Genomic DNA, 114,587 nt, shown 5'->3' on the forward strand with positions numbered 1-114,587 from the left:
GTCCACTCAATCCTGGCCACCAAACAGTCTCTCTGGCTCGCTCTCTTTACTTTACAACCCCCTGATGGCCCTCATGCACTTTCTCTAGGACAGCATTCTGCATGGCAGAGGGTATCACCAGTCTAGTGCCTCGGAGTAGGAGACCATTTTGCACTGTGAGCACTGCTCTTTCTCGCCAGTACTGTTTGAGGACTGCTTTCAGTGTGGAGTACTCTGGCCATCCATTTTGACACATAGACATTACTTGCGAACAGGTGCTGTCTGCTTGAAGCTGCTCTCTAAGTTCTGCAAGGTAAGTGTCGCTGGCAGGTAAGTTACACATGATGCTATGCACATAAATGTTTGTGTCCTCCATTAAGCTATTGGCTGTGCTGCTGGCTCTGGTGCTATTGTTTACTGGTGCACGTGAAAGCATGTCGGCTGTAAGAAGTGACTTACCGGGTACATGGTGGGCTGTGTAGGAGTAAGTCATGAGCCTCATACGAAATCTTTGAATTCGTGGCAGCAGGTCAGACAGCGCTAGCCTGGGCCCGCCCATCCTAAGCGTGACGCAACACGAGGGCCTGTTGTGAGCTTAGTCTGGCCAGGCAAGCTATCTACAGCTCTTCCAAGCTCCCGAAAAATCGGGAGCCAATCAACTTTGAGCATCTCCAACGGCCCTGGGTAGAGGCGTGTTCAAGGCAGTGACGTAGTAGAACTGCGACTGGAAGCCATAGATTGTTTACAGAATCTATGCCGGAAGCGCTTCATTCACTAGAAACATTACGAACATGGAGCAAGTTCTCATTGAAAACGGAACAAAGAGCAGCCCTGGAGGTATTTATTGAAAGGAAGGACGTTTTCGCCTTGCTCCCGACCGGCTTCGGTAAGAGTTTAATCTACCAGTTAGCCCCGTTGCGTCACATACGTCAGAGGAAAGAGTGATGTGATTGGTTTAAGCTTCGTCACAGCCTTTTCTGGCTTCGACCAGTAGCAAACTGAGGCATTTCAGGGAGGCGGGTCAACCATGCACTTTGGGAAACGGTTGGGCTTAATATCTTTGCCAGACCAAATGCTCGCAGAGCTTTGAAGTCGCGTTAGCCAGACTAAGACAGCGCTTGATTCCCCAGCAGACTGATCAGGGGTTTGTGGTCTGTCTCGAGCTGGAAATGCTGCCCGATGAGGAAGGCCCTGAATCTCTCACATCCCCACGTCAAGCCTAGGGCTTCTTTTTCCACTTGTGCGTATCGTCGTTCGGTCTCGGTCAACGATCTAGAGGTGTATGCAACTGGCCTCCATTCACCCTCTTCTTTTTGCAGAAGGACAGCCCCCATCCGCTGACAGCTTTAGCTCTTTGTTTGGGTCATACAGCGCGAGAACAGGCGGTGAAGACAGCTCCTGCTTCAGACGATCGAAGGCAGTCTGCTGAGCATGCCCCCACACCCACTCATTTTTCTTGGAGAGCAGGTCTGTCAATGGCTTGTCTCTTTCTGCTAAGTGAGGAATGAATTTCCCAAGCTGCGTGACCATGCCCAGGAAACTACGTAATTCACTGACATTGGACAGCTCTCTCATGTCCTGCACAGCACTGGTTTTCTCCGGGTCAGGTCTCACTCCGTTGGCCGATATCATGTGACCTAAGAAGTTGACCTCTGATCTGTTCGGCTCACACTTTTCCAGGTTCAGCGTGAGCCCTGCATTGTGGAGTCTTGAAAGCACATTGTGGAGCCTTTCATCGTGCTCGGCCTGCGACACCCCCCATATGAGCATGTCATCGATATGGCACACTGTGCCTGGCAGGCCCTCCAGCACGAGCGACATCCGCTGCTGGAAATGCTCAGGTGCAGATGTGATGCCAAATGGCAGTCTATTGAAATAAAAACGCCCAAATGATGTAATGAATATGGTGAGCTTGGCGGATTCTTCTGACAGGGGCACCTGCCAGAAGCCCATATTGGCGTCGAGCTTGCTAAAGATGCATGCACCTGCTAACATCCCTAGTGTGTGTTCGACTGAGGGCAGAATGAATTTCTCCCTACACACTGCTTCATTCAATTTTGTTAAGTCCACACAAATTCTCACCTTGTCATTCTTTTTAGACACTGGCACCATACCGGCGCACCAATCCGTCGGTTCGTCCACCCTGGATATTACACCTAATTGCTCCATGCGCTCAAGCTCTTCTTTAACTTTCCCTAGCAGGGGTATTGGAACACGTCTGGGTGTAGACAGAGAGTATGGTGTAGCGTCCGGCTTCAGTTTAATCGTGTATGGCTGTTGCATCCTACCAAGTCCACTGCACAGTGATGGGTAAGTCTCTTTCAGTGTCTGTGTGTCAATGGTATCGAGTCTAGCCACCAGTCCGAGTTTCGTTATGGCAGGCCGGCCTAGCAGAGGAGTATGCAGGCCACACACCACATACAAATCCTCCTGAACTGTGTTCTCACCCTTTTTGAGTGACTCATTGACTACTCCAACAACAGAAAGGCAACTGCCCCCCGGGCCGAAGAGGGGTTTGTCTGTTTGGGCCAGTGGGCATTCACCATCGGATTCCATGATCGCCTTGTAGGTCTGATGCGGGATGACTGACACATCTGCCCCGGTATCAATCTTAAACCTGACTTTGTGGCTGCAAATCTCTAAATCCACTGACCATGGGTTTGTCCCTGCCTCAACAGAGCCCAGGAAGAGGCCGTCAAGCTGTTCATCTGCAAAGCCTACTGCATTCACAGATGTTGCTTTCCTACAGACCTTCTGGAAGTGGCCTTTCTTCCTACATGTATGACACACTACATTTTTAGCTGGGCACTGTCCCTTGGGATGAGCTGCATTTCCACATTTGTGACAGGTTAATTTCTCTGACTGACTTTTAGGCTCAGATCCACTTTTCTTTCGCTGCATGTTTGGCTTGAACTTCCCTTGCATTTGTTTCTTATTTTTGAACATCACAGCATCCACTTCCATGGTGCTTTTCGCGGGTTGAGCATCTGCTCTTAAATCAGACTGCTGTCTTTTGATTGCTTCAGATTGTCTTGCCATTGTGACAGCTTTTTCCAGAGTCAAATTTTTGTCTAATTGCATCTTTTCATATAATGCCGTGTCTCTCAGTCCAACTACAAGTCTATCACGAATCAGTTCCTCGTTCAGTGCACCGTAATTACAGTTTTGAGCAAGAGCATACAATGCGGTGATAAAACAATCCACAGATTCCGTTCCTGACTGCACTCTCCTATTCAATTTCGCCCTCTCATAAATTACATTTTTCTTTGGGACAAAGTACTTGTCAAAGGCATCGCTAACGGGTTTGTACTGGTGTCTTTGATCTTCAGTCAAGTTTAGTCCAGAATGTCGTCAGCTTCGTCGCCCATACAGTAGATGAGAGTGTTTACCTGATTAGCATCGGATGAAAGGTTGAGATTGCTAGCCAGTCGGAACCGTTCAAACCTGCGTATCCACTTCTCCCACTCCAGCGGTTTGGAGAATGTGAATGCTTCAGGTGGTTGGATGGTGAAGGCAGTCGGTGTGACGTTGGGTTGAGGTGGTACAGCTGCTTCTGCAGCTCGTGCAGTGGTTTGTGCTCCGGCCGCTGTCCGTGCAGTGCTTTGTTCTTCTGTGTCCATCTTGGCGCCCGAACTAGCTCACTTGCTGAACTCGTTAGCAACTTATCTATCGTACTCACTCACTTTTCTTTTCCCTAACTACAAACACTCCGCACTCTTCACTTGTCCCTCACGTGGCATAAGACGCACTTCTGACACCATGTTATGTTGGTGCAGAGAGAAATACACGGCCAAGCATAAGTTGAGTTTACTCTTTTACTGAACTGTTATTAGAGGTTACATATCTGGGCACACGCTGGTGCGTATCTGAATTTCCTCTAGCCCCCCGCATACGTCATTACGTCACTGTAACAAAACTAATCACACAACAATGGGAAGATGGAGCCTCGTGAAACACATTCCACAAAAGACAAAAAGACATCTTCTTTTGGCTGCTCCCTATTAGGGGTCGCCACAGTGGGTCTTTCATCTCCATTGCTCCCTGTCTTCTGCATCCTTCTCTACCACACCTGCCACTTTCATGTCCTCTCTCACCACATCCACGTATCTCCTCTTTGGCCTTCCTCGTTTTTGTGTGCCTGGCAGCTCCATCTTCAACATGTCATCCTCACAGTCCCCCCCCCCCAAACACACACACACACACACACAAACACACACACACACATCGTTCATTAACACACTGAACTCAGGGACCGCACATCTCACTTTACCTCGCTCATTTGCACTATTCCGCACTACCTCACCTTAACAGCTGCTAGTTTGTTTATACTGCTTATTTCATGTTTACCTGCTATACCTCAAGTGCCCTTGACTGTTTGTTTATTTGCACCAATTTACGTGTGTGTGTGTGTGTGTGTATGTATATATGTATGTATGAGTGTTTAGTCTACGTCTAGTTCTTATCTAGAGTGTTTTATACTGTTTATATTGTCTGTTTGAGTGTTTAGTCTTTGTCTAGTTCTTATCTAGTGTTTATACTGTTTATTTATACTGTTTATATTGTTTGTCTGAGTGTTTAGTCTATGTCTAGTTCTTATCTAGAGTGTTTATACTGTTTATATTGTTTGTTTTTTTCAATTATTCTATTTTTATTTATTGCATTGCCTGTTTGCACCATGGGTCAGAGAGGACTGAAATTTCATCTGTGCTGTATGTCAAGCATGTATAGCATATTTGACAATAAAGTTGACTTGACTTGACTCCTTCCAACATCTCATCTCATCTCATCTCATCTCATCTCATCTCATCATCTCTAGCCGCTTTATCCTGTTCTACAGGGTCGCAGGCATGGGCCTATGCGGGACATGTCCCCCGCACTTCCCGTATTTGTGCCCTCTGTCCCCCGCACTTTTTACAGCCATTACAACCACTCAGTTAATTTTTAACATGTGGAAACGCGTTTTTCCGAGCCGCCTCTAAATGCATCATGAGCAGGCGACAAACAAACACCGCTGTCGTGTGTGATCAGAGGCGCTTTAGAAAATATTGTATGAGTATCTTTGGTGTGATTCAGATCTGGGCAGTGCTTCTGTATGTTCAGCAAACCAGCCAAGGGGCTAAAGACTTTAGACAGTTTTTTTTCCAAACAAACCGTGTAAGTTGAGTAATGCTGTTGAATGTAGATAATGTTTAACTAAAAGATGACAAATAGATGTCAATTTAGTTAGTTAAGCTAGCTAGCTAACTTAGAGGCGGTAGTAACTAGTTACATTTACTTCAGTAACTTTTTGGATAAATTGTACTCTTAAGAGTTGTTTTGTTGCAAAATACGTTTTACTTGAGTAATATTATTCTAAAGTAACAATACTCTTACTTGGGTAACGTTACTATTTTGGCTACTCTAAGATTACTCACTTCTGGGTAGAAAATAAATGTAGTTGTGTTCCTTTGACTGTTATTTTTGTAAAGATTTAATTTATTTTTGTGGTAGTTAAAGTTTAAAGTACATGAATTTGCTGATTATTATTACTGTATTCCTAATTCTATTTCAAAATGTTGCTTTCCACATATTTTTTAATCTTTATTGCCAGAATAGAAAGAGCAGGGTGAGAGAGGAGACAGTGGACCAGAGGCCAACAGGGATGATCATGCAGGATCACAGGTGAGAAGAGAATATAACTAGCTATGTCACTACTACTATTCTTAATTCTATTTATACATTTTACTTTATAGATTTATAGATTTTGACTTTAGATTTTGATAGTATATCATTTTAAAGAACTAAAGTCGGTTCCCTGGTGCTGTGCTGTTTGGGTTATGTGGTTCTTTAGCTGCTAAGGAGAGGTGCAATTGAATGTGAGAGGATGATAAATCACTCAGTAGACCTCTGAACAATTTGTCCCCCTCACTTCTAAAATGATGGCTATGCCCCTGGTTGTGACCTCAAAGTAACCTTGACCTTTGGCCTTCATATTCTTATCATTTCATCTTTGTCCCCAGGTGCACAAATGCTGAAAGTGTGGTGAAATTCCTTTTATTAGCCTTTGAGATAGTGTGTTCACAAGGTTTTTGAACAGACATTTGACCTCACAGTGATCTTGACCTTTGCCCTTTTGATCTCAAAATCTAATCAGTTCATCTTTGTCTCCAAATGCATAAATGCTGAAAGTTTGGTGAAATTACTTGTATTAGCCTTGGAGATACTGTGTTCACAAGGTTTTCGGACAGACATTTGACCTCACAGTGACCTTGACCTTAGACCTTTTGATCTCAAAATCTAATCAGTTTATCTTTGTCCCCAAATGCACAAATGGTGAAAGTTTGGTGAAATCCCCTTTCATTTGCCTTTGAGATATTGTGTTCACAAGGTTTTCGTACAGACATTTGACCTCACAGTAATCTTGACCTGTGACCTTTTAACCTCAAAATCTAATCAGTTCATCTTTGTCCCAAAGTGCACAAATGGTGAAAGTTTGGTGAAATTCTTTTCATTAGCCTTTGAGATATCGTGTTCACAAGGTTTCAGGACGGACGCACGCATGGACGCACGGACGGACACACGGACAACCCGAAAACATAATGCCTCCTGCACCTTAAGGTGGCGGAGGCATAAAAATGGAACAAACTAGGAAGAGGACTACTAGGAAGAGGACTACTAGGAAGAGGGAGATGGAGCCTCGTGAAACACTTTCCAGTGACATCTAGTGGGTTATCGAAGTAATAGCAGAATGTCATTTTACCTAACAAATGGATAAAAGACATCTTCTTTTGGCTGCTCCCTATTAGGGGTTGCTACAGTGGATCTTTCGTCTCCATTGCTCCCTGTCTTCCGCATCCTTCTCTACCACACCTGCCACTTTCATGTCCTCTCTCACCACATCCACGTATCTCCTCTTTGGCCTTCCTCATTTTCGTGTGCCTGGCAGCTCCATCCTCAACATTCTCCTTCCAACATCTCTTCTCACGATGTGCCCATACCATCTCAGTCTCATCTCATCTCATCTCATCTCATCTCATCTCATCTCATCTCATCTCATTATTTCTAGCCGCTTTATCCTGTTCTACAGGCTCACAGGCAAGCTGGAGCCTATCCCAGCTGACTATGGGCAAAAGGCGGGGTACACCCTGGACAAGTCACCAGGTCATCACAGGGCTGACACATAGACACAGACAACCATTCACACTCACATTCACACCTACGGTCAATTTAGGGTCACCAGTTAACCTAACCTGCATGTCTTTGGACTGTGGGGGAAACTGGAGCACCCGGAGGAAACCCACGCGGACACGGGGAGAACATGCAAACTCCGCACAGAAAGCCCCTCACCGGCCACGGGGCTCAAACCCGGACCTTCTTGCTGTGAGGCAACAGCGCTAACCACTACACCACCGTGCCACCCAGTCTCATCTCTCTTAGCTTAATTCCCAAGCTCTCCACATGTGCTGTCCCTCTGATGTGCTCGTTCCTTATCCTGTCCAACCTTGTCACTCCCATCGTAAACCTTAACATCCTCAACTTCACCACCTCCAACTTTGCCTCCTGTCTCTTCGTTAAGGGTACGGTCTCCAATCCATGCATCACAGCTGGTCTCACTAAAAGACATACGTGATGCATTTTCAGAAACTAATGAATGTGGTTATTGATTAAAGTGCTGAAATAATGTCTGTATGGGTTTCATTTTTATAATTAAAATATGAATAACATGTTGATATTCTGTGTGATTATACATGTATAATATTAAATGGAATAAAAAATGTATTCTATTCTCCTTTTATCAGGTTTCATTCATTTGGTTTGATAGCATGCAATATTGTTATCATATCACTCATCCTCTGTGTATTATGTGACTCTACCCAATGGAGAATGAGCGTTGAATATGGTTTACGATATTGCATGGGTGTCAAGACAATATGACGTTACATGTTGGAGCTGATGTGAATATCCAATGAGAAAGGTTTTTGCTGTGCATGCACAGAAGCATTTCTTTGTTCACCGACAGTGTAAAACTTCTGTGCTAGTGAGCAACTGTGACAATTTGTAAAAAAACAAAGCAAAACAAAACATGGCCATCAGGTTTGTTTAATTAAATACGGAAGGTTTTGAGAGAATTATGAAAGAAAAAGATGTGTTGGACACCTGAAAGGAATGCATAATAATAATAATAATAATAATAATAATAATAATATTGGCTGGCTTTTTTTCGTGGTATATCAGATATATTCCATTCAGCTAGCATGATATTGAACAAGTCTTCAACTATCATGCTAGCTAAATGAAATATATCTGATATACCATCAAAAAAAGCCAGCCAATCTTATTTAAATATTGGAGTGTAAGGAAATATTTCCATGGACACACACAGGTATGTGGAAGGATGTGCAAAAGAGGGGGACAACTATGCAGGGGACCATGTGGGAATAAAAGTGCTTGTGAAGCTGGGAGTGCTCTTCTGTGAACAATATGGGGTGGTGGTGGTGTGTGTTTGTGTGTGGAGGGGGGGTTTACACACATATGACCATTTGCAAATCTTGGAAACCAAATATTTTATTGAAAATAGTACAAAGTCAACATATGTTGAAACTGAGAAATTTTAGTGCTCTTTGAAAAATATATGCTCATTTTGAATTTGATGTCAGCAACACGTTTTAGAAAAGGTACACTCTAATGCAATATGAATGTGATGCTACCTGCAAAGAATTTCACATCATCTGCGAAAGCCAAAAACTTGGCTTATATGGGACGGCCTTGGGCTGAGGTGCCCTTGAGCAAGGCACCTAACTCCCAACTGCTCCCTGGGCACTGTTAGCATGCCTGCCCACTGCTCTGGATATGTGTGTGTGCTCATTGCTCACATGTGTGTGTGTGTGTGCATGTGCGTGTTCACTGCTTCAGATGAGTTAAATGTAGAGAGGAATTTCACAAGTGTGTGATGAATAAAGTTGTTCTTTCTTTCTTGTCCCAAGTCTCCCTGCTCTCTCCTGCCCTGACATTATGGATAAGGCTGATGCTGAACTGAAGTACATTTTTGCTGGACCAACTGCACCTCCAGTACATTGTTCCGGTTGACCGCTCTTTTCTTTACCAGACTGGTGTGACCTGGAAGAGTCTTACCTTTCCTATAAAATACTATACTTTTGACACTGTGGCTAAGATCAAGAAATGGGACATAGGACATATAAAACTCAGAATAAAAGTGTATATTTTATCATAAAGTATGAGGTGTGTACTATTGTACAAAATTCAAGCTATTGTACAAAGTTTTAAGAGAAATAATAATCAAAACAAGATGCTGGATTTAGCTGAAATTATAAATTCAAAAAATCATTTTATGCTTATTAGAATACTTAATATGCAGATCAGGTCATTTCTGTCATTAAATTTATAATCTACAACATTCAATGAGCTACTGTACAAAATTCTATGGTTTTCAGAGAGATAATAATAAAGTTGCAGTTATTTGCAGATACCTCTATAAATACATAGATAGTGGTCCCATTTTGTGATACATGCATAGAAATAGATCTACTACTGTAGGTCACATTTCCAAAGAAGTCTCCCAATTACTTACGATATCTCTGGATCTAATTGTTCAATTTTGATGAAATAAAAAAAGTTATACAGTATGTTACTTAATTTGTGTTTGTTTTAATTTTTTTAAAGATGGTCAGTTTAAACTATTTGAAATTTGCACTTGGCTTTGCTATTTTCAGCATGTTTAAACATTTTAGTTTTAAAGTCCTGCACAATCCCAGGAATCTGTAAAATGTGGAGCATTTGTATTGGAGTTACGCTCATCGTAATAGCAGAGACAGACAACGCAACAGGCCAGTGACAGGTAGGATCATGAAAAGTCTGTGTCCCCAGCACTTTTCAAACCAAAATGAACCCCATGGTTAGCCTACAGAATTAGCAATCTGGTGGTTTGTGTGAACAGGGTGGCCTGGGATGGAGTCAAGTCCCTGGCTTAAATTATTGTTTCAGTCTGCCCCGCCGACTCATGTCTTAATTTAAACTCTGTTCTGGAAACAGCTCTTTTTTTTCCAGATAATCTCTTTATTTAGTAAAAACTCAAACTATTCTTCAACTTTAGTTTGTTTATCTCAGCTGCTTCATGTTTACAGTCCTGACACATACCGTACATCCTCTAATTAACCAAAACAAAGCACTGGAAAAGCAAAGTCTTAACCATTATCATCATCCTTTAAAAACAGTAACAGTCACACACTCACTGTCCACTTTATTCAGAACACCTGTACACAATCCTGCACATGATCCAATCAGGCAATCATGTGGCAGCAGCACAGTCTATAAAATCATGTAGATACACATCAAGAGCTTCAGTTAATGTTCAGATTAGTAACTGGTCCTGAACCTGCAAAGAAATGGAAAAGGGTCAAATGAACAGATGTTTATCATATTTATCAGAATCAGTAGTCAGACTCCTCACAAGGAAAATCAGTGTGTGTGTGTGTGTGTGTGTGTGTGTGTGTGTATGAGCCATTCCACCGAATTGGTGCCATTTCCATCCCTAGAAAATTATATGTATAAATGCACATAAAAATTTACTTTAAAATACATTTCCTTATTATGCAGAATGCCCTGCACATTGATCTGATTTCAAATTTAAGATATATAATTGTAAGGATTAATAAAAACTACCTAAAACACTGAAAAATAGCATGTGTTACCTGTCCCCGCACTCTAACTTTATACTTAACTATGAAATATTATGATTAAAATCCTTCAGAAACAGTATTTCTTTTGCACTGTTGTGTGACTCCATATTCTATCCATGGTTTAAATATATTTTTTTCATAAGAAATCCACAATATCTTAGTTAAAATACACATTTTAGTCGTGTCCCTGGGTTTTCACTCAGTCCTGTTACCCAAACATATTATCCTATCTGACAAATTTGGAACATTCCATAAATCACATGCTCAACAGGAAGTTACATCAGCTGTGTCTTCTGAAGGCCATGGGAAGACCAAAAGTTAGTTCTCTCACTTACTTTTCTGTATATTTGATGATTTTTTTTAACTTTGACTGATAAGGTCAATGTCAATATACTGTCCTGTTACTTAAATTATTTCTTAGATGATATTTGTTTATTTTAAAAATACAGATTTTTGGTAAATCACTAGAATGTGCCAAGTGTGGTCATGCTATTAGCGATGGCACCATGTGGCTTAATTCCATGTATTAGCTAATCCTAGGCTAAAAACTCAGTCCTGGGGGCGTCGTGGCTCAGGTGGTTAAGGCGCCATACCATGAATGCGGGCGACCCGGGTTCGATTCCGGCCCGAGGTCATTTCCCGATCCCTTCCCATCTCTCTCTCTCCCGCTCATTTCCTGTCTCTACACTGTCCTATCCAATAAAGGTGCAAAAAGCCCAAAAAAATATCTTTAAAAAAAAAAAAAAAAAAAACTCAGTCCTGTTACTTTCAGTCCTGTTACTCATATAAAGAGGACTGAAAAAAATGCAGCCATCTTTGACTTCCAAACCTTGTAAAAAAAAAAAATAATAATGTAACCTGAGGTTGACCAATACACATTTTGAATAGTTAAATATGTGTGTTATTATAATCAGTGTTGAAAAGATATAACAAATTAAGTTTAATTTGGGAGTGGTACAACAAGCAAATGGCACCCATTCGGTGGAATGTCCCATATGTGTGTGTGTGTCTGTGTGTCTGTCTGTCTCACTGTAGTTTTGCCAGTGTACAGTGTGGATCTTTCAGTAGATCAGAGAGCAGCTTCACTCCTGATTCTCCTGGTTTATTGTAGTTCAGATTCAGTTCTCTCAGGTGTGATAAGGGATTCGACCTCAGAGCTGAAACCAGAGCAGCACAACCTTCACCTGCAATACTGCAGAGTTCCAGCCTGTAGAGAGATCAACAATAGAGGCTTTGCACCATCACATGACCCCATAACAACAGTAGCTACACCGCCATGACAAGGGCAGCTTGTAGTGCTTCGTTCAGATGGGTTAGTTCTGATTGATCAGTATGGAAAGGTTTTGCTGTGGTTTTGGATGCACAAATACAAGAACATATTCTTAATTTAGTACCACCACTCATGAATTTATCTTTTCTCTCTCTTTTTCCCCATCACTTGAAAAACTGTCACATAAGTAAAATATACCAATTTTTACAGAAATCTGGAATCTTTTTATAGAAGTACTCCAACCATAATTACAACCCCATAACCATATTCAGAGACACACACCCTCACACAGTAAAACACACACACAGACACCATATAGGTTCCACAGCAGCAAACAGAAAACATGTCCTCCCCCAACCCCCCTTCTTAACCATAGAAAAACATACTTTGTTGATTAATGGAAGGACTTAGTATCTCTGGGGTCTCAAGATCAGTTTCTGTATGCGAGGGTTAGAGGTCAAACTCTGCAGAGGCTTGGGTGCCTGGAGAATTTTGCTGCTCCGTGAAGGAACTGATTTTATCACAGAGGGCTTGCATGCTCTGGAAAAGAGGGCTCGCGTGCTCTGGAACAATAAGTTGGGCCCAAAGTTGACCGCGTTTACAGTCAATGAGTGGGGCCAGCCTGTTTAACAAGTCAAGTCAAGTCAAGTTTATTTGTATAGCACTTTTAACAATAAACATTGTCGCAAAGCAGCTTTACAGAATTTGAACGACTTAAAACATGAGCTAATTTTATCCCTAATCTATCCCCAATGAGCAAGCCTGTGGCGACGGTGGCAAGGAAAAACTCCCTCAGACGACATGAGGAAGAAACCTCGAGAGGAACCAGACTCAAAAGGGAACCCATCCTCATTTGGGCAACAACAGACAGCCTGACTATAATATTAACAGTTTTAACATGAGGACAGTTTCATTGATGTTATAACTCTTCATTGATAGAAACTTGAGTGCAAAACTGTTCATGATAACTGCAGTCCTAAAGTTAGCAAGACAACTGTAGTCCTCAGCCATAAAAACATTACTGTAATGCTTGTCTTGACCAATGAGGAGCTGCTCACTGTTGATAGTACAAATGTAAACTGGATGGTTGAGAGACAGGCCCTGAAATGTAAGCTCTAACCATGCTCGTCTTGTGACTGGAGCCTTGTTCTGGATGAAGCTGATGAGGTTAATGTCACAGGGCTTTGTTTGTATCAGTTTGCCTATGGAGAGCCTTGCCTGGACAACTTTAGCAAAGGTGTTAGCGCACATAAGACTGATCTTGGACCCAGTATCTAGAAGGGCTTGGAGTCTTATGCTACTCTCAATGAGCATGGGGGTGTAGATGCACTTAGCATTACCCTTCCTGACCAGATCGCCTAAGAACTGCATCAGAGGTGCATTGTGGGCATTCGCTTTTACCACCAGAGAGGGCTCGGTGCCTGGGTTTGTGTCTGATACCTGGTCTGGACCTCCTCCCCAGCCCACAAAGTAGACCCTTGGTGGGGTTGGAGAGGGGTCCTGGCCTAGCCATGCCTGCGGGGGATTTTTGTCACCCTTCTTGGGCTCACTATCGGAGTCTTTAGGGCTTAATTTAGCCATCTTGTCCAGCTTTTCAGTGACGTTGGTCATGAAAGCTTTTAAGGAGTTCCACTCAACACCAGGTTCAGTGGGCTGCACTGTTCTATCCTTTCCCCAACTTTTATTTTCCTGTGGCAGACCTTGGTAGGGACGGTCATCCCGTTTCCTGTCAGAGGCAGGATAATGATCCCATTGCCAGCTGCCCTGTTTCCTACAGGGTTGTTTGCTGCACAGGTGATCATGGTGGCTGCAATCACCTGTGACTTGCCCACAGGCCCTTTTAGACTCACCCTGCTGGGTCCTCCACTCACCCTGATGCAGGCTTGGTGATGAACAGTAGTGGGTGGCACTACTTTGTGGGTGTCCTCCTTGTGAGGACTCACACCCCTCTAAACCTAATGGTGGACTGTTCATGCCCTGAAGGCTTAGCACCCTAGGTTCGTCTTCTGGTCCATCCGATGGATGGACAACTGTCTCCCAGATCATCTGGGCCATCCTTCGGATCTCTCTCATTGAGTGTCTACCCTGCTGACATGATAGCATGACGTGTGTGCATATGCAGGGGTGGAGGTTATGTAAAAATAAAAATTTGAAACCCCTATCCTCTTCTAGACCTGGGGCATTACTACCCTAGAAGTAGGCATTAGATAGTCGTCGATAATACTCTTACAGAAGCTCCGTTCTCTTTTGTCTAATCTGGATGGCGATAATTGTCACTGACGTTTCATCGGTGTAGGGCGCATAACTCTTTTGAGTAGCTACCCCGAATTCACGACAGTTGGGCTTCAATGAACGTGTGAATGGTCCTACTGGTCGTTTTCCATATGAGCTTTAGTTTTTTGTGCATTGTGATGTGGGGCAAATAGGAAAGACGGTGTTCGACCTCTCTAAGGTAGTCATTCACATTAGCATTCCGGCTATCAGGGTCAAAACACTCAATATCTTTTGCAAGCGAGTCAAGTTGATGCATGTAAAAGCCAGGGGAACTGTCCCTTTGAGCCTTCTTTGATTTATTTGAGCACTCACTCTCGGAACTACTTGAACATGGATATCTCGAAGAGCGGTGCCTCTCTTCGTGCTCATCAGAGGATGAGGAAAAGCTTTCATAGTGCGTGGACCTGGGGTTACCTTTACTCCTTTTGTCCTTTGCGGTAGCCTGGGGCTTTAGAAGCTTTCCAGGTACTGGTGAGCATGATGTGGCTCCTCTATGGCTGAAAGGGGGAAGTTTGGTATCGGCCTGAGTAGTCCTCAGTGTTGCAGTCAGACTCCTCCTCTGCCAGCTCTACTCTAGCCTGTGTCCCCCTGGGTGTGTGTGTTTAAGCACTGTCTGCACCCTAGCGCAGTTCTTGCAACTTTGTTGGAGGGCCTGGAGATCGGCATACTCTTTAACAGTTCTCTCTGCTATTTCGAGCCTGCTGGCACACTCACTTAGGATTAATTTACTAACTTACATTTGTTCTGCAGACTAAAGCTAGCTTTGTCTAGTCTGTTGTGGCTAGCGCTAAGATCTGAGTTCTTTTGGCAAAGAGCTTCATTTTCCAGGTGGGTTTCCTGGTGGTGGAGCAGGAAACTTCGCCCTACCACCACTTGGATGGTGATTGCGCCACGTTTGGGGTTTCTCACATACTGTATCGTATTCTCAATTTCCTCTTTGCATTGCTCTTGATTATGGCTTTTAAATTCTGCCCTATCAGAAGCAGAAAATTTAAGTATGTCTGCAACAAAATCAAATAGGGAAGTGGACGCTTCTGGGTTTTGAGCATTGTCCTCCTTTTCAGAGGTGTGTGGGGTGCTGTGGCTCATCTTGCCTAACTTTAAAAACAGGAAACTAGCAATGTGGTTGGGGATGCACTCTCTTAACTATTAAAAGTGTTAGGTAATTAGTATCAAATGACAGTTAATAATATAATGTAATTGGTTCAAGCGCACCTGAATGTATATGCCTTGACAGTTTTACAAGACCAGTGACTTACCTGGAAAAGTCCTGGAACTGCTCAGTAAACTGAACTTTGTCTGTTGTTGCAATAATAATAATAATAATAATAATTTTATTAATTTATATTGCGCAAGTATCAATATGAATTTTCTCTTGCGCATTACAATAATTACAATCAAAATATAGACATATATATAAATATAAAAACATTATAGAAGTATAAAATTTAAGAATATATATACAATATCACACAACAAATAATATTAAAAATAAGGTACCTAGGATAAAATGTCATTTATAATTATTGAAATGCCTTTCTAAAAAGATACGTCTTAAGGGCAACCTTAAAGCTGGAAACACTTTGTATATCCCTGATATAGCCAGGGAGCTCATTCCATAGCTTAGGGGCAGCTATCGAAAAAGCACGATCCCCAAGTGTCTTGTAAGATTTAAGACTAGAGTAATTAAGCATCAACGAAGTGTTAGAGCGCAGACTATATCTACTACTAGCAACATTTCTGACAGACAAAAGATCATTGATATAAACTGGTGCCAGACCGTGAATGGACTTGAATGTAATTAACAACAATTTAAAAATTATCCTATAACTTACTGGCAACCAATGTAATGATTTTAAAATCGGCATTATGTGACAGTATTTACTTTCTTGATAAACTAAGCGCGCAGCAGCATTCTGAACTCTCTGTAGCTTGTATAAGTGACAGCTAGGCGTGCCATACAAAAGGCTATTACAATAATCAATGCGACTAGAAATAAATGCATGAATTAGGGTCTCTGTGTCTTCTCTTGAAAGGTACTTTCTAATTCTACGTATGTTGTAAAGATGGAAAAATGCCACAGAGCTAGCCTTAGTAATATGGTCCTTCATTGACAGGTTTGAGTCAAACCACACACCCAAATTTTTAATTGGGGAGTGTGGAACTATGTCAGCATCTCCGACTCTAACATGATCTAGGTCAACCTTAGCTAACTGCTGTTTTGTGCCAATTATCAAAAACTCGGTTTTTGTTTCATTCATCAAAAGTCTATGCTCACGCATCCAGTCTCTAATTACTCTAACGCATCTCTCCATAGCGACAATGGCATCGAACTGACCAAACTCATCAGCAGGGCTAAAAGAGACATACAGCTGCGTGTCGTCAGCATAACAATGGACCGACGGCAAGAGATCTTGGACAACACTTAGAAGAGAACTAGTGTAGATGGAAAACAGAAGGGGACCAAGACAAGAGCCTTGAGGTACCCCACAGTCCAAGTCAAACCTCTCTGAAGTACATCCACGGACAGATACACGTTGGCCCCGCCCCAATAAATATGACTTGTACCACTCAAGTACTCTCCCACCAATACCAAGCATGCCAAGAGTCTTCAAAAGGATTCTGTGGTCCACAGTGTCAAACGCGGCACTTAGATCAAGTAGAACGAGAAGAGTCACATGCTGCTTGTTCATATTTAATAGAATGTCATTTATCACTTTAAGCAGTGCAGTCTCCGTACTATGGTTCTCTCGATAGGCCGATTGTGCAACAGGAAATAATCCGTTTGTGACCATATGATTGTAAGTCCCATTAAAGACTGCCTTTTCTATGAGCTTAGAAACAAATTGCAAGTTGCTGACTGGTCTCAAGTTCTTAAATCCAGCATCAAGTCCAAGCTTTTTTAGTGAAGGATGGACCAAGGCCTCTTTCCAGCCTTCAGGAAAATGTCCCGTCTGAAGAGACTTGTTGATAATCAATGTAATTATTGGGAGGAGAGCATCACAGTCACTGACCAACCGCGAGGGCATGGGGTCTAGTGGGCAGGACTTTAAGGAAGACTTCCGAATGAGAGAGGAAACATCACTGATGGTCAAGGTTTTAAACTCCGTGAACATGGGCGCAGGAGCAGATCGATTGTCAACAAAGACGAAGTCCGACAATAACGTAACAGGATCGTTTTCAAGCTTTCTCTTTATGATGTCAATTTTAGTCACAAAATACCTCCCAAGGTTGTTGGCAAATGTTGGTGCATGCAAATTTGGAGGGAGACAATCGTCTCGTGACATATTGAGAAGGCGTTTACTAGCATTAAACAGCTTCCGTTGATCACCACTGTTCTCCGCGATAACGTTAGTGTAAAATTCCTGCCGGGCCTTGTTCAATAAATGAGTGACCGCATTGCGTTTTTTCTTAAACGCAACCAGGTCAGACTCTAATCTAGAAGATCTCCATTTGCGCTCAGCTTTCCGTCTCTCTTTTTTCACTTGCCTGATTTCATCCGAAAACCAAGGCACCCGGGGACGCACAACAATCATACGAGATTGTACAGGTGCATGTTTATCTATGACGGATCGCAAAGTATTCTCATAGCAGGCAACAAGCTCTTCAATATCATCTGGTGGATTACAACACAAGTCCGAGTTAGAAAGGTCAGCATTAACGGCATCCACATTAACTGACTTGATCTTCCTATAAGAAACAGTCTTGAATGAAAGAGAAGGCTTCACAGAGTACAGGCAGCAAAGGACAGACGCATGATCAGAGAAATAACGATCAATAATTGGAGTAGACCGAATAATCTGATCGGACTGGCGAGTAATCACTAGGTCCAGTGTATGGCCGTGAATGTGAGTAGGGCCAACAACGTGTTGGCACAAACTAAATGACTCCAAAAGGTCCAACAATTTTATCGTGTCTCTGTCCTCAGGAACGTCAACATGAAAGTCGAAATCACCAACGACCACTAACTGTTCCTTGCATAGTACAATAGTTTCCAGATAATCACTAAATTCACTGAAAAACTTCGACGTAGGAATTATGCGCTCATCTGCATCCACTTGTGGTCTATATAAAATAACCACACGAACATCATGAGAAACACTTTGTACTGTCCACTCCGAGAACTCGAATGACTCTTTAACACCCACGGCCACCTTCTTAACATCCAGCGAATCGCGGAAAATCAAAGCAGTCCCACCGCCCCGACGCCCATTTCTCCCATGATCTAATAAATTATAACCATCCGGACAAAGTTCAGCTCGAACAGCAGCGTCTTGAGGGCCGAGCCACGTCTCAGTAACAGCAACCAAGTCCGCTTTACAATCACACACATAATCGAGGATGTCAGCGGTTTTGTTCCTAACCGAGCGCGAATTCAGCAAACACAGAGACAAAAACTGATTTAGCTGATTTACATTCAGCACTCTGTTCACCGAAACCAGATTAGAATGGTTGCGTGACTGTGCTGACAACTGATTACAGGATGGTCTCAAGCGATACGAGTGAATGGATGGAATACCAAAAGTGCACACGGGGCCCGGATTAAGCTTGAAAACGAGATCACCAACCAATAAGCAATGGAATGTTGCCAAGGAATTTGAATAATATGAGCACGGGCGCTTGGAGCGCTTTAGCGTTTTCTTGAATACTGCGCGTTTCCAGGCATAACAAGAGAGTTGACAATGGACAATAACCGTGTCAGCATTCCAGAACAGCCTAGATGACAATAGCCCATTGCTTGTAGAATCCTTCCAATTGTTTATAGGAAAAACATCCCAAAGTTCGACTAGCGAAATCAAAGAAGCCCAAGTTGCAAATGGTGGAATTTCAAAAGAGTTTTCAAGGTTTTCCATTGGTTTCATACTCCAAGATGTCCAATGACCATTTAGACATGGCCGCCAACAGTTCACGTCGTCAAGCAAATAAAAAGAGAGGAGAACACAGACGAAAACCACGGAGCTCCGCAGGCCACAGCCGCAGAAGCCAACAATGCCAATCCTCACATGGGGCACCAAAATTATGAAGGTGCAATTGCGTTATTAAATCACTTTCATACAATCAGTCTCATAAAATATCAGTTCAATAATTTTACTCATCAATATTATTATTAATTATTAGATTAATGAATAAATTACTCTACTGATACACTAGATCAGTGAAGGCAATGTGAATTCTTTGATGGCAGAGGATAGATTCAAGTAATACTGCAGCAAAACAGACAAGACAGTTTCTTGTAAATATCTAATTTATTAAAAGGACAAAATCAAGTGAGGATAATACTGGTCAGGTACATTCAATAATACTAGCAACAGTTTAGCAGTCAAGGCACAAAATGGTGATATAAGGTAGTAATGTATGTGTGTGTGTGTGTTTGCGTTTGCAGACTAATAGTTAACAAAGGGTTGTATGCTAAGTGAGAGGGGGAGATGTCTGTTACTGTATGCAAGTGAAAGAATGCACATCTGGGCATGTACAATGGTGTGGCTACGCGCTGGGTGAAAGTAGGAGGAAGGGAGAGAAAGGAGGAGAGGGAGGAGACAAGAAAGTTTGAGTCAAGCATGTGCAAAAGGTGAGAAAAAGGTGCATGTCAGTGAGTGGAATGTTCGCTAAAGGTGGGGGAGGGGACCATAGGCCCTGTGCGTGACTGATTAGACAAAGAATTTTAACAAAGGACTACCTTAGTTATCCAATGACCTAATTACCCCAAAGTTTACTGAAGTCTGAATGCTAAGCTGTGTACAATGGTGTGTGGTAAGATGGTGTTAGAGAGAGAGGTAAAGAGAGATAGGGCATGCAAAATCTATCTACCAGAGTAAAACTGAGAAATACAATAACATATGATCAGACCAAAGCTATGTGATTATTGTGCGCACACTTGAAATAACCTTAGGTTTAAATAGCACTTTTCACATAAAGTAATAAGACTAACATTGCCCATATGCCAGCCTTACTTGGGACGGCTCTTGCGTGGTGGCTGAAAGAGTTTGTCAATGGTGGCGCCATGGCTCAGTCGACTAAGGCGCCATACCACAAATCCGGGGACCCGGGTTCGATTCTGACCTGAGGTCATTTCCCAATCCCTCCCCGTCTCTCTCTCTCCAGCTCATTTCCTGTCTCTACACTGTCCTATCCAATAAAGGTGAAAAAAGTCCCCCCAAAAAAAATCTAAAAAAAAAAAAAGAGTTTGTCAATGATCCTCTGTTTCTGTGTATTCTTCTGAAGAGTGCAGAGCACAGCTTCAATTAAGTTTAATTCAGAGCTGCTATGTTGCAGAAGTCCTTCCCGGGCAGGATCTCGTTGATCCAGAAGGTCTTTGGTCAAACGTTTGTTGGCTGAAGACATGGAGGAAACTGTTCGCCTCTAATCTTCCTAATTTGCATTATTATGGTGTAATAATAATGGTAACTGGTTTCAAACACAGCAAAAGTGAAACAACATGACTGAGGTACTTTTAACCATGGCCAGTGGTCCATACAACAATGCATGTTTGTTACTTTGTTTCTTTGTTTCTGCCTGCAGGTATTAGTATCTCTAATATCAATGGTGAAATCAATCAGAGAGAGTGAAATTTGTTCATACTGCCCAATTTATAGGCAAGCTTGCATCACGATTCACAGTAGTATGCTACCCAATCATGGCCCAGTGAAAGATGAGGTGAGGTGGATATTGTCTGGGGCAGGAAGTGAGGGAGTTATGGGAGACGTAGTTGCAGAGATGTGCTGTACCTACAACATGTGTCAATTATAATACCATACTGTATATATCTATAGAGTATATCTAATTTAAAAGAAAAAAATGTTGTTGTTGTTGTTGTTGTTTTTCCTCTTGCAACAACTGTGTTGTTAATTGAGCTGACGCGCTGCCATCACCTGGCTAATTGCTTGGCCGGTGGGCGCCGGTGTGGGCATGGGGCATCTGGTGGTGCACGTCTCTGCATCTGGCAGGTCAGGTAGGCTGGGCTGGGGTGGTGCGTGGGTTGGTGAAGCTGGGTACCAGCATGCAGCAGACCAATCCAGACCTTTGGTTGCCAATGAATGTTATGGCCTCAACAGGTCACACAAGTACTGTACACCTGCTGCTGAACCATGGTCCTCATAACACACAGCTCAAATCTACACCTCCTTCTACCTAGCAACTCAGCATGGCCACCTGTTGACAGTAAACAAACAAAAAAAAAAGCTTCTGGGTGTTGATGCCCAGAGCACTAACTGTGCCCTACATACCACCTGGTAGCTGAAGGTGGTCATGGCCTGACTGACATCAAGTTGCTGGAAAGATGGCCTGAGGCAGTCACAGTGCAGGGTTAGGACAATGCTGCACACTGGTGCCTGCCCCCCCGTGTCGGTCTGTCTGGGGTGCAGTGGTGTGTGCATGTCGGTGGTTGCCATGTCTGCATTGGCGCCTGTCTGCTTTGCCGGCAACTGGGGGATGATGGGGTTTTGCTCTCTTTTTGTATTATATGATCATGATCATTGTATAAGTAACACACACACACACACACACACACACACACACACACACACACACACGTGATGATCTGACCTCAGTATTTCCAGTGTACAGTGTGGATTCTCCAGTCCAGCAGAGAGCAGCTTCACTCCTGAATCCTGCAGGTTATTGTTACTCAGGTTCAGTTCTCTCAGATTGGAGGAGTTTGAGCTGAGAACAGAAGACAGAACTTCACAGCTTTCCTCTGTCAGATTACACCGACACAGACTGGAAGAGAAATGATGAAATATCAGACCTATCTACAATGTACAGAACCATTTCTGTTTTCAGTGGATGTCCAGAAAGGCCATCAGTTTTTTTTTTTTCTAAGTTACTCAGAAATCTGCAGCTATAATGTGATGGACACTACAGTGATCCTGAATGGATGCTCATTTCTGTTTTCAGATATATTGCAGCACTTGATTCAGGATGTTTGTTTGGGAACACAATGTCATCACAAAAAATAATAAATTCTGAAATTAGCCTCTGCAGTGGAATTAGAGACATACCCAGAAGTAGGTAAATGTAAAAGTAGGTAGCACCTGTAGCACTAGCTAGTCAGGTAGCCAGTTTGGCTTCTGCTAATGTGCTGTAAACCTACATCTGTACATCTGAAATGTAAGGGCCCACACAAACATCCTGAACCCAAACAAAAACCTGCCACCTGTGGACCTGCACTTTATACCAATTGCCTTGTTCCAAAACCTGCAAAGGATAGTGGCAACCTGACAACCCTACTGCCACAATGTTTTCCCAGTGAAACACACCCTGAGACAGCAGGGGCAATTAGTATATGAATGAAATATTTATTTCATTAACATTTAAGATTTAGATTTACTATTTAATTTTAAGGCAGCACAGTGGTGTAGTGGTTCGCATTGTTGCCTCACAGCAAGAAGGTTCTGTCACAGTCCGGTCCAGTCCATCCATGCCTTAGACTGTGGGACTTCCATGCCAGCTCCAGGCCGGATCCAGGACAGGAATTCAGTCCTGCCTTGCTGATGGCCATTTCCTGAAGCAGCACTCCCACACCTGCTACCACTCCTCTCCCATCAGCCAGGGCTTTTTAAGAACTGTTTGGAGCTACTCCATTTGCCAGACTGTCTCTTGTAGACTTTCCTCACCTCGCTACAGCTCATTGGTATTGCGTCTTCTTGATTTCCCCTGCCTGAATTTCTCCTTGTTTTTTTGTCAAGTTTTTCTGTCCGGTTTTTTGTCCCTGTTTCTGCCTGCCTGTTCTTTTGAATTGTGTCTTTTGCGACCTCTGCCTGGATTTCCCTTGTCCCTGTGTTCATCATTTTTTGTGAAGATTTTTCTGTCCCTGATCGTGTCTACCTGCTCCTCTGTGTTTTTGACCACCTGGCCTGTTTTTTTGACTACCGATTTTTGCCTGAGCCCTACTGTACCTTTTTGCATTTCTGCCATCCACTTCATTAAAGAAGTTTTCTCTTTACACTGCCTGTTTTCTGAGTCTACTCTTGGGTCCTCACTTCACCTCAGCTCACCACTCCTGACAGGCTCTGGGTTTGAGCCCAGCAGCCAATGGGGACCTTTCTGTGTGGAGTTTGCATGTTCTCCCCATATTTGCGTGGGTTTCTGCCTGGTGCTCCAGTTTCCCTCACAGCCCAAAGACATGCAGTTTAGGCTAATTGGTGGCTCTAACTTGACTGTAGGTGTGAATGTGAGTGTGAATGGCTGTTTTCTCTATGTGTCAGTCCTACAATGATCTGGCAATTTGTCCAGGGTGTACCCTGCCTCTAACCCATAGTGAGCTGGTATAAGCTCCAGCTTGCCTGCGACCCTGTACAGGATAAGTGGCTACAGATAATGGATGGATGGATGGATGGATGTACAAGATTCCAAAACATTTGGGATGCTGTGTAAAATGTAAATAGAAACCAAATGCAACAATTTGCAAATCATTTTTGACCTATGTTCAAGTTATCAGCACAGATTTCAAAAGCCAGCATCTGTCATGGTATGGGGTATGTTTGTGCCAATGGCATGGGTAACTTGCACATCTGTGAAGGTACCATTATTGCTGAAAGGTAGATACAGGTTTTGGAGCAAAGACCTTGCTATCCAGACAGTGTCTTTTTCAGGGACATCCCTACTTTTTCCAGCAAGACAATGCCAAGCTACATTCTGCACATGTTACAACAGTGTGACTTTGTAGTAAAAGAGTGCGGGTGCTAAACTGGCCTGTCTGCCTGCCTCTCATTGAAAATATGTGGCATATTATGAAATGCAATCTATGACAATGGAGACACTGGACTGTTGAGCAATTGAAGTCATATATCAAGACATAATGGGAAAGAATTTCACTTTCAGAACATCAACAATTAGTGTCCTTAGTTCCCAAATGCTTACTGAGTGTTGTTAAAAGAAAAGGTGTTGTAAAACAGTGGTAAACATGTCCCTATCTCAACTTTTTTTTACAAAGTTTTGCAGCCATCAAATTCAGAATGAGTGTATAACAAACAATGAAGTTTATCAGTTTGAACATTAATTATCTTGGATTTGTGTTGTATTCAATTGAATATGGGCCAAAAAGGATTTGCAAATCATTGCATTCTCTTTTTATTTATCTTTTACACAGCATCCCAACTTTTTTTTGAAATCTGGGTTTTAATATTTCAATTTTACATTATTAGACTTATATTTAAAATTTACACTCCCAGGTATTTGATACGAGTCACTATCTAAATGTAACAGAATGGCCTCATAAGAGACAAAAGGTTTTTTTTTACATATGTCTCCCCATGCCTGTCAGCCCCTTGTTATACATAGGGCTTGTTGATTTACAACCCCGATTCCAAAAAAGTTGGGACAAAGTACAAATTGTAAATAAAAATGGAATGCAATAATTTAGAAATCTCAAAAACTGATATTGTATTCACAATAGAACATAGACAACATATCAAATGTCGAAAGTGAGACATTTTGAAATTTCATGCCAAATATTGGCTCATTTGAAATTTCATGACAGCAACACATCTCAAAAAAGTTGGGACAGGGGCAATAAGAGGCTGGAAAAGTTAAAGGTACAAAAAAGGAACAGCTGGAGGACCAAATTGCAACTCATTAGGTCAATTGGCAATAGGTCATTAACATGACTGGGTATAAAAAGAGCATCTTGCAGTGGCAGTGGCTCTCAGAAGTAAAGATGGGAAGAGGATCACCAATCCCCCTAATTCTGTGCCGACAAATAGTGGAGCAATATCAGAAAGGAGTTCAACAGTGTAAAATTGAACATATCATCATCTACAGTGCATAATATCATTAAAAGATTCAGAGACTCTGGAAGAATCTCTGTGTGTAAGGGTCAAGGCCGGAAAACCATACTGGGTGCCCGTGATCTTCGGGCCCTTAGACGGCACTGCATCACATACAGGCATGCTTCTGTATTGGAAATCACAAAATGGGCTCAGGAATATTTCCAGAGAACATTATCTGTGAACATTAATTCACTGTGCCATCCACCATTGCCAGCTAAAACTCTATAGTTCAAAGAAGCCGCCGTATCTAAACATGATCCAGAAGCGCAGACGTCTTCTCTGGGCCAAGGCTCATTTAAAATGGACTGTGGCAAAGTGGAAAACTGTTCTGTGGTCAGACGAATCAAAATTTGAAGTTCTTTATGGAAATCAGGGATGCCGTGTCATTCAGACTAAAGAGGAGAAGATCGACCCAAGTTGTTATCAGCACTCAGTTCAGAAGCCTACATCTCTGATGGTATGGGGTTGCATTAGTGCATGTGGCATGGGCAGCTTACACATCTGGAAAGACACCATCAATGCTGAAAGGTATATCCAGGTTCTAGAGCAACATATGCTCCCATCCAGACGACGTCTCGTTCAGGGAAGACCTTGCATTTTCCAACGTGACAATGCCAAACCACATACTGCATCAATTACAGCATCATGGCTGCGTAGAAGAAGGGTCCAGGTACTGAACTGGCCAGTGTGCAGTCCAGATCTTTCACCCATAGAAAACATTTGGCGCATCATAAAACGGAAGATACGACAAAAAAGACCTAAGACAGTTGAGCAACTAGAATCCTACATTAGACAAGAATGGGTTAACATTCCTATCCCTAAACTTGAGCAACTTGTCTCCTCAGTCCCCAGACATTTACAGACTGTTGTAAAGAGAAAAGGGGATGTCTCACAGTGGTAAACATGGCCTTGTCCCAACTTTTTTGAGATGTGTTGTTGTCATGAAATTTAAAATCACCTAATTTTTCTCTTTAAATGATACATTTTCTCAGTTTAAACATTTGATATGTCATCTATGTTCTATTCTGAATAAAATATGGAATTTTGAAACTTCCACATCATTGCATTCCGTTTTTATTTACAATTTGTACTTTGTCCCAACTTTTTTGGAATCGGGGTTGTACATTTTATTATTATTAGGTTTATACTATAATAATGACAATAAAATAAATGAAATGTGAAAGTGATGATCTGACCTCAGTGTCTCCAGTGTACAGTTTGGATTCTCCAGTCCAGCAGAGAGCAGCTTCACTCCTGAATCCTGCAGGTTATTGGTACTCAGGTTCAGTTCTCTCAGTCTGGAGGAGTTTGAGCTGAGAACTGAGGACAGAACTCTACAGCTTTCCTCTGTCAGATTACACCCACACAGACTGGAAGAGAAATGATGAAATATCAGAACACTGATATCTAAAACAGAAACATACACAAGCCCCCTGTCCAAAACATTATGAAAATGGAAGAAATGTATAAAAAGTGTTTTTGGTCTGTTTTCCACACCCTCTCTATGCTGCCTTCTCTGCGCCATCTTCTGGAAAATTGATGGCATCTTAGGATGATTTGCCACATTGATACCATTTCTGACTTTTTTGGTCAGAGACATTTTGTGAGTTTCCTCATTCTAAACTCTTTTGTCTCCATTGATATTGCGAAGGTCTATGTCCATTCAAGGGTTAGGTCTATTTCTGTCACTCACCTCTTTTGAGTTTTTTGATGATGCACGTCACATACAGCGCCCTCCACAATTATTGGCGCCCCTGGTTAAGATGTGTTAAAAGCCTTAAAATAAATTCAATTTGTATTGCAGAAGCATAATCTCACACTGAAAATTGTAGAAAAATTTAACCCTTAACTCAAGTGAATTTAAAAAAAAATTAAATCCCTGACTAAGAAATAATTATTTTTCATAAAATCACCTATTCCACAATTATTGGCACCCATAACAATTCCTAGAAAATAAATGCAATTGAAGCATTTCTGTAATTTCTACTGTAGTTTATAAAGTTGATCAGAGTATCTAGGAACCTTTAATTAGTAATTCATTACATCCTGTTTCCCTGGGGTATAAATATGATGTGACACAGAGGCCTATTTCTCTTATCCACTCTTCAACATGGGAAAGACAAGAGAACACACCATTCAAGTAAGGCAGATGTGTGTCGACCTTCATAAGTCAGGCAATGGCTACAAGAAAATAGCCACTCGCCTACACCTGCCCATATCTACAGTCAGATGAATCATCAAGAAGTTTGAAACAATTGGAACAGTGGCAAACAAGCCTGGACGAGGATGCAAGTTTATCTTGTCACCACGCATAGTGAGGAGGAAGCTAAGAGAAGTAAAAAGTTCTCCAAAGCTCACTGTTAGAGAATTGCATCAAAGAGGAGCATCTTATGGTCACAAAGTCTCCATAACAACCATCAGGCGCTATCTACATGCCAACAAGCTGTTTGGGAGGCATGCACGAAAAAAGCCTTTTCTCACTTACAAGCATAAACGTAAACGTCTGGAGTTCGCTAAGCGGTACTGGGACTTCAACTGGGACCGTGTGCTTTGGTCAGATGAGACCAAGATAGAGCTTTTTGGCAACAAACACTCTAAGTGGGTCTGGTGTAACACAAAAGAAGAGTATGCGGAAAAGCACCTCATGCCCACTGTGAAGTATGGGGGAGGATCAGTGATGCTGTGGGCCTGTTTCTCTTCTAAAGGCCCCAGGAACCTTGTTAGGGTGCATGGCATCATGAACTCTTTGAAATACCACGACATTTTAGATCAAAATCTGGTGGCCTCTGCCCAAAAGCTGAAGATGGGTCATCACTGGGTCTTTCAGTAAGACAATGACCCTAAACATGTGGCCAAATCTACACAAAAATGGTTCACCAGACACAAAATCAAGCTCCTCCCATGGCCATCTCAGTCCCCAGACCTCAACCCAATTGAAAACCTGTGGGGTGAGCTGAAGAGGAGAGTGCATACGAGAGGACCCAGGACTCTGGATGATTTAGAGAGATTGTGCAAAGAGGAATGGTCAAAGATCCCTCTCTCTGTATTCTCCCATCCTGTGAAATGTTATAGGAGAAGATTAAGTGCTGTCTTGTTGGCAAAAGGGGGTTGTACAAAGTATTAACATCAGGGGTGCCAATAATTGTGGCACACATGATTTCATGTAAAAGAATTATTTCTTAATGTGGGATTTTTTTCCCCACTGAATAAATACACTTGAATTAAAGGTTGGATTTTTCTCTTTTTTTGCATTGTTGTCCTATATTATTAAAAAATAAATAAATTTATTAGAAGCCTAAGAACATATCTTAACGAGGGGTGCCAATAATTGTGGAGGGCGCTGTACAAGCTTGTCTCTTAATACATCAGAAAGCCATCTCCAAAGTCACAGTATGATGAAAGTTTATGCAGCACTGCAGTATATTTGGAAATGATTTTATGCTTTGACTCATTACATTTGTAGAATCTAAATCTATCAGCTACTACTATAACTGTATAACAGTTTATATAACAACTATATCTATATAACCGTTTATGACAGCTATAGTTATAATAGCTGTAATTATATAATGGTTTATAACAGCTATAGTTATAACACACACACACACACACACACACACACACACACATTGTATATATATATATATATATATATATATATATATATATATATATATATATTATATATACAATGTGAATGGTTGTGTGTCTCTATGTGTCAGCCCTGCAATGACCTGGCGATTTGTCCAGGGTGTACCCCACCTCTCGCCCATAGTCAGCTGGGATAGGCTCCAGCTTGCCTGCGACCCTGTACAGGATAAGCGGCTACAGATAATGGATGGATGGATGGATGGATGGATGGATGGATACACATAACCAAACATGTAACTGACGTGTTAAAAATTAACCTAATAATAATATAACCCCGATTCCAAAAAAGTTGGGACAAAGTACAAATTGTAAATAAAAATGGAATGCAATAATTTACAAATCTCAAAAACTGATATTGTATTCACAATAGAACATAGACAACATATCAAATGTCAAAAGTGAGACATTTTGAAATTTCATGCCAAATATTGGCTCATTTGAAATTTCATGACAGCAACACATCTCAAAAAAGTTGGGACAGGGGCAATAAGAGGCTGGAAAAGGTAAAGGTACAAAAAAGGAACAGCTGGAGGACCAAATTGCAACTCATTAGGTCAATTGGCAATAGGTCATTAACATGACTGGGTATAAAAAGAGCATCTTGGAGTGGCAGCGGCTCTCAGAAGTAAAGATGGGAAGAGGATCACCAATCCCCCTAATTCTGCGCCGACAAATTGTGGAGCAATATCAAAAAGGAGTTCAACAGTGTAAAATTGCAAAGAGCTTGAACATATCATCATCTACAGTGCATAATATCATCAAAAGATTCAGAGAATCTGGAAGAATCTCTGTGCGGAAGGGTCAAGGCCGGAAAACCATACTGGGTGCCCATGATCTTCGGGCCCTTAGACGGCACTGCATCACATACAGGCATGCTTCTGTATTGGAAATAACAAAATGGGCTCAGGAATATTTCCAGAGAACATTATCTGTGAACAGAATTCACCGTGCCATCCGCTGTTGCCAGCTAAAACTCTCTAGTTCAAAGAAGAAGCCGTATCTAAACATGATCCAGAAGCGCAGACGTCTTCTCTGGGCCAAGGCTCATTTAAAATGGACTGTGGCAAAGTGGAAAACTGTTCTGTGGTCAGACGAATCAAAATTTGAAGTTCTTTATGGAAATCAGGGACGCCGTGTCATTCGGACTAAAGAGGAGAAGGATGACCCAAGTTGTTATCAGCGTTCAGTTCAGAAGCCTGCATCTCTGATGGTATGGGGTTGCATTAGTGTGTGTGGCATGGGCAGCTTACACATCTGGAAAGACACCATCAATGCTGAAAGGTATATCCAGGTTCTAGAGCAACATATGCTCCCATCCAGACGACGTCTCTTTCAGGGAAGACCTTGCATTTTCCAACATGACAATGCCAAACCACATACTGCATCAATTACAGCATCATGGCTGCATAGAAGAAGGGTCCGGGCACTGAACTGGCCAGCCTGCAGTCCAGATCTTTCACCCATAGAAAACATTTGGCACATCATAAAACGGAAGATACAACAAAAAAGACCTAAGACAGTTGAGCAACTAGAATCCTACATTAGACAAGAATGGGTTAACATTCTTATCCCTAAACTTGAGCAACTTGTCTCCTCAGTCCCCAGATGTTTACAGACTGTTGTAAAGAGAAAAGGGGATGTCTCACAGTGGGAAACATGGCCTTGTCCCAACTTTTTTGATATATGTTGTTGTCATGAAATTTAAAATCACCTAATTTTTCTCTTTAAATGATACATTTTCTCAGTTTAAACATTTGATATGTCATCTATGTTCTATTCTGAATAAAATATGGAATTTTGAAACTTCCACATCATTGCATTCTGTTTTTATTTACAATTTGTACTTTGTCCCAACTTTTTTGGAATTGGGGTTGTAATAATAATAATAATAATAATTATTATTATTATTATTATTGGGTGGCATGGTGGTGCAGTGGTTAGCACTGTCGCCTCACAGCAAGAAGGTCCTGGGTTCGAGCCCGGCGGCTGACAAGGGCCTTTCTGAGTGGAGTTTGCATGTTCTCCCCGTGTCCGTGTGGAATTCTTCCAGGTGCTCCAGTTTCCCCCACAGTCCAAAGGCATGAAGGTTAGGCTAATTGGTGACTCTAAATTGACCATCGGTGTGAATGTGAATGGCTGTCTGTGTCTATTACCCCTTTTCCACCAAATTAGTTCCAGGGCTGGTTCGGGGCCAGTGCTGGTGCTGGTTCACAACTCGTTCAACTTGCGAGCCAGCTGAGAACCAGTTTGCTTTTCCATAGCTCGGGGTGCTAAGGGGAGCCATGTCATTAAGTCACTGTATATGTCAGTTACGTCGCTGTGTTTGCATAAACCTTGGTGCAAACATCGAAGCAACAACACGGAGACAACACAGAGAAGAAGAAGAAGAAGCAACAACAACAATAATGGATGACTGCTGCTTTACTACATCCATGATATCTCATCGCTTATTTAAAAATGGCGACCTTTCGCGGTCTTGCTATTGTTGTTGGTCTTAACAACCCCCCCGTAAGCGGTTCTTTCCTCTAGCCCAGCAAAGAGCTGGTGCTAGCCTGGAACCGGTTTTTCTGTCCCCAGAGCCAGTTCTTTGTCAGTGGAAACAGAAAACCCGGTTCCAAACTAAGCACTGACCCCGAACATGCCCTGGAACTGATTTGGTGGAAAAGTGACATACAGTATGTGTCATCCCTGCAATGACCTGGCGACTTGCCCAGGGTGTACCCCGCCTCTCACCCATAGTCAGCTGGGATAGGCTCCAGCTTGCCTGCGACCCTGTAGAACAGGATAAGCGGCTACAGATAATGGATGGATGGATTTTTTTTTTAAACATTACACTTTTGTTGTCCCTATACCAACTTTTTTGAAACATGTTGCTGGCACTAAATTCAAAATGAGCATATATTTTTCAAAGAAAAATACAATTTCTCAGTTTTAGCATGTGATATGTTGTCTTTGTCTTATTTTCAGTGATAGGAATATAGGGTTCCCATGATTTGCAAATCATCACATTCTGTTTTTATTTACAGTTTACACAGTATCCAATTCTTTTGGAAACAGGGTTGTAGTTTAACATGATTATTAATCATCTTACCATTAGTATAGAGTGAAATGTATCATTGATACTTAAAATGCAGTTTATATTTGAAAGTTTTAAATATTGAAATGTTTAATAATAATAATAATAATAATAATAATAATAATAATAATAATAATAATTTCAATTTATATAGCGTCTTTCACAAACCCAAGGACGCTTTACACAGGAGTTACCAAAAAAAAAAAAAACCCACTAGGAAGAGTAGTGTGAGGTAAAGAGAAAAGTTTTCAAGTTAGCTTTGAAGGAAGAGAGAGTGGAACAGTCACGAAGCGATTGTGGTAATGAGTTCCAAAGTTTAGGAGCAGCAACACTGAATGATCTGCCACCCATAGATGCCAGTTTAAAACGTGGAACAGTCAGAAGTCCACAGGCAGAAGATCTGAGGGAGCGGGAGGGACAGTACAAATGAATTAGCTCGCAGAAATAGGAAGGGGTGAAACCATGAAGAGCTTTATAGGTTAAAAGCAAGATTTTGTATTTGATCTGAAAAATAATTGGCAACCAATGCAGTTGCTGTAAAACAGGAGTGATGTGAGCAGTGCGCTTGGTGAGTGTGAGGACTCTTGCTGCTGAGTTTTGGATGTACTGCAGGCAATTGAGCAATGTGGCAGGGAGACCATAAAAGAGAGAATTGCAGTAGTCAAGATGAGAAAAAATAAATGCATTGACCAACATTTTGGCATCGGTTTCCAAGAGAAAAGGGTGGAGACATGCAATATTGCGGAGGTGAAAGAAAGCATTCTTAGTAATTAGTTTAAGATAGGGTTCAAACATAAGGGTGGAGTCAAAGATAACTCCAAGGTTTTTTATAACTTGGGAAGGACTAATAGACACACCATCAACATCAATAGTAAAACTGGAGAAGTTCAGAACCTGTCTTTTGGTACCTACTAATAGAACCTCCGTTTTGCTAGCATCAAGTTTAAGGCAGTTCTTACAGTATGCAGCCATTGCTTAAGGTCAGTGATGCAAGTCCTTAGCAGCTGAACAGAGGCTATGGAAGGGGTGATAGTAATGTAGATTTGAATGTCATCAGCATAGCAATGAAAGTTAAGGCCATGGTTACGAATAATCTGGCCTATAGGAGAGACATATAAAAAGAAGGGGACCAAGGACAGAACCCTGAGGCACACCTTGAGCACCAGTAGCAGTAGATGATTTATGAGCACCAGTAGAAATAAACTGTTGCCTGTTAGCTAGATATGACTAAAACCAGGATAAAGCTAAGCCAGTAATACCAAAAGAAGATAGTCTGGAAATGAGTATCTCATGATGTACAGTGTCAAAGGCAGCTGTGAGGTCCAAGAGAACAAGGACATTGAGATGACCAGCATCAGCTGAGAGCAAGAAGTCATTAACAACTCTTAAGAGAGCAGATTCAGTGCTGTGCAGATTGTGAAAGCCTGACTGAAAGGGTTCATAGAGATCATTACGAGCAAGGAAAGTATGAAGCTGAGAGGCTACAACTCTCTCCATTACTTTAGCTAGGAAAGGGAGATTTGAAATGGGTCTGTAATTAATAATTAATAACTGTAAGCTCTTGTTATACATCAGGCTTGTGGGCTACATTTTACGATCATTAGTTTTATAGTATAATAATGACAATCAAATAACCAAAATGTGAAAGTGATGATCTGACCTCAGTATCTCCAGTATACAGTGTGGATTCTCCAGTCCAGCAGAGAGCAGCTTCACTCCTGAATCCTGCAGTTTATTGTTATTCAGGTCCAGTTCTCTCAGACTGGAGAAGTTTGAGCTGAGAACTGAGGACAGAGCGCTACAGCTTTCCTCTGTCACATTACACTGACGCAGACTGGAAGAGAAATGATGATACATCAGAACACTGACATATCTCTCTCTCTCTCTCTCTCTCTCTCTCACACACACACACACACACACACACACACACACACACACACACACACACACACACAGAGAGAGAGAGAGAGAGAGAGAGAGAGAGAGAGAGAGAGAGCAACTACTTTTTGAGTTCAAAAGAAAAAGCAATTTTCTGCCTCTGACCCAACCACAAAACCTCAGATTAAAGCCAGATTTTCATGATTACAGGTCATTCACAAAATCATGATATAAAATCAGTGCACTGTGTAAATATCAGAAGAAAGAAGAAGAATCCTTTATTTTGTCACACTCAAGCACAGCAAAATTCCTCCTCTGTATTTAACATATCTGAAGCAGTGAACACACACAAGTGAGGAATGAGCACGCACACATACCCAGATCAGTGGGCAGCTATGCTACAGCACCCAGGCAGCAGTTGGGGGTTAGGTGCCTCGCTCAAGGGCAATTCAGCCATGATAAAGAGGGAGGGGAAAGTGATGTTCATTTACTCAACTCCTCACAAGTTTTTCTGCCGGTCCCAGGACTCGAGCCGGCAACCCTCAGCAGGTTGTAATGTCACATAGAGCAGCAAAAGGAAATTTAAACACGTAATTGTAAAAAGGGGCAGGGTTTCAATGAATTTTCTTCTTTCTTAATTTCAGTAGATATATTATTTGTCTCTGTCACTAGATTTTATGTTGAAATATAGTGGCAGTGTCACAAATGCATATACAGATGCAATAATAATAATAATAATAATAATAATAATAATAATAATAATAATAATGTTGCATTTTAATAATTTTAAATTACATTAAAATGTATTAAAAACTCCTGATAATTGTTTCATTAATTTAGCCTTTGTTTAACCAGGAAATCTCTTGAAATGAGCTTTCAGTCTTTTGTGAGAGAGTCCTGGCCCAAATGGACTCACAATTACACATATCCCATTACACACTAAGATATGCACAACAGTGAAACACAACATGAACAAAATACCACTACATCATGCAAGAAAAAAGTGAAACAGGGTAAATTTATGTGTCGAAACATTGACAGTGACCAAAAATATTAGCTGCATTTCCAGTGACTGTATTTTAAGTCATTAAAAGGTCAAGCCAAGTTTATTTGTACAGCACTTTTAACAACAGACATTGTTGCAAAGAAGTTTGACAGAAAATTAAAGGCTTTAAACATATGAGCTATTTTTGTCCCTAATACATTTATTTATCCCTGATGAGCAGGTGGTGGTGGTGGCGGCGAGGAAAAACTCCTTCAGAAGACATGAAGAAGAAAGTAGTTAAGAGAAGCAGCCTTGGGCCCAAAAAACTTTCCTTTCCCCCTGTATCATGGCTGAAGTGCCCTTGAGCAAGGCACCTAACACCCAACTGCTCCCTGGGCACTGAAGCATAGCTGCCCACTGCTCTGGGTATGTGTATGTGCTGATTGCTTGCTTGTATGTGCATGTGTGTGTGTGTTCACTGCTTCAGATGGGTTAAATGCAGAGGAGAAATTTCACTGTGTGTTTGTGTACATGTGACAAATAAAGTCTTCTTCTTAAACCTTGAGAGGAATCAGACTCAAGAAGGGACCCATCCTCATTTGGGTGATAATAGATAGTGTGATTATAGAGAACTTGCATCTATAACTGTGTGCAATATAGTCACAAAGTATAACTGTGTAACCAGGAAACTAATTATAGTTTTAGGATGAAAAGAAATGAAAGCATTTAGCTTCAAACTTTCCAAAGATTGTTCCAGGTTGTAGGGGCACAGACTATGAAAGCTTTCTTCCCTAATTCAGTGCAGGTTCTTGACACTGAGACAGTTAAGAGATCCTATGAGTGCAGGGTAGATGTTAAATTGTCACTGAAGTTAAAAAAATAATAATACAAATAAAAAGGCAGATAAATACTACTTAATACAATGCCCTATAGCCCATGAGTACCTATATGTATCTCATCTCATTATCTCTAGCCACTTTATCCTGTTCTACAGGGTCACAGGCAAGCTGGAGCCTAATCCAGCTGACTATGGGTGAAAGGCGGGGTACACCCTGGACAAGTCACCAGGTCATCACAGGGCTGACACATAGACACAGACAACCATTCACACCTACGGTCAATTTAGAGTCACCAGTTACCTAACCTGCATGTCTTTGGACTGTAGGGGAAACCGGAGTACCCGGAGGAAACCCACACGGACACAGGGAGAACATGCAAACTCCGCACAGAAAGGCCCTCGCCGGCCATGGGGCTCGAACCCGGACCTTCTTGCTGTGAGGCGACAGCGCTAACCACTACACCACCGTGCCGCCCACCTATATATATATATATATATATATATATATATATATATATACATACACACACACACACACCAGTGGCGGCTGGTAGTCTTTCAAACAGGGGAGGCTAGTCGGTTACGATATTTCCAGATTTTAAAAGAAAAAACATCAATTTTGCCCATACTCTTGCCTCTGATCTGGCTGATTGTTGGCAGCATCACAAACTGTGAAATAACAGGTTCTTTTGGCCCATTAGCCTACTGTCCAATATACATGATGGTGGTGTTGGGAGGGGGGTATATTTTAACATTTTATATTTTAAAATTGTGGCATGTTGTTTAAAAATTGATCATTATTGAAAGCAGCTCTTTGTCAGGAACCTCAGCAGTAACAGCAGAGTGTTCTGGAATAGGAACAAGCACTGACCTTGGGGAGCCAAACATAGAGCTGGGTGCCACACATTTCATTCAATGACACTTTCCCTATATTTTACTTATTTTGACTGAGAAATGTTTTATTGACAATTTTAATAACCCTTCACTTTTAATCCAGGTCTGTAGTGTGAAATGTTCTTGGGTGTGTTTTTGTTTAAAATGTTTTCGAAATTGTAGCTGTGTTTAATTCATATCCAGAAAAATATATATTCCAATATAATATACTCAGCATAAACATTTTAAATAGATTCTATATTTTTGGTCCATCCATAACATATTACTAAAGTAGCCTATTTACTGTTGTTGATGTGGGTCACTTGCTGTTAGCCAATTCACTTTCTCGTACCAAGAGAGCTGAAAGGAACGAGTATTATTCCCTACCTTTTTCACCAAGTCAATTTGAGGCGTTGGTCTACCCTGCTCTTTAATTTTAATTTTTTCCTCGAAAGGAGGACTGGCAAATGGCTTCGCCAAAATTAAATCAGCAATGCTTGGCATCCGTGCGCAGCTTTCTTGCTAGCTGACTAGCCCCCTCAAGTTCAAGTTCAGTCACTCAAATAAACGAAATTTCTGGAACTAAGATAGCAAACTTGACAACACTATATTTACACTTTATTTACAATGAAAATATATACAAACTAAAAAAGCTGGTAGAAACCGTATGTAATGAATGAAATCGAAATGTAAGCTGATCTCTTACAATACACCACAGCACTCGCGAATCCGCATGGGACTGAACTGAAATTCACCGCTGCCTGTCTATATTTGAAACGAGCTGTCAATCAAAGAAAATATCCGGCCACTTTCACCAATCACCAGTCTCCTCGTGGAAACTGCCATGTCCCTCCCATGTGAGGCTGGGAGTCCGTGGGCGGGCGTTTTCGCAGTATTTGTCCAATAACCGTCTTGCATTTTGATATTGAAAAGCGCATAGCTCCCAAATGCCATTGAAGTCCACTGAGGCTGGGAGTCCGTGAGACTCCGTGGGCGGGCGTTTTCGCAGTATTTGTCCAATAACCGTCTTGCATTTTGATATTGAAAGCGCAGATCTCCCAAATGCCATTGAAGTCCACTGAGGCTGCGCTGCATCGCGCTGTCACGAGGGGGAAAAACTCACGCACACATTAAAGTTATAAGGGAATGATTTCGCACTGTAGTTGGGTTGAGCACATATATTTCTATGATTCTGGATCTGAAATAGCAATGTTATAAGGTCGGCTATAACATAAGCCTAGCGCAATTCATCCTACACGATGTTCGTCATTTTTAGAGGAGGCTGAGCCTCTCTCGTTGTCTTAGAGCAATCGCCCGTGATATATACATACACACACATATTTTATTTTTTTTAGGAATAGCCAAGAGCTGATACTTTCAATATTGGCCTATAGTTTTTGAGATTACAGGGTTCTCCACCTTTTAGCAGGAGGAGGTTTAAGAAGTAAGGTTTAAGAAATAAGCATCTAAACCATCTTGATCTGCAGATTTTCACCTTACATACAAAATAACAGTGATCTGATTAGAGTAAAGGATGGCATGGTGGTACAGTGGTTATCAGTGTCACCTCAAAGCAAAGAGGTTCTGGGTTCAAACCTGTGTGGAATTTGGATGTTCTTCCTGTGTCTGCATGGGTTTCCTCCCACAGTCCAAAAACATGTGGATTAAGTCAACTGTCTACACTAAATTGCCAATATGTGTGAGTGTGATAGTTGTTTGTCTCTGTGTAGCCCTGTGATAGGTTGGTGACCTGTACAGGGTGAACCCCACGTCCCACTTGAAGTCAGCTGGGATTGGTTCCAGCTTCCCCCATGACCCTGATGGACAAGTGGTATAGATAATGAATGGATGGATGAGTATTGTAATTAATGATCAACATTAACCTAATCAGTGCAGTGTCATTTGTATCAATAAAAAAATAAAAAAATAAAAACTACATGAATGAAAGAATTTTAAAATTACTCACTCAGCTTTTCTGGAGGCTTTGACCACTGGCACCAGCCTCAGAAGACATTCATCTGATGTGCAATATTTACTCAAATCAAACACATCCAGATTCTCTTCTGAGTTCAGCAAGACAAACACCAGAGCTGACCACTGAGCAGGAGAGAGTCTGACTCCACTGAGAGGAGCAAACACTCCTCTGTTCAGGTAATATTGTACTTCCTGCACTAGAGAATGATCATTCAGTTCATTCAGACAGTGGAACAGATTGATGGATTTCTCTGGAGATGGATTCTCCTGGATCTTCTCCTTAATGTACTGGACTGTTTCCTGTGAGAGCTACTTTCTGTCTGGGGCAGGAGGTCCTGTAAGAGAGTCTGATTGGACTCCAGTGAGAGACCAAGAAGGAAGCGGATGAACAGGTCCAGGTGTCCATTCTCACTCTGTAAGGCCTTGTTCACTGCATTCCTGAGGAAATCAGACATGTCTGACTTGATGAAAAGATCAGACAGATCAGTGGTTTGTTGTTCTGTTACATTTCTGATGATGAAGGAGAAAAACATGTATAATGCAGCCAGAAACTCCTGAACACTCAGATGTACAAAGCTGAACACCTTCCCCAGGTGAGTACACTGATGCTTCTCTCACATCAATGCCACATTCTCTCAGGTCTTCCTCATAAAAGATCAGGTTTCCTTTTTCCAGCTGTTGGAAAGCCAGTTTTCCCAGTGCCAGGATACTCTCTCTGATCAGCTGAGGATCACATTTCAGGCTCACATTTCTGATGGTACTTTTGGCGCTTGTGTTTGATCTGAAAGATCAGAAAGTGTGTGAACATTTGAGTCAGAGTCTTGGGGATCTCTCCACTCTCTGCTTCACCCAACATTCTCTCGAGAACAGTGGCTGAGATCCAGCAGAAGACTGGGATGTGGCACATGATGTAGAGGCTTCTTGAAGACTTCATGTGTGTGATGATTTTATTGGCCAGGCTCTGATCACTGATCCTCTTCCTGAAGTACTCCTCTATCTGAGGATCACTGAAACCTCGTACCTCTGTTACCTGGTCTACATACTCAGGAGGGATCTGATTGGCTGCTCCTCGTCAAGAGGTTATCCAGAGGAGAGCAGAGGGGAGTAGATTCCCCTTGATGAGGTTTGTCAGCAGCACATCCACCGAGGCTGACTCTGTCACATCACATACAGTAATCTCTCATTGTTCTGGAAATTTAGAGGAAGTCGACACTCATCCAGACCATCAAAGATCAACATGACTTTATTAATATCACAGTCTTTTAATTGTAATTCTTTCATCTCTGGGAAAAAGTGATGAAGAAGATTAATCAGACTGAGATTTTTCTGCTTCATCAGATTCAGCTCTCTAAAGGGAAGTGGGAACATGAAGGTGATGTCCTGATTTGCTTTTCCTTCAGTCCAGTCCAGAATGAACTTCTGCACAGAGACTGTTTTTCCAATTCCAGCAACTCCTTTAGTCAGCACACTTCTGATGGATGTGCCTTTAAAGAGATCATTACATTTGATGGGAGTTTCCTGTGTAGCTGGTCTCCTGGATGCTGTCTCAATCTGTCTCACCTCATGTTCCTTATTGACGTCTCCACTCCAACCCTCTGTGATGAAGAGATCTGTGTAGATCTCATTCAGAAGTGCTGAGCTTCCATGCTGTGAGATTCCTTCATTAATTCTTTTAAACTTCTCATTCAGTTTGGATTTGAGGTTTCGCTGGTACACAGAGATGAGTTCTGATGAAAAGAAGAATAAAATGTAAACTCTGTGATCATCTCTGTTGATATTTTCATAGCTGTATCTCACATGTAATGTCAATACTGGTCTGTTATTATATCTGTAGCTGCTTATCCTGTACAGGGTCACAGGCAAGCTAGATCTTATCCCAACTGACTATTGGCGAACAGCGGGGTATACCCTGGACAAGTCACCAGGTCATCGCAGGGCTGACACACACAGACAAACAACTATTCACATCTACAGTCAATTTACAGCCACCAATTAGCCTAACTTCGTCTTTGGACTGTGGGGTAAACTGGAGCACCTGGAGGAAACCCACACAGCCACAGGGAGAATATGCAAACTCCACACAGAAAAGCCCTTGTCAGCCACTGGGCTCGAACCCAGGACCTTCTTGCTGTGAGGCAACAGTGTGAACCACTACACCACCGTGCCGCCCCGTTATTATATTCTGTTGATAAAATTGCATCATTATGATATGTTTAATACATTTCGAGCAGTTTCCTCTAAAGTTAAAGTTAAAATGCCATGATGAGCTCTTACTGTTCTTCAGTGTGTGAGCAAGATCTGTGTGGTTCATGTTCTTCAGAAAGTGCAGTGTGATCTTCAGCACTCCCTCTCTGACACTGCTCTGATCCTCCTCATCCTCCACCTCCCTCTCAGAGCATGCTGGGGAATCTGGACTCAGGAGCTTCTTAAACCTCTTCAGCTCCTTCTGTATCACAGTGATGACTTTGTGCTCCAGATCCTGATGTGAAACACGGAAAAAATAATAGTAATTAAAAAAAAAAAAAATAATAAATAAATAAAAAAAACACTATCAAACTACATTTTTTTCTGATTAGTCATAAAACTTCTCCAACCAGATGTAATACATTTAAAGTTTTTCACCAACTAGAGTTTGGGATTTAAAGTAATGTTTCCAGGCCTGTTCAACCTGTCCAGGCCTGTTAGGGTCATCCAGATAAACTGGGTTCAGCTGAGAGCACAGAGTAGAGTCTTTTGGCTGGGTAGGAATTGTAGTATTCCAAATTAAGCCACTTCTATTTTCAGTTGACTGTCATTTCAGGTCTCTGTGGGTTGTCTAGTGTCCTGTGGTTGTGTTCCATGGGATGGTCCTCCATTATGTTTGTCCAACTGTGCTTTGAATACATTAACATTTGGCGCTGTAACAACTGTCTCAGGTAGGTTGTTCCACCAACAGACCACTCGGTTGCTGAAGAAATGCAGTCTTTTATTGCTTTTGACAGTGTTCTTTTTCAGTTGTAGACTTGGTGTTTGTCTTCATTCCTGTTATGCATGCCTTTGTATCATATTTTTCATGTACATATTTGTAGGTGTTTATCATATCGCCTCATAGTCTGCGGTACACTTATGTAGGTAGCTTAAGAGCTTTCAGTCTGTCCTTATATGGAAGATCACTCAGTCTAGGTACTCGTTTTGTGGCACCTCTCTGAACACTCTCAATCTGTTCCACCAATTTCCACGTGTAGGGTGACCATATTGGGACACTGCACTCAAGATGTGGGCAGATCAGTGACTTGTACAGGAGAGAGAAGACATCTTTATCCATGTATTCAAATAATCTCCACATAAGTCCTGCAATCTGGTTGGCTTTTGAGACTATAGCTGCTGTATGGTTCTCAAAACTGAGCTTGTTGTCCACCAGAATCACCAGATCTTTTTCCTGTTGCGTGAAGGCTAATGGCACCATTCTTGTTTTATCAGTCATGGTATACATGTAGTCAGGATGTCCTGAACCAATTCGGATCACTGTACATTTGTCAGGGTGGAAGCACAACTGCCACTTTCCTGACCATCCTTGTAGTCTAGAAAGGTCTTGTTGTAGCAGTTCACATTCCCACTCATGACTGACTGAGAGGAACATCTTTGTGTCATCTGCAAATAATTTTAGGTGGCTTGATACTACCTCTGGTATGTCATTAACAAAAATAGTGAATAGTACTGGTCCCAACACACTGCCTTGTGGCACTCCACTGCTTACCTCAGCCCATCCTGACTTGGTCCCATTGACACAGACTCTTTGCTTATGCCCAGTAAGAAAGGATTTGATCCATTGTAGCAAATTGCCCTTGATGCCGTAGCTTTCGATCTTTGCTAGGAGACGTTGCACTGGTACAGAGTCAAAGGCTTTGTGAAAGTCCAAATATACAACATCGACTGGCAAACCCTGGTCTAACCACTCTATCCAGTCCTCCAAACATTTGTGTCACTGTAGACCTCCCTGGAAGAAACCTATACTGATGCTGTGTGAATAGACCATTCATTTTCATGTGGGACACAAGTGCATCTCTAATGGCTCCTTCTAAAAATTTTCCAGTGAGAGATGTTAGGCTGACTGGGTGATAGTTGCTAGGAGCTGTCTTGCATCCTTTTTTGAAGATTGGTGTTATATGCCCAATTTTCCATTCACTGGGGAGCTTGCCTTCTTCAAGTGACTTGGTGAATATTATTTGCAAGGGTACTGACAATGTCTCTGCTAGCTCTTTTAAGACACGTGGGTGGATGTTGTCTGGTCCCATTGACTTGTTTGTGGCATGCACTGACGAGGAAAAAGCAGAACTCCTTAACAAATTCTTTGGTAGTACCTTTTCAAAAGAGGACACACAATCCATCCCTATACCAAGACAGCAACAGTACAGTGAAAAACTAAGCAAGATTGAAATTAGTGTGAGTGATGTATGAAAAAGATTTAAAAAAACTTAAACCCAGATGTTTCATCCATCAAGTCTGATACTGTATATGTTCTCTTGTTTTTGACTTTGTATTCACATATTTCCAGAATAGTTTAGCATTTTTCTTGATATTTCGACCCAGTTGTTTCTCAAATTTCTTTAGTGCCTTTCTTGAAGCCCAGTGTGCTTGGTTACATATGCTGGTATTTTTTTTTGTAGTCCTCCTGTCACTTAGTTTCACAATACTTCTTCCATGCTCTTTGCTTTTTGTTCAATTTGGTGGTAGTGTCTCTGTCCTTCCAATGATAACCTTCCTTTCTTCTTTATTGGTGGTGTTATCTTGGGTATGTTCTTGTTGACTGCAGATTTAATCTTGCTAGAAAAGATTGACCAACTTTCCTCAACATCTAGGTTACACAGAACTTCAGCCCAGTTGACCTGTAGTTCCTCAGCTATTTATTTATAGTTTCCCTTGTGATACTGGTACATCACTGGTGTGTCCTGTGATCATTTTGCATAGCAGTTATAGGTGAAGGACAGAACAATGTAGTTGCTTTTTCCAATAGGTGGTCTAGTATCAATGTCATTAATCATGCCACTTTCGTTGGTAAATATCAAGTCCAGAGCATTACTTTCCTGGTTGATTTATTGCCTTGTGGCAAAAGAGACATGTTGTTATAGATATGTGTCTCTAGTTGCTTCTAAAAATGTACCTGCCTCACTGCTAGGTGTAGGTGTTGTACTGCCACCTTCATTCCACTAGATGTCTGGGTAATTGAAGTATCCCATTACTAACATGTGAGAGTATCCCCATGTGCAGCAATCTTGAATTAGTTTATTGAATTTTTCATTGTTTTCTGCTGGGCAGTTTGGGCTTCTGCAGATCCCCATTATCAGCAGCTTGTCATGCTGGTTCAGTTTAATCTGAACAGGTACCAACTCGGTGACAGAGTTCATTCTGAGCTTGTCTGAGACCATTGAGTTCAGTCCTTCCTTGGTGTGAATTCCTATGCCTCAGATGCCCTCATTCTCAGCATTTGTAAATAGGTCATATCCTGGGACCCTTAGGTCTGATCTAGTCATTTTGAATCCTGAGTTTTTTTGGGGGGCGGCACGGTGGTGTAGTGGTTAGCACTGTCGCCTCACAGCAAGAAGGTCCGGGTTCGAGCCCTATGGCCAGCGAGGGCCTTTCTGTGCGGAGTTTGCATGTTCTCCCCGTGTCCGCGTGGGTTTCCTCCGGGTGCTCCGGTTTCCCCCACAGTCCAAAGACATGCAGGTTAGGTTAATTGGTGACTCTAAATTGACCGTAGGTGTGAATGAGAGTGTGAATGGTTGTCTATGTCTATGTGTCAGCCCTGTGATGACCTGGCGACTTGTCCAGGGTGTACCCTGCCTTTCGCCCGTAGTCAGCAGGGATAGGCTCCAGCTTGCCTGCGACCCTGTAGAACAGGATAAAGTGGCTAGAGATAATGAAATGAGATGAGATGAGTTTTTGGGGTTGGTTTCTGTGGTGACAATGATGTCTGGTTGGATTTCATCAATGATGGCAAGGTACTCGGGTTTCTTATTGGTAATATAGTCAATATTGGTGTAGACAATTCTCAGGTGTTCTTTTTTTTTGTCCTCTGTTCTTTGCTTTCTTGAGCTTTTGCAATCTTTTTGCTTCCATTCAAGTTTGGGGGGTTAAGGGGTTCACCCTTATTCTCTTTATTTGTAGATTCCAGGGAGGGCCCCTTACATGGTATTTCCAAAGATCCTCCTTTCCTTGTTTTTTTTTCTAGTTCTTTGGTTTCTTGCACCTTTTTTCTTACAAGTTCTTGTTCATCTTTGCTCAGGTCATTACATACACTTGTGTCTTTGAAGGGGTCGTCTGCATTCTTGAGCCTGATAAGCCTACTCATTATTTTCCTCTTATTGTCTTTATTTTACAGATAACCAAAAACATGAAGGTGAGTCAGTGAGAATTTCTGTGTTAGAAACCAGTGAGGAGAACACAATACATTCATGTTCTCTCTTAGTGTCACTCAGGATTTTGTTCTGTCACATTGCAGTGAGAGTGGAATAGGTGTAATGATTACTCAAAAAAAGGTGAGATTTGTAAACACACACACACACACACACACACACACACACACACACACACACACACACACACACCTTGAATATGGCCTCCAAATGACTCTTCTCAGTGATTTTTGATTTGTTCTTCTGTAGTCTGTGAACAAACAAAACACTTGTTAAAAGTTTAACACAGATTATAGATCATATTCAAAACTCAAACACAAACCAGTAAATACACATATTTGAGAGATTTTTGATGAAGTGACAGTGTGAATGATAAAACACTGCACTCACATTAAACTGTACTGACCTCAGATCAGTAGCACAGTCTGTGTCTCTAAAGCCTATGGGAAGTGCCATTGACCAGTCACTCTTCATGGACACACAGCTGGGTTCAGGTGAGTCTGTTCTCTTACCCTGAATCAGACTAAACACACACAAGCGCTGCATCATTATTACTGTTCTGCAGCAAAACTGAATAATTTAACTGTTGTTAAATTCTGATGATATTCTTTATTCACACTGATAAGATTCTTTAACCTCGTTAGAATGCAGGCACTTACAGATGTATGTGCAGAGGGAGAGAGGGATATACACTGTCAACAAAGCCAAGATGAGAGACTAGAATTGGAGTCAGTAAACTTGCGAGGGTCGGGCGATCGGCGAACAACGTAGTAAAGGGAAGACAAAGAGCAAAAACATGAGAGAAATAGCAAAGGGTCAGAAATACAAGAAGCAGTCAGAATGAACCAAGGCTTAGTATGAACTGAGTAAGCAGAATGCGCTGTGGTTCTTGGGAATTGTAGTTCAAGGTGTCCATGTTTGTAGTTTGTTCGTTTTCAACAGGTTTACTGACAAACTCTCATACTTTATCCAGTTACAGGGACAAATTGGGATTAGACGTGCGGCTCAATACATTCATGTCATTGATTATCAACTGGTTTTTGAACATAATTGTCAAAAGCTGCTGAAGCAAACTCTTCACTAATCATTTTTCACAGAAACACATCAGTGTTTGTGTCTTATTTAACTGATCGCTATCAGTTTGTTGATGCAAATGGTGATTTTTCTATGCATACTAAGGTAAAGTTTGGTGTTCCTCAAGATTCTGTCTTAGGCCCACTGCTTTATATGTGTTACCTCTGGGTAATATTATTCTTAAACATGGTATTAGCTTCACTGTTATGCTGACGACACACAGTTGGAAGTCTCTGCAAAGCCAGATGAGAGACACCAGCTTAATAAAATTGAAGAATGTGTAAAGGACATTTGACACTGGATGCTTATTAACTTCATTCTGCTTAACTCTGACAATACAGAAGTACTTGTACTCGGACCACATGCAGCTAGAAGTAGGTTTTCTGATTACATAATAACTCTGGGTGGCCTTTCTGTTTGTTTCTTCACATGCATCAGTAAAAGACCTCTGTATGATCATTGACTTCAGTCTTTCATTTGAAACTCATATCGAGAATATGATGAGGATAGCTTTGTTTCATCTCAGGAATATTGCTAAGAAATATACTGTAATGTCACTACACAATGCAGAAAAAAAAACATAAAAAAGTGTTGCCAGGCAAAACAAACCTCACCTGGTAGCACTTATGGTGAATATGAAGGAAGATATAATGCATAAAAAGGTACCCCATGGGTACATGTGGCTACTTCTTATAAATATTTTTTCTAATACCATGTCCATACAGTAAATATAGCATATATGTTTACTCTATGAGGCAGTAGCCACAAAAATGAAGCATAATCCAAAAATGAACAATTTAAAAACCACAGAAGTAAAATATACCAAGTGTCTGTACTTTATATTATTCTACTGTTCCCTCTGACAGTTTTCGAAACTGAAACCTCCAAACTGAGGCTGACATACACATGCTGTCACCATGACCAAAACTCTTATTTCCCAGAAATGGCCTTGCGCTAGAGCTCAGTGGAACACACTTTCCCTCTGTAATAAGAGTAAACATGTCTGAAAGTGATTTCTTTAGTCTAGTCCATTTATTTATAATTTATAATTTATAATAATAAATCAACAGAGGAGGGAAGATTTTATCAATGGGGTTTAAAAGTGGGCGTGGCTAAACCCCCCTTCCTTTGCGTATGCAAACGATTCAAGAAACCATCCAATGACAGCAGAGTGTGCCAATAACGTGCTGTATTAAATTGTGCAACTCAGTAATACTTAGAAACTCATTTGCAGCGCGGTTTTCACAATCATTAATGTGCAGGTTAAAGTCACCAAGTAACAGCAGATTTTCCAGTTTGATAACAGAGATCAGGAAGTCCAAGAGTTCTGATAAAAACCGAGTAGCCGAACCAGGAGGATGGTAAATTAAGGCACAATAGAATGGCCTGGAATGCCCAACTTTAGTGAGTTGCAGCTCAAAAGTAGAAAAAAGTTTTCGTGCTCACCAGTTGGCAGACACAGCGAGACTTCCACACCACAGCTAGACTTCCACCGCGGCCTGACAGGCGCGGAGATCCAATGTAGGAGCAGTCTGCAGGGCACAGCTCATTTAGGTGAATAAACTCCATGTTCTGTTGCCAGGTTTCTGTCACAAACAGAAAGTTCAAGTTCTCCCTAGTAAACAAGTCATTTAGGACATAAGCCTTGTTTACAATAGAGCGGGTATTTACCAAGCATATTTTCGCAGATGAAAAGAAAGAGTTCGAGGAGCAGGAAGTTGTGCGCTCAAGGGGTTGGAGCAGTGGCAAGCCACGACAGCCCTGACCATCTCCAAAGCGCGGATGAGGTAAATCCATGCTTAGAAATCCACAGGGGGCATCCAGAATCACTGCCCGGAGTTATGATGTTCTGACAGGACTACCCCGAGGCCAGGCAGGGAATAACCTTCCCAGCTGGGCACCATATGGGAGCAGCGCAGGATGACTCACATCAGGACAGCCCTGAGAGTTGACAGCAAGAGCTTGCTTCCAATAGTACCGAAGTTTAACTTGGGAACCCACCCTAGATCCATGTCTCCTCTGTTTGCAGTGTTTCTTGGCTGATGACATAGACTTCCTACTCCAGTCATGCTGTAGCGATAGACCAAGGGAAGGTAAGCGGTGCACAAACGGGGGTAGTGGAGGTGGATTCCCAACTCCGGGCAGACTATCCATGACAGTTCTGATTTGCAGCAGCATTTGCCGATTGTAGACCAAGACAGTTGAGACATCACTGGCAGATAGTAGTAATGGCAAGAGTAGGCATAGAATTGCCAACAGTCAAGATAGTGACAGTGGCAGCGACAGGCGGGCCAGGGCAGTGGCAAAGCCAAACACAGGCGCCATCTTAGTGAACCCCGCCCCTTCAGTACAGCATCATAAAGTTGTGTTAGTGAACTGACAGAGTATTATACTCACAACTTAAGGCCTCTGCCTCTCCACCCCAAAATGGTGGGGTGCAATTCCCTGCTCTACTGATAGGTGGCATGCTGATGGCTCCTCTGGACACTGGAATGTTCAGCTTTTGAATTTTGCAGAGGGCCCTTCATTGCTATAGTTTGTGCTTCATAATGTACCACACATTCTTAATCAGTCAGAACTGCAGGCAAACCAATCTAGCATCTACACTTTGTTTTGATTTGTATTTCATTCACTGTTCCAATGTTTTTTGAACGATGGTTTTGACAAATTTAGGTAATTGTCCTTCTCAATCTCAATATTTTATTTCAATTACATATAAACATATAATAGACTACATGAGTCTATCAATCTTCTTGTGTTGTACATGGTACACATAGTTCATGCGTAGAAGACAGAAATTTCACTTAAATGAATGTGTGCGGTACCAAACCTTGTTTATTACAGGGCTCCCAACTGAGGTCAGCTCCCATGCAGGCAGTGGTCCACATTTAGGAGGCAGACTTCTGGGAGAGGTCAGGAGGAACAAACAAAGAAGAGAAAATGGCGAGCAGAAACGTGCACTTCTGGAGCAATGAGGAGACAGAATTCATGCTCATTCAGCTTAAGGAGTTGAATATATTAAAATTCATGGACGGGAGAAAAACGCGCAATGGAGAACACAGAACTGATAACTTTGTTTACACTCTTGAATAGCTCTTCTTCATGACAACAACCAGAAGTGTACCAACACGATGGGGCGTGTAGCGCCACCTGTGGCTCGGGTGCACAATGTACCTCACACAATAGCTCGATTTCCTTGTGTGCATGTAGGATTGGATTTCTCTGGCACCCCTGCTGGGACCCTTTGCTCGATTACCGACAGCAGCTCGATTTGGATGTGCATGTAAACGTACTGAGTGACTCACACCAACAGGATGGCTCAATGACACCTTAGGATTGCTTTTCATCCATGAGAGGATAAATACCTGATACTCCCTACTAGTCAGACAGAACTGAATAAGCCTTTCGGATGAGAGGTGAAACATCAAGAATCTTCAAGTAAGTCCAGTTGCTCTCTTTTACCACCCACAGTTTACTATGACCTGGATGACTGAGAATCTTCACAGACATTTAAAAAATATTGCCCTTCCACCCCAAACTGCATGAGGGAATGATCATGAAAATGGGGTTGTGATGACTACAGGAATTACTTGATTGTTCTTGGAGAAAACCTGTGACACCTCAGCAACAAAGACTCTGTGTTTACTATAAGACAGAGGGTTTACTTCCCTTTAGTGATAAAAGGTAAATTAGGCTCTTCCTCATCCTGAAATTTTCAGGGGATAAACGGGGCTAAAAGTCAACTTCAGTGATTGGTTGTCACTCGGGCCAGTATCCCTGAATTCTTAGTGGCCCAGGCCAAAATAAAGTGGCCCTTAAATTTCCTCTAGTCGAACACAAAAAAAAATTTAAATAATTTTTACTTGAATAACACCCCATCATTTTTAACATATTTTAACATCGTTTTTTTTTTTTTCGTTTCCGTTTCCGGTTGAGAGTACGTCGTGCGCGTTCTGGCTGCCGCTTCTCACCAGAGCTTTTTTTATTTTATTTCTTTTTCTATTTTTTTTCTGTGTGTTTGTGTAGTTTGATGTTTGTTTGAGTGTTTTGTCCGCCGGTTGTGATGTAGCTCCGGACCCAGTTTTGGGCGTCGGTTCCCTCCAGGCCTTGGTTCGCCGTGGGTGATGCCTGTGCTCCCAGCTATGGACTGCAGTGAGCTCATTGCTCATTTTAACATCATGGTTGTCCAGTGCTCTGCGCTTTAACGCTTGGCGTGATGTTCCGAGCGATGTTGCTGGGTGGCGTCGCGGTGGCTGTGCAGGCGGTTTAGACATACCAGCGCTCTGCGTGGCTGTGCTTCTCTGCTCACTTTGTGGTTCCATGGTGTGGTGTTTGAGCGATGTTGCTGGTGGCGTCATGGCGGCGGTGCTGGAGATGTGGGACTCGTTTTCGTGCACCTTTTGGTGGGACTGTGGCTGTTGCACCACGGGAATTACATCCTGACCCTACTTGGTGGACTTTTTACTTTTTATTTATTTTTATTATATTATTTATTTATTTTTTCTTTCCTTGTCTATAATTGTAAACCGTCCTTGAGTTTTTTGAAAGGCGTTATATAAATTTAAATTATTATTATTATTATTATTATTATTATTATTATTAACATATGCCCCAGAAATGGATTATTCAACAACATTAATTCTATGTCATTTTTGTTTAGATATTGTACAATATTTAAACATTACACTACATTACAGTCATTTAGCTGACAATTTTATTCTAAGTGACAAACAATAAGTGCATGTAGCCAAGAGAATCTAAGAGTGACCAGTGCTGAAGTACTAGTGTAAACAAATAGCCTACAAATACTAATCCAATATCTGGAATGATCAGGGTAGTTAAGAAGTTGAAGAAGCTTGGACAAATACATAGACCACGAATTATTTAAGTATGATATGTTTATTGTTTCCAAAATTTGACAGTATCTGCATTAAAATGGTTAGCCTATGCTTCCTGAGCCTATACATATATATATATATATATATATATATATATATATATATATATGGCTGAAGAAGCTGAAGAAGCTAACTGCACTCCATGAACGCCTAGCAGCACAGATGAACCAGCTGCTGAGGGATGGAACCCACCCAGAATGGCTAACCCAAGGCAGGACAGTCCTAATCATGAAGGACCCCCAGAAGGGACCCATCCCATCCAACTACCGGCCAATTACCTGTCTCTGCACAACATGGAAGGCCCTGTCAGGCATCATTGCGGCAAAAATGAGTAAGCATGTGGCTCAATACATGAGCGAGGCACAGAAAGGAATTGGCAGTAACACCAGAGGAGCCAAGCACCAGCTACTGGCCGATAGAACAGTCGCCCGAGACTGTAAGAAGAGACAGACCAACCTGTGCACTGCCTGGATTGACTACAAGAAAGCCTACGACTCAATGCCACACACATGGATACTGGAATGTCTGGAACTGTATAAGATCAACAGGAACCTAAGGACCTTCATACAGAACTCAATGGAAATGTGGAAGACAACCCTAGAGGCCAACTCAAAACCCATTGCCCAAGTCAACATCAAGTGCGGCATATACCAAGGGGATGCGCTATCACCACTGCTGTTCTGCATAGGCCTGAACCCCCTCAGTCAGATCATCACGAAGAGCGGCTACGGGTACCGATTCCGTAGTGGGGCAACAATCAGCCACCTGCTCTACATGGATGACATCAAGCTGTATGCCAGGAACGAGCGAGAAATAGACTCGCTGATCCACACCACCCGGATCTACAGCGATGACATAGGGATGTCATTCGGATTGGACAAGTGTGGCCGGATGGTCTCAAAGAGAGGCAAGATGATCCGGACTGAAGGGATTGACCTACCAGAGGGCAACATGGGTGATATCCAAGACAGCTACAAGTACCTTGGCATCCCACAGGCTAATGGAAACCATGAAGAGGCCACAAGGAAGTCAACCACAGCCAAATACCTCCAAAGAGTAAAGCAGGTCCTGAAAAGTCAGCTGAATGGTAAAAACAAGGTCCGAGCCATCAACATGTACGCACTACCAGTCATCAGATACCCCGCTGGTATCATAAACTGGCCAAAGGAGGAGATAGAAGCCACAGATATCAAGACTAGAAAGCTCCTCACCATGCATGGAGGGTTCCACCCCAAGTCCAGCACCCTGAGACTATACACTAAGCGGAAAGAGGGAGGCCGAGGGCTAGTGAGCGTCAAGACCACGGTCCAGGATGAAACATCGAAAATCCGAGAATACATCAGAAAGATGGCCCCAAAGGATGAACTGCTAAGTGAATGTCTCAGGCAGCAGAACCCTGATGAGAGTGCAGAGGAGGAGGAGGAACAGACAACCTGGAGAGACAAACCCCTACATGGCATGTACCACCGTCAGATAGAGGAAGTGGCTGATATCAAGAAATCCTACCAGTGGCTGGATAATGCAGGACTGACAGACAGCACAGAGGCACTAATCATGGCAGCACAAGAACAGGCCATAAGCACAAGAGCCATAGAGGCCAGGATCTACCAGAGTAGATCAGACCCAAGATGCAGACTGTGCAAAGAAGCCCCTGAAACAGTCCAGCACATAGTAGCAGGGTGTAAGATGCTAGCTGGATCAGCGTACATGGAGAGGCACAACCAAGTGGCTGGGATAGTATACAGGAACATCTGCAACCAGTATGGAATAGAAATACCCAAGTCCCAATGGGCCATACCACAGAAGGTGGCTGAGAACAACAGGGCCAAGATTCTGTGGGACTTCAGCTTCCAGACTGACAAACAGATCCTGGCTAACCAACCGGACATAGTGGTGGTGGACAAAGAGCAGAAGAGGGTGGTGGTGATAGATGTGGCGATCCCAGCTGACGCCAACATCAGGAAGAAGGAACATGAGAAACTTGAGAAGTATCAAGGGTTGAAAGAGCAGCTGGAACGGATGTGGAAGGTCAAGGGTTGCGTGGTCCCCGTGGTAGTGGGGGCACTTGGGGCAGTAACCCCCAAACTGGGAGAGTGGCTCCAGCAAATCCCAGGAACAACATCTGAAGCCTCAGTCCAGAAGAGCGCAGTCCTAGGAACATCGAAGATACTGCGCAGAACCCTCAAACTCCCAGGCCTCTGGTAGAGGACCCGAGCTTGAGGATGACATGGATACCACCCCCCCCGCCGGGGGTGAGAAGGAGATATATATATATATATATATATATATATATATATATATATATACAGGGTGTTTCAAAAAAAATTTATATTATTTGAGATGTAAATATCCCAGAAACTACATAGTCTAGGCAAATGAAACTGAACAGGCTTAATGTTGAGCAATATAAGATCCCTTATTCCTCAAAATTCCCCAATATAAGACTTCTTATTCCTCAAAATTTGAATAAGAAATTCAAAAGTTATGTGGATTTCATGAATGATTTCACAAATTTTCAATATTTGTGGACCCGCTCGACCATCTCTTCTGATGCTGGTGGTCGTCCAGATCCTTTTGCCCTGCTGTACAGACAGCCTTCCTCTTTGAACTTTTTGTGCCATGTCCAAATCTGCATTGCAATTGGTGCATTTTTAGAGAATTCTCTCATAAATGCATGCTGCACAGTCTTGTTCAACTGTGTCCGAGCATACTCTAACACACAAAACACCTTTTCTTTTCCAGTGAATGGCATTTCTATACCTAAAAAGATAAAAACAAAAAACATTAACCATAAAAATTTGACCTGTTTCCACACATACTGTTAAAATTTGAGGTCAATTGAACAGGAATTGGCAAAGTTATTAGATTGTGAAATTATATCAAATTTTTTGAAACACTCTGTACATCCACATTTCCCCTCACATACTGTAATACACATTTCAAATATAAGTGAGTGTGATTTGTTCTCATGTTATGGCAGTCAAAAGTATATCTAAATGTTATGGAAGACATTTTGTTTGCTGGCACTCCATCTTCTGAGAAAACATGATGGAAAATGGATTTGTCTCCAGCCGTAAGATTCAAGATTCAAGAGAGCTTTATTGTCAATGCATCCATATACAATGATTCAGTGCACTGAAATATCATTTACCTTTCTGCTGTCCTCATTATCCACTGCAGGAACTTTTGTTCAGCGATGGTGCAGTTTCCAAACCAGACAGTGATGTAACAGCAGAGAGCACTCTCAATGGTCCCTTGGTAGAAAGATAGGAGGATGTGAGGAGGGAAGCTGGCCTTCTTCAGCTTTTGCACAAAGTGTAGATGCTGTTGAGCTTTCTTGGTGATGGTGGTGGTGTTCAGGGTCTTGGAGAGGTTGTCTTCCATTTGCACTCCCAAGAACTTCACACTACTGACTGTTTCAACAGTAGAGCCATTGATGTGCAGTGGGGAGCAAGCAACTGAGTTCTTTCTGAAGTCAACAACCACCTCTTTAAACTTCTCAGCATTAAGAGTCAGGTTATTGTCCTGACACCATTCCACCATATGCTTGACCTCTGCTTTGTATGCAGACTCATTATTGTTACTGATGAGACCCACTACTGTTGTACTGTCTGCAAACTTGACGTGATTTGAGCTGTGCTGGGCAGCACAGTTGTGCATCAGCAGAGTAAACAGCAGCAGGCTGAGTATGCAGCCTTGGGGGATGCCTATGCTCAGTCTGAGGACCCTGGAGGTGTTATGTCCTGTGGAGACCGAATGGGGCCTATCAGTCAGGACATCTGGGGTCCAATTACAGAGAGAGGCATTCATGAACATGTTTCAATTCCTGTTTCTTTTTTTTTTTTTTCCTTTTTTGAGTGAAATTAAGGTCATTTTTCTTATAATGTCTATTCTATTTCTTACAAAGCAGGATATGACTTCAAATTTTCTGTCAGTTAAACAAAAACAAAGAGACTTTTGTTCTACATGAGTTTCATTTCTTGTACAATAATCATTCATATGTTTGCTCAAGTAAAATTTCAGCATATCAATCTGGAAAATGAATTATTTACAGAAGTTGAGGAAACAAGAAAAAAATAGTGGAAAATTATACAAAATCTTTTTGACAGTAATGTGCAGCTCTTAAAGTGTGTGTACACACACACACACACACACACACACACACACACAAAATAAACAGTGACTGGGAACACACAACAACGCTGTGTGTGTGTGGGATATATATATCCCTCACACACACAGTGTTGTTGTGTGTTCCCAGTCACTGTTTATTTTGTAATACATATACTGCAGATAAATTTAAGGTTTCAATTGCCATTTTTAAAATGATATAAACTGAAGATAAAAATAACTGAATCAATATCACAGTTGTGATACATTGAAATAAATGTTTCACTGACATGTTCTAACGAACTGAATAAAAACGTGGAACCGATAAATAGATATATAAATTAAATATATGATGAACTATATTATTACAGTGTGAAACAATGTGGAGGTGAGTGGATAAAGGATTTTATCAGTCATGGTTATGGTTGTGGAACTTCTACATCTGAATGTGAATGATTCAGATCTTCATGCTGTAAGACAGAGAACAGGACAGAATGACAAGGTTAAACACTGTCAATCATCAGAGTCCTTTCTCACACACATACACACACAGCGTGCCTATGTGTGTAGACACAGTCAGTAACTCACCGTTATGTGTACAGTGTACTCTTCAATAGATCAGAGAGCAGCTTCACTTCTGATTCTCCTAGGTTATTGTTGTATAGATATAGTTCACTCAGGTGTGATGAGGGATTTGACCTCAGAGCTGAAACCAGAGCAGCACAACCTTCATCTGTAATACTGCACTTAGACAACCTGTAGAGAAAAAAAAAAACATCTCAGTTACAGCATAAATCACTCAGGTTTACTACATAACACACACAGTCTTTATAAACAGTACACTTACACACTTTCTGTGTGTGTGTGTGTGTGTGTGTGTACCTCAGTTTTTCCAGTGTACAGTGTGGATTCTCCAGTCCAGCAGAGAGCAGCTTCACTCCTGAATCCTGCAATTTATTGTTATTCAGGTCCAGTTCTCTCAGTCTGGAGGAGTTTGAGCTGAGAACTGAGGACAGAACTCTACAGCTTTCCTCTGTCAGATTACACAAACACAGACTGGAAGAGAAATGATGAAATATGTGAATATCTGATGGATAAATGCAGTGTGTTCCATCAGTTGTGAAATGAAGTGTCTCCCTGAACACAAGGTTCTGATGTCAGAATAAAAATATAAAATAGAGTGTGTATTTGTACTTGGACAGATCGATGCATCTCAGCTCATATGAGACAATGTATTTAAAAACAAGAAAGGGAAAGGAACACACAGAGGAGGAGACTGAAGATCTAAACAGCTATAATTAAAATTCAGAAGTTTAATTTTTATTCATTCATGATATGGAATTAATCTAAAAAGTAAATCTGATTCTTATGGACACATTTCAGTTTCTTAGAAAATAATACATTACAGTTTAAACAACATAAATCAGTTTAGTTCACTATGTCGAAGAAGGAACATAATACTCGTGTATGTACCTCAGTATCTCCAGTGTACAGTGTGGATTCTCCAGTCCAGCAGAGAGCAGCTTCACTCCTGAATCCTGCACGTTATTGTAACTCAGGTCCAGTTCTCTCAGACTGGAGGAGTTTGAACTGAGAACTGAGGACAGAACTCTACAGCTTTCCTCTGTCAAATTACACTTACACAAACTGGAAGAGAAATGATGAAATATCAGAACATTGGTCTCAAATACAGTCATAATACAGCTAAAGTTTACCATGGAATAGGAATGTGAGTTTGTTTCTCTCACACACACAAATCAGAGGTCAGGACACCACATCAGCACATTTATAGGATCAGTGACGTCTTTCTGCACTCCACAGTCTCTTAGCTACAATTTATTATGACAACATTAGCTCATGTACATCACACACATGTTGAGAGCGAGCAGCCTACAAACACTACACGCTGATCTGTGTTCAAGTTTCTACAAATAAAACATACAAAGTCGAGAGCAGGATGGTGGAAGGAGCAGAAGGGCCAGAAGATAAAGTTCAGAGATCCACTGGTACTGGTCAGAGTGCAGGTACTTATGGAAGCAATTGCATGGGAGAGAGGGTGCAATACAAACTGCAAACTGAACCAAATCGTGGAGCAGGAATTTTAGTCAAGAAATGGGTGGAGGTTGATTGATTAACAAACAACATAGTACAGAGTAGATGTGAAGACAAGGGTGGAAATGAATGTAAAGAGTGGTCTTAAACTGGACGTCTCTCAGAAAGCAAATGGCTTAGTAAAGTCAGGCACGGGACACAGAATGATACTTTGTAGTGAGTGAGTGTTTGAGCGGGGTTTAAGTAGAGAAGGTAATAGGCAGGCGAATTAGTGACAGGTGATGTAATCAATACTCTGGTGATGAGGGGCACTGTGACTCATGGGGAGTGTAGTCCAGAGTGGCCATGTTTGGAGGCTGCTCTGTAGTTACTGACAGAACACCCTCCTGAGGAGCTCACTCTGGGAGCAACTTCCTTCCTTGGTCAACCTCTATTTCTTGGTGCAGGCTATGGAATTTTTGCATGAGGAGGAGGTCTAATATGTCCTTAGAACTGACCCAGCTATGTTCTTCAGGGCCGTAACCCTCCTAGTCAACCAAGTACTTGAGTTGTCCCTGTCTGTGGTGGGAATTGAGGATCTTGTTGACCTGATATATGGGTTCTCCTTTGCTGTCTTGGGAGGGGTTTTCTTGGGTGGGTGTCTCAGAGGCTAGGAGACCTTGGATAGCAGGTTTGAGGCAGAAGATGTGAAATGTGGGAGCTATCTTGCTGTGAGGAGGGAGCCCTAGCCTGTATGAAACCTCATTGATCTTGCATAGAACTTTGAATATGCTGATATATCTGGCTTGTAGCTTTTTTTCAGGAGTTGGGTTCCCTGAAGTCCTTAGTAGAGACCCATACTCGATCACCTGGGGTATACTCTGGGGTGGCACTTCAGTGCTTGTCAGTGTAGTACTTGTATTTGGCATTGACATTCTCTAGTCTCTGATGAACCTCCTCCCATAGCTGCTGACTGCTCTGGAACCAGGAGTTGATGGCTGGAACCTGAGTAGGGGTATCATCCCATGGGAAAAGTGGAAGTCGGTATCCGAGTATGCACTGGAATGGGGTTAGCTGAATGGCTGAATGCTTGAGCGAGTTTTGTGAGTACTTGGCCCATGGAAGGAATTGTGTCCAGTCTTTCTGATTCTGCATGCAAAATATGCGGAAGAACCACCCCACCTCCTGGTTTGCTCATTCATCTTGGCCGTTGCACTGTGGGTGATACTCAGACATGAGGCTCATGGACACTAATAGTCTGTCCATGAACTGTGACCATAGTCTCCAAATGAACTTGGGACCCTGGTCACTGACTATGTCTTCAGGGACACCATAGCAGCAGAAGGTATGTGTAAATAATAGTTCAACAGTTTTGACAGCAGTGAGAAGACCTGGTAGTGGGATGAACTTGAGTGTTTTAGAAAACCTATCAATGATGACCAGAATGACCATGTTGCCTTGTGAGTTAGGTAGGTTGGTGATAAAGTTGATAGCAATGTTTGACCAGGGTTGCTGGGGTATTGGGAGAGGACATAGCTTACCAGCTGGAGGAGCTCTGGGAACCTTGGCCTGGGCACAGACAGAGCATGATGAGACAAAATGGTTGATGTCCAATATCATGTTTTCCTACCAATACTTGTTCTGGAGAAGTTGGTAAGTGCAATAGCTGCAGGGTGTCAAGTCAAGTCAAATTTATTTGTATAGCGCTTTTAACAATAAACATTGTTGCAAAGCAGCTTTACACAATTTGAATGACTTAAAACATGAGCTAATTTTATCCCTAATCTTTCCCCCTGGTGTCTGGTGGCAGGAGAGGAGTGCACCCAAGTGATGAGTTTGCCTCTGAGTTTGGGCGGAACATGCAGAAGTCTGGGCAGACAGTTATCAAGAGGGCTTGAGAACTTGATAATAGCAAAAGTAACCAGAAATTATCTCAGCATTTGTGTCCATTTTAGATTCAGTAGGGATTAATCAGAACGTCATAGGACTGACCCATAATGGTGGTCACACCCTCGATCTAATACTAACATTCGGGTTAAACATAGAAAATATAGTCATACTTCCACAGTCTAAAGTTCTCAGATCATTATCTCATCTCATTCAAAATATGTCTGAGTAATAATATATGCACCTCACCATGCTACTGTATTAAACATACATTCATGCCAACTATGGCACAGAGCTTTATAAATGATTTCCCAGAGTTATCAACTTTGATTGGGTCACTATCAGCCCCCGCAGAACTTGATCAGGCAACTGAATGCTTAGAGTCAACGTTCCACCATACTTTAGATAATGTAGCTCCTCTTAAAAGGAAAATGGTCAGAGACAAAAAAAAAATAGCATCCTGGTATAATGATGACACTTGAACATGAAAACAGACTACTCGAAAATTGGAACATAAATGGTGTCAAACAAAATTGGTAGTGTTCAAATTAATGTGGAAGGAGAGCTTCCTGAAGTATAGAAAAGCTTTTAGTGCTGCTAGATCAACATATCTCTCCTCCCTAATAGAAGATAACAAAAATAATCCTAAATTCCTATTTAATACTATCGCACAATTAACCAGGAATAAGTCCACTATAGACACATGCACACCTGTAGTATGTAGTAGCAATGATTTCATGAATTTTTTTAATGACAAAATTGAGAATATCTGACAAAAAATTCAAACTACTAATTTAAGGTCAGACAATGTAAGTGACCCTGTAGTTAACAACATAACTGTATCAGATCAGCAATTAGAATGTTTTACTCCCCTAAGAGAAACTGAATTACTTTCATTAATCTTGGCATCAAAAGCCTCAACTTGTGTACTAGATCCCTTAAACCGCTTCTAAAAATAATAAATTCTTCTCTTACGATTGGCTATGTACCCAAATCCTTTAAACTAGCAGTTATCAAACCCCTGATTAAAAAACCTGACCTTGATCCCTGTCAACTGTCCAATTATCGGCCAATATCAAACATCCCCTTTATCTCCAAGATCCTTGAAAAAGCTGTAGCACAGCAGTTATGCTCATATTTACATAGGAATAACATCCATGAAATGCATCAGTCAGGATTTAGACCTCATCATAGCACAGAGACAGCTCTGGTTAAAGTAGTAAATTACCTACTGTTGGCATCTGATCAGGGCTGTGTCTCGCTGCTTGTGTTGCTTGACCTTAGTGCAGCATTTGATACCATTGATCATTCCATCCTTTTGGATTGACTAGAAAATGTTGTGGGAGTTAAGGGAACGACCCTTTCCTGGCCCAGGTCTTATTTAACTGATTGCTATCAGTATGTTGATGTAAATGGTGATATTTCTAGACATACTGAGGTAAAGTTTGGTGTTCCACAAGGTTCTGTCTTGGGTCCACTGCTTTTTTCTTTATATATGTTACCTCTGGGTGATATTATTCATAAACATTGTATTAGTTTCCACTGTTATGCTGATGACACACAGTTGTATGTTTCTGCAAAACCTGATGAGAGACACCAGCTTAATATAACTGAGGAATGTGTAAAGGATATTAGACACAGGATGCTTATTAATTTCCTTCTGCTTAACTCTGACAAGACTGAAGTACTTGTACTAGGACCACATGCAGCTAGAAGCAAGTTTTCTGATTACACAGTAACTCTGGATGGCCTTTCTGTTTCTTCACGTGCAGCAGTAAAAGACCTCGGAGTGATTGTTGAACCGAGTCTTTCATTCAAAACTCACATTGATAACATCACCCGGATAGCTTTCATTCATCTCAGAAATATTGCTAAGATATGAAATTTAATGTCACTACATGATGCGGAAAAACTAGTTCATGCTTTCTTTACCTCCAGGTTGGATTATTGTAATGCCTTACTGTCTGGATGTTCCAATAAGTGCATAAACAAGCTCCAGTTAGTTCAAAATGCAGCAGCAAGAGTCCTTACTAGAACTAGAAAATATGACCACATCACCCCTGTCTTATCCACACTGCATTGACTCCCATTCAAATTTTGTATTGATTATAAAATACTATTACTGACCTTTAAAGCACTGAATGGTCTCGCACCACAGTACCTGAGTGAAGTTCTGGTCCTCTATGACCCGCCACGCCTACTTAGATCAAAAGGTGCAGGCTATCTGCTGGTACCTCGTATAGTGAAGGCTACATCAGGGGGCAGAGCCTTTTCTTACAAAGCCCCACAGTTATGGAATAGCCTTCCAAGCAGTGTTCGGGAATCAGACACAGTCTCAGTATTTAAGTCTAGGCTTAAAACATATCTGTTTAGTCAAGCCTTTTGTTAATGGTGTTCATGAGGTAAAGGTGTAGATCTGGAGGGTCCTCAGACATAGAGTGTTGTGGTCAACTGGGATGCATGGATGCTGTCAGTCCCCCACTCGCTTGCTCACTCGAGGTTGTTGATGGTGTAGTGGCTGGCTGCTTTATGTCCCGGGGCCCCCTCATGCCTGTGTTACCTTCTGGCTCTCTCCTTTTAGTTATGCCATCATAGTTAGTTGCTGGAGTCCCTGCTTGTACTCAGTGGAATATGTATACTGTTCCTACTTATTCAGGTGACATTGGGCATTCCTAACAATTTCTCTCTCTCTCTCCCCCCCCCCCCCCCCCCCCAAAAAAAAAATCTGTCCCTCTGAGTTACATGTTGGTTCTGGAATCAAGATGCTGACCTCTTCAGACCTGCCTGATCCATCCTGGTGCCCTGTGTCTGGTTGGAGTCTCATTGCATCGCTCCTGTGGAGGGCGGCCCCATGTGGACAGTTGGGGGTCATGCCTGGAGGATGCTCTGGACTCTTGCAGTGGTGCTTTTGTGGCTGGGGACTGCAGTTGACTCACTGACTTGGGGACTGCAGTTGACTTGCTGACTTGGGGACTGCAGTTGTCGTGAACAGTTTTGCACTCGGGTTTCCATCAGTGGGGGGTTTATAGCATCAATGAAGCTGACTTTATGTTAGGACTGTTAATGTTATAGTCATCATGTCTGTTGTTGCCCAAATGAGGATGGGTTCTCTTTTGAGTCTGGTTCCTCTCGAGCTTTCTTCCTCATGTCATCTGAGGGAGTTTTTCCTTGCCACCGTCACCACAGGCTTGCTCATTGGGGATAGATTAGGGATAAAATTAGCTCATATTTTAAGTTGTTCAAATTCTGTAAAGCTGCTTTGCGACAATGTTTATTGTTAAAAGTGCTATACAAATAAACTTGACTTGACTTGACTTGTGGGTTGTGCCTGTCTGATCTCCCTGTTGATGTCCCAGGTTATGGCTTGCAAGAAACATTCAGGTGGAAGGATTGTGGTAGGTTCAGAAGAGTGTGGTGAGGATGTGTTGACTTGGGAGAAAGCATCTGCCTTGGTGTTTATGGAACCAGGATGATAAGAGATGGTGAACTGAAACCTAGTGAAGAATAGAGCCCACCATTCTGATGGGGATTCAAATGCTTAGCAGTCTTTAAGTATTCCAGGTTCTTGTGGTCGGTCAGGATCGTGAATGGGTTCACTGTTTACTCCAACCAGTGTCTCCATTCTTCCAGGGCCAGCTTAACCCCTTCGGTCATGATACAGACATTATATTACTGTAGAAGGTGATGTACACAATGTATACATGGTGACCGAAGGGGTTAACAGCCAAGAGCTCTTGATTTCCAATGTCATAATTCCTTTCTGTGGGAGTGAGCTTCTTTGAGAAGAATGCAACTGGGTGAAGCTTGGGTTTCTCTTCAAAACATTGAGACAAAATCCCTCCTACTCTTGTCTCTGATGCATTCACCTCCACAATGAAGAGTTTAGAAGGGTCTGGATGTTGTAAAATGGGAGCTGTGGTGAATGCAGATTTGAGGTGTTTGAAGGCCTCATCGGCTGCAGGATTCCAGTGGAGGTGACATGGTCCATCCTTCAGGATTGAGGTGAGAGGGGCTGCAATGGTGCTGAACCCACAGATGAACTGATGATAGAAATTCATGAACCCCAGGAAGCATTGCAACTTCTTGACAGAAGTGGGAGTGGACCATGATGTCATAGCTTTGACTTTGGCCTGATCCATGCTCCCCCCAAGCTGATAATACAACCTAGGAATGAGATCTGGGTGACATGGAATTCACATTTTTCTAGTTTTACATATAGGTGGTTCTGGAGCAAACATGAGAGCACTGAGCTGATGTGCTCATAGTGGATGCTCTCATCTGGGGAGCAGATTAGGATGTTGTTGATATATGCGAAATGAACCTCCCAAACATGTCTCTGAGCATGTCATTGACGAGACACTGGAAGACACTTGGTGCACAAGAAAGGCCATATGGCATGACCAGGTACTCAAAGTGGCCAAAGGTGGTGCTAAACATGGTCTTCCATTCATCCCCCTCACGGATCCTGACCAGGTTGTAGGCAGTATGAAGGTTTAGTTTAGAAAAGATTTTGGCTGATCTGAGCTGTTCTAGGGCTGAAGGTACCAGCAGTAGTGGATAAGGGCATTTCACTGTGATCTGGTTCAGGCCCGATAGTCTATACATGGCCAGAGACCCCCTCCTTTCTTCTTGACAAAGAAGAACCCTGCTGAGGCTGGAGACGTCAAGGGTACCCCTGCTGCAGGGCTTCTTGCATGTACTCCTACATGGCAGCCTGTTCAGTTAGGGAAAAAGGATAAATACGGTTATGAGGATGAGTTGTACATGGGAAGAGGTCAATAGCAGTCGTAGGGACAGTGAGGAAGCAGACCACAGGCTTTCCCTTTACTGAAAACTTCCCCTAAATTGAGGTAACAGGAAGGAACATTGTTGAGGGAGACAGGCTGGGGACTCTTTACAGAGGTGGACGATAGTGTTAGTTGGGGAAGTTTTAAACAATTCTGTAAACAGGAAGGAGACCACTGAAGAATGTCCCATTGTTGCCATGATATCAGAGGATTGTAGAGTTGGAGCCAAGGATATCCTAATACTATGTTGTGGTGTGCAGTAAAAGTGAATAGTAGGGATATGTGCTCAGTGTGAATGGCTCCTACTTGAATCTTGAGGGGAGTTGTGCACTTACAGTCTCCTTTAGGTCCCCCATTGATGGCCTTTAGCATGATTGGTCTCAGTAGTTCATGGATGGTTAGGTGGTATTTCTGGACAATTGCACTGTTTATGAAGTGTCCTTCAACCCCTGAGTCAATGAACACAGAAAGCACATAGGTTGAGTCTGGCAGCTTTAGTAACACAGGCACTTGAAAAGACTCTGAGTAGTGAATAGTGTCTGAACTCACTGGATTAGGTGGGCTGGTGGCTTTGCTGGGCTAGCTGTCTCACGGGGGTTGAATGGGGCATTTAGAGATCTGATAGCCAGCATCTCCACTGTAAAAACAAAGGCCCTCCTGTCTTCTTCTCTCTCTTTCAGAACATTAGGAGTTACTGGGCTCCATAGGAGTTACTGGGCTCATGTTGTGAGAGAGAACAGGAGATAACTGTAGTGAGGGTCGCTTAGGAATGAGATGATCTAGTCAGTTGGCCAGGTCAATAAGAGAGTCCAGAGAGAGATGTTTGTCATGGCAGGCCAACTCGCTGAGCACTTCTGGACACAAACCCTATCGAAACTTAGCTTTCAGTGCTGGATCATTCCAGCCTCTGCCAGCAGCTAGGGTGCAGAAGTCCAGTGCATACTCTACAACACTTCTCTCTCCCTTTTGGATCATTAATAAGCTCTCTCTGACCTCTTTTCCCTCAGGCTGGTGATCGAAAATTCTCACAAAGAGCTCCAGAAAACAGTCATAAGACGTGGTGTGTTCATTCTTATGCATCCACACCGCGCTTGCCCACTGGAGAGCATTACCTGTGAGAAGGCTGATGAACTGAGAAATCTTGTATTCATTGGTCAGCCCCGAGAGAGATGAGAAATACAGTGATCACTGAAGGAGAAATCCCTTGCGGTTGGAAATCTCTCTGGAAAACTTCTCTGGCAGAGGAATGCTTTGAGATGCACCAGCAGGAGATGAAAGACATGTGAGGATGGCCTGTGACACTACAGCAGTGAGCTGTGACAGCCTGGGATTTCTAATTAGATTAGATAAGATTAGATAAAACTTTATTGATCCCTTTGGGAGGGTTCCCTCAGGGAAATTTAAGAATTAAGACTGCTGATCATCTGCTGGTGCTCTCCAAACAAATGCCCCTGTGCATTGATCACAGTCTGTTTTGTCTCCTCTGCTGCATCCATAGATCGTGAAATATCCTGTCAGAGTGCAGGCACTTACGAATGCAAAGTGTAGTCCGGAGCGGCCATGTTTGGAGGCTGCTCTAAACTCAGGCTTTCAGCATTGTTACTGACAGTACCCCTGAGGGGATTGATTTATAATAGATTTATTTTGATCTGATGTAGTTCTATGAGCTCATTGCTATTTTTTTTTAAATCAGTATTCCATCCACACACTCATTTTTGCTCTCAATTTTCAATATACATTTTCTTAATTTTTTTTTATTTTAACCCAGCTATAAGTACACGTAAGTACAGGGGGACCACCATATCTGCTGACTTGGTCACCGCAGTTTCAGTTATCCGCAGTTTACCCCGGGCTGAAAGTACTAAGAGGAACCATCAGAATCTGGTTCATTTGAGAGCGAGAGAGAGTGAGAGAGAGAGAGAGAGAGAGAGGTCACATTCACCTAACTTTTACTCCAGTATATTGTTATAATTATTTTTGCTTTATTATTAGTTACTGCTGATGATGTCTTACTGTGAGTAGTTTATAAATTTAATTTATCATTGAAATGTATGCACATGAAAACAAGCTTTATATTTGCTCCTAACTGGGGTTTTGGTTCTTCATGTTAGATATTTGAACACATCCCCCACAGATACGGCAGTCACTCTGTATTCTAAATGCATGACTCTTAGTTTATTTCTGCTACTTTCAACAAGTGCAATTATTCTTCATATGCATTAATGGTACTGGTGTGGCTTACTGAAGGTACAGAACCAATTTTTTTTTTTGGGGGGGGCCTCAGAAGGACAGACCACACCCAGCCCAAAGTGTGGGTATGCTGTGGGACAACACTCAACTGTGCCAATGGGGCCCCACCTGGGCCCTATAGTGTGTGGCCCACACGTGCCCTGCATTTCAAACTGGTAATAGGGCCCACAGTGGGCTCAGTTTTTTGCCAGCAGTGGCCCCACATGTTTTTTTAAGGGGTATGTTTACCATGCGCGCGTGTGTGTGTGTGTGTGTGTGTGTGTGTGTGTGTGTGTGTGTGTGTGTGTCTGTACCTCAGTTTCTCCAGTGTACAGTGTGGATTCTCCAGTCCAGCAGAGAGCAGCTTCACTCCTGAATCTTGCAGGTGATTGTCCCTCAGGTTCAGTTCTCTCAGACTGGAGGAGTTTGAGCTAAGAACTGAGGACAAAACTCTACAGCTTCCATCTGTCAGATCACACCCACACAAACTGGAAGAAAAATGATGAAATATGTGAATATCTGATGGATAAATGAGGTATGTTCCATCAGTTGTGAAATAAAATGTGTTGAAAATATAAAATAGACTGTGCAAATTTACTTCAACAGATCCATATGTCTCAGCTTATATGCAACCATGTATTTAACAACAAAAAAGGGAAAGGGATGGGTAGAGGTGGACACACAAGATCTAAACAGCTGTAATTATAATCCACAAGTTGAATTTTTATTTATTCATGATATGGAATGAATCCAGAAAGGACATCTTATTATCATGGACACATTTCAATTTCTTAGAGAATAATAAATTACAGTTTAAACAACATAAATCAGTTTAGTTCACTATGTTAAAGGACCATGATATGTGTGTCAATTCGAGTCAAGTTTATTGTATAGCGCTTTTAACGACATTGTCACAAATCATCTTTACAGAAAATCAAAAACTTTAAACATTAGCTAATTTTATTGTTAATTTATCCCCAGTGGGCAAACTTGTGGCAATGGTGGCAAGGAAAAACTCCCTCAGATTACACAAGGAAGAAACCTTGAGAGGAACCAGACTCAACAGGGAACCCATTCTCATTTGGGTGATAACAGATAGCATGAGTATAAATAACTCACTTCTCTAACTGTGTCCAGTTTAGTCACAACATATAACTGTGTAAACAGGAAAATCATTATAGTTTTAACATAAAGTCTGTTTTGTTGAAGTTATAAACTGTTCATTGATGGAAACGAGTGCAAAACTGTTCATGACAACTGCAGTCCAAAAGTTAGCAAGTCGACTGCAGTCCTCAGCTATAAATGCAGTACTGTAAGTGTCTAGAGCCATCTTCCAAGTACGACTTTCAACTGTCTATATGGGGCTGTCCTCCACAGGGGCAATGTGATGATACTCCAGCCAGATGTAGGGCATCAGGATGGCTCAGGTGAGTATGAGATGCAGAAGAGGTCAGCACCATTGGTGTCTCAGGATTGACATGTAACTCAGACAGACAGAGGGAAGAACTGGGTGGGTGGTGGTGGGGGGTAGGTATGCCCAATGTCACCTAAAGAGTAAGAACAGTATACATTTTGCACTGAGTGCAAGCGGGGACTTCAGCAAAACTAACTATGACAGTATAACTAAAAGGGGAGAGCCAGAAGGTAACGCAGACATGAGGGAGCCTCAGGACAAAAAGCAGCCAGCCACTACACCATCAACAAGCCCGAATGAGTGAGTGAGTGTGTGTGTGTGTGTGGGGGGGGGGACAACAGCATCCATACATCCCAGTTTACAGGGTTCCCGCTGGCACTTGCCACACTCATCATTGACGAACATAATCCATCAGTGATGAAGAGAAATTTACTAGCAGTCATCACAGTGAAAAATGTCTTTGTCATCATTATCATAAGTCATCTTTTCTAGAAATCCCTCCACGAATCCCTCTGTTTGCTGAAATCCAATCCCAGTGAAGAGAAGGCAGGAAGCCAGAATGTAAACAATGAGCATGTGTTTGTGACCAATAAAAATCAACTACACATAATGACCAAATGAGCGCCAAGCTTTTGACCAATTGCAGTGCATCTTAATCGACCTGGTGTGGCGGTGTAATTATTTCTGCGTGAACCAAACAATGGCGCAGTCTAAGTGGATGAAGATTTTTGGGCGAGCTTCTTAAAGCACCGAAGATGATTTAAAGGCCAAAACAGTCACGGGGAGGCACACTCAGAACCCTGACCATCCCAGGCACATCAGACGATGTCAGTATTACAGGGGTCGGTTAAAAAAAAAAGCCAAAGTGAAAGTGCTGTCAGCCAGCAAGCAACTGAAGGGCTCTCTGTTTTGGGTGGCATGGAGTGTTGAGTTCCTGTGGCTAACACTGTGGCATTGTTAGGTACCATTATTTGGGGCTATAGTCCCTGGGTATTTTCACCCTCAAAAAAGTAAGAGATTAACAAACAACAACTGATTTGGATGTCATCTGGGATTTTGAATGTTGTAATATAATAATTTAGCTTAGAATTGGTGTCTTTGTGGTCTGAAATAAATATATGTGAGTGAGAAATAATATTTTTATTAAAATGATTAATTTTTCTAGTGATATTTAAGTCAATTGACACGTCTCAGTTTCCTGAGACATTATGTGTTGATGATAACTTTATAATGAGAAGACAGATACTGAAGTGAACTACATAAATTTAAAAAGAACAGTACAAAAATCACTAATAAAGATGTCATAGTCTTTGAATGTGTGTGTGGGTGTTAATATAACCTTGTAAAGTTAGATATAACCTCCCCAACCTATTGATGCCAATCTCCCTTAAAAAAAAATACAAGCCCCAGGAAAACCTGACTGAGTGCACAGTGTCATTCTGTGTTCAGTTTGTAAATTGATGGGAAAATCGGATTCCTTCACTGCTGGTTATTCCAAGATTCTTTTCGACTCTGTTCAATTGTAAATCAAGTTTTCTGTTGAAGTAAAGGGTAAAGGAAGTCCTAATACCTCTTTTGAATATTTCCCTGCTAAAATAACCTTAAGTAAGCTCAAACTAAAGAGGGTTATTTTAGCTTGATGGTGCACAGTCTCCCCAAAATCAAGTCTTTCTTATTAGAGGCTGGAGTGCCCAAATTTTATCTGTACAAATATTTGAATTGTGCCAGTTTGGTTGGTATAAACATGTATTAAGTCCACTTTGATAAATTGGTAACTAAGAAAAAATGCAGACGAAGAAAAAGTAAAAAAATACTTTTGACTTTATTTTTCAAGGGAAAATGTGGAGAATATTTTTCAGAACCCAGGGGGAACCCTGAGTTTACCAGAACACTCAATGCCTGAGGACCCTCCAGATCTACTCCTTCATCTCATAAAAAACTATTAACAAAAGACTTGAGAAAAAGATATGTTTTCAGACTAGACTAAAATACTGAAACTGTGTCTGAGTCCCAAACACTACTTGGAAGGCTATTCCATCACTGTGGGGCTTTGTAAGAAAAGGCTCTGCCCCGATGTAGTTGTCACTATATGAGGTACCAACAGATAGCCTGCACCTTTTAATCTAAGTAGGTGCGGTAGGTCAAAAAGTACCAGAAGTTCACTCAGGTACTGTGGTACAAGACCATTCAGTGTTTTATAGTTCAATTGTAGTATTTTATAATCAGTGCGAAATTTGATTGGGAGCCAATGCAATGTGGATATGGTAGAGGTGATGTGGTCATATCTTCTAGTTCTAGTAAGGACTCTTGCTGCTGCATTTTGAACTAACTGAAGCTTGTTTATACACTTACTGGAACATCCAGACAGTAAGACATTACAGTAATGCAACCTAGAGGTAACAAAAGCATGAACAAGTTTTTCTGCATCATGTAGTGACATTATATTTCTTATCTTACCAATATTTCTGAGATGAAAGAAAGCTATCTGGGTAATGTTATCGATATGAGTTTCAAACAAAAGATTGGAGTCAATGATCACCCCAAGGTCTTTTACTGCTACACATGAAAAAAGAGAAAAGCCATCCAAAGTTACTATGTAATCAGAAAACTGCTAGTTTAAAGGATTTGGGTACATAGCCGATTCTAAGGGAATAATTTATTATTTTAAGAAGAGGTTCAATTGCTCCTGGTATTATCTGTTTGAAGAGTCATGTAGGTAAGGAATCTGGTACACAAGTTGAAGATTTCAATGTGAAGATTAATGAAATTAGTTCAATTTCTCTAAGGGGAGTAAAACATTCTAATTGCTGAGCTGATACAGTTTTATTGTTAACTACAGGGTTACTGAAAGTGTCTGGCCTTAAATTAGTAGTTTGAATTTTTTGCTGGATATTTTCAATTTTGTCATTGAAAAAAAATTATGAAGTCATTGCTACTACATATTGCAGGTCTATAATAGTCTTTTTCCTAGTGAATTTTGCTACAGTATTAAATAGTAATCTAGGATTATTTTTGTTATCCTCTATTAGGGTAGAGAGATGCATTGCTCTAGCAGCACTAAGAGCTTTTCTATGCTTCAGGAAGCTCTCCTTCCATGCTAATTTGAATACTACCAATGTTGTTTGATGCCATCTCATCTCATTATCTCTAGCCGCTTTATCCTGTTCTACAGGGTCGGAGGCAAGCTGGAGCCTACCCCAGCTGATTATGGGCGAAAGACGGGGTACACCCTGGACAAGTCGCCAGGTCATCACAGGGCTGACACATAGACACAGACAACCATTCACACTCATATTCACACCTACGGTCAATTTAGAATCACCAGTTAACCTAACCTGCATGTCTTTGGACTGTGGGGGAAACCGGAGGACCTGGAGGAAACCCACACAGACACGGGGAGAACATGCAAACTCCGCACAGAAAGGCCCTCGCCGGCCACGGGGCTCAAACCCGGACCTTTTTGCTGTGATGTGACAGCGCTAACCACTACACCACAGTGCCACCCTCTGTTTGATGCCATTTACGTTCTCATTTTTGAGTGGTCTGTTTTAATGTGTGAGTGTAATCATTATACCAAGTTGCTATTTTTTTTTCTCTCTAATCATTTTTCTTTTAAGTGGAGCCACATTATCTAAAGTATAGCAGAACGTTGACTCTAAGCATTCAGTTGCCTGATCAAGTTCTGTGGAGTCTAAAGGCCTCTGCATGCTCTTGCGACAAGGCTTTCGCAGATAGCTTTTCGCAGACAGTTGTAATTTATCGTTGAGCGGGGAGTAATAGGTGTGCGCGATGTTATTCACCGGCACAACGCAAGGGGGCGCGAAGTCGTTAGGAGTAGTTGGTAGGTGTGGTTAGTGGAGTGTTTATCCTCCGGTTACTTATAATGACTAGAACTTTTTTTTTTATAATGACTAGAACTGGAGTCGTATAGATGTATGTACTTCCTCAATCAACCGCTCTTCATGCTGCTCCATCTTCGCTCGTGTTTTTAAAAATGCCGGTCGTGAAAACAAACCAAACCGGGAAAGTAGGGAAGCGGAAGTGCGTGTACAGCGGATGTAGAGTGGACCAATCAGAGCCCTCTTGTCTGCAACGCTGTCTGCGAGGCTTCTGCGGTGGTCACAATTTTTGGGAGGTGCGCGCAGAGTGTCTGCGAAGGTGGGGGGGCTACGCAGACACTGTCTGCGACGCTATCTGCGAGGACTGGGTTGTCAGCATAAATTGGCCTTAACAGTGATCCAATAAAAGCTGATAATTCTGGGAGACTATTGATAAAACTTTGTGCAGTAGTTGACATGAATGTACATTTAACACAGTAGCGTGGCAAGGTGCATATATTATTGCTCAGACATATTTTGAATAAGATGAGATAATTATATAAGGTAGCTTCAGTCTGGGGAAGTGTGACTATATTTTCTATATTTAATTTGAATGTTAGTATTAGATCGAAAGTGTGACCACCATTATGGGTAGGTTCTATGACATTCTGATTAACCCCTACTGAATCTAAAATGGATGTGAACACTGTTTTCAGAGGGTCTTCGGGATTATCAAAGTGAATATTAAAATATCCAAAAATAAAAGCTTTGTCTAAAGAAATAACAAGGTCTGAGATGAAAGCCGCAAATTCAGAAAGAAACTCAGAATATGGCCCCAGGGACCTGTCGATAATAAATAATGGAATTGACTGGGTAGACTTATTTTTTGAGGCTACATATATGTCATTAGTATGAAGAACTTCAAATGTATTGAATTTATTACCGGGTTTTTGTGTTACACCTAGATAACCATTATAAATAACCATGACACCTCCTCCTCAACCAGTTAGACGAGGCTGGTGTATATAACTGTATCCAGGAGGACTAGCTTTATTAATGTGTGTGTGTGTGTGTGTGTGTGTGTGTACCTCAGCGTCTCCAGGATACATTGTGGATTCTCCAGTCCAGCAAAGAGCAACTTCACTCCTGAATCCTGCAGGTTATTATTACTCAAGTCCAGTTCTCTTAGTCTGGAGGAGTTTGAGCTGAGAACTGAGGACAGAACTCTACAGCTTTCCTCTGTCAGATTACACCCACACAGACTGGAAGAGAAATGATGAAATACACAGCCATAATGCAACCAAACTTTTCCATGTAATAGAAATGAGTGTGTGTTTCTCTCACACACAGAAATCAGAGGACAGGACACCACATCAGCACATTTACAGGAGCAGCAACATCTTTCTGCACTCCACAATCTCTCAGCTACAATTTATTATCACACCATGAGCTCATGCACTTAACACACATGTGTGAGGGTGAGCAGCCTACAAACACTACACTCTGACCTGGGTTCAAGTTTCTTCAAACAAAACACACACACACACACACACACACACACACACACACACACACACACACACACACACACAGGTCTCTCTCTCTCATACACACACATACACACACACACTACTCAACTTTGTCATTCTTCCGCATACACATTATACAGAAGAACAAAGTGTTGTTCTCAACAGCCAAGGTGCTTAGACAGTGCAAACAACAAACATCATGACAAACGAGTTGACATTAAGCATTAAATAACACAAGAGCTACAGCAGGTGTGATGAGTGTGAAGAGGTAGAGATGTAAGAATAAAGTGATAGTGCACAGTTTAAAGTGACTATGTGCAGTTGTGTGTTAAATGTCCATTGTGCAGTTTGTGTAAAGAATATCTATTGTCCCTTTTTTGAGAGATGAAGGACAGATGCTTGGGAAGTCCAAAGTCTATTTTGTGTGTGTTGAATTGGGAGGCAGGTTGTTATGGGAGTGAGGTGTTGGGTGGCACCAGGTTGTTCAGGGCTCTGACAGCTTGAGGGAAGAAGCTGTTGCAGAACCTTGCAGTGCATGTCATGATGCTGCGGGACCTCTTATCTGATGGCAGAGGGTCAAACAGACTGGGAGGGGTGAGAGGGATCCTTCACAATGGCAGAGGCTCTGTGTACACAGCATGCCTGGAAGATGTCCTTGATGGAGGGGAGGGAGACCCCTATAATCCTCTCATCTGTCCTCACTACATGTTATAGCATCTTGTGTTCCAGTGTATTGCAATTCCAGAATTACACAGTGATGCAGCTGGCTAGGAAACTCTAGCAGGTGGCAAGGGAGGTGAGCTTGGTTTAACTTCCTAAGGAAGTAAAGCCTCTGTTGGGCTTTTCCCACCTGGTGAGAGATGTTTGTGGTCCAGGTGAGATCAGCTGAGATGTGGATGCTGAGGAACTTGAAGGTCTCCACCCTCTCCACACCCCTGACCTGTGTGTTTATGTTCAAGTCCATGTTTCCCCGTTCTCTCTGCACTGTGTTTGCTCACCTGCTATGCATTTGCTTTAAGTCAAACATGGCATGGAAAAGAACATAATGTGGAAAAATACTCACCACCATGTTTTGCATAGTTTGTGATTTTTGGTTTTTCTCTACTGCTCTTCCCTGTTTTTTTTTTTACTTGGATTACATCTCTTGGATTAGGAGCTTGCCTACCATTTTTGGATTGTTTTACTGTGACTCTGACTCTGGAATCTGTTTTTCTGGCTTCTTATTTGCCAGCTGTGCTCAGATTTCTCCCTGGGACTTTGTGACTGTGAATTCTGTGTTTGTCCGGCCATTCTTGGATTTCTGCAAGGGAGATTACTGACTGTGCTGCTGCAACTGCTTTCAGCCTGTGTGCCTTCACCACTTCACTCGTCAGGTACACCTCAGTCTTTTATCTGTGATTTCTGTAGCTGCTCATTGGATCCTAATCTGTACCTGTGACCTTCAGGCTGTGACAGAATTTTTTCCATCACAATAAACCCAACAGACTACAATGCTTTCAAATCACCATTGGCTAAACTGGGCTCAAATCTGGGGTCTCATCAGCAAGAAATTGGAGCAGTTCACCAGAGCATGTTCTCCATTACAGACCCTCTACAAAAGACACTCCTCCCAGATGGGATGGAGGGTTCCTGGCTGTTCAAGTTTTAAGGAGTTTACAGAGGAAATGGAGAAGGTTTGACTGTTCTCCCAAGAGCAGGGAAGCAGCAAGACAGCTAACGGAGCTGAAGTAATGTGCTTGGTCAGTTCATAATTACACCATTAAATTCTGGACTCTTGCCACAACAGGAGACTGGAATATGAGTGTGTAACACAGGTTCCAATTTCCCTTATGAAACCAGGATGAATAAATATAAACTAGCATTATATTATAATTAATTAATACTATACGATAATACATGGGCGTAGCGGACGCAGGGTACACGGGGGACATGTCCCCCGCACTTCCTGTATTTGTGCCCTCTGTCCCCTGCACTTTTTTACAGCCATTACAACCACTCAATTCATGTTTAACATGTGGAAATGCGTTTTTCCGAGCCACCTCTAAACGCATCATGAGCAGGCGGCGCTAAGGCGGCAAACAAACACCGCTGTCGTGTGTGATCAGAGACGCTTTAGAAAATATTGTATGAGTATCTTTGGTGTGATTCAGATCTGGGCAGCGCTTCTGTATGTTCAGCAAACCAGCCAAGAGGTTAAAGACTTTAGACAGTTTTTTCCAAACAAACTGTGTAAGTTGAGTAATGCTGTTGAATGTAGATAATGTTTAGCTAAAAGATGACAAATACAGTTGTGTTCAAAATTATTCAACCCCCAATGCTGTAAAGGGTTTTAGGGAATTCAGTGTACATTTGTAATTGTGTTCATAATGACATCTTACAAGGACTTGTTAAAGAACCAAATGTAACTAAAATGACATCAACTGCTTTTGTAATAAAGTACTAAATGGCCTTTTTGTGATTTCTTCATTGACACAATTATTCAACCCCTTTAAGACTACCACTCTTAAGAACAGAGGTTCATTCAAGTGTTTTCAATCAGGTATTGAAAACACCTGTGGATGTCAACGAGCATCAATCAAGCATAATAAGCACCAATTAGGCAGATTTAAAAGGACTGTGATACTCAGAACCCGTTCTCAAAAAGATTGCGTTTTGGGCACCCAAAACGTCGGTGCCGTGTGGACGCCAGGCCTAAACGATAAGCAATTGTATCGGAGTCACCTGAATCCGTTGCCGTGTGGACAGGGCCTCAGCTCCTTCTAGACATTTACTGGTGTGTTGACAAACATGGTGAAGGCAAGAGAATGGTCCCAGAAGACAAGAGAAGAGGTTATTTCTCTTCACAAGAATGGCAATGAATATAAGAAGATTTCCAAAATGTTAAACATTCCAAGAGATACTATCGGAAGCATCATCTGTAAATTCAAGGCAAAGGGCACAGTGGAAACGCTACCTGGTCGTGGCAGAAAGAAGATCCTGACGGCGACTGCTGTGCACTACCTGAAGCGCCAGGTGGATAAAAATCCCCGTGTGACTGGTGAGGAACTGAAAAAAGATCTGTCAGATGTGGGCATTGAGGTTTCAGCACAGACAATAAGGCGCACACTGCGTAATGACGGCCTCTATGCCAGAACTCCCAGGCGCACCCCCTTGCTGACTCCAAAGAATAAGAAATGTCGACTGCAGTATGCCAAAAGTCATGTGGACAAGCCACAAAAGTTTTGGGAAAGTGTTCTGTGGACTGATGAAACTAAATTAGAACTGTTTGGGCCCATGGACCAGCGCTATGTTTGGACCAGGCCTATGAAGAAAAGAACATCTTGCCTACTGTGAAGCATGGCAGGGGGTCAATTATGCTTTGGGGCTATTTTGCTTCTAATGGTACAGGGAAGCTTCATCGTGTGCAGGGTACCATGAATTCTCTTCAGTACCAGGAAATCTTGGAAGAAAATGTGATGGAGTCTGTCACAAACCTGTGGCTTGGGAGACGTTGGACCTTTCAACAGGACAATGATCCTAAGCACACATCCAAGTCCACTAGAGCATGGTTGAAGATGAAGGGCTGGAACATTCTGGAGTGGCCATCGCAGTCACCAGACTTAAATCCGATTGAGAACCTCTGGTGGGACCTAAAGAAGGCAGTTGCAGCGCGCAAGCCTAAGAATGTGACTGAATTGGAGGCTTTTGCCCATGAAGAATGGGCTAAGATACCCGTTGGTCGCTGCAAGACACTTGTGTCAAGCTATGCTTCATGCTTGAAAGATGTTATAACTGGAAAAGGATGTTGTACTAAGTACTAAGAATGAATGTCACTTGGGGGTTGAATAAAACTGATAATGATGTGAGCACAGAAAAGACATTTGTGGCCATTTTATTATAAATGTTATGTTATATTTGTCTAATTTACAAGTGCCTCTTTGATTTAATTGTAAATAAGATGACTGAAATTATTAAAATCAATGTCAAACTGGCCAAAACACTTAATTTCAGTGGGGGTTGAATAATTGTGAACACAACTGTAGATGTCAATTTAGTTAGTTAAGCTAGCTAGCTAACTTAGAGGCAGTAGTAACTAGTTACATTTACTCCGTTACATTTACTTGAGTAACTTTTTGGATAAATTGTACTCTTAAGAGTTGTTTTGTTGCAAAATATGTTTTACTTTTACTTGAGTAGTATTATTCTAAAATAACAATACTCTTACTTGAGTAACGTTACTATTTTGGCTACTCTAAGATTACTCACTTCTGGGTAGAAAATAAGAATATAAATGTATTTGTGTTCCTTTGACTGTTATTTTTGTAAAGATTTAATTATTTTTGTGGTAGTTAAAGTTTAAAGTACATGAATTTGCTGATTATTATTACTGTATTCTTGATTCTATTTCAAAATGTTGCTTTCCACATATTTTTTAATCTTTATTGCCACAATAGAAAGTGCAGGGTGAGAGAGGAGACAGTGGACCAGAGGCCAACAGGGATGATTATGCAGGGTCACAGGTGAGAAGAGAATATAACTAGCTATGTGACTACTACTATTCTTAATTCTATTTATAAATGACTGTATTTATAAATACTACTGTATTAGGCAGCAGGCATAGGTCCTACCATTTTTCTTTTGTTGCATAAACAGGTCAGGCTTTTTGTTGGGTTGGTTGCATGGTATTTTCATACCATTGTGAAGAATCTAAGATGGCGAGCCTACCATGAGGATAGACCATGTTGTCTTCTAAGGGAACAACTGCCCAGGATCTCAGCGCGAGAGGCCACGTGGTATTGTACAAGCGACATTAATTGGCTGATATAGCCTGGACATTCATTTTGTCATTTTTTCACTGCGGTCTGCAATGCATGCTATCTGGACATTTCAAGGCTGATAAGCAAGAACTGTTTATGGTGATTTGTGAATTGCAGTGGACAAATTTAATAACAATTATATTTCATTTTCTCAGGTGAATTGTGAATGTGGAAAGATAAAGTTTCCTTTTCTTTTTTTTAATGGTTAACTGGAATATATTCTGGTAAAAAGTGAATCATTAAGACAAAAGTAAGGGGGGATTAAATTAAAATAGGCCTAAAATTAGAAAAATAGAATTTAAATCCTAAAAAGAGGATAAAATAACCTTTAGTTTGATTACTAACAACTGAAACCTGAATACTTGAACAAAACCTATAGGGAAATGGGGGAATATAAAACAACAATACCAAATAATTGATAAGTTTTATTTTATTTTTGATGTTATCCTTCCCGGCTGTTCTTTTTTCAGCACCCCGCGAGCTGCTGGTCGTGGCGGCGGTCTGGCTGCTGTATTTAAGGAGAGTTTTAGATGCCGAATGTTAACCGCTAATAATTATTCCAGCTTTGAACTGCAGTTGTTTGTGATCAACCTCGCCTGCCCCGTGTTGTGTGCCACAGGCTATCATCCTCCCAAATTCAATAAGGACTTTATTCAAGAGTTCTCTGAGTTTTTGTCTGATTTTATTGCAAAGTTTGATAAATTATTGATTTGTGGAGACTTTAATATTCATGTTTGTTGTGCAGCAAATCAACTGGCTAATGAGTTTAAAAGCCTTTTGGATTCCTTTGGTCTTATCCAGTCTGTTAATGCACCAACACATGAGCATGGCCACACACTCGATCTTGTTATTTCTCACGGGCTTTCAGTTTCCCTCAGAGAAATAGTGGACACTACCATTTCGGATCACTTCTCCATTGTTTTCGATTTTGCTGCTCCCCCACCTGCCAATAAGCCTGTTTCCTTAGCTCACAGACGCCATATTTTTACTTCATCAATGACTGGAGAGTTTTCCGTTGCCTTTAGGGACTCTCAGCTGCATGCTGACAGTGGGCTGGTTTCTTCCCTTTGCCCAGAGAGTCTACTTTCCACTTTCCATTCTACCTGTTCTGCAATTCTGGATCCTGTTGCCCCTTTTTGGCAAAAAAGCATTAAGACCAAGACGGATCCCTGGTTGAATGACCACACCCGTCTGCTTAGGCAACAATGTAGACAGGCTGAATGGCGGTGGAAAAAGGACAAACTGCATGTATCCCTGGGCTGGTTAAGGGACAGTTTAGCTGCTTACCAGAGATCTCTGAAGGAGGCTAAGTCCAAATATCTGTCTTCCATTATAGCCAATAGCTCTCATCATCCTAGACTGTTATTTAATACTATTGACTCTGTTATTAATCCACGCCCCACTGTTCTGTCTGATGCCTCCGCCATAACCTGTGAAGAGTTTGTGAAGAAGGCCCTGGAGCAGGACCACAGTGAAGGTAACTCCAACAATATTCCTCGTAACCATCTTTTTGTTCCCCGTCATGTGCGAACTCAGGTGCTGCAGTGGGGTCACAGTTCCAAGCTGGCCTGTCATCCAGGAGCCACCTGAACCCTGGCTCTCATCCATGCAGTGCACATGCCCAATAAAATATTGTCCCAAACTGCTGGTAGTTGATACCTTCCCTCGTCCTTGTTTAGGGATGGTCTGTAAGTCCTAATCTGAATAGTCTCCTTCACACCCTGTCTAAACCAGTCCAAATCTTGATCCAATATCTTGACATTGTCCAAATTAAATTTGTGTCCCTTACAATGTTTGTGAATGTGTTGGGAGACTTCAGAAGATGTAAAGCTTGGTCTACAATGCTCCATACATCTTGTTTTGTGCGTCCTTTCAGTCTCACCAACATAAGATGCATTACACTGCTCCGTGGCACTTCCTTCACATTTAATTAGATACACCAGGCCACAGCCACGGTGGTGTAGTGGTTAGCGCTGTCGCCTCACAGCAAGAAGGTCCTGGGTTCGAGACCCGTGGCCAGCAAGGGCCTTTCTGTGTGGAGTTTGCATGTTCTCCCTGTGTCCGCGTGGGTTTCCTCCTGGTGCTCCGGTTTCCCCCACAGTCCAAAGACATGCAGGTTAGGTTAACTGGTGACTCTAAATTGAGCGTAGGTGTGAATGTGAGTGTGAATGGTTGTCTGTGTCTATGTGTCAGCCCTGTGATGACCTGGCGACTTGTCCAGGGTGTACCCCGCCTTTCGCCCGTAGTCAGCTGGGATAGGCTCCATCTTGCCTGCGACCCTGTAGAAGGATAAAGCAGCTAGAGATAATGAGATGAGATGAGATGAGACCAGGCCACAGCATTCACTTGTAGGGGTAGGGTCTTTAGGTTTCACCGACAACTGCCGTAAGGTATTAGTTGGTTTGAAGTGGACCTGAACCCCATATTCCTTAAAAACACTTTGAAAGTTTTCTGAAAGGTCTTTCACATAAGGTAAAGTTATGTGGGACACACATTTAGCTTTATCCGTAGACTCCACACCAGTATCTTTCCTCCTATGACCTTTATAGAACAATACAGAACACAATGCAGTGCCACTGGGATACATGATCTTAAAAATAATATTCAAATATCTTCGACATCAAAGTTTCTAGTGGTGCCTCTGTTTTGAGATTTGTATTTGGTCCATTTTTCACATTTCTTATCAAATTTTGTTTGCTGGAGTCTCAATATATATGTGAGTCTTTCCATTTTGAGTATCTCGTCGACTGTGCCCAGCCAGTTCCTCCGAGTGGGAGGGTCCTCTCTATGCCATTTCCTTGTGATTGCCTTCTTGGCCGCAGCCAGCAGAATTTGTACTAAATATCCATCTTCATGTTGTACGGTGTCCTTTGTCAGATTACACAGGTATAGTATCTCGCATGACTTTGGTAGCTCATATCCCAAAATTGTTTTAATGCCCACCCACACATCATTCCAATAATTAATCATTTTATTACATTCCCAAAATACATGACTGTGACCTGCATTCTGCTCCCCACACTGTCTCTAGCATATTTGTTGTGTATTTGAAAATTTGCTTTGTTTTGGGAGTGATAAAGAATCTAATCACATTTTTCCAGCAAAATTATTTCCACATCCTGGAGCTGGTGGTGGTTTGCTGTACATCACATATGTTAAACCAGTCCTCTTCAGATATTAGTATTTTACTTTCTTTTATCCATCCGTCTCTTATATACAGTGTAGAAGTTTTTCTGTTTTTCTGTATTCCCTGGTATAGTGTTGAAACCACTTTCCCAGCACTGTTTCTATATGCCTTACACATTGTTATTGTTACTTGATTCAACTCCTGGGGAAGATCTGGCTTTCCTTCTCAAAGAAGTCTCTAACTTGATAATATCTAAACTGGTCACAATCTTCCAGTCCAAATTCCCTCTTCAGTTTTTGAAAGCATTTAACTTTGCCCCGATCAATTATTGTGCATATTGCTGTAATTCCCTTATTTATCCATTATTCGTAATTGCTATCCATTGCCCCTGGTTTAAATTTAGGATCACAGGTCAACCAGCTCAGAATTTTTATTTCCCTTTCTAAATTGTATTTCCGAACCACTATAAACCAGATTTCCAGAGTGAATATAGCAATTGGATCAAGCATAGCCTTATATTTTTTAAACATGTCCCTGTTAGCAATCATACTCTGAATATGGTATCCCTCTCTTTTTAATTCAATATCTTTCCACCTTGCGGTATACTCAGGGTCACACCAATACACCGAAGGTCGAATATGTGCAGCATAATAATATTCTAAAAGGTTTGGTAGAGCTAAGCCACCTCTGTCCTTAGGAATCTGAAGAGTTGTAAATTTTATCCTTGGCCTCCCCCCCCCCAAATGAAACGTGAGATTTTTTTATTCCATTCTTTGAATTGTGATGTGGGGATTTCTATTGGCAATGATCAGTGATGGGAATAACGGCGTTAGAAATAAACGGTGTTACTAACGGCGTTACTTTTTTTTAGTAACGAGTAATCTAACTAATTACTTTTTACATCGTTATAACGCCGTTCCCGTTACTTACAATAAAATACTCTGCGTTACTTTATTAAAGCTGTTCTCATCTGGCACGCTGCTCGTTCAGCCTTTCTTTACTCTGCTTTCGTGTGGGGCGGGGAGATGCGAGACAACGGCATAGTAAGCCAATCAGAGTAGATTTTGACAGCATACGTAGGTAGGCCACGCCTACTGCACTGCGCACTCTTTTAATGAGAAGAGACAGCGATGGCGAGCGGTCAGCCCAGCACTGCGCTTTCACATTGGAAATACAGCCATTACTTTTCATTACTTGAAATAAAAGGCAAAAATGTCTACGTGCAATGCACATTATGTCGAGGAACAAAGCGTTTGTCCTCGTCAGTGGCCAGTAATTAGTAACATAATTTTAATAACTACAATATATTAAATTTGGGGCGGCACGGTGGTGTAGTGGTTAGCGCTGTCGCCTCACAGCAAGAAGGTCCTGGGTTCGAGCCCCGGGGCCGGTGAGCGCCTTTCTGTGTGGAGTTTGCATGTTCTCCCCGTGTCCGCGTGGGTTTCCTCCGGGTGCTCCGGTTTCCCCCACAGTCCAAAGACATGCAGGTTAGGTTGACTGGTGACTCTAAATTGACCATAGGTGTGAATGTGAGTGTGAATGGTTGTCTGTGTCTATGTGTCAGCCCTGTGATGACCTGGCGACTTGTCCAGGGTGTACCCCGCCTTTCGCCCGTAGTCAGCTGGGATAGGCTCCAGCTTGCCTGCGACCCTGTAGAACAGGATAAAGCGGCTAGAGATAATGAGATGAGATGAGATGAGATATTAAATTTGATAGATGTTTTATCTCACATTGTCCCACAAAAATATTAATATAGTGTAGATAACGTTACTAACTGGTTCTGTTAAGTGTCCATTTCAGTCATTAAACACATTTAACATTCACTTTTATTATGATTACACTAATTGAATTTGATTTTTTTTTTGAGGGAGAACAAAATGTAACGGAATAATTACTTTCCCTGGTAATTAGTTACTTTTATCACAAAGTAACTCCGTTACTAACTCAGTTACTTTTTGGGAAAAGTAACTAGTAACTATAACTAATTACTTTTCGAAAGTAACGTGCCCAACACTGGTAATGATTGAAATAAATATAAGATTCGTGGTAAGACATTCATCTTTATGATTTCTATTCTGGAACTAAAATCCAATGTTAGTGTCGACCATCTATCCATATCTTTTTGAATTTCTTGATTTAGAGTCCCATAATTAATTTTGTACAGTTGTGTTAAGTTTCTACTAACACTTACACCTAGATATTTTATTGTTTTTGCTTTCCACTTTAATTTATATGTTTGTTGAATGGCTAGGGGTGGGGTATAGTTTATGGGTAGCACCTGTGTTTTGGTCACATTAAGTTTATAACCTGACAAGTAATGAAATGAATCCAGTCTTTCCATAAGTCTTGGAAGACAGACATCTGGTTGTTTTAGACTAATCATAACATCATCTGCAAATAGCCCGATTTTATGTTCCGTACCCTTTACTTCTATCCCTGCTATACCTTCATCTTCTCTTATTGCCTGGGCCAAAGGCTCTATGAAAATTGCAAAGAGAGTTGGTGATAAACAACAGCCCTGTCTAGTATATCTTTCCAATTTAAACCAGTCAGTGAGACTGCCATTTAGTTTAATTCTTGCTTTCGGGTCTTGATAAAGTGTTTTAATTATGTTTACTGAGTCCGTATTGAAACCGAATCTTTCTAAACTAAGATATAAAAATTTCCAACTGACGCTATCGAAAGCTTTTTCTGCATCTAAGCTGAGCAGCAGTGTACTTTCTCCCCTTTTTGTAACTTCAATTATGTATAAAGTCCTCCTTATATTATCTTGTGTTTGGCGCCCCTTAATAAAGCCATATTGATCTTCATTAATTAGTTCTGTCATGAACGTTTCAAGTCTCTTAGCTAGGATGGTTGTATATATCTTATAGTCACAATTTAATATTGATATTGGCCTATAATTTTCACAGAACTCTTTATCTTTCCCCTCCTTGGGAAGAACCATTATTATTGCTTCCCTCCAACAGGGAGGAATCTTGCCTTTTTTTAAGATTTCGTTAAATGCTGCTAATAACATTGGACCCAACTCCTTTTTAAACATTTTGTACCATTCGGCTGGGAATCCGTCACTCCCTGGGGCTTTATTTGATTTTAATTTACAGTATTAATGGCTTCCAGTTCCTTTGCTGTGATTATATGAATTTATACATTTGTTCTGTTTCTCTCCTATTGTTGGTAGATCTAATGAACCCAAAAAGTTTCTTATTAATTCTTCATCTGCCGAATGCGGTTGTGTATATAGCTTTTTATAGTACTTTTCAAAAGCTTTTTCTATTTTTCCTGGTTCAAGTTCTAGTGAATTGGTTGTGGGATCTCTGATTTTATGGATCGTGTTCATGAGTTGCTGTTTCCTTATTCGCCTAGCTAGTAATTTTGTAGCTTTGGGGCCTGATTCGTAATAAGTCTGCTTCAGAAGTCTAGATTTCTTTTCCACTTCGTCTCCAAGTATCTCATTCACTTCTGTCCTCACTTCCTTAATTCGTTGAATTACACCTATGTCTTTTGAGACTTTATGTTGTTGCTCCAATTTTTTAAGTTCTTCAATCTTCATCAGATATAATTTCAGTCAAGCTTTCTTATTGTATGCTGCTCGAGATATTAGTTTTCCCCTCATGACTGCTTTCATAGCATCCCAAAGAGTAGTGAAATCTACCTCCCCATTGTCGTTCTCTTCCCTGAATGTATTTATTTCTGCTTTGATCTCTTCAACAAATTCTGGATTATTTAGTACACCAACATTCATTCTCCATGCTGTATTCCTTTTCCTGCTGTTCATATTTAATGTCAAGTGGAGAATACAATGATCCAACAAGTCTGCTACTCCGATCGTACACTCATCTCATCTCATTATCTATAGCCGCTTTATCTTTCTACAGGGTCGCAGGCAAGCTGGAGCCTATCCCAGCTGACTATGGGCGAAAGGCGGGGTACACCCTGGACAAGTCGCCAGGTCATCACAGGGCTGACACATAGACACAGCGATCGTACACTCTTCTATCCTAAATTTATCTGCTGTATTCATGAAGAAATAATCTATTCTAGTATAGGTTGAGTGAGGAGCTAAATAGAATGTGAAGTCCCTTTCAAATGGATGCATTTCTCTCCAGACATCAATAAATCCCAGCTCTGTTAATACAGTATTTAAGTATCGAGTCACTTGGGTTTTGCTGCTTTTCTTTGCACTTGTCATGTCCAAGTCTTGATTCAGCATAATGTTAAAATCCCCCCCCACATATCAGTATCCCTTCTATTTCTTGAACAACAACTTCAAAGAAACTCTTGAAAAAACTCTTAACACTGTCGGGGGGTGCATAGACATTGACAAGTGTAACTAATTGATTATCAATTTTCCCTTTAACCAGAATGTATCTTCCCTCTTTATCCTTCATTTCCTTTAAGGTCTCAAATTTTACTGCTTTTGAAATTAAAATCATTACCCCCCTTTTCTTCCCTTTTTTATAAGAGCTATAGTATGTATTTTTAAATCCCAATTTTTGTTATATTTTTCGTGCTCCTGATCCGACAAATGTGTTTCTTGTAGAAAACTAATCTGTGATCTTTCTTTTTTAAATTTTGCTATGACCTTCCCCCTTTTCATTGGATCATTTAACCCGTTCACATTCAAAGACACCACTTTAAGTTGACTATGTTGCATCTCCTCCTTTCTTTAGATTTTCTCTTTCTTTCCCACTGACACCTGTAACTCGAACAACAATATGAATTCGAACGTTGTTTCCGATAACACCGGGCTTCTTTAATCATGCCCGCATCCCTGCTGGAAGGAGGGGGAAGGTCCCCCAGTAATGGTGGGGCCCCTCACTAGAGGTAGATAGAGGTCCTGCATAAAGACCCCCTTGCCTTCTAGTAGTGTCCAACATTTCTCTACATTCCAACTCCACCAATCTGATTAAAACGTATGAAAAGCCTATTTGTTTGAGGCAAGCTTTAGCCTAGTATACAGATTGTGTATTTAACAATAAGTAAATGAATAAACAAATATAATCTCCTGGGGTATTCCAATGTCTTAGTCTCTTTTTTCCCCCAAACCCTGATATTGCCCTTAAAGTATGCTACCACAAAGCCTTCCTCTGTAATTATGAATGAACATGTATAAGTGAATATAAAAGCCAGCACTAAATGTAATAAATAAAAAAAAGCCTTTTCCCTCCCCTCTTCTATCTCTTATACTCTACTATGGCCTGTTCATTAACATGTCTTACTATACATTTATACCGTGATTCATACTCATTTTAAGGTGAAACCTTATTCATGTCTGCATGTCCCCTTTCAGTCAGATGTTTTCTCCATCCTCGGCTCTCCGAAACTCCTGCAGCTTCCCTCTTGCGCATTGAGTTAATCCTCCGTGTGCCCGTGGTTCACCGACACGTTGCCACTGTGACGCCACCTGTATCCACTCCTCCATCGCGTGCCCCTCGTCCACTTCCTTCACCTGCACATCCATTCCCCTTTTCCTCATCTCTTTCGCTGCCTCTTGTGCGCTGCTGTAGAGCCGAGGTCCGCCGGTCCAGTGGATTCTGATACTGGTCAGGGGTGTTTGGAACCGGATGCCTTTAGCCTTGAGAGTCGTTTTGATCTCCATATAGGCTCTGCGCTTCTGTACCACCTCGGCCGCGTAATCGTTGTCAAAGAACAGGGGTGTGTTGCCAAGTTTAATCCGCTTTTCCCAGGCTTTCTTTAATGTCATCTCCTTTGTATCAAACCGGAGAAAGTTTATGATTATGGACCTCGGAGTCTCACCGGGACCAGGTCTCCTCGCTGCCGCTCAGTGCGCTCGTTGAATCAGCAGGTTAGTCCCCTCCTGCAGAGAAAGCTCTCTATGTAGTAACTCCTCAACAAAGCGGGTGACCGAGTCCCCCTCCAAGCTCTCCGGGACCCCAAATATCTGCACGTTGTTCCTCCTGGACCTTCCTTCGAGGTCGGTTAGCTTTTCCTTTAGCCTTCTCTGCTCGCGAAGGGCCGTCAGCAATGCACCTTTAGCTTCCATGTTGAATGTCTCAAGTTCCTCAATGCGTGTTTGTGCCTCATTAAGACTTTTCTTCTGGTCCCGTAGTTCGTCACTTTTTGCCTTCAGCCTATTGTTGATGTCTTCCTTAAAATTGGCAAACTCTTGTTTAAAACTTGCGTAAAGGGCCGTTATGTCATTTTTCATTTCTTCTTTAAGTTCACGGATTTCTTTACTGATGTCAGACAAATATTTGTATAGTGCTGGCATGTCGTCTTTGGCTAGTGCCTCGCCGCCATTACCCCCTGCTTCACTGCTTGCCTCCATTATGAATCCTTGCTTCTTTTCCTGTGTTTTCAGATTTTTTCAGCTTTTCTGATGGGTTCCCCCACTTATCCCTGTACCATCTATTTGAATTTGGTTTGTAGTTAGTTGAGGGGGAAGAGTTAATTGTCCTTGACTGGTGGGAGCTACAAACTACGCTGCCATTCCCTACATCGCTCAACCAGAAACCCCCTATATTATAATTTAAGGTAACTTCATGTTGTGCTGTGAGGTTCTATGCACTTTAACTTTTGAACCAACAGGTGCATTTGGATAAGTAAAGCCTATTTTTCTGCATTTTTGTAGTCCTAGTAATCTGTGGCAGCGGGGGCGTGGTCAAGCGCCGGTTTGTGACAGGAGGGCAGAGTCAGGGAAGGTGAGTGGCAGAATCACTACACCTGATGGCAATTAACCTGTGTTTGTGTGTCTTCCCAGTAACCGCACCCTATTTAAGGAGGCAGAGAGAGAGCTTCCCCGGACGAGAATGCAGTGTGTGTGTGTTTTTCTCTGTCTCCTGTTTGAAATTGTCTACTGAAAAGTGTGGCAATAAAGCCTGAATTGAATCCTGATCTCTGTCCTGCCGTCCTCTGTGCTCCACCCACCCATAGGGAACTTACCACAGTGGTGCTGAAACCCGGGACAGTGGAGCACCAACTCAGCAGCCCCATGGAATCCTCCCCGTTCGCCGACCTGGTCCACGCCCTCGCCACGGCTCAGTAAAGCCAGCACCAGGCGCTCGTCACAGTCCGAAAGGAACAAGAGCAGCGCTTCGAAGCCCTGGTGCCGGCCCAGAGGGAAGATCGCGAGGCGTTCCGGCATCTCCATGCGTCGGCGGGGTCCACCAGTGCTCCGGCCATGGGCCCGTCTCCCCTCACTGTCACCAAGATGGGCCCGCAGGACGACCCCGAGGCATTCCTCACGTTGTTTGAACAGGTCGCCAAAGCCTCGGGGTGGCCGATGGAGCAGTGCGCGGCGCGCCTCCTCCCCCTGCTAACGGGAGAGGCACAGCTGGCTGCGCTACAGCTCCCCGCCGACTGCCGGCTGGCCTACGCGGACCTCTGCCGGGCCGTCCTCCAGCGCGTGGGGCGCACACCAGAACAACAGCGCCAGCGCTTCCGCGCGCTGCGATTGGAGGAAGTCGGCCGGCCATTCGCGTTTGGCCAGCAGCTCCGGGACGCCTGCTGGCGGTGGTTGAGGGTCAACGATCGCGATGCCGAGGGAATCGTTGACCAGGTGGTACTGGAACAGTTCATCGCCCGCTTACCAGCCGGAACCGCGGAGTGGGTCCAGTGCCACTGCCCGGCGTCGCTGGATCAGGCAGTCGAGCTGGCGGAGGATCATCTGGCGGCTGTCCCGGTGGCAGGACAGCAGATGGCAGCTTCTCTTCTCTCCTCTCTCTCTCTCTCTCTCCCCCTCCTCCTGTGTCCCATCCTCGCCCCATTCCCCCACCGCGGAGGCGGGGGCCAGCACCACCCCAGCCGGCCCGCGGTGCCCTCCCGTTTCTCCCTTCTGTGTCTGTCTCTCCCCCACCTCAGGTGAGTGAGCCCCAGATCACCGGTGCAGAGGGAAAGCCCGGGCCAGTTTGCTGGCGCTGCGGGGAGCTGGGCCACATTCAACAGCAGTGCACAGCAATGGAAGTGGGCATGGTGGTTCGGATCCCTGACGCGCCAGAGGCTGCCCTCGATCGGGCCGGAGCATATCGCATACCGGTGAGTATCCAAGGAGCTACATATCAGGCGTTGGTGGATTCTGGTTGTAATCAGACCTCAATTCGCCAAAGTTCAAAACAAGGCATTGGGGGGAGCACAAGGGGTGAAGGTGTTGTGTGTGCACGGGGATGCTCACCGCTACCCTTTGGTATCGGTCCACATTATTTTCAGAGGGGAAAAATTTATAGCGAAGGCGGCGGTTAATCCTCGCCTTACCCACTCTTTAATTTTGGGGACTGATTGGCCAGGATTTCGGGGTTTAATGACGCGCCTAGTAGAGAGTGAGTCCTGCCATTTGACAGAGGGAGGTCCTGGTGTCGCTTTGGCGGGAGCAGCTGTCACAGAGCCATCTACGTCATCTCCGCATCAGAGTGAGGAGCCGCCGGCTCCTCCTCTCTCTATTGGGGAATCCCTCGCGGATTTCCCATTAGAGCAGTCGCGAGACAAGACTCTGCGGCATGCGTTTGACCAAGTGAGAGTAATCGATGGTCAAACGCTCCAGCTGAACGCCACCCCGTCCTTCCCCTACTTCGCGATTATGAAGGATAGATTATACCGAGTGACGCAGGACACTCAAACTAAAGAGCGAGTCACGCAGCTTTTAATTCTGAAGAGCCACCGGGAATTGGTATTCCAGGCAGCTCACTTTAATCCCATGGCTGGACACTTGGGGCAGGATAAAACACTAGCCCGAATAATGGCCCGATTCTATTGGCCGGGGATTCACGGCGATGTCCGTAGGTGGTGTACGGCATGCCGCAAATGCCAGTTAGTAAATCCAGCGGCCATTCCAAAAGCGCCTTTGCGCCCTCTACCATTAATCGAGACCCCGTTTGAGAGAATTGGGATGGATCTCATCAGGCCATTAGATTGGTCAGCACGAGGGTACCGCTTTATATTAGTTCTGGTGGACTATGCAACGCGATACCCGGAAGCAGTGCCTCTGCGCAATATCTCAGCACGCAGTATTGCAGAGGCACTCTTCCGCGTCATCTCCCGAGTTGGAATCCCGAAAGAGATTCTGACTGATCAAGGCACCTCGTTTATGTCACGTACACTGAACGAACTGTATGGGTTGTTGGGGATTAAGCCGATCCGCACCAGTGTGTATCACCCACAAACTGACAGTTTAGTAGAACGGTTCAACCGCACCCTCAAAAATATTATTAAAAAATTCGTGAGTGAGGACGCATGTAATTGGGATAAGTGGCTCGAACCCTTGCTGTTCTCAGTGCGAGAGGTCCCCCAAGCCTCCACGGGGTTCTCCCCATTTGAATTATTATACGGGCGTAAGCCGTGCGGCATCCTAGATGTGCTGCAGGAAAATTGGGAGGAGGGACCTTCACAAAGCAAAAATGAAATCCAGTACGTTATGGACCTGCACGCAAAACTCCACACACTCACCCACCTAACTCAGGAGAATTTGCGGCAGGCCCAGGAACGGCAAGCCCGCCTGTACAACAAGGGTACGCGCCTTAGAGAGTTCACTCCGGGAGATAAGGTACTCGTACTGTTGCCCACGTCGAGCTCCAAATTGATTGCCAAGTGGCAAGGACCCTTTGAGGTCACACGGCAAGTCGGGGACGTCGACTATGAGGTGAGGCGAATGGACAGGGGTGGGGCGCTACAGATTTACCACCTCAATCTGCTTAAACTCTGGAACGAGGAGGTCCCCGTGGCGTTGGTGTCAGTAGTTCCGGAGAATGCGGAGCTGGGGCTGGAGGTTCAAAAAGGGACATTGGCATCATGTACCTCTCCGGTCCCCTGTGGAGACCACCTCTCCCCGACCCAACTCACGGAGGTCGCCCAGTTGCAGACCGAGTTTTCAGATGTGTTCTCGCCCCTGCCCGGTCGCACTAACCTCATAGAGCACCAAATAGAGACGCCCCCGGGGGTGGTAGTGCGTAGCCGCCCTTACAGACTACCCGAACACAAAAAAAGGTGGTTCGGGAAGAACTTCAGACCATGCTCGAAATGGGCATCATCGAGGAGTCCCACAGTGACTGGAGCAGCCCGGTGGTCTTGGTACCCAAGGCCGACGGGTCGGTCCGGTTCTGTGTGGACTATAGAAAAGTCAACGCGGTGTCTAAATTCGACACGTACCCAATGCCTCGTATTGACGAGCTGCTCGATCGACTAGGCACGGCTCGCTTTTATTCGACACTGGATTTGACGAAGGGATATTGGCAGATCCCCTTGACTCCATTATCCTGGGAAAAAATGGCCTTTTCCACATCGTTTGGCTTGCACCAATTTGTCACACTTCCTTTTGGGCTGTTTGGGGCACCCGCTATGTTTCAGCGGCTGATGGACAGGGTCCTCCGCCCCCACACCACCTATGCGGCCGCATACCTGGATGATATAATCATTTATAGTAACGACTGGCAGTGGCACTTACAACACCTGAGGGCCGTCCTTAGGTCGCTGAGGCGAGCGGGTCTCACTGCCAACCCGAAGAAGTGTGCGATTGGGCGGGTGGAAGTACGGTATCTGGGCTTCCACTTGGGCAACGGGCAGGTGCGTCCCCAAATTAACAAGACAGCAGCAATTGCGGCCTGCCCGAGGCCCAAGACCAAAAAGGGGGTGAGACAGTTCCTGGGGCTGGCTGGCTACTATCGTAGGTTTATACCTAATTATTCGGACGTCACCAGCCTGCTGACTGATCTCACTAAAAAGGGAGCACCAGATCCGGTCCAGTGGACGGAGCAGTGCCAGTGGGCTTTCTCTGAGGTAAAGGCTGCACTGTGTGGGGGGCCACTATTACACTCCCCTGACTTTTCTCTCCCTTTTGTGTTGCAGACCGACGCGTCGGACAGAGGGCTGGGGGTGGTGTTGTCCCAGGAGGTGGAGGGGGAGGACCGCCCCATCCTGTACATCAGCAGGAAGCTGTCGGTGCGTGAGGGGCGCTACAGCACCATAGAAAAAGAATGTCTAGCAATCAAGTGGGTGGTCCTCGCCCTCCGGTACTACCTGCTGGGGCGCCCTTTCACCCTCTGTTCGGACCACGCGCCCCTCCAGTGGCTCCACCGCATGAAAGATGCCAACGCGTGGATCACCCATTGGTATCTGGCACTCCAACCATTCAATTTCAAGGTGGTCCACAGGCCGAGGGGGCGCAGATGGTCGTGGCGGACTTCCTCTCCCATCAAGGGGGGGGGGGGGGGGGGGTCGGCTGCAGGCCGGACAGCCGCCCGGCCTGAGTCGGGCGGTGGGGGTATGTGGCAGCGGGGGCGTGGTCAAGCACCGGTCTGTGACAGGAGGGCGGAGTCAGGGAAGGTGAGTGGCAGAATCACTACACCTGACGGCAATTAACCTGTGTTTGTGTGTCTTCCCAGTAACCGTGCCCTATTTAAGGAGGCAGAGGGAGAGCAGAGAGAGAGCTTCCCCGGACGAGACTGCAGTGTGTGTGTGTTTGTCTCTGTCTCCTGTTTGAAATTGTCTACTGAAAAGTGTGGCAATAAAGCCTGAATTGAATCCTGATCTCTGTCCTGCCGTCCTCTGTGCTCCACCCACCCATAGGGAACTTACCACATAATCTTTTATATTGGTAAAGATGTTTATAGGACCATTTCTCAGTGTCTTTGTTTTTTTAATCAATAGTTTTTCAGTAAAAACTTAATATTTAACACATCACTCAATTTTAATCACAAAAAGAGAAAATCGCAACAATTTCTCGCAACTTTCACTTCCTCCCACAATGTAATCGTAACAAAAACCTAAAAAACACCGCAACTTTCATCGCAATTTTTTGGAAACCCCCCCGCAACATCAGACGTTTTAGCCCACAACAATCACAAAAAAGGCCCGCGAAATCCTGGGGGGACTGAAAAATCTTTATATGGAATTGATAGCTGCATAGATGAAAATCTTCAACATAAATCAACACAAAGTTGTATGTTGAGTTTCAAACAGACAATAAAACTGTTAGTGTGCATCATTCTCTGCTCATACACACACCTCTGATTTCTGCGTGTTTGGAGTGGACCTAAGTACAGGTCATGTGTGCGTGTGTATCAAAAGGTTGGTTTAATAACCTGTTACTGTAAAAAGTGAAGCAATCTCCTGTAAAAAGTACCAGAGGTTTGTTTAAAGAAAATTAGAGTAACTATTAAAAAGCATTAATTTAAACACTACAGTTCAGTGTTACATTAAAATAACAAACCATGCAGTAATACATTTAGAAATAAAAATACTCACAAAGCTTTTCTGGAGTCTTTGACCACTCGCAGCAGCTTCAGAAGACATTCCTCTGATCGGTCATATTTCTTCAAATCAAATACATCCAGCTTCTGTTCTGAGTTCAGTAACACAAAAACCAGAGCTGACCACTGAGCAGGAGAGAGACTGACTCCACTGAGACGAACATAATCTCTTCTGTTCAGGTAACGTTGTACTTCCTGCACTAGAGAATGATCATTCAGTTCATTCAGACAGTGGAACAGATTGATGGATTTCTCTGGAGATGGATTCTCCCTGATCTTCTCCTTGATGTACTTGACCGTTTCCTGTTTGCTGTGAGTGCTGCTTCTTATCTGGGGCATTAAGCCTCGTAAGAGAGTCTGATTGGACTCCAGTGAGAGACCCAAAAGGAAGCGGAGAAACAGGTCCAGGTGTCCATTCTCACTCTGTAAGGCCTTGTCCACTGCATTCCTGAGAAAATCAAACATGTTTGCCTTGGTGAAAACATCAGGCAGATCAACAGTTTGATTATCTGTTACATTTCTGCAGATGAAGGAGAGAAATGTGTATAAAGCAGCCAGAAACTCCTGAACACTCAGATGTACAAAGCTGAACACCTTCCCCAGGTGAAGCCCAAACTCCTCTCTGAAGATTTGGGTACAAACTCCTGAGTACACTGATGCTTCTCTCACATCAATGCCACACTCTGTCAGGTCTTCCTCATAAAAGATCAGATTTCCTTTCTCCAGCTGTTGGAAACCCAGTTTTCCCAGTGCCAGGATACTCTCTCTGATCTGCTGAGGATCAGGGTCACATTTCTGATGGTACTTTTGGTCCCTGTGTTTGATCTGAAAGATCAGGAAGTGTGTGAACATTTGAGTCAGAGTCTTGGGGATCTCTCCACTCTCTGCTTCACCCAACATTCTCTCTAGAACAGTGGCTGAGATCCAGCAGAAGACTGGGATGTGGCACATGATGTAGAGGCTTCTTGAAGACTTCAAGTGTGTGATGATTTTATTGGCCAGGCTCTGATTACTGATCCTCTTCCTGAAGTACTCCTCTTTCTGAGGATCACTAAAACCTCGTACCTCTGTTACCTGGTCTACATACTCAGGAGGGATCTGATTGGCTGCTCCTGGTCTAGAGGTTATCCAGAGGAGAGCAGAGGGAAGCAGATTCCCCTTGATGAGGTTTGTCAGCAGCACATCCACTGAGGCCGACTCTGTCACATCACACAATCTCTCATTGTTCTGGAAATTTAGAGGAAGTCGACACTCATCCAGACCATCAAAAATCAACAGGACTTTGTTAATATCCCAGTTAATTAATTGTAATTTTTTCGTTTCTGGGTAAAAATGATGAAGAAGATTAATCAGACTGAGATTTTTCTGCTTCATCAGATTCAGCTCTCTAAAGGGAAGTGGAAACATGAAGGTGACGTCCTGATTCGCTTCTCCTTCAGTCCAGTCCAGAATGAACTTCTGCACAGAGACTGTTTTTCCAATTCCAGCAACTCCTTTAGTCAGCACACTTCTGATGGACGTGCCGTTAAAGAGATCATTACATTTGATGGGTGTCTCCTGTGTAGCTGGTCTCCTGAACACTGTCTCAATATGTCTCACTTCATGTTCGTTATTGACATCTCCACTCCAACTCTCTGTGATGTAGAGCTCTGTGTAGATCTCATTCAAAAGTGCTGAGTTTCCATGCTGTGAGATCCCTTCATTAATTCTTTTAAACTTCTCTCTCAGGTTGGATTTCAGCTTTTGCTGAGACACAGAGACGAGTTCTGATGAACGAAGTCAGAACATCTTTTAATGCAAAATCACTGAGCAGAATATAAGTGAAATATTAATGTATGTTGCTGATTAATGTATAAAATATAGACACAAACCATATACATTGCAAAATAAAATTCATTTCAGAGTTCTCATATCACTGACTTTTTCTGGTTGATACATTTAATATAATGTGTTTAAATATCAACCAAACTTATGTTAATAAAGCCTTGACTCAGAGCTCTTACTGTTGCGCAGTGTGTGAGCGAGATCTGTGTGGTTCATGTTCTTCAGGAAGTGCAGTGTGATCTTCAACACCCCCTCTTTGACACTGCTCTGATCCTCCTCGTCCTCCACCTCCCTCTCAGAGCATGCTGGATAATCTGGACTAAGGAGCATCTTAAACCTCTTCAGCTCGTGCTTTATCACAGTGACAACTTTGTGCTCCAGATCCTGATATGAAACAGAAAGAAAAAAATAATATTTTTTTTGTAGTTAATCATAAATCTTCTCCAAGCAGATGTCATAAATATGTGTTTTGCATGAAATACAGCATTGGCATTTAAAATAGTGTATTCCAGGCATGTTAACTGGGGAGCATCCAGACAATCTGGTTTCTGCTGAGAGCGAAGACGAGCAAAAACATGAAGGTCACTCAGTGAGTATTTCTGTGTTGAAACCAGTGAGGACAACAGAACACACTCATGTTCTCTCTTAGTGTTGCTCAGGATTTTGCTCTGTCACATTGTAGTGAGAGTGGAATAGGTGTAATGATTATTCAAAAATGGTGATATTTGCAAATATTACACACACACACCTTGAATATGGCCTCCAAATCACTCTTCTCAGTTAATTTTGATTTGTTGTTCTGTGGTCTATGAACAAACAAGAGACTTGTTAAAAGTTTAACATGGACTATAAATCATATTCATAACTACAAACACAAACCAGCGAATACACAGATATTTCAGAGATGTCGGATTTCCTGAGAGTGTGAGTGATAAAACACTGCGCTCACATTAAACTGTACTAACCTCAGATCAAGAGCACCATCTGTGTCTTTAAACTTTATTGGACGATCCATTGACCTGTCACTCTTCATGGACACACAGCTGGGTTCAGGTGAGTCTGATCTCTTACCCTGAATCAGACTAAACACACACAACCACTGCATCATTATTACTGCTCTGCAGCAAAACTGAATGATTAAACTGGAGTTAAAATATGATGTTATTCCTTATTAACACTGATACGATTCTTTAACCTTCATACTTTATCCAGTTACAGGGACAACTTGGGGTTAGACGTGTTGCTCAGTAGATTCATGTCATTAATCATCAGCTGTTTTTTGAACATATTTGTCCAAAGCTGCTGAATTAAACTCTTCACTAATCACTTTTCACAGAAACACATCAGGGTGCAAAGTCTGTTTAGTGTTGGCGAATATGAGAATATTTATGTGTTTAAGCGAGTCACACCATTCACTCACCTCTCATCTTTCTTTGTGTCCTGTTTCCCAGAAACACTCATTTTGGAGGTCATGTCTCCTTCAGATTATACCCGTAAACTGAGAGAGAGAGAGAGAGAGAGAGAGAGAGAGAGAGAGAGAGAGGGACACATATTTACTTGACTCCCACACAGGAGTGTTCAGTCTTACTCTGTATCATCACATGGTTTACTCACAGGGAAATCAAGTCCTACAGTAAAATATGTAAGTTACAACTTCAGTAAAATTCATCTGAACTGTTCATCTAGTGTAGATCCACAACATTCACATATTATAGATTTAGATACTTACTGTATTCATATTCTCCTGTGAATGTTTTGCTCTCTTGTCATTACAAAATGGAGTTTCTATTACCCTGAAACCGGTTTGAACTGGCTCATGTAAAGGTAAGAAATGACAGGTACAGAGTAGGAGGTGGAGTCAAAACACACACACACACACCATTCAATACATTTAACTTCATTCCCCTTACTTTTCTCTTCAATTTTATTGAATCCTAGTGAGTTAAGAGTGTTAAGAGAAAGCAGTCCTGGTTCTGGGATAACAAACGAATGAACACACACACACACGCGTTATTAATATATAGGTTTCCACACTTGTATCTGTCTCCATTCTTCTGCCCTGATAAAAATATCAAATGGAAAATGACAGACTCCTGGGAGAGAGAGAGAGAGAGAGAGAGAGAGAGAGAGTAGTGCATTTACATAATTCTTCAACAAGGCCCGAAATCTGATTTTGGGGTGACCACCACTGGTTGTACTCCTTTTACGAGGCCTACATTGTGTTTACCTGTTGCCCAGAGATGTTTAGGCACTTCTGCAACATTCTCATAATACTCGTTCTAGTCAACATTCGCTTGTCATTCCTCATTTTGGTGCTTTTGGTAAGTTTTCATTTTGTATCATTGGTGCTTAGTTATGGAATAGTCTTCCTTCTACTTTCGTCAATTCTAGTCAATCTTTGTTAAATTTTAAGAAAAATGTTAAGCCTTATATGTATAATGGTATGACTTCTATTGAGAATACTGATTTTAGTTTTTTAAATTAATTTTTGTATATTTTTATTAGTATCAGGTTTATATCTCTCTTCCATGTCACATCTTGTATTAAGGGGACCACAATGTAAACAAGTTTTGAACCTTTTTGTGTTGTCCCCAGCATTATCTACAGTATTTTGTATTTTATGTATTTTCTTATACTCATGCTTATTTTGGATTATTTTGTTACGTTTATCATTTTTATGTACTGTATTATTATCAAATCAAATCAAATCTGTGAGACATGGAGAATCAGTGGTCAATTTGGGAAATTGCCCCTCCATGTTTTTCCTGCCAAACAATTTCTCTCACTGCAGGGACAATGACATTTACACTACCGTTCAAAAGTTTGGGGTCACTGTGAAATGTCCTTATTTTTGAAAGAAAAGCACTGTTCTTTTCAATGAAGATCACTTTAAACTAATCAGAAATACACTCTATACATTGCTAATGTGGTAAATGACTATTCTAGCTAAATTCTACTAAATGTCTGGTTTTTGGTGCAATATCTACATAGGTGTATAGAGGCCCATTTCCAGCAACTATCACTCCAGTGTTCTAATGGTACAATGTGTTTACTCATTGCCTCAGAAGGCTAATGGATGATTAGAAAACCCTTGTACAATCATGTTAACACAGCTGAAAACAGTTTAGCTCTTTAGAGAAGCTATAAAACTGACCTTCCTTTGAGCAGATTGAGTTTCTGGAGCATCACATTTGTGGGGCCGATTAAATGCTCAAAATGGCCAGAAAAATGTCTTGACTATATTTTCTATTCATTTTACAACTTATGGTGGTAAATAAAAGTTTGACTTTTCATGGAAAACACAAAATTGTCTGGGTGACCCCAAACTTTTGAACGGTAGTGTAGGTCCATCTGATAAGCGTCTAATGTTTTGCTATACAATACCATCGGATCTTCGGTATAGCACCAATCACACTCATCCACACATGCGCACACCCATGGACCCAAATCTTTCCAGCAATCCCCATTTTCTTTCACCAGTGGCAGGCTCTGGTCTGACTCTTCCTGAGGAGGACTAGAATACACCACACATCTGTGCACTGACCAAAGCATCTTTCTAAGAATAATCTTCTCTTACTTCTTGTCCTCTCTACACCATTCTTGCTCAAACTTAATGTCTGGTATATCATGGCTCACATGGGCTGTGCAATGGAGTTCAGCGGGTAACATATATTCTGTGTTGTAGGGAATAGTATGTGTTTTTGCCATTTCAACCATAGTTCATAGATAAGATATCTGAGGGTGCCAGTCTCCATTTATACATGGAAAGAGGAAACATAGGGTCTAACCTTACCATAATCAAGCTAGGGTTGTCCTCCAATGAAGGCCTTACCCCTTTAATCCCCTTGGGGGTGGTGATGAGACACATGTTAAGTTTTTGCATTCGGTCTCTACCTAACAGGTTTACTGGACAGCAGTGTGACAGCAAATGTTGCACGCTTGAATGAAAAATGTCCTCAACAGTGTGCTGAGTTTCAAGGGTTCTGTTTTATTCCATTTCTGTAACATTACAGCTCCAGCAACATGAAACTTCCGCCTCCATTTTTCTATCCACTCTTTCTGATAAGTTTCGTTTCTCACCCTTCCTGTTAAAACTACCACAGATTCATATCTGGTCTTCAACTGCCATCTACTGGTCACAAAGTGAAACAGCACTATGAGCCAAACTAAATTACATTCTCATAACAGGGCAACAAAAAGACAGAAGATGAGAATAAGGGAACAACTAAAAAGACAAGAAAATGGGGGGTACACTACACAAACAATGAGAATTTGAAAGTTTCAGACTCACCTAGGCTACATGGGGGGGGGAGTGAATTTCTTCAAAACCCATTGTCCTGAAGCACCCATAGTTATCTGGAAGCATCCACTGATCTTAGGTGGAGTGGAAAAGTCTGAAGCCTTAAGATTTACCAGAGACAGTTAGAGTAAGGCCCTGTGATGACCTGGCGACTTGTCCAGGGTGTACCCCGCCTTTCGCCCGTAGTCAGCTGGGATAGGCTCCAGCTTGCCTGCGACCCTGTAGAACAGGATAAAGCGGCTAGAGATAATGAGATGAGATGAGTTAGAGTAAGCATATGCATTTTTTTGACACACTTTATTTGTATAAAGAGCATATGTTCCTACATAGTGGACTCTTTCCCTATCTTCTAAGTGTGTGATAGCAGCATGCAAAACCAAAGCATTTTCTTCATTGCATACAGAGTCTTTGTTATTAACAGGATCTGAGGGGAGTTGAGCTAGCTCTCAGTCTGCTTCCTCTATGGTCGGCCCTAGACTTGCTTTTTTCCCTTTTGGGGGCAATCACGGGCCCAATGATCTTATGCTCCACAGATGAAACAGCCTGTGTTTTCAGAATGGCCTCTTTTCCTTACGTCCACGGCCTTGACCTTGGCCTTCTCCCCTGGCTTTGTGTCCATCCCCCAGTACTTGTACCATTGTGAGCATGGCTTTGTGCATAGTGTCATCTCTGGCTTTCTGTTTTTGTCCCGCCTTTTCATTCAGCTTCTTCTCTGCATGTACAGCATGTCTCTCAAGTTCGAACAGCTTGCAGACTTCCCATGTAACACACCCGTCTTTGACCATTCTTACAATCTTTGGTTTCAGGCCATTCAGGAGGGCATTCTTCAAATGAGCCTCATAGGGCATGACCTGGTGTGACTGATGGCCATATCATGTGGTCTTTCCAAGCCAGAATGTGCAATATAGGCAATTTTGAGGCATTAAGTATCGTGAGACGGTTTCATCCTCTTCCTGTTTGCAAGTCATGACTTGTGTGACATCCATGCACACTGGGAATTGTTCAGTCAGGTGGGTTTGCATGACTGTAATAAAGTTTCAGTATGCTGTGTTAGCACCATCTTCCTGGTCTGGGTCCCGCACACAAATTTCTACTTCCGGGAAAACAGTGTGAACTTTCCTAAATTCTAGTCCCAGTTTCTTCACACAGCACATTTCATAACTAGTAGGGAAATAAGTCTTGCAGAAATGACACAGCTCCTCAGCACACTTTGGATGTTACATTTTTCCTCTCTGTCCCTGTGATGGGTTAGAATTCTGATCTCACATTGCAGCCACTGCTTGCCACATTTTCAATGCAGCCCAAGCCACATTAACTCTATGCTTTTACTTCTCCTCTTATTTTCTTCATCAATTTGCTTAGGTCTTTCTTCTAATGCTGAAATTTGCCTAACACTCAAACTTCCTGCCTCAGGAAAGCCACGACGTTCAACCCAAAACCTGAATTGTTTACATGAGTCCGGACCATAATTTTGTGTCATATACAGTGCCCAGCATAAATTAGTACACCCCCTTTGAAAAGTAACATTTTAAACAATATCTCAATGAACACAAACAATTTCCAAAATGTTGACAAGACAAAGTTTAATATAACATCTGTTTAACTTATAATGTGAAAGTAAGGCTAATAATATAACTTAGATTACACATTTTTTCAGTTTTACTCAAATTAGGGTGGTGCAAAAATGAGTACACCCCACAACGAAAACTACTACATGTAGTACTTTGTATGGCCTCCATGATTTTTAATGACAGCACCAAGTCTTCTAGGCATGGAATGAACAAGTTGGCAACATTTTGCAACATCATGTTAGGACTGGGGACTGTCTTGGCCTCTAGAGGCCGCTGTTATTTCTTTATCTTGTCATGTTTGTTTTGGCCTCTAGAGGCCGCCACTGTTTCTGTGTTTTGTGTTTGTTTTCATGTGCCTTTTACCCCACCTGTTTTTCATTTTCTGCCCCGCCTAGTTTCCTAATTAACCTGTGTACCGTATATATACTTCCTCAGTTTAGCCCCTTGTCATGGAGTCTTTGTGCTGCTTATGGCTAGTAACCTCTGTCTCGTGTACCTTGCTTATGTCCTTGTGTTTTTTGGTATTTTGCTTTCTTTTTGGACTTTGTACCTTTTGGATCTTCTGAGTGTTTGCATTTTTGCCTTTTCTTTTCTGATTTTTGGACTTTGAACGTTTGGATGTTTTTTATTTTTCCTTTTATCTTCTGAGCATTTGGATTTTACTTTTGTTATTTTTTGCTTTGGATTTTGGATCTTCTGAGCGTTGTAAATAAACTGTTTTTGAACTCTACTTTCGCCTCACTCCTCTGCACTTGAGTCATTCCCTTGGTGGCCTAGTGGGGGTTTGCTGGATTATTATACCAGCGACCTGGGTTCGATTCCCAGCAAAACCCTAACAGAAAGACTCTGTCATGACCAACTCAGCAGAGGCTGCTTCAACTGTCTACCTGGCCAACCTTCAGGGAATTATGGCAGCTTTAACATGCTTCGGAGCGACCATGGACACTCATGGATGAACGCTCGCAAGCCAACGTGAGGCCCTTGCTTGACATGAGGTACTGCTTCAGCAAATTGGGAAAACCCTGGCACAGCTGACTCCTACACCTGCATCTCCCCCTCCTGATCTTGCTCCTGCTCCACCATCTGCTCCCGCTCCAGTGCCTCCAGCCACGCTGCCTCCCTCACCTCGCGAACCCTGCCTTCCTGCGCCACAGAGGTATGGCGGCAAGCACGGTGAGTGCCGGGAGTTCCTTACCCAGTGCCAACTCACTTTTGAGCTCCAGCCTTCCACCTACACAATGGATCGCCGCAAGATTGCATATGTGATAACCTTGTTAGCTGATAAGGCACGAGCTTGGGCAACAGCCATCTGGCAAAGACAGGGACCCGAGTGTTCTGACTTCAAGCTGTTTATGGAGGAGATGCTTTGGGTCTTCGATCAGGCAGACATCAGTAAAGATGCAGCCAGGAAGCTCATGTCCGTCCGGCAGGAGGGAAGCGTTGCAGACTACGCCATCTCATTCCGGACGCTCGCAGCAGTCAGTGGGTGGAATGAGAAGGCCCTGGTTTCAGCCTTCCACCATGGTCTGTCTGATCCCATCAAAGATGGTCTGGCCTCCATCGGATGCCCAAGTGACCTCGAAACCCTGATCTCACATGCCATTCATCTTGACAACAGGATTAGAGAGCGCCCCCAAGTCCTGAGCTTCCCCGGTCTCACTGCCTCGACCTGGAGCCCATCTACCTCCTCCAGTGACTGTCCGGAGCCCATGCAAGTGGGCCGTACCCGTCTCTCCGCATCTGAGAGGGAGCGCAGAAGGAGGGACAAGTGCTGCATCTACTGTGGCAAGCCTGGCCACTTCCAAGCATCATGTCCAGAGCTCTCGGGAAAAGGACCGCCCCGTCCAGCTGAGGGAGGGTTGTGACAGGGCCTACCCTCTCTCCTGAACTTCCTGGCCAAGGAGTCTACATCCCGGTCTCCATCTCCTGGGGTGAGTCCATCCACTCTTGCCAGGCCTTGCTAGACTCCGGGGCGGCTGGAAACTTTATGGATGTCCACTTTGCCCGAACAATCAATGTCCCGACTGCACCTCTTGAAGTCCCGCTGTCTGTGTCTGCCCTGGATGGCCAAGCTTTAGGTGATGGAAGAGTCACCCAAGTTACTTCTCCAGTCTTTCTCCAGTCTCAAGGTCACAAAGAGGAAATATCCCTGCACCTTATTCATTCGCCAGAGTTCCCAGTGATTCTAGGCCTTCCTTGGCTTACCCGCCACAACCCACGCATAGACTGGGTAACAAGCCAGGTTGTGGAATGGGGCCCTGCATGCCATGCCTCTTGTTTGCTCTCTAGCTCTTGTGTGTCTCCTGCCAAGCCTCCTGATCTCACCGAGTTATCTCAAGTTCCCACAGAGTACTGGGACCTTAAAGAAGTCTTCAACAAGAGTAGGACCACCGTTCTTCCTCCGCACCGTGCCTATGACTGTGCCATTGACTTGCTCCCTGGGACTACCCCTCCTCGGGGCAGACGGTTCTCCCTCTCTCAGCCAGAACGCAAGGCCATGGAAGAATACATCAAGGACGCCCTGGTCTCTGGGTTCATTCGACCCTCCACTTCACCTGCTGGTGCCGGCTTCTTCTTTGTCGGCAAGAAGGATGGGGGGCTCCGACCATGCATTGACTACAGGGGCCTGAACAAGATCACTGTGCGCAACTGCTATCCCCTTCCGCTGATGTCCACAGCATTCGACCTGCTCCAAGGTGCCACCGTCTTCACCAAGTTGGACTTACGGAACGCATACCACCTCATCCGTATCCGACAGGGAGACGAGTGGAAGACTGCCTTTAACACCCTGTCAGGGCACTACGAGTACCAGGTGATGCCCTTCGGACTCACCAATGCACCAGCTGTTTTTTAGGCCCTTATCAATGACGTCTTGAGGGACATGATCAATCAGTACGTTTTCGTCTACCTCGACGACATCCTAATCTTTTCCAAGACCATGCAGGAGCACCGCCACCATGTCCGCCAGGTTCTCCAGAGCCTGCTACAGAACAATCTGTTCACTAAGGCCCAGAAATGCAAGTTTCATGTTCCCGAGGTCTCCTTTCTAGGTTTTATTGTATGGACAGGCCAACTCCAGATGGATCCAGCCAAGACCCTGGCCGTCCGGGACTGGCCCACCCCCAAGTCTGTCAAAGAGGTTCAGCGGTTCTTAGGATTTGCTAACTTCTATCTCAAGTTTGTCAGGAACTTCAGTTCTGTAGCAGCGCCCATATCGGACCTCACCAAAAGGACAGGTGGATCGTATGTCTGGTCTCCTCAGGCAGAAAAGGCATTCAAAGACCTCAAGCACCGCTTCTGCACGGCACCCATTCTGGTCCTCCTGGACCCTTCACAACCTTTCATCATCGAGGTGAACGCCTCGGACAGCAGCATTGGCGCGGTCTTCTCTCAATGCTTGGAAGGAAGGTTGCACCCCTGCGCATACTTCTTCCACCGCCTGAGTCCTACGGAGTCCCGGTATGACGTGGGGGATCGAGAACTGCTAGCAGTTAAACTGGCCCTTGAGGAGTGGAGGCACTGGCTGGAGGGAGCGCAACATCCATTTCTGGTCTGGACGGACCACAAGAACCTGGAGTACCTCCAGCAAGCTAAGAGACTCAATCCACAACAGGCTAGGGGGCCTTGTTTTTCAGTCGGTTCGACTTCACCCTATCATACCGCCCCGGCTCTAAGAACACCAAACCTGACGCACTTTCCAGGCTGTTCGCTCCCACCAACAGGGAGAGTGAAGTTGGGCCTATTATCCCTGTGTCCTGGATTGTGGCCCATGTCCGCTGGGGTGTTGAGGAGGCCATCCGACGAGCCCGACGCCAGGACCCTGGTCCTGGGATGGGGCCACCGGGCCTCTTGTACATCCCACATCAAGCCCAGGCCAAGGTCCTCCAGTGGGATCACTCGTCCCCTCTCACTGCCCACCCAGGAGCTCGGAGGACCCTGGACTTCTTGAAAAGACGCTTCTGGTGGCCAAGCATGGAGAAGGAAGTAAGGTCATTCATCCTGTCTTGTGATGTGTGCACCAGAAGCAAGAACCCACGTCAGCATCCCCAGGGCCTCCTGCAACCTCTGCCTATTCCCCGGAGTCCCTGGTCCCATGTGGCGGTCGACTTCATCACGGGCCTTCCAGACTCTCAAGGTAACACGGTCATTTTAGTCATAGTCGACAGATTCTCCAAGGCCTGCCGCTTTATACCGCTGTGCAAGCTCCCTTCTGCCCTTGAAACAGCCAAACTAATATTTACGCATGTCTTCCGAGTCTTTGGTCTCCCACAGGACATCGTCTCAGACCGGGGGCCCCAGTTCTCCTCCTGAGTGTGGCAGGGGTTCTGCAAGCTCATCGGGGCCACCGCCAGCCTCTCCTCTGGGTTCCACCCCCAGTCCAATGGCCAGACGGAGAGGCTCAACCAGGACCTGGAAACCACCCTGCGAGGCCTGGTGATGGATAACCCGACATCATGGAGCACCTGGCTGCCATGGGCGGAATACGCCCACAACACTCTGCAGTCGTCGGCCACCAGGTTGTCGCCGTTCCAGTGCCAATTCGGGTTCCAGCCACCTTTGTTCCCAGAACAGGAGGAAGACGCTGGGGTGCCCTCAATCAACCAGTACGTGAGACGGTGTCGCAAGACCTGGAACAAGGTCAGGACCCTCATCCAGACTTCCAGGGCCAACCAGACTCAGGCCAACCGCCATAGAAGGCCTGCCCACATTTTCCGCCCTGGGCAGTGGGTTTGGCTGTCCGCCAAGGACCTTCCGCTGCGGGTGGAGAACCGCAAGCTTGCTCCTCGCTACGTTGGCCCCTTCAAGGTTGTGCGCAGGGTAAACCCTGTCGCCTACCAGTTCCAGTTGCCCCGGACTCTTAGGATCAACCCCACATTCCATGTATCCCTGTTGCGGCCCGTACTGTCATCCTCGTATGCCCCTAGGAATCCCCCGCCCCCCCCGCATCCTCCAGGGTCAGACCATGTTCACTGTGCGCCGCCTGCTCGACTCCCGCCGGGTCCGCGGCGGGCTTCAATATCTAGTGGACTGGGAGGGCTATGGCCCTGAGGAGCGCTGTTGGGTCCCCGCTCGGGACGTATTAGACAAAGAACTTTGTCGGGACTTCCATTCAGCCCATCCGGATCGCCCTGGGAATGTCAGGAGACGCTCCGTGGGGGGGTCCTGTTAGGACTGGGGACTGTCTTGGCCTCTAGAGGCCGCTGTTATTTCTTTATCTTGTCATGTTTGTTTTGGCCTCTAGAGGCCGCCACTGTTTCTGTGTTTTGTGTTTGTTTTCATGTGCCTTTTACCCCACCTGTTCTTCATTTTCTGCCCCGCCTAGTTTTCTAATTAACCTGTGTATATATATACTTCCTCAGTTTAGCCCCTTGTCACGGAGTCTTTGTGCTGCTTATGGCTAGTAACCTCTGTCTCGTGTACCTTGCTTATGTCCTTGTGTTTTTTGGTATTTTGCTTTCTTTTTGGACTTTGTACCTTTTAGATCTTCTGAGCGTTTGCATTTTTGCCTTTTCTTTTCTGATTTTTGGACTTTGAACTTTTGGATGTTTTTTATTTTTCCTTTTATCTTCTGAGCATTTGGATTTTACTTTTGTTATTTTTTGCTTTGGATTTTGGATCTTCTGAGCGTTGTAAATAAACTGTTTTTGAACTCTACTTTCACCTCACTCCTCTGCACTTGAGTCATTCCCCTGGTGGCCTAGTGGGGGTTTGCTGGACTACTACACCAGTGACCTGGGTTTGATTCCCAGCAAAACCCTAACACATCAATCTTTTTCCATTCTTCAACAATGACCTCTTTTAGTGACTGGATGCTGGATGGAGAGTGATGCTCAACTTGTCTCTTCAGAATTCCCCAAAGAAAATAAATTATTTACACCACAAAGGTGAAGGCTACAAGATAATCAGCAAAGCTTTACTTATCAGTCAGAATACTGTAGCAAAAGTGGTACAAAAATTTAAGAAAGATGGAACTGCAACCACCTCAAAGAGACGTCCAGGTCGTCCACGGAATTTAACACCTCGACAAGAGCGTCTTCTGATGAGAAGGGTTGAAGAAAATCGGCATGCAAGTCCACTGCAGTTATCTAAAGAAGTAGAAAGCCAAACTGGGGTGACTATTTCCCATGACACAATATGGCGTACACTGCAGAGGAATGGCATGCATGGATGCTATCATGCCCTCCAGGAATCACGCTTGAGCCAAGTTTTAGTTACTGATGGATGATCAATCTTTTAATAACGTAATCCATAAAATCCACTTCGTTCATCTTTCATCCACCGTCAAACTGACAGTACAAACACAACACAACATCAATAGAGAAATCATAAACCCAGATACAACGCAATATAAATCAAAAACAGCAAAGACAAAGAAACAAACATACAGTACCTCGCTGGCTGCGTATAACTGAAGAGGGAATGAGACTTAAAACTTAAAACACAGCATCAAACATTTCAAACTAGCCCGCGGCTTGTAACATGGCCGCGAGCATAGTCAAGTCCATCACCTAGGCGAGTGGTACGGCACCTAATAATGTCCGTGTGCAACACCTGACATCGCCTAACCCAACATGACCCAGCATAAATATCAAATTAAACACAAACATATTCTTGGACATTACAAACATGATATTTAACGAAAACAAAAAATAAAACAAACTATAACAGTTACGCTCCCACCAAATCACATATTAGTTGATTTCACACTTAACAAAAAAAAAAACAGGCATTTAATATGAAACTCAATTATTCTGCTTCAATTAAAACAACTACCTTGTGCACAGGTCTATCAAGATAAAGGGGTTTAGAATTATGTCTTCCCTCATGGTTCAAGGTGGAATCTCCTACCAACAGTTTAACTCTTCTGACTCTCCCATCAGTGCTGGGATAAACCTCAGCTACTTTAGCCAATTTCCATTGATTCCGAGGAGAGCCATCCTCTTGTAAGATAACAATGTCATTCACCTTTGTATTTCTCCTTTCTTGGTGCCATACTTGTCTCTGTTGTAAATTAAGGAGATACTCCTTCTTCCACCTGGTCCAGAATTCATTTGCCAAGAACTGTACTTGACGCCATCTTTTACGCAAATACAGATCCTCACTCATGAAATGGCCAGGAGGTGGCGACAGAATACCAGACTTCATTGTAAGGATGTGGTTTGGTGTCAGGGGTTCAGGGGTTGTTGGATCATTAAGATATTCAGTTGTTAGTGGTCTGCTATTCACAATGGCCATAACTTCATACAAAAAGGTTTGCAGTGAAGCACTGTCGAGTCTTTTGCCAGACTGGTCCAAAATTGCTGACAGAACACTCCTGATGGTTCTTATCTGTCTCTCCCATACCCCTCCCATATGGCTTGATGATGGGGTGTTCATTACAAACTCACATCCATATTTCTTAATCTGCTCCTGATCCAGGTCTTTCATGGCATTTAGAAATTCCCTCTTTGCACCTACGAAGTTGGTACCTTGATCACATCTTAGTTGCCTGACATTTCCCTGTATTGCTATGAATGCACGCAAAGCATTAATGAATGCATCAGTGGTAAGGTCATCCAACATTTCAACATGTATAGCTTGGGAACACATGCAGGTGAAGAGAAGACCATACCTTTTCAGCTCTTTCCTTCCTTCCTTCACGTGAAATGGTCCAAAGCAATCTAAGCCACAATACGTGAAAGGAGGAGTCAATTCTGTTCTCTCTGGTGGCAAATCTGCCATTCTTGGTTTCTGTATATGACCCCTATGCTTTCTGCACATTGTGCATTTGTAGATTTGAGACCCAACTGCGCTACTACAGCCAGTGATCCAAATTCCATTGGAGCAAAACTCATTCACCATCATTCCTCTTCCTTGATGGTGCACCTTTTCATGATAGTGCTTAATAAGCAAAGAGGATACATGACTGACCCTTGGGAGAATGGCAGGATGTTTGATGTGTGGATGAAGAGCTGATTTTGCCAGCCGTCCCCCAACTCTAAGTAGGCCATACTCGTCTATAAATGGACTTAATTTGTACAGTTTATTTACAGGGTCTTTGGGTCTTACTTCACTGCATTGCTGAATGCTCTTGATTTCATGAGTGAACGCTTCACCTTGGACCAACTTAATTATGAAAAGTTCTGCCACTTGCCTTTCAGCAATACTAGTACTATTAAGTTCATCATTCACACCCTTTAATTGTCTAGCATAGCGCTTAAGATGAGCAACAGCCATCACTGCTCTTTTCCAGTCAGAAAACTTTGAGAGACGGTCTAACAATGTCTTCTCTTCTTTCACCGTAGTGCTGAGCACCTGGACTCTTCGAAGTTCCAGATCATCGACATCAAGCTCTCTCACCGTCTTATCTTCCAGTGGTAGCTGCTCATTCCATAGGAAATCTGGGCCAGAAAACCAATTTGAATTAACCAGTTCTTTTGCCATTAGACCTCTTGAGGCATGATCTGCAGGGTTATCTTCAGATTGCACAAAGTGCCATTGCTTGGCATCTGTAAAAGACTTAATCCTCTGTATTCTATTTGCAACAAAGATGTGAAAACGTCTGGCGTCATTATTGAGATATCCAAGAACTATCTTGGAATCGGTCCAGAAATGTTCTTGGAGACAGTCTAATTCCAGTTCAGTTTTCAACATGGTGCTCATTCTTGCTGCCACCACAGCTACACATAGTTCGAGTCTGGGTACTGTAGTTACTTTAGTGGGGGCAACACGCGACTTCCCCATAACTAGTGAGCAATGAACATCTCCTTTGACATTGGTTACTCTCAAATAGGTACATGCTCCATAACCTGTGACGCTAGCATCTGCGAAGTAATGGAGCTCATAGTGCTGTGCATCTTTAAAATCTGCTGGGACAAAGCTACGTTTGATTTTTACACTGCAGAGGTTTGGAAGATCTTGCAACCATAATGTCCACAGTGTTCCAAGCTCTTCTGGGAGTGGCTCATCCCAACTCACTTTATCTCGGCAGAGTTGTTGTAGAATCTGCTTTCCACAGAGAATGAAAGGTGCTAAAAACCCCAATGGGTCGTAGATGGACGCGACAGTGGCCAACACTCCCCTTCTGGTCATTGGGCGTTCCTTGACTGTAACCTTGAACTGGAAGTCATCAGAAGATACGCACCACTGCATGCCAAGAACTCGTTCCATGTGTAGCTCTCCAAAGTTCATGTCAACATTCTTAATGCTTGGGGCACAGTCCTCCTCTGGGATTGACTTCAGGACTTCCATACTGTTAGAAGTGAACTTGTGCAAATGCAGCTTGCCTGTACTACACAACTCCTTTGCCTCCTTAATGAGTCGGATTGCTTCAGTATCAGAGGTTACACTAATGAGCCCGTCATCTACTTAAAAGTTTCTCTTGACAAACTTAATTGTGTTCTGGTCAAACTGACCCCGGGCTTTAAGGGCTAGGTGTTGAAGGCCAAAGTTAGCACAGCCAGGTGAAAAGGCTGCCCCAAAGAGGTGGACTTTCATTCGAAAGATTGATGGAGGAGACTGAAGGTTGCCATTCTCCCACCAAAGGAATCTCAAGTAGTCTCTGTCGTCAGATTTCACATGGAATTGATGAAACATTCATTCTATATCACATGTGATGGCAATAGGGCCCTTGCGGAACCTGCAAAGGACTCCCAACAAGGTATTTGTAAGTTCTGGCCCAGTGAGAAGGTGGTCATTTAAAGATACATCTTGGAATCTAACAGAGCAATCAAAGACAACACGTATTTTTCCAGGCTTTTTAGGGTGATAGACACCATGATGGGGAATGTACCAAGCTGGATCATTATTTACTTCCTCTTTTGGGACCTTTTCTGCATCGCCATGACTAATGAGATCTTCCATAAAGTTAATATAGTCGGAGCAATATTGCTGATCCTTCCTCAGTCTTTTGCCTAAACACATCAAACGCTGGACAACACAAGACATATTGTTAGGCAGCTTTGGTCTTTCTTGTTTGAATGGAAGGGGCATTTCAAGATGTCCATCCGGCTTGTGTCTTATTCCATCCTTCAACTTAGTCAGAAACAGAAAATCTTCCTGGGAAAATGTTACATCTTCTACTTGTTCACTGAAATCGGCTTCCAGCACTTTCATGACATCTTCAGGCGTGACCATTTCCTTGACCTGGGTCTTGAGAACAAAATGAACTTCAGTTTTAAGCTGAACTGGTTGCTGTAACTGTCCTTTTAGATGAGCTGATGGTTTGGGTTGAGGGATTACTTGCTTCACTATGACGTGATGACTCGCTCCAATTGCATCACAGCCATGCTCAGAACGTTGGACATAGCTCACTATACTCCAACCTAGGTCTGTTCTCTGAGCAAAGGGTTGATTTCCTTCTCCACGTACTACTTCCCTTGGCATTAAGGCTTGTGGGCAATTATACCCTATCAATAGGCTGATCTCACACTTCCTTTGTGGAGAAATGTGTGGCACAAGATGTTTCAAGTGCGGCCATGTTCTTGCAGTCTCTGGAGTTGGAATATATGATCGATTGGCCGGAATGAACTCACGAGTATAAGCTGTTGGCACTGTGATCTTTTTGGATGAAGACAGCCCCCTTATCTGCAGTCCCTTAAGCCTCTTACAAGATACGATGGTTCCCCTTGATGACATTGTTGACAGCTTAAGCTTTACTGGTTCGCCTTCCAGCTCCAGTGCATCAGCCACTTCTTCTAAGATAAAAGAAGAATCACTCTGTGAGTCTAACAACGCATAAACAAGGAGTTCCTTATCTGAACCATATGACACATACACGGGTACGATTGCTGACGTCTGCATGCTATGGTCATCCTGCATAACCCTGTTAGATGTGGCTTCTGCAATAGCATCTTGTGGTGTTTAGAGCAACTGTCCTTCACTGGAATTTACCACCTCAAACTGTTGTCTTTGTTGTTGTGGGCGATCTTCATGTAAAGAGGTAGGGTGGCGTTTTGAACAAACATCACAAAACATCCTTCTGGGACAGCTCTTGGACTGATGGCCAGGGTTTAAACAACCAAAGCACAGCCTTTCGTTCTGAACGAATTTTATTCTGCCAGCAAGTGGCCTTTCTAAGAAAGTTTGGCACTTCTGTAGGCTATGACCAGTTCTCTTACAAAGAACACATGTGGTAGACCCCCCTTCATTTGTACTGGTGTTAAAGGTCTTTGCACTGAAGGTTTGAGTGTTGGAAATGGCTGTACTTGTATTCTTATTCTTAGCCTTATCAGTCTCACAGGGCCGCAATGCTTCATGGGATGTTATCGGGTTGCAAGCTATAGCAGCCTCCATTGAAAGAAACGTAATAAAGTAACTTAAATTGGGAAAGCTGCCATGCTCTAGCTGGTACTGTGTGGCTTTCCGATTCCATCTCAGGCTCAGCCAATCAGGCAACTTGGCAGCAAGTTTTTGATTTTCCATTGCATCATTAAGTACATGAAGGTTCTCATTCTCATTCATAGCACAATTACAGCTGCGCAAAAAGTCCACAAATCATCTTAATTCTCTACTGTCTTTATTGCTTATTTTTGGCCAGGCATACAGCTTGTCTCTAAATGCTTTAGCAATGACAAATGGCTGACCATATCGATCATTGAGCAGTTCCCAGGCTGAACTGTAAGAGTCCTTTGAGTTAAGCAGAAAGTTACCCTCCAGGGCTTCACTGACAGTGCCTCCCACATATCTTTGAAGAAAGAACATTTTCTCAGAAGTTGGTATGTTCTTTCGTTCTATTAGCGTTTGAAATGAAGACTTCCAATGGCTGAACTTAAGTGGATCACCACAAAAGATGGTGGGCTCTGGAATAGGTAGCCTGTTCACAGAGATGGCTTCAGCCAAAAGATTGACCAGATCTGAGTTATCTGTCTGAATGCTTCTAGAAAGCACATCACTCACAGGCTGTAGCTGTAACTCTGATCTAACAATTTTGTTACTTGTATGCTTAACATCTAGAGGCTCAGATACAAGGACTTGTTGCAAGTCAGCATCACCTTTGTCATACACCTGAAGTCTTGCTTTGGCAGCGTTCAGAGTTTTTAACTTTTCTAAACGTTCAATCTGTCTTTTCAGGGTCTCTACAGACTGCCTTCTGGCCGCTCTCTCCTCTTCTTGCTTCTTTAAGAGTGCTTCCTCTCGTTTTTGCTTCTCAATCTTGCATTCAATTTCTTCTCTCTCTTCTTCAAGGCGACGGGACTTTGCTGCTGCTTCTTGTTCTACTGCTATCTTCTTAATCTCTGCATCAAGTGCTTGTAGCTCCTCCTGGCAACACTCTTGTTCAGCCATTATTTTTAGTACTGCCCTAGTGTGAGCATACTCAGCGGCAGCTTCTTGACATTTTACTGATGCACAAGAATGAATGGAATTACCATCACAGCCATTGTATACAGGAAGTGAGATGCTGGAGGCAGTTGAGGCAAAAACAGAGTCAGCATCAGGCCAAATGATCTGTTCGAATGCTCCTTGCATTTGAGCTGCAGCATTTTGTCTTACAGTCTGTGTAACTGCTGTGCTGTTATCCAGCTTGCAACGCATAGCATGAGGTGGAATATCAATAGCCCTGTATGTTTCATAAAGATTGTACAGTTCTTCTTGCTCCTTCTGCATACGAATAACATTGTCTTGTAAAATGTCATTTGGATCATTCCTTGTGACTGATTTTTTCACTACTTTAGCAAGAACCTTCCAGCAGTCATAAGCATCCTCAAAGCGAAGAAGCAATGTTTTTAGTTTTCCACTCTGCAATTCCCTGCCCTTTTCTGTCAGCGTACGGGCTCTATTGCTCCTGCGAGGCTCCTCAGAGTGTACGGCTTTCTGAGCATTAGACTCATTTTCCTGCTGTGACTCTCCAGCTTGCTCTTTAGGTAGTTTAACCTTTTTACTTGGTTCAAACATTTTAAAGAATTGTGTTTGATAAGCACTAGGTGAAGTAAGCCTTAGTGAAGACAAGTAAAAAATGTGATCATAAAACAACCAAATTCCGCCACTGTCCCTCAAAGAAGTGTACATACACACTATGCAGGACTTAAGCATATGCATGAGCAATACACAAGGGGTAAGCTATGAAATGGTCAACCAAAGATTAAAAATTAATAATAACTTTGCTTCTTAAATGTGCAATACTTTTGTGTAAAAAGATCACTTTTCTATGCAAATTAGACGTTTACTAGGTGCAAAGCAAACTTTCACAATATAAACCACGCACTCACTTTCAGAGAAAATTAAGCTTACTGGTGTGCAAATTGTCCATCAGTAACACAATATTGTCCACAGACTGTATTTTGACCAAGAAAACACTCTAAATTGAGTCATTAAGCATATATCACGTTTAAGGAACCTTCAGTCAAATGCAATGAGAGTCTTAAATGATTAGCTTATCTGTTTACGTCCTCCGGCACGCGCAGGTTGAGCAGTTCAACATTCCTTTTTCTTTCGTAGTACACGTCCGAGCCCGTTTTAAGTCCGCGAAAATCCAATGACTCCAGTCCGTACGGTAATAAGTCCGTTTCGAAAGTTCACAGACGAGCTCAGGTAGTTCGGATAAGTGAACGTTTGCCCACACAACTTCATGCAGGCCGTGCTTAGGGATTAAAGGAGGCTGCAGACAGAGCAGGTTGAATTGACTGCAGATCCGCCTGGACTTGCTTGCAGGTTGAGTTTGACTATCATGCCCTCCAGGAATCACGCTTGAGCCAAGTTTTAGTTACTGATGGATGATCAATCTTTTAATAATGTAATCCATAAAATCCACTTCGTTCATCTTTCATCCACCGTCAAACTGACAGTACAAACACAACACAACATCAATAGAGAAATCATAAACCCAGATACAACGCAATATAAATCAAAAACAGCAAAGACAAAGAAACAAACATACCTCGCTGGCTGCATATAACTGAAGAGGGAATGAGACTTAAAACTTAAAACACAGCATCAAACATTTCAAACTAGCCCGTGGCTTGTAACATGGCCGCGAGCATAGTCAAGTCCATCACCTAGGCGAGTGGTACGGCACCTAATAATGTCCGTGTGCAACACCTGACATCGCCTAACCCAACATGACCCAGCGTAAATATCAAATTAAACACAAACATATTCTTGGACATTACAAACATGATATTTAATGAAAACAAAAAATAACAAAACAAACTATAACAGTTACAGATGCCGTCCACGAAAGAAGGCTCTCCTAAAGCCCAGGCACAAAAAAGTCCGCCTAGAGTTTGCCAGGGCCCATGCTGACAAAGATGACTACTGGGACTCTATACTCTGGAGTGATGAGACCAAGATAAATGTTTTTGGAATTGATGGCTTTAAAACTGTATGGCATCGCAAAGGTGAGGAATACAAAGAAAAATGCATGGTGCCTACAGTGAAACATG

General features: G+C 42.8%; 2 protein-coding genes across 3 annotated transcripts; both read right to left on the reverse strand.

Annotated features, from left to right (window-relative positions):
• Nucleotides 1-10,199: 10,199 nt before the first annotated feature.
• LOC132887157 (NACHT, LRR and PYD domains-containing protein 12-like) lies at nt 10,200-96,170 on the reverse strand. 2 transcript variants are annotated; one of them, XM_060922619.1, is made up of 16 exons: nt 96,086-96,170; nt 95,777-95,854; nt 95,322-95,438; nt 95,105-95,162; nt 94,536-94,740; nt 92,528-94,298; nt 71,969-72,142; nt 65,963-66,136; nt 62,612-62,621; nt 56,188-56,351; nt 55,597-55,770; nt 33,353-33,526; nt 26,162-26,335; nt 21,742-21,915; nt 11,686-11,862; nt 10,200-10,351 (listed from the first exon to the last, which is right to left on the reverse strand). In XM_060922619.1, exons 2-16 carry the CDS (start codon nt 95,827-95,829, stop codon nt 10,333-10,335), a joined length of 3,618 nt encoding a protein of 1,205 aa, XP_060778602.1. In that variant the 5' UTR covers nt 95,830-95,854; nt 96,086-96,170; the 3' UTR covers nt 10,200-10,332. The 2 variants fall into 2 exon arrangements, with proteins under 2 accessions (XP_060778602.1, XP_060778601.1); XM_060922618.1 differs by lacking the exons at nt 10,200-10,351; nt 11,686-11,862; nt 21,742-21,915; ... (1 more) ...; nt 33,353-33,526; nt 62,612-62,621 and adding exons at nt 54,963-55,184; nt 55,303-55,470 and having other exon boundaries at nt 56,188-56,361.
• On the reverse strand, nt 52,963-54,853 carry LOC132887177 (uncharacterized). Its single transcript, XM_060922651.1, has 2 exons — nt 53,756-54,853; nt 52,963-53,364 (listed from the first exon to the last, which is right to left on the reverse strand). The coding sequence occupies exons 1-2, from the start codon at nt 54,418-54,420 to the stop codon at nt 53,256-53,258; spliced, it is 774 nt and encodes a 257-aa protein (XP_060778634.1). The 5' UTR covers nt 54,421-54,853; the 3' UTR covers nt 52,963-53,255.
• Nucleotides 96,171-114,587: the final 18,417 nt, after the last annotated feature.

The sequence above is a fragment of the Neoarius graeffei genome, chromosome 5 (genome assembly GCF_027579695.1).
Source record: "Neoarius graeffei isolate fNeoGra1 chromosome 5, fNeoGra1.pri, whole genome shotgun sequence".
Lineage (NCBI taxonomy): Eukaryota > Metazoa > Chordata > Actinopteri > Siluriformes > Ariidae > Neoarius > Neoarius graeffei.

What these genes read in the sequence shown, in the direction of transcription:
- LOC132887157 (XM_060922619.1), bottom strand. Translation starts at nt 95,829, where the DNA reads ATGACCTCCAAAATGAGTGTTTCTGGGAAACAGGACACAAAGAAAGAT. An exon ending in AAAGACTCCAGAAAAGCTTT is followed by an intron (nt 72,143 to 92,527) that starts GTGAGTATTTTT and finishes TTTCTCTTCCAG; the next exon opens with TCTGTGTGGGTGTAATCTGA. An exon ending in TGTACACTGGAGATACTGAG is followed by an intron (nt 55,771 to 56,187) that starts GTACATACACGA and finishes TTTCTCTTCCAG; the next exon opens with TCTGTGTTTGTGTAATCTGA.
- LOC132887177 (XM_060922651.1), bottom strand. Translation starts at nt 54,420, where the DNA reads ATGTTCATGAATGCCTCTCTCTGTAATTGGACCCCAGATGTCCTGACT. An exon ending in ATAATGAGGACAGCAGAAAG is followed by an intron (nt 53,365 to 53,755) that starts GTAAATGATATT and finishes TTATCTTTTTAG; the next exon opens with GTATAGAAATGCCATTCACT.